This window comes from Pecten maximus, chromosome 19, assembly GCF_902652985.1.
Source record: "Pecten maximus chromosome 19, xPecMax1.1, whole genome shotgun sequence".
NCBI classification, from domain to species: Eukaryota; Metazoa; Mollusca; class Bivalvia; order Pectinida; family Pectinidae; genus Pecten; species Pecten maximus.
Window position 1 is genome coordinate 22,095,992 of NC_047033.1, and position 126,242 is coordinate 22,222,233.

Genomic DNA, 126,242 nt, shown 5'->3' on the forward strand with positions numbered 1-126,242 from the left:
ATTCCCCAGCCATGTTTCAGGAGGTACGTGTCCATTTGAGACAACTGGCAGCCTGTGGAGTGATCAGACGTTCTCACTCGCCATGGTCATCATGTGTGGTATTAGCTCACAAGAAGGATAATTCGCTACGAATGTGTATTGATTATCGACAATTGAATCAGAAGACCATGCGAGACGCTTATGCCCTTCCTAGGATTGAACATATATTGGATTCTCTCCATGGGTCAAAGCACTTTACAGTCCTAGACATAAAAAGCGGCTACCACCAAGTGGAGGTGTTGGAAGAACACAAAGAAAGGACAGCGTTTACAGTGGGTCCTCTAGGATTGTGGGAGTTCAACAGGTTACCATTCGGTCTAATCAATGCCCCTGCGACCTATCAAAGACTGATGGAGGATTTCTTAGGAGATTATGTAGGATCCATATGTTTTATCTACCTAGATGATCTGATTATTTTTTTCCAGTACTTTTGAAGAGCATCTTGAACGACTGGAGAATGTGATGCAACGTCTTCGTGAAAATGGACTGAAGCTCTCTCCGAAGAAGTGTTTCCTTTTCCAGACAAAAGTAAAATACCTTGGATTCATTGTTTCGGAGGACAGTGTTCAGGGTGATCCAGACAAGATTGAAAAGATACAAAACTGGAAAACACCGGGGAATTCGGATGAGCTACGACAATTTCTCGGATTTGCCGAGTATTATCGGAAATTTGTCAAGAACTTTTCATCGATAGCAAAACCCCTTAATGATCTACTACCATCAACAGCGAGGAAAGGAAAGAAGTCAAATAAAAAGAAGCCACCAGTGATACCTACTGAATGGAGATGGGATAGGGATCAAATGGAGGCATTCCAGCAGCTGAAAAATGTGTTGACAAAACCACCAATACTGGGATACCCTGACCCAACCAAACCATTCAAGGTTCACATTGATGCTAGTGGACGAGGACTAGGTGCAATCCTTTATCAAGAGGAGGAAGGACTGAAGCGAGTAATCAGCTATGCCAGTAGAGGTCTAAGCAAAGCGGAAAGGAAATACCCAGCTCACTAACTGGAGTTTCTTGGATTGAAATGGGCCATTACAGACAAGTTTGAAGATTACCTTTGTGGATCTCGCTTTGTTGTCGTCACTGATAACAATCCACTCACCTATGTTCTAACAACCGCTAAATTGGATGCAACAGGGCATAGATGGTTGGCTGCCCTTGCTTCATTTGACTTCACAATTAAATATACAGCAGGACGCAATAATAAGGATGCTGATGCATTGTCCCGTTTACCGGAGGAAACCACATTGGAGGTGGATGAGGAATCGGTGAAAGCTGTCTGCACGAGTATACAGAGCAACCAGAGAGCAGAAATCTTTACTATGCATGATCTGGATGATGATGTAGAGGGATTGGAACAATTATCTTGTCGGAATTGGAGAAAGCTCCAGGCACGTGATATAATCATCCATCCTTTCGTTTGTGCAGTAAGAGAAGGCAGGAAACCCTCCAGGAAGGACATGTGTCAAGGTCAACTCGCGTTGCTGCGCAGTTTTGACAATCTAGTGTTGGAGGATGGAATTTTGCATAGACATGTCAAACGGGGGGAGGAAACCAACAAACAACGGTTGTTGCCAGCATCCATGATACAATGTGTATTAGGATCCCTTCACAACGACGTTGGACACCCTGGAAGAGACCGTACTCTAGCTCTAATGCAAGACCGGTTCTTTTGGCCAGGAGTTTCGAAGGATGTGGAAACCTGGGTTCAGAACTGTTCCAGGTGTATTCGGAGAAAGACACCCATTACTCAGCGAGCACCACTAGTTAACGTTACGACGTCACAACCACTGGAACTGGTGTGTATAGACTTCCTGTCTCTGGAAACATCTAAAGGAGGTTTCCCCTACATCCTAGTCCTCACAGACCATTTTACCCGATATGCGCAAGCATATCCAGCGCGTAATCAGTCGGCAAGGACCACCGCAGAGATATTATTTAACAACTTTTTCGTGAATTATGGATTTCCAAAGAGGATTCATACAGACCAGGGAGCTAATTTCGTTGGAAAATTGATTCAGGAATTATGCAGGATAACAGGCATAGAGAAATCAAGTACCACCCCGTATCACCCAATGGGAAATGGGGTGTGCGAGAGGTTTAATAGAACCTTATTGGGTATGCTTGGAACACTGGAGTTGCATCAAAAGGATGATTGGAAGAAACATATAGCCCCATTAGTGCATGCTTATAATTGCACAACCAATGAACAGACTGGCTACACACCATTCATGCTCATGTTTGGACGACAACCCAGGCTACCAGTAGATCTAGCTTTTGGAATACCCAGAGGGGATAGACATCAGGTTGAGTGCCATTCCAAGTATGTGGACAATCTGAGGGTTAGACTGAAGTCGGCTTACGAGCTTGCCAGCAAGACTACAGCAAAAGCGAAAGATCGACAAAAACATCATTACGACAGAGGGGTTAGAGGAGCAACAGTAGAGATAGGAGACCGGGTCCTGGTAAGGAAACTTGTACATGATGGAAAGCATAAATTAGCAGACAAGTGGGAGGACACCGTGTATGTTGTCACAAAGAGACCCAACCCTGATGTTCCAGTATTTGTTATCAAGCCAGAGATGGGAGTTGGACGAACTAGGACTCTGCATCGTAATTTATTATTACAAGTTGGAGACCTAGGAAGACCTGAGTCCAGTTCTGAACCCGAGGTCAAACCAAATGTGAGGATGGACAAACCGGTTGAGGACAACTCCACTAAAGAAGAGGAGGAGACAATAGTGATACTAGTGATGATGACTACAGGATTGTAGTGGCAAGTCCAGCAGTGGAGGTATCCAGCACTCAAACAAGTGCAGATGAAGATGCTGACCCAGATTTGGACACAGAAGCTCCTCAGTCGGAGTGTGACGACACTATGACTGCGGAAGCTGGAGGAGGAGAGGGCGGTGATGACGATCAGACATCCATGAGGGATGATGCCCCTTATCTTCCTCAGAGAGAAGTCTTATCAGCTCTCCATGAAGCTGATGATGAGCGTCTCGCACCTAAGCGAATTCCGGTCCCTGTCCCTAGACGATCGACACGCCCAAGAAGTAAACCTGCTTGGCAGGATTCAGGTGAGATTGTTATGAGTCTGTCGGTGAGGGAGCTTAAGCCAGATTGGCTGGTGAGAGCGACTTACCTACAGGATCTGGCGGAAGGAGGAGCTATGCTCAATATGCCTGAAAGGGTGGTCGACGCTTTACTTGCAATTGTCAGCGGATGATTTTAAGTTATAATTTAATATTCGTAACATTTTCTGGTTTTGACATGGTGTTATGTATTTTGAATGCATGCACATAGTAATGACGTGGAAGTCATATATTTTTAAAAGGGGGGAGTATGTTACAGGGTATACTTTATGCTCTTATATATGTTACTTAGTAATATAAGAATAATATATCCTGTCGATATTAAATAAGGTTAGGATAAATGTAATTGTTTTAAATTCTTTTATATTTTTGAGTCAAGCCACCTTAATGTATGTATAACGTTGTATACGTTCTGTATTTGTGTGTTGTGTGTTACGTAAATGTAATTAGTATGCATGTTATGACATATGACTGTAGACTGACCAATGACTAGTCGTGGGATATTACCTTTGACTGTTTCTTACCTGGGTACCCGGCAAATTTACCTGGGCACTTCTACCCGAGACTTCCAAGAGTCAGTACGTATATATGAGCACTACACAATGATATGGTATGACCCATGTTTAGGGAACCTCTGCGCCATAGCTGCAGGGTAAGTGGTTAATTGCTAAATAGTTTTTATCTAATACTTTAACTTGTTTTTAAATAAGAAGCTAAACCATTCCAAATTAACTGTTAAATATACTTTTTATACATATATATTTAACTATGCATTTATTTCTCAAAGTTCGTATAACACATTTATATGAAGACGGAACTAGCCTGTATGTATCATAGTTGGATAAATATATCAAGAAATGTCATTTGTATATATATAGAAAGTAAAATAACATTTATTGTACTTTTTCTGAGTTACGTAATTTGCACTATATCGTAAATTATAGTATAAAATATTGTAGGAGTTATTTCCCTTTACTCGCAGAGGTCTATAGTATGTGTATGTGTCCGTGAGTGAAAGTATGTCTTTGTTTCAATTTACAGGGTTTTTTCTGTACCTCTTCTATGCATGGAATAAAACGTCGACAGAATCCACCCCGAATCTTGTCATTTATCTAACGAATAAAGCAAGAACTGTAACTGCCGAAGACACCCAGCAGGACACCCCACCCGGTCACATTATACTGACAACGGGCGAACCAGTCGTCCCACTCCAAATATGCTGAGCGCTAAGCAGGAGTAGCTACTACCATTTTTAAAGACTCTGGTATGTCTCAGCCAGGGGACCGAACCCAAAGCCTTCCTCACAGGGGCGAACGCTCAACTAAAGGCCAAAAGCGAGGCATTGTCAAGGGAGACATTAGGAAGAAGGAAGTTGTTAGGAAAGAGAAAAGATCAGATCCCAAATTTAGTCGCCTCTTACGATCATGCATGGGGGGGGGGGGGGCGGCAGCAGGTACAAATTTTACGCCCTACCTTCCGGGCAAAGTTGGCTAGAAATGTTTAACTATTTAAATAAAGCTTTGTTTAAAAACTAAAGACATTTAAAACCATTCGGACGGTTTAAATCATTACATCCATCAGGACTGTGAAAATCTGTTTGTCAAGTTGGTTTGACACTCTTAAGTAGAAATGCTTAACTACTTAAAGCCTCGCTCTTGAATTTATATCAACAATCATGTTGACATCAGATTAATTTCCCTGTGTGTGTGTGTGTGTGTGTGTGTGCCTTAAATTTTGCCCTAATTTATTCAATCGTTAAAGAGGGCGTATGAGGTCGTCATCCTAGGAGTATCGAGGATTTTGAAACCCTCAAAGTCAAAGAGATAACTTAAAGCGTTTCTATGTTTTCGTATCATATGAGTTACAAAATATGTTAAATGACTATATACCCTTATGATGATATAATGTGAGAATCAATACCGTGGTTTTCCATAACTGCAATTAACCTGAAAACTACCTCTTGATTACGGGAAATCACTAATACGGTGCTCACTCCCAATATGTAAATCAGCCATGGTTTTGAAGAATGGCGAACTGATGATCAAGCCCACACATCGACACACCAGAAGCTGAAAAGTGTACTGGTTCTTGCCGCGAAGGCTGCGGATGTAACTCTGTGCACCGAGGTTGTTGGCTATCAATCTTAAGAAGTTTATTACATAATGTATTCTGATTTGTGTGGATTAAAACTTTACAGAGGAACAGTAGATACTATTCAATGGGGGTAGATACAAACTTAACAGGGGAACAGAATATACTATTCAATAGGGTAAATGCACCCTTTACATAGGTAGTATATATTGTATCCAATAAGAGTCGATGCATCCTTTTGGGGATACAGTATAGCTAATATTCAACGAGTGAGATACAGTCTAAATAGGGGCACAGTTATTCTTATTAAATTGGGGTAAATACACACTTTAAAGGGGAATAGTAGTTAATATTCAATGAGGTAGATACCTACTTTACAACTGAACAAAAGATGATATCCAAAGGGTTAAGATACGCATTTTACAGGGGAACAGTCACTAATATTCAATTGGGTAGATGCATACTTTACAGGGGAACAAATGATAATATTCAATGTGGGTAGATACATACTGAAGAGGGGAACAGAAAATAATATTCAATGGGGGTAGATACATACTTTAAATGGGTAGTATATATTATATCCAATAAGGGGTAGATGCATTCTTTAGGAGGATTCAGTATAGCTAATATTCAACGAGTGAGATACAGTCTTAATTGGGGCACAGTAGAACTTATTAAATTGGGGTAGATACACACCTGACAGGGGAACAAACGAATATATTCAATGTGGTAGATATATACTTTACAGGGGAGCAAAAGATAATATTCAATTGGGTAGGCACACACTTTAAAGGGGAACCGAAGAAAATATTCAATGGGTTAGATACAAACTTTAAAGGGGGGGGGGGGAGATCAAATTCAATGGGGGTAGAATCATACTTTACAGTTGAACAAAAGATAATATTCAATTGGGGTAGATACAAAACCTAACAGGAGAACAAAACAATATATCCAATGGGGGTAGATACACTATTTACAGGGGAACAATATATAATATTCAATGGGGAAGATACACACTATTCAGGGGACGTTAGATAATATTTAATGATGGTAGATAAATCCTATTCGGGATATAGTATAGCTAATACTCAACGAGGTAGTTGCAGTCTTAATAGGGGTACAGTAGATCATATAATACGGGGGTAAATACACACTTTACAGGGAAACAGTAGTTAATATCCAATGGGGGGTACATACATCCTTCTGGGGGATATAGTATAGCTAATATTCAACGAGGTAGTTGCAGTCTTAATAGGGGTACAGTAGATCATATAATACGGGGGTAAATACACACTTTACAGGGAAACAGTAGTTAATATCCAATGGGGGGTACACACATCCTTCTGGGGGATACAGTATAGCTAATATTCAACGAGGTAGATGCAGTCTTAATAGGGGTACAGTAGATCATATTAAATGTTGTCAATACATCTGTTTATATGGATACAGTAGATATATCATCATGGATTGTATGAAAAACACAAAGAAGTTAAGAGTTGGATATAGCAGTGCCAAAAAATGTATTAAACCACATCATACAAATTTACAGTAGATTTTAAGATTAGACACAAATACTACAAAACCTACTACAAAAACATAATATATTTTGGTCCAACATTGTTTCAAAACTGTCAAAACTACTTAATGCTGAACTATAAGGATCGATGTAATTTAATCAGCTCATGAAATGTTTACTCACATAAGGTAAAACATCATAACGCTATTACACTAGTGGGTGAGGACTCTTTAAACATACTCCAACTTTGCTTTCAACGTAAGGAGCTTTATACATACATCCGATTTGTTTGTACGGGTATACCAGCTACCAGTATACCTAGAGCGAGGCTAGAGTTGAGACAACTTTTATAAATGTGACACTGCAGGTTCCCCACCTCTGAAATCGCCTTCGTGACGATGGGACTGTAAGTAGCATATCGATTTGTATATGTATTTTCATTTCTAAAATATTAAATTAACAATATATAATACATTTACATATTCATGAGTGCAAATAAAGCATTGTCACAATAATGTATTTAAGAAACAAATATATGTCGTTCATTGAAGCATGTTCAAGTTTTGGTTAATGGAAACATTTCTTTCGACATTAAAAAAAAGTTAAATCAGTTGCTATTTTCATAAGACTGTGTCAGGTTATGATGTAGTTCCAAACTTTCATTTTAGATTTGAAATTGAAAATATGATATACATGAAAAATGACTTATATGTTTTATTTTAGATTTATTCTGTAGATCATTATTTCGCCAGTGTTGAATACATAGTTGTGGTTATAGTTACAATTATACAAAAGCGTTGTTTGGTGTCATCATACCGACCAATGGAATTATATTGCAGTAGAACAGTTTTTACATCCTCCCTTGTACATATTTCTTAATGATGTTTTTAGTTATGGTTCCGTAGTAAATGGTCATATATTATATACCTGGTGACCATACCAATATTTTGTCGTGTCTGTAATTGCTAGCGTGTACAAGAAAGTATATAGTACAATGGTATTTATACGGAGACCTTATGTTAGGTTTAAAACCTTATAGAGTATGTATATCTATATACAGTTAACATGTGTATAAGATTTCGTATGAAAACAGCCTTTCAAATACTAAGCATTGAACCCGATTTCTTCACATACTGTACAGTCTTAAGTATTTAAATCCCTTATTGTATACTACGAATAAAGAAAGACGGGCCTGCGTAATGCTATAAATGGACTTAACTAGTCAACCTTCACATCGAAATGCAATATGTTAGCCTTTTCATAATATTCCAAATTACTTCATAATTTATAGCTGTTAAATGTCACGTGACTAATACTTCGCTGTTGTCCCAAATGAATCTATTTCGATGATAATTTTCGTGTAACACCGACTTGTAAAAATTATGCTGTGAACATTATATGTGTATATTTGTGTGTGTTTCTGCACTTTGCTCACAGACAATACTTACACAATCCTATTAATAATAATATAGCTAGAATACCCCCCCCCCCCCCCCCCCCCCCCCTAGGTGTAGGTGTTCAAACTTAATTTGCAAACCTCATATGAAATGTAAGCCCCCACAAGACTATATATAATAACCTCATTATCTAAATAATCCATTTCTTATACACTAATTTTTATGTGTGTGATTTGTATTTCTACTCATAAAATTGTGCGAGTGTGTGATTTCATATTTCTATTTAATATATGTGCGATTTAGTGATTTTATATTTCTATTTAATATATGTGCGAGTGTGTGATTTATGTTTCTATATATTTATGTGCGATTGTGTGATATATACATATATTTCAATTTTTACTCGGGTTGTACTTAATGAAACAATCAGCAATCTGTTTCATTAAACCATGACATCAATCCGCGCACATGAAAAAAACGAGCGCACAAGCCGCCAACTTCTACCCGACCTGTACCCAATGAACACATTAGGTCTGAACTTCTACCCGACCTGTACCCAATGAACACATCAGGTCTGAACTTCTACCCGACCTGTACCCAAGCAGGTCTGAACTTCTACCCGACCTGTACCCAATTAGGTCTGAACTTCTACCCGACCTGTACCCAATGAACACATTAGGTCTGAACTTCTACCCGACCTGTACCCAATGAACACATCAGGTCTGAACTTCTACCCGACCTGTACCCAATGAACACATCAGGTCTGAACTTCTACCAGACCTGTACCCAATGAACACGTCAGGTCTGAACTTCTACCCGACCTGTACCCAATTAGGTCTGAACTTCTACCCGACCTGTACCCAATCAGGTCTGAACTTCTACCCGACCTGTACCCAATCAGGTCTGAACTTCTACCGACCTGTACCCAATGAAAACATTAAGTCTGAACTTCTACCCGACCTGTACCCAATGAACACATCAGGTCTGAACTTCTACCCGACCTGTACCCAAGCAGGTCTGAACTTCTACCCGACCTGTACCCAAATAGGTCTGAACTTCTACCCGACCTGTACCCAATGAACACATCAGGTCTGAACTTCTACCCGACCTGTACCCGATGAACACATCAGGTCTGAACTTCTACCCGACCTGTACCCAATGAACACATCAGGTCTGAACTTCTACCCGACCTGTACCCAATTAGGTCTGAACTTCTACCCGACCTGTACCCAATGAACACATCAGGTCTGAACTTCTACCCGACCTGTACCCAATGAACACTTTAGGTCTGAACTTCTACCCGACCTGTACCCAATGAACACATCAGGTCTGAACTTCTACCCGACCTGTACCCAATTAGGTCTGAAATTCTACCCGACCTGTACCCAATGAACACATCAGGTCTGAACTTCTACCAGACCTTGACGACAACCGCGATGTATGGCAATAGACGCAGAGATATTACCTCCTTGATTAATTGAGGAGTAAACATTAGTATGCAAAATTTTTACCCACTTTCTAATATCCCACCCAAAATTGAAATAACATAGTACTTTATCTATAAATTTCCATGATACAGAATCGAATGCTTTTTCAAAATCTACCAATCAGGAGCATTCCTGGAATATCTGAATCTTCAGCATAAGCCATCACATCATAAAGAGTATGAATATTTTCCCCAATATAACGCCCCGATAAAAAACCTGTCTGATCCTCATTGATAAGCTTTCCTAAAACTGACTTTATCCTATGCGAAATTACTCCAGAAGCTATTTTATAAGAAATATTTAACAAAGAAATAGGTCTCCAATTTCTTAAAAAATGTCGTGGTTTATCTCCCTTTGGAATACAAGTTATAATACCATGTCTCTGAGTGACGGAAAGTTGACCAACTAAAAAACTATAATTTATTGAACGGACAACAAAAACACCAATAAATCTCCAAAAAGTCTTAAAACATTCAGATGTAAAACCGTCTGATCCAGGACTCGTATTGTTTTTCATATCTTTCACGACTTTACCCCCTTCTTCTACTGTGATCATGCCTTCCAAATTACCGGACTCTGTATTACTTAATTTTGGTACCCCACATCCCTGAAGATGATAATTTAAATCAACAACATCAACTTCTCTAAATCTATATAACTTTTCATAGAATAGTCGAACTTCATTTAAAATATCCACCTGATTTGTAATGACATCATCGTTATCTTTTTGTATCTTTGGAATTATTTTAGAAGTGAAATTTCTATTTTCTAAGTTCAAAAAATATGAAGTAGGTTTTTCACCGTCTTCGATCCATTTTACTCTTGATCTGATTAAACTTCCTTTTTCCTTTCTCAATCGTATAGACTCTAATTCTTCCTGATCTGGGTGTAAGCTAGCTTCTAGATTTTCAATAGATTTCTTCAAATTGTCCTCTTGGTGGTTCTGTTGTTTTTTCCTATATGAAGCAAAAGATATTGATTTGCCCCTAATTTCCATTAACAAGGTTTCTAAAACAATTGATCATTAATCGAGAACTGAATATCACTATCTGAAATAGCTTCAATAGAGTTAATATTATAAACAGGCAAACACTATTGTATCTTTACATTTTCTATACATTTTTTAACCATTTCTAAATATTTAGGTTCAAGCAATAAAGAATTATTAAGTTTCCAAAGACCCCTCCCTCTTTTAAATTCATTTAACTGTAAGGCTATCACTGTGGCTGAATGGTCAGATCTATAGCTAGGTTCAATAACTGATTTATTTACACCAGATAAAAAAAAATCAGATATAAGAAAGAAGTCTAATCTGGCCTGTTTTACAGGATTTTTTCGTATCTGGATGGAATTCTCTGTAAATATCAATAAAACCATATGTATCATTAATTTCTAAAACTCTTTCCCTAGCAGAAGAATTGTTAATATTTCTATATGTATTATCGTAATCTAAATCCGGATTCAGTACCCAGACTACATCATTATCATTTCCAAAACTGTCTACAGTATCAGAGATTTGATTATAAAAATCAGGATTATCATAATTTGGACCATAGGTAGTAATAAGTGTTACTCTTGTACCTTCAATGTCAATATCAATACTAAAAAAAATCCATTCAAATCACGTTTTTCTTTGTAAACTTTGCTTTCGAAATTATTATTTTAAAAAAATAGCAACTCCACGTGAGTTAGATGAGAAAGAACTAAAAAAAAACCGTCATAACCCCACTCATTCCTAATGATATTTTCCTGTTCTGAAGTAAAATGTGTGTCTTGCAAACAATAAATGTGATATTTTTGTCTCTCAAGTATGAAAAAACATCCTTTCTTTTCACTTTATCGCCAAGGCCCTGACAATTCACCGAAAGTATACAGATATTATTATCCATTGTGAATAGCACCAGACTTAACACGCTTGAAATAATCTGTAAAATGTTACAGGTGTGGGTATATACAATTCCAATGCCACTATGTTGTTTATGATATTTTTATTCTCCGTTAATGAAACCCTACAATTACAGGAAATACCAATAATACACACATACATACTAAACTACAGACCTGATAATCAAGGGACATAACTCGTACTGGTAACATATTTGAAACGATAACAAAGAGATGACACAATTAATGTTATAAATACGTTAACAGAGCCAAATACTAAATCGTTAATGTTTTTTAGAATACACATATCGATAACTAGAATATATTAAACTAGTTATTCACTCTTCAGAGACAACTGATATACAATACCAAATTAGGAAATTATCCATACTTTTATCAGTTACATTACTAGTTACATTCCTACAGACAAAATCACCAAATACATAATGTACCGTACAATGAACATATTTAAGGTAACTAGAACTACAACTCACCCCACAAATCATGCGGAGGTTTCCGGAACACAGTTTTCATTACAAGCAGATTCGTAAGTGATCACCAGCTGTAATCAATGAATAATCTTGTCTAATATATATACAAATAAAAAGGTCATATACAAAATATATTGTATTATGATATTTACCAATTTCAATTAAACATACATGAAGCACATAACTTCTGACAAAGCACAAGATATGCTATCTACACAAATATATTCAAAATACTTATTAAAACACAATAGTACATGTTGTTTTATGATACAACATTATTATATTCTTAGGTAACAAAATAATTTCAAATGAAAGTAAAACTCACCAGATCCTCGATATTATTCAAGCTTTGACTTCTAATAAAAATTGTATATGTGCTCAGCTAGAGCGCTAGAAGAGAAGTGATTTGTAACTAAGATGATTAAAAACATGTATTACAGGTAAGAACTGTCCAATGAGATTGTCCATGGCAGGTCACATGATGATGATGACAGTGATGCATGATGATGATGATATATGATGATGATGATTATATATGATGCATGATGATGATGATTATATATGATGCATGATGATGATATATGATGCATGATGATGATATATACTGATAATGATGATGCGTGATGATGATATATGATGATGCGTGATGATGATGATGATGATGATGATGATGCAATGATGATGCAAGATGATGATGATCATCATCATCATCATCATCATCACAGCATGTATGTGTAAGAGTGTGTGTATGTATGTTTTGTTTTTTTTCGTTTTTTTTTTTTATCTTTGTCATCCATGTCTATTGTTTTAATATGTGAAAATCTTCAAAAAATAAAAGAATTATAAACATATCATATGTCTTAAAACTCCTTTCCATTCGATATCAGGTTTTTATAAAGCTTGTCCTGATTTTTCAGCTCAACAAAGACACAAGAAAATAAATACAAAAATCAATTCTGAATTATTTATGAAACGTCATTATATGAAGTGGTCATTTCATTATATGTAGTAATCGTTGTATTATATAAAGTGGTCATTTCGTTGTGCGAGTGGCCGTTTCATTGTATGTTTGGTCGTTTCATTATATAAAGTGGTCGTTTTATTCTATGAAGTGGTCGTTTTATTCTATGAAGTGGTCGTTATATTGTATGAGGTGGTCGTTTTATTCTATGAAGTTGTCATTTCATTACTTGAAGCGGTCGTTTTATTCTATTAAGTTGTCATTTCATTTTATTCTATTAAGTTGTCATTTCATTTTTCTGCCCTGCAGGTAGGGCGTAAGAATTGTACCTGCTGCCCCCATTGCATGATCGTAAGAGGCGACTAAACTTGGGATCTTATCTTTTCTCTTCTTTCTTAACAACTTTCTTCTTCCTAATGTCGCCCTTGACAATGCCTCACTTTTGGCCTTTAGTTGAGCGTTCGCCCCTGTGAGGAAGGCTTTGGGTTCTGTCCCCTGGCCGAGACATACCAGAGTCTTTAGTCTTTGGTAGTTGCTTTTTTCATGCTTAGCGCTCAGCAAATTAGGAGTGTGACGACTGGTTCGCCCGTTGTCCGTATAATGTGACCGGGTGGTCGTTTTATTCTATGAAGTGGTGGTCGTTGCATAACAAAGTATTTCAGAACTCATGTGACTTAACTATAGTAACTATGTCAAATTAGTCAATATCCATAATTACAAAGCAAAACAATGTAAACTATAGAGCATAATAGTTTACATCATAAGCAATTACCATAGCTTTTTATAAGTCGTTTAACAATTCAAACCAAACAAAACCAACGTACTTTATATATCATAATTACAGAATAATTAGCAAAAGGCGAAACAAGTGCATTTTACAATTGACAACACAATTTTGGCATACAAATGGGAACACTCAGAAATATATCAGGTGATATTATTATTTGAATCATCATTGAAATTGAGAATGCATCAACGTAATTAAAGGCTTCTAATAATAATGACATATCTATTTTTTAAAAATGATAATATCGAACATATCGATTTTTTGTATTGACAGCTTCAGCGACCTCACCGGAAATGCTATTTCCGTTGTGACCTTTGACATCAGTGATGATACATATGTTCAACAGGCGAACCGGAAGTTGTGTGTGGCATTCTTGATTACCCTTTCAGCCCTTGTGAGCGCAAGACAATATGTTGGTGATCCTATTACGTGTTTTTGTCCAGCACAGTTCGAGAAATTTCATGTCGCTTACACAAATAGCTACTGTTGGATAAGAAACAATTACGCCGTTCCATTTGATGAGATACTTCCGGTCTCAGATATTTCGCGAGAGGGTCGTGAGATCTCGTACTACCAGTGGGTTCCGCTTATTCTTGTATTTTTAGCAGCTATGTTTTACTCTCCAAGGTTATTTTGGAAAGGAACATCTGGACATTCTGGGATAAATACAAAGAAAATTCTTCGCATGTCAAACGAAGCAACTTACATGTCTCCGACGAAGCGCGCGGAACATATCAATGTGATAATGTCTTATATAGACAAATGGATAGACATCCGGGACGGAAAGTCATCAGTACCTCATCGAATTAGACGGGTAAAAGATAAATTCCATATTAGTTGCATCAACTCTGGAAATTACCTGTCATTTATCTACATAGTGACATGTCTGTTTTACCTGTTGAATACGATTGGACAGGTTTTTATGATCGATTCCATTTTAGGCAACGACTTCTTGAATCTTGGACCTGACTTTATCCGCGGAATGACAACCAACCAAGATTGGGAGGATTTGAAACGATTCCCCAGAATAGCATTCTGTGATATGGATATCAGACAACTTCAAAACATCCAAAGATGGACAATTCAGTGTTCTCTTCCTATTAACTTATTCAACGAGAAAGTTTTTATTATGTTGTGGTTCCTGTTAATAACCATGTCTGTTGTAAATGGTGTGTACCTTGTGATAAATCTAACCATGGTTGTAATTCCGAGAAAGAAGAATATGTACATTCGGAAATTTTTGGATTGTACACAATTTCCTGCAGAAATCCGAAATAGTGCAAAATTATTGGATGTCGAAAGGAAATTTGTGGACATATATTTGAAACAGGATGGCGTATTACTTCTGTGGTTGGTAAGCCATAACACTAGCCAGGTGGTGGGCTCCGAACTAGTAGAGAAACTGTGGATAAACTACTGTAAAAAGCCATACGTTCAAACGTTCATGACAATAACCGAGATAGAACCGTAATCATTCAGGAGTAATCGTTCTTTTTTTCCAAACTGGGTGATTCAAATGCTTTTTCGTTCATATTTCATCCTCAATTTGCCGATTTTTGTGTAAAAAATTTGGTATGTGACCTATTTGACTTTGACTTATTTGTGTTTTACGTATTAATTTTAAGGCATTTAAGATTACTCAAAGATATACAGTCAGGACGATCGTATTTTCCTTTAAGGTTAGGGTCATGCCCATTTAGAAATCATGAATGTGTAAATTATCTCTATTGTTGTTGATTTCTTACGAAATTGTTTAAATAAGAATTTGAGTGAACAAGGGAATTCGATTTTATAGTGCTGTTATCTGTGATTTTTTAGTATTAATTCATCTGGTTGTATTTTCGTTATTGTGTTGGTGTAAGTGATTGAATGTTAAGTAATACATACCGGTCTGAAGTGTTTTCAATGAAGGAACACCTTGTCTAATGTATACGTATGTTGGTATGTTGTCCTCGTTATGTAGAAATTCAATGTCAATAGTAAAGTTGTTTTTTGTAATAATCACTATATGGTACATCTGACTCAGTAAAAATGCCCGGCTTGTTTGTGATATACGTTTTACGTTTTGATACTATGAACTTCAGTCATAGACATTTAATCATTTACATGTTATCTGACCTTTATCACGTTTATCATATGTTTTAAAACCATTTAATATCTTTATTTTTTTACGTTAATAAGTTTGACGTGAATATTATTGTATGGCGTTGTCCGTCTGTCAACCGTAAACTTGTTTGTCCGGAGATATTCTCCCACATTTTTCAACCGATCACTTTCATAGTTTTAGTTTAGTAAGCTTTATGATTATGATATTTAGTCGTGTTTTTCTGAGAAGCATTTTTATTCGACTATATTTTACAAAAGTAATTACATTTCTTTATTTTAGTATTAAATCTTGTCCGTAGATCCCCATCCCAGCCCTCCAACCACAAACCCCGAAGGAGTTTTTAATATCCATTTCGAAACCAGATAGGCTATATGATTATGATACATGTGCATGGAATTGAATTTTCCTAGGGTTTGCTATAAAAGTAAAAAGCATATGTTCTAATTCGAATTGAGCTGCGATTCGATTGACTGATGTAAGGTCGCTTGAATATTAATGAGTGGAAGTGTCATACGCAAGCAGTTTATATAGCGAGAGAGTACAAGAAAACACGGCCCAAATGAAGTGGACGCAGAGTAACGTGCAGAATTGGGTCAGGGCCATAACCAAACGAGGTGGTGCCACGTCAGCATTCATTAGATCTCAAATTGTATATTGGAAATACTGTCGCAGTGAAAGAGTTTGGCAAGACAGGTAGTATCAAATACATAGACAGAACAGCAATCGTAAAGGCTCATATAGTGGTCAGCGAGGTGCTAAAAGGGAATCTTTTTTTTTTTTTGGCAAATGGAAATTTTGGACGTTAATGCCAGGAACATTAATTACATGTTCGATGCCCCAGGTGAACGATATGGTGAGTATATTGTGCAGGAAAATCCATGTATACTTGGTAATTGAGCAGGCTCTTAGAGCCAGCAGAGCGTACCATGAAGAGAACTTGATGCAGTCAGGATACCACCCCCTGATTGATATGCAACACTGCCCCGAAGGCTGTAGAGGGAAAATCACAAGGTAAAATGATAATTGCATTATGTAAGCCTGCGCCGTTTTGGCCAAAACGAATTTGTGATATAAATTATTTACAGAATATGATTCTAGTGTTGTTTAGAAAGGATTATGGAATAACGGTATATTTGAGGACGGTTTTGTGTTTGAAAGCAGGGATGATTGTTGTTCCGGCAAAAAAATAATAAAAGATGCTATAGAGTATGAAATAACAAGAGGCTGACGCTCAGTTGGAAATATGAAGAACCTGGCAGAGAGTACGTCAACACACATTATGAAATCCAGAAGTGACAATACTACTTAAGGGTCATCTATATAACAGAAAGATGTTAAATTTCAAACAAGAATAAATATCTAAAGATTTGCATAAAAATAGTCATGCAATGTACCAAAATGTTTGTCTGGACATGTAGTTTCTTACAATCACCAATAATTTGCTGTAGATGCTATCAGTTTATTCTATAGAGTTACTTTGAAGTAAGATGTAGCATGGAATAATTTTAAGTCAGGCAAATGACCAAACCTGAAAAATAGCCAAGCTGTTATGCTCACAAGTGTTTCCAGCACAGAATAGGAGCATTTTCTTGACCGAATTTTACTTTCTGTACGTATAAACGCCTATTTTGTTTTGACATTGAAATGCAAATGGCGGCTGTGAATAATATTACACAAATATGACGTAAAGGTGGACATTTCAACAGTTTGCCATGATACATGCTAAAAGTTCATAAAATTATTTCTGTTAAATTACACAATAGTAAGAATTTATTAGCTCTTAAAATATCACTGTTTTGACTGGATTTAATGTTTAGATGTCCCTTACAGGGACTTTCAGAAACGGGAAAGGTTTAAAGCAGTCGAAGGCGCGTGCGCAATTCCAGCTCAGCCTATTCATGTGGCACTTTATCTGACTAAATTGATAAATAGCAATGCATCTAAGCATATTGTGTCTTCCATGTTGCACTCAAGAGGCAAAACAATGTTCCAGTCAAATAGAAAGACATTATTTCAATCATTATTATTTTAGATTCATGTAGTAAGTATATAAGTTCAAGAGATTTGCATGTGTAGAGGGATTTGGCCATGCTAAATCTGTTTACTTAAGTCAGCTTACAGGTCACGTTCAAGATGTGCACGCATAATAGAACAATGGAGACAATACTAGCAAGACTTAGAAAGCGATTTGGGCTTACATCCAATCAGAGCCTCGAGGTTTGTTTGTTTGTTTTTTGTTTAACGTCCTATTAACAGCCAGGGTCATTTAAGGACGTGCCAGGTTTTGGAGGTGGAGGAAAGCCGGAGTACCCGGAGAAAAACCACCGGCCTACGGTCAGTACCTGGCAACTGCCCCACGTAGGTTTCGAACTCGCCTCGAGGGCTTCAGCAACAGTCATAGAGGGGGCATAGGCGTTTGGTGAGTGATTGGTCCAACGATGTTTATGCAGAGGAGAAACGTATTTTTTTTTTGTGTTGTGTTGTGTTTTTGTTGATGTTTTTGGGTTTTTTTTATCATGTGTTGATCGGCTTTAAGGGTTTTGTTTGGATAATGTGTGGTACTCTATTGGGACTGTATTTTTTATTCATTTTTTTTTTTTTTTTTTTTTACCATTTGCTTTGCTATTCAGTCTGTAGAGTCACAAAAATAAGAAATTGATTTTATCTATGTTATTTTTTACTCAAATGTTTCAGTGTCTAGCGCTTCCCAATTCTTTGATATTTCAAGCAGTGCTTCTGGTGACAGACAATCGCAAATATGATGTGGTAGTTTCATTATCAGATATAAGGAGCATTGTAGGTAAGTCAGTGATACTAAAAAACAGACGTGTATTGATGAAGTGTGACGACACAGTAATCACGTGGCTAGATGTGAGCGCGTCGAAGCAAAATGGTCTGCATTGCGATAAGCTTTATCAGACAAGGATATCTGGTACCGCAAACTAAGTCTGCCATTTTCTTGGTGTCTTGAACATGTGTCTGCTATCACATTTTCGACTCCTATAAAATACAAGCAATTTAAATATAAAGTTATAATTAGCGCAAAACAAGAATGAAATGCCCAGAACAAACAGAAATCATTTCTAGTGGAACCGTTATCGATCCATGACGCTACTATTTTATTGTCAGTGTATAATACAACATGTTGATTTTTCAGTGAATTACACTAGATAAGGATTCCGATTGAAGGGGGGTAATTGGCTTTGAATAAAGAAAAACCCTGGAGATAGTAGGACTTTCTGGTGTCCATCAGCTTTTACACCATCCATATGGCACGTGTATAACCTGAACTGTTCAGCTTAATTTTCCAGTTTCTAGAAGCGACTTACTAGCACGTTGTTTTTTTATTATTGTAACCAGCATGAACAATGTTAAAGATTATCCTGAGGTGTCATGGTTTCGCTATCGATAATTATTTCTACAGACGAATGGGCATGCTTGGTCCCTCCACTTTTGACTAATTTATTGAAAAACCACGTTTTCGTAAAAACCGTGATGAGTGTGTTTAAAGCGTATACCCCTGGGTAATATGTAGCCTCCCGAATATCCATGTATTCACATGAACAATTCGATAAAATATGGTCATTAAGCGAAACTTTAGATGATCTACTAGCATCATGAATAAGTCTTATCTTTGAAGATGATTTGGAACAGCATCTAATGTACTTGAATAGTTGGTTTTAGCTCTACTACTTTGTAGTTTCCATGTACAATCCCATTTTAATTTTTTTATTTTTCTACTAAGTCAAATTATATTTTACACCACGAATATTTTGTGTAAATGACTCTTTTTTTCTAGTAATTTAAACCCTTGCTATACACCCTCCGCGGTCAAAATCACTGTCACCTAAAAGCTAAGTCCACTCGTCAAGATATTAAGGGGTTCTTTAGGGGCATTGTTCTCTCCGTTTACTGCGTAGTAGTAGGCAAATATGAGCTACCTTTCATTGGAGTCAATCATGTGTGAGAGTATCGATATACATACATCTATATCCCAATTATTTTACTGAGACATTCTGCAAGTTTTTTGCAAGCTTTCACGTTTCCCTCCATATTTGTGGTGAAAGTTTCACTATCATCGGTTTCATTGGGATCTATACATGACCTGTAGACTTTGTGCTAAGTTGAGTCCTAGTGACCTAAAGGTTAATACGAGATGGAGGACTGATAACTTGTTATCCCAACATAATAAACTTCATCTCTCTTTACCGTGTAGAAAAAAAACGCCATAGACGAAACACATCCGGATTTCAATCGGATTTTGTGGTTGGTTGTATTTCCGGTTCGGGCAGTGAAAAGAAAACTAAAAAGTTGAAAGAAGCTTCGGTTTCTGTTTTTTAAGAATCAAGAAAAAAAACATGTAATTGTTAAATTGTGAATATACCGTACTGACGATTACTTTCCTACATTGTCGCTCAAACTTGTGGAAAGCTCCCTTTCTCCTATAAATACGGGTCAATCAGTAATTGTCCACTTAAGAGAGTGAGAGGTCGACTGCTCGAGCATCAACGCTGGTAAGATGATTTTTATTATTAATTCCTGGACTGTGTTATATTAGTGCTGATCGATGTCTTTAAACTGATGATCAAGAGTTCAGGTGTTTCTGGTGTTTAATCGACACAAAAGTCTCGAAGTACTTGGCTCAAGTTCTGGTCTGCATGATCCTTTCATTTCATTTTCCTTTCCTGTTATATTAAATGGTATTGGTGCTTAGTTGAACTATCATTTGTCTGGTTTACAGACCTGCAAATAAATAATAATTTTATACAAAGGTGTTTCCTATAATTTGTTGATTGACGGCCTATAGTGTTGTTCTGGTGATTTAATTGATCATAACCCATTTTACATCTGAGTACGAATAATGTGAGTATCACAATAACATGGATTTGTTTACTTGTTATTGAGATTAAATAAAGCATTTTAAAGCATAGCTAGATAGAGAATAATACATACCTTTTTCCATATCGGACCCAATATTGGCCCAAGGGCCGAAGGTCCGAGGGCCAATATTGGGGTCTCGGGGCCAATATTGGGTCCGATATGGAAAAAGGTATGTTTTATTCAATTTATTGTATTCTTAGTAATAAATCACAGAACATTAATCAAAACAACAATTATAACTTGACAAGAAAAATCATATTCAAATTTTTAATGTATTGAATTATAAACACTTTATAATATTAAAGTTTTTTTAGTCTTTATGAAGTTCATATCTGTCAAATTTATAATGATTTCTAAATAAGTTCCTTTCCAAAGGTGTTTCTACCATGTCACTGATCAAGGATCAAGAATAAACATTGATTTGAACGACCTCTCCTATTGCAAAGTTTAAGTTATCAATTTCCTCGGTTACCATGTGTTCCTTCTCGGTGAGATATTCTAGCTCTGCAATTCGTGCTGCAAGCGAATTTAAAATCTTCTCTCCCATGTCCTCATTCCTTCGTCTACTCGACGCCATGTTGTTTGTTTTGGTTTCGCTGACAACACAGCACCTACGTCAAAACCCGAGAGACCCGAATAGTTTGATGAGACGCAAAATTTAGAGGTGTTTCCGCGAAGAGGGCCAATACAGGGTTTTGGGGTGCATTACTGAATCAATAATGCATGGGTAAGGATTACGGATCGGGAGATTTGGCGCCATAATGCATATGCAAAAAAACCTGTATTTATTACTAATTATACAATAAATATCTTTAATTAAACATCCACAAAAATTTCCCTATTTCGATGAAATATTGTCGTCTAGATATTTGGCTTTCTGTTCATGATTGATAAATAATCGATCACTAATTCTTTAAGCAATAGTGATGATCCTTCGGAAATTTTGAAGTAATTATCCACGATGCAACGCCCTTCATGCCATGATACAGTTAGATAAAACATTTATCAAAATGCAATGTAACAAATCCATTATATCACTTAGTTCCAATATTTATCTGTAGTTAATGCATCAATTCAACTAGGTAAACAATGTGATTCTGGTGTAATTTACCTAGGTAAATAATGTGATTCTGATGTAATTTACCTAGGTAAACAATGTGATTCTGGTGTAATTTACCTAGGTAAACAGTGTGATTCTGGTGTAATTTACCTAGGTAAACAGTGTGATTCTGATGTAATTTACCTTGGTAAACAATGTGATTCTGGTGTAATTTACTTAGGTAAACAGTGTGATTCTGGTGTAATTTACCTAGGTAAACTGTGTGATTCTGGTGTAATTTACCTAGGTAAACAATGTGATTCTGGTGTAATTTACCTAGGTAAACAATGTGATTCTGGTGTAATTTACCTAGGTAAACAGTGTGATTCTGATGTAATTTACCTAGGTAAACAGTGTGATTCTGGTGTAATTTACCTAGGTAAACAGTGTGATTCTGATGTAATTTACCTAGGTAAACAGTGTGATTCTGGTGTAATTTACCTAGGTAAACAGTGTGATTCTGGTGTAATTTACCTAGGTAAACAATGTGATTCTGGTGTAATTTACCTAGGTAAACAGTGTGATTCTGGTGTAATTTACCTAGGTAACCAATGTGATTCTGATGTAATTTACCTAGGTAACCAATGTGATTCTGGTGTAATTTACCTAGGTAAACAATGTGATTCTGGTGTAATTTACCTTGGTAAACAATGTGATTCTGATGTTATTTACCTAGGTAAACACTGTGATTCTGATGTTATTTACCTAGGAAAACAGTGTGATTCTGGTGTAATTTACCTAGGTAAACAATGTGATTCTGGTGTAATTTACCTAGGTAAACAGTGTGATTCTGATGTTATTTACCTAGGTGAACAATGTGATTCTGATGTAATTTACCTAGGTAAACAATGTGATTCTGATGTAATTTACCTAGGTAAACAGTGTGATTCTGATGTAATTTACCTAGGTAAACAATGTGATTCTGGTGTAATTTACCTAGGTAACCAAAGTGATTCTGGTGTAATTTACCTAGGTAAACAATGTGATTCTGGTGTAATTTACCTAGGCAAACAATGTGATTCTGGTGTAATTTACCTAGGTAAACAGTGTGATTCTGGTGTAATTTATCTAGGTAAACAGTGTGATTCTGGTGTAATTTACCTAGGTAAACAATGTGATTCTGGTGTAATTTACCTAGGTAAACAGTGTGATTCTGGTGTAATTTATCTAGGTAAACAGTGTGATTCTGGTGTAATTTACCTAGGTAAATAATGTGATTCTGGTGTAATTTACCTAGGTAAACAGTGTGATTCTGGTGTAATTTACCTAGGTAAACAGTGTGATTCTGGTGTAATTTACCTAGGTAAACAATGTGATTCTGATGTAATTTACCTAGGTAAACAATGTGATTCTGATGTAATTTACCTAGGTAAACAGTGTGATTCTGGTGTAATTTACCTAGGTAAACAATGTGATTCTGATGTAATTTACCTAGGTACACAGTGTGATTCTGGTGTAATTTACCTAGGTAAACAGTGTGATTCTGGTGTAATTTACCTAGGTAAACAATGTGATTCTGATGTTATTTACCTTGGTAAACAATGTGATTCTGGTGTAATTTACCTTGGTAAACAACGTGATTCTGGTGTAATTTACCTAGGTAAACAATGTGATTATGGTGTAATTTACCTAGGTAAACTGTGTGATTCTGGTGCAATTTACCTAGGTAAACAATGTGATTCTGATGTAATTTACCTAGGTAAACAATGTGATTCTGGTGTAATTTACCTTGGTAAACAACGTGATTCTGGTGTAATTTACCTAGGTAAACAATGTGATTCTGGTGTAATTTACCTAGGTACACAGTGTGTTTATGGTAAAATTTACTTTGGTAAACAATGTGATTCTGGTGTAATTTACCTAGGTACACAGTGTGATTCTGGTGTAATTTACCTAGGTAAACAATGCGATTCTGGTGTAATTTACCTAGGTAAACAATGTGATTCTGATGTAATTTACCTAGGTAAACAATGTTATTCTGGTGTAATTTACCTAGGTAAACCGTGTGATTCTGGTGTAATTTACCTAGGTAAACAATGTGATTCTGGTGTTATTTACCTAGGTAAACAATGTAATTCTGATGTAATTTACCTAGGTAAACAATGTGATTCTGATGTAATTTACCTAGGTAAACTGTGTGATTCTGATGTAATTCCCCTAGGTAAACAACGTGATTTTGATGTTATTTACCTAGGTAAACAGTGTGATTCTGGTGTAATTTACCTAGGTGAACAATGTGATTCTGGTGTAATTTACCTAGGTAAACAGTGTGATTCTGGTGTAATTTACCTAGGTAAACAGTGTGATTCTGATGTAATTTACCTAGGTAAACAATGTGATTCTGATGTTATTTACCTAGGTAAACAGTGTGATTCTGGTGTAATTTACCTAGGTAAACAATGTTATTATGGTGTAATTTACCTAGGTACACAGTGTGATTCTGGTGTAATTTACCTAGGTAAACAATGTGATTCTGGTGTAATTTACCTAGGTAAACAATGTGATTCTGGTGTAATTTACCTTGGTAAACAGTGTGATTCTGATGTAATTTACCTAGGTAAACAGTGTGATTCTGATGTAATTTACCTAGGTAAACAATGTGATTCTGATGTAATTTACCTAGGTAAACAGTGTGATTCTGGTGTAATTTACCTAGGTACACAGTGTGATTCTGGTGTAATTTACCTAGGTAAACAATGTGATTCTGGTGTAATTTACCTAGGTAAACAATGTGATTCTGGTGTAATTTACCTAGGTAAACAGTGTGATTCTGATGTAATTTACCTAGGTAAACAGTGTGATTCTGGTGTAATTTACCTAGGTGAACAATGTGATTCTGGTGTAATTTACCTAGGTGAACAATGTGATTCTGGTGTAATTTACCTAGGTAAACAGTGTGATTCTGGTGTAATTTACCTAGGTGAACAATGTGATTCTGGTGTAATTTACCTAGGTAAACAGTGTGATTCTGGTGTAATTTACCTAGGTGAACAATGTGATTCTGGTGTAATTTACCTAGGTAAACAGTGTGATTCTGGTGTAATTTACCTAGGTAAACAATGTGATTCTGGTGTAATTTACCTAGGTAAACAGTGTGATTCTGATGTAATTTACCTAGGTAAACAGTGTGATTCTGGTGTAATTTACCTAGGTAAACAATGTGATTCTGGTGTAATTTACCTAGGTAAACAGTGTGATTCTGGTGTAATTTACCTAGGTAAACAATGTGATTCTGGTGTAATTTACCTAGGTAAACAGTGTGATTCTGGTGTAATTTACCTAGGTAAACAGTGTGATTCTGATGTAATTTACCTAGGTAAACAATGTTATTATGGTGTAATTTACCTAGGTAAACTATGTGATTCTGGTGTAATTTACCTAGGTACACAGTGTGATTCTGGTGTAATTTACCTAGGTAAACTATGTGATTCTGGTGTAATTTACCTAGGTAACCAAAGTGATTCTGGTGTAATTTACCTAGGTAAACAATGTGATTCTGGTGTAATTTACCTAGGTAAACAAAGTGATTCTGGTGTAATTTACCTAGGTAAACAATGTGATTCTGATGTAATTTACCTAGGTAAACAAAGTGATTCTGGTGTAATTTACCTAGGTAAACAATGTGATTCTGATGTAATTTACCTAGGTTAACTGTGTGATTCTGGTGTAATTTATATATAGCTTAATACATGTACATATGAACAGTCTGAAATACATAACCAATATCTGTATTCAAACATCCCGCGGTTCTATTGGGTCATTTAAGGACGTGCCGGCTTTTGAAGGTGGAGGAAAGCCGGAGTACCCGGAGAAAAACCACCGGCCTACAGTCATTACCTGGCAACTGCCCCACATAGGTTTCGAACTCGCAACCCAGTGGTGGAGGGCTAGTGATAAAGTGTCGGGACACCTTAACCACTCCACATTCCAGATGTCTATATTGAAATGGTGAATAAAAAATAGGATTATGGCTAAAAATATAGCCTAGTGACACATCATAATATCAAACATTTTGAACCATAGCACCCTGTGCCTACTTCAACACGGTTTCCGCACATTAAGATCATGCAAGATTCAGCTTTTTAAGCTTCTTAGAAGATACATCACAGACTTAGATGACGGAAAGCAGAGCGATGTCCTCGCCATGGACTTCTCTAAGGCGTTTCACAGAATGAATAATTATCTATTCTGTCATAAGCTTAGGTGCTATAGAGTCTATGATGAAGCCAACATCTGGATAGAAAATCTAATGCATCGGTTATTTCTGTCTTGATATGTTATAAATGAATTATGTACATTTCTTATACCCCCTATGTTATAAATTGAATTTCATTTTAATTATACAATGTAATGTATATATATATAACACTATTGCATATGAAAATACAATTTATACAGACATTCGGTACAGTAACTTATGAATTTTGTCTTCATCATTGTTTCTTTAAAATGGTTATAATCATTTGTTTTACGGGGAAAGACGGATAATAAGTATTAAATTTGTGTCTGATCCCATTTTTGTATTTGCAAATGAAATATATTTAAATCAAACAGTGTGTACTTGTGAGTGGCTCTGTCATCGGCCCATGTCGTTTCCTTCTCTATACAAACCACGTCCCCAAAGACATTAACTCTACTGTTAGGGTTTTGGCTGACGATACCATTTTGTATCTGACTGTAAGTTCAAAGTCAGATGTAGATAGCCAAGTTGGCACTCTGGGGAAGACGTTGGGATATGTCATTCAATTCTGATATATGTGCCATCCTGTCTCCAACAATAAAACCCCAGTGTAGTTATCTTACAAACTACAGGGAAAGAAACTCAATCCTGTAACAGAAGGGTGTAACTCCCATATCAAATCTCAAGTGGGAAGACCATAATGATATCTGTACAAAGGCAAATTCAACCTTTGGCTTCTTAAGAAGAAACATCAAAATAAGTTCCAAAAAGAGAAAACGCACGCATACTTTCCCTTAGTAATACCAACCTTCGAGTATGCTTGTTCTGCCTAGAATCCATACTTGAAAATGATAAGAATGAAATGGTTCAATAAAAAGTTGCCCGTTATGACTGTCTCCAACAGAAACAGCTGTAGTGTTGGAGATATGTTAAACATCCTAGAGTGGCAATCTTCAGCCTATAGCAGAAAATATACAAGGCATGCATCCTTCTTCAAACTAAAATTATTTTATCCAGTTTAGCAATTGTTTTAGCCCTCCTCTTTGCGATTGCTCTTCAATTTGTTGAAGTAGGGCAATATCCTATAGACATAGACAAATTAAAACTTTCAAATGAGGTAAAGTCATAGTTCAACACGAACATCTTTATGCTAGTACTCAATGGACTTTTGCAATGACGTCACAAATACTATCATCGTGATGTCAAAATAATCACACAAACAGTAGCACGCTAGCTTGAGACAGAAAAAAATCTCACACCAGTAAAGAACGGGAAAACTTCATCATGAGTGCAAGAAAAACAAGGATGGATAGTATTGCAACAGCAATGCAAAGTCCCCTGCCTGACCTAGGAGTGTACGGAGTAGTACTTTAGAAGAGCCAGGTGACGAGATATAGCCATTTTTACTCGCATTTCGGAATTTTTACTCCAAAAAAAATGTGGGATGCACAACTACATGTTATACTGATCATGTATACAAAGTTTCGTTAAAATCGGAATACAGTAGTACTTTAGGAGGAGTTGTCCGGACAAGCCTCAACCAATGAGAAGCCAGCGGCCATTTTGAAAAATAGTTTTTCGAAAGAAAAAAATGTGGGATGCACAACTACATGTTATGCTGATCATGTATACCAAGTTTCGTTAAAATCGGAGTAGTACTTTAGAAGGAGTTGTCCGGACAACTGTTGCGTGACAGACAGACGGACGGTAAACCTATAGTCCCCCCGTTTTTCAAACGGCAGGGGACTAATAACAATCCAACCAGTGCACTGACACTACCAATTAATGCTTTCTACTATATGTATTGCCGTAAAGACAACAAAACAGAATTATATAGCACATACCAGTAATTGTGAGATAAATATCCATATAAGCCTAATTAACACATTAACATGCCTATTGTCGAAACCCCACTGCTCTCCTAAACTGAAACCCCAGAACCCTCGCAGATTCTTCTGGATAAAAATCATATTTCACTGCTTAAAAGTGACATAAACATCAAACCAATACTTCAACTGAATCGCACAATTCTTAATTACCTCCTAAGATGCGGAAATCCTATTTTACACACATGTAATACAGACATTTGAAGAAAATGCCCGCATGCGTAGCGAATACAGCCTAGGTATTGACACCGTCCATGAGTATGTATAGCGAATACAGCCTAGGTATTGACACTGTCCATGAGTATTTATAGCGAATACAGCCTAGGTATTGACACCGTCCATGAGTATTTATAGAGAATACAGCCTAGGTATTGACACTGTCCATGAGTATTTATAGAGAATACAGCCTAGGTATTGACACTGTCCATGAGTATTTATAGCGAATACAGCCTAGGTATTGACACTGTCCATGAGTATTTATAGAGAATACAGCCTAGGTATTGACACCGTCCATGAGTATTTATAGAGAATACAGCCTAGGTATTGACACTGTCCATGAGTATTTGTAGCGAATACAGCCTAGGTATTGACACTGTCCATGAGTATTTATAGCGAATACAGCCTAGGTATTGACACTGTCCATGAGTATTTATAGCGAATACAGCCTAGGTATTGACACTGTCCATGAGTATTTATAGCGAATACAGCCTAGGTATTGACACCGTCCATGAGTATTTATAGCGAATACAGCCTAGGTATTGATACCGTCCATGAGTATTTATAGCGAATACAGCCTAGGTATTGACACCGTCCATGAGTATTTATAGCGAATACAGCCTAGGTATTGATACCGTCCATGAGTATTTATAGAGAATACAGCCTAGGTATTGACACTGTCCATGAGTATTTATAGAGAATACAGCCTAGGTATTGACACTGTCCATGAGTATTTATAGCGAATACAGCCTAGGTATTGACACTGTCCATGAGTATTTATAGAGAATACAGCCTAGGTATTGACACCGTCCATGAGTATTTATAGAGAATACAGCCTAGGTATTGACACTGTCCATGACTATTTGTAGCGAATACAGCCTAGGTATTGACACTGTCCATGAGTATTTATAGCGAATACAGCCTAGGTATTGACACTGTCCATGAGTATTTATAGCGAATACAGCCTAGGTATTGACACTGTCCATGAGTATTTATAGCGAATACAGCCTAGGTATTGACACCGTCCATGAGTATTTATAGCGAATACAGCCTAGGTATTGATACCGTCCATGAGTATTTATAGCGAATACAGCCTAGGTATTGACACCGTCCATGAGTATTTATAGCGAATACAGCCTAGGTATTGATACCGTCCATGAGTATTTATAGAGAATACAGCCTAGGTATTGACACCGTCCATGAGTATTTATAGAGAATACAGCCTAGGTATTGACACTGTCCATGAGTATTTATAGCGAATACAGCCTAGGTATTGACACCGTCCATGAGTATTTATAGAGAATACAGCCTAGGTATTGACACTGTCCATGAGTATTTATAGAGAATACAGCCTAGGTATTGACACTGTCCATGAGTATTTATAGAGAATACAGCCTAGGTATTGACGTTGTCCGTGAGTATTTATAGAGAATACAGCCTAGGTATTGACACTGTCCATGAGTATGTATAGCGAATACAGCCTAGGTATTGACACTGTCCATGAGTATTTATAGCGAATACAGCCTGGGTATTGACACTGTCCATGAGTATTGATAGCTAATACAGCCTATGTATTGACGTTGTCCATGAGTATTTATAGCGAATACAGCCTAGGTACTGACACCGTCCGTGAGTATTTATAGCGAATACAGCCTAGGTATTGACACTGTCCATGAGTATTTATAGCGAATACAGCCTAGGTAATGACACTGTCCATGAGTATTTATAGCGAATACAGCCTGGGTATTGACACTGTCCATGAGTATCGATAGCTAATACAGCCTATGTATTGACGTTGTCCATGAGTATTTATAGCGAATACAGCCTAGGTACTGACACCGTCCGTGAGTATTTATAGAGAATACAGCCTAGGTATTGACACCGTCCGTGAGTATTTATAGAGAATACAGCCTAGGTATTGACACTGTCCATGAGTATTTATAGCGAATACAGCCAAGGTATTGACACTGTCCATGAGTATTTATAGCGAATACAGCCTAGGTACTGACACTGTCCATAGCGAATACAGCCTAAGTATTGACGCTGTCCATAGAGAATACACCCTAGGTATTGACGCTGTCCATAGAGAATACAGCCTAGGTATTGACACTGTCCATGAGTATTTATAGAGAATACAGCCTAGGTATTGACACTGTCCATGAGTATTTATAGCGAATACAGCCTAGGTATTGACGCTGTCCATAGCGAATACAGCCTAGGTATTGACGCTGTCCATAGAGAATACAGCCTAGGTATTGACACCGTCCGTGAGTATTTATAGCGAATACAGCCTAGGTATTGACACCGTCCGTGAGTATTTATAGAGAATACAGCCTAGGTATTGACACTGTCCATGAGTATTTATCGCGAATACAGCCTAGGTATTGACACTGTCTATGAGTATTTAAAGCGAATACAGCCTAGGTATTGACACTGTCCATGAGTATTTATAGCGAATACAGCCTAGGTATTGACACTGTCCATGAGTATTTATAGCGAATACAGCCTAGGTATTGACACTGTCCATGAGTATTTATAGAGAATACAGCCTAGGTATTGACACCGTCCGTGAGTATTTATAGCGAATACAGCCTAGGTATTGACACCGTCCATGAGTATTTATAGCGAATACAGCCTAGGTATTGACACTGTCCATGAGTATTTATAGCGAATACAGCCTAGGTATTGACACCGTCCATGAGTATTTATAGCGAAAACAGCCTAGGTATTGACACCGTCCATGAGTATTTATAGCGAATACAGCCTAGGTATTGACACTGTCCATGAGTATTTATAGAGAATACAGCCTAGGTATTGACACTGTCCATGAGTATTTATAGAGAATACAGCCTAGGTATTGACACTGTCCATGAGTATTTATAGAGAATACAGCCTAGGTATTGACACCGTCCGTGAGTATTTATAGCGAATACAGCCTAGGTATTGACACTGTCCATGAGTATGTATAGAGAATACAGCCTAGGTATTGACACTGTCCATGAGTATTTATAGCGAATACAGCCTAGGTACTGACACTGTCCATGAGTATTTATAGAGAATACAGCCTAGGTATTGACACTGTCCATGAGTATTTATAGCGAATACAGCCTAGGTATTGACACTGTCCATGAGTATTTATAGAGAATACAGCCTAGGTATTGACACTGTCCATGAGTATTTATAGAGAATACAGCCTAGGTATTGACACTGTCCATGAGTATTTATAGAGAATACAGCCTAGGTATTGACACTGTCCATGAGTATTTATAGAGAATACAGCCTAGGTATTGACACCGTCCATGAGTATTTATAGCGAATACAGCCTAGGTATTGACACTGTCCATGAGTATTTATAGAGAATACAGCCTAGGTATTGACACCGTCCATGAGTATTTATAGAGAATACAGCCTAGGTACTGACACCGTCCATGAGTATTTATAGCGAATACAGCCTAGGTATTGACACTGTCCATGAGTATTTATAGAGAATACAGCCTAGGTATTGACACTGTCCATAGCGAATACAGCCTAGGTATTGACACTGTCCATGAGTATTTATAGAGAATACAGCCTAGGTATTGACACTGTCCATGAGTATTTATAGCGAATACAGCCTAGGTATTGACACTGTCCATGAGTATTTATAGAGAATACAGCCTAGGTATTGACACTGTCCATGAGTATTTATAGCGAATACAGCCTAGGTATTGACACTGTCCATGAGTATTTATAGCGAATACAGCCTAGGTACTGACACTGTCCATGAGTATTTATAGCGAATACAGCCTAGGTATTGACACTGTCCATAGCGAATACAGCCTAGGTATTGACACTGTCCATGAGTATTTATAGAGAATACAGCCTAGGTATTGACACTGTCCATGAGTATTTATAGCGAATACAGCCTAGGTATTGACACTGTCCGTGAGTATTTATAGCGAATACAGCCTAGGTACTGACACTGTCCATGAGTATTTATAGCGAATACAACCTAGGTATTGACACTGTCCATGAGTGTTTATAGATAATACAGCCTAGGTATTGACACTGTCCGTGAGTATTTGTAGCGAATACAGCCTAGGTACTGACACTGTCCATGAGTATTTATAGCGAATTCAGCCTAGGTATTGACACTGTCCATGAGTATTTATAGAGAATACAGCCTAGGTATTGACACTGTCCGTGAGTATTTATAGCGAATACAGCCTAGGTATTGACACTGTCCATGAGTATTTATAGCTAATACAGCCTAGGTATTGACACCGTCCATGAGTATTTATAGAGAATACAGTCTATGTATTGACACTGTCCATAGAGAATACAGCCTAGGTATTGACACTGTCCATGAGTGTTTATAGAGAATACAGCCTATGTATTGACACTGTCCATAGAGAATACAGCCTATGTATTGACACTGTCCATGAGTATTTATAGAGAATACAGCCTAGGTATTGACACTGTCCATGAGTATTCATAGAGAATACAGCCTAGGTATTGACACCGTCCATGAGTATTTATAGCGAATACAGCCTAGGTATTGACACTGTCCATGAGTATTTATAGCGAATACAGCCTAGGTATTGACACTGTCCATGAGTATTTATAGCGAATACAGCCTAGGTATTGACACTGTCCTTGATTATTGATAGCGAATACAGCCTAGGTATTGACACTGTCCATGAGTATTTATAGAGAATACAGCCTAGGTATTGACACTGTCCATGAGTATTTATAGCGAATACAGCCTAGGTATTGACACTGTCCATGAGTATTTATAGAGAATACAGCCTAGGTATTGACACTGTCCATGAGTATTTATAGCGAATACAGCCTAGGTATTGACACTGTCCATGATTATTGATAGCGAATACAGCCTAGGTATTGACACTGTCCATGAGTATTTATAGCGAATACAGCCTAGGTACTGACACTGTCCATGAGTATTTATAGAGAATACAGCCTAGGTATTGACACTGTCCATGAGTATTTATAGAGAATACAGCCTAGGTATTGACACTGTCCATGAGTATTTATAGAGAATACAGCCTAGGTATTGACACCGTCCATGAGTATTTATAGCGAATACAGCCTAGGTATTGACACTGTCCATGAGTATTTATAGAGAATACAGCCTAGGTATTGACACCGTCCATGAGTATTTATAGAGAATACAGCCTAGGTACTGACACCGTCCATGAGTATTTATAGCTAATACAGCCTAGGTATTGACACTGTCCATGATTATTGATAGCGAATACAGCCTAGGTATTGACACTGTCCATGAGTATTTATAGCGAATACAGCCTAGGTACTGACACTGTCCATGAGTATTTATAGAGAATACAGCCTAGGTATTGACACTGTCCATGAGTATTTATAGAGAATACAGCCTAGGTATTGACACTGTCCATGAGTATTTATAGAGAATACAGCCTAGGTATTGACACCGTCCATGAGTATTTATAGCGAATACAGCCTAGGTATTGACACTGTCCATGAGTATTTATAGAGAATACAGCCTAGGTATTGACACCGTCCATGAGTATTTATAGAGAATACAGCCTAGGTACTGACACCGTCCATGAGTATTTATAGCGAATACAGCCTAGGTATTGACACTGTCCATGAGTATTTATAGAGAATACAGCCTAGGTATTGACACTGTCCATAGCGAATACAGCCTAGGTATTGACACTGTCCATGAGTATTTATAGAGAATACAGCCTAGGTATTGACACTGTCCATGAGTATTTATAGAGAATACAGCCTAGGTATTGACACTGTCCATGAGTATTTATAGCGAATACAGCCTAGGTATTGACACTGTCCATGAGTATTTATAGAGAATACAGCCTAGGTATTGACACTGTCCATGAGTATTTATAGCGAATACAGCCTAGGTATTGACACTGTCCATGAGTATTTATAGCGAATACAGCCTAGGTACTGACACTGTCCATGAGTATTTATAGCGAATACAGCCTAGGTATTGACACTGTCCATAGCGAATACAGCCTAGGTATTGACACTGTCCATGAGTATTTATAGAGAATACAGCCTAGGTATTGACACTGTCCATGAGTATTTATAGCGAATACAGCCTAGGTATTGACACTGTCCATGAGTATTTATAGAGAATACAGCCTAGGTATTGACACTGTCCATGAGTATTTATAGAGAATACAGCCTAGGTATTGACACTGTCCATGAGTATTTATAGAGAATACAGCCTAGGTATTGACACTGTCCATGAGTATTTATAGAGAATACAGCCTAGGTATTGACACCGTCCATGAGTATTTATAGCGAATACAGCCTAGGTATTGACACTGTCCATGAGTATTTATAGAGAATACAGCCTAGGTATTGACACCGTCCATGAGTATTTATAGAGAATACAGCCTAGGTACTGACACCGTCCATGAGTATTTATAGCGAATACAGCCTAGGTATTGACACTGTCCATGAGTATTTATAGAGAATACAGCCTAGGTATTGACACTGTCCATAGCGAATACAGCCTAGGTATTGACACTGTCCATGAGTATTTATAGAGAATACAGCCTAGGTATTGACACTGTCCATGAGTATTTATAGCGAATACAGCCTAGGTATTGACACTGTCCATGAGTATTTATAGAGAATACAGCCTAGGTATTGACACTGTCCATGAGTATTTATAGCGAATACAGCCTAGGTATTGACACTGTCCATGAGTATTTATAGCGAATACAGCCTAGGTACTGACACTGTCCATGAGTATTTATAGCGAATACAGCCTAGGTATTGACACTGTCCATAGCGAATACAGCCTAGGTATTGACACTGTCCATGAGTATTTATAGAGAATACAGCCTAGGTATTGACACTGTCCATGAGTATTTATAGCGAATACAGCCTAGGTATTGACACTGTCCGTGAGTATTTATAGCGAATACAGCCTAGGTACTGACACTGTCCATGAGTATTTATAGCGAATACAACCTAGGTATTGACACTGTCCATGAGTGTTTATAGATAATACAGCCTAGGTATTGACACTGTCCGTGAGTATTTGTAGCGAATACAGCCTAGGTACTGACACTGTCCATGAGTATTTATAGCGAATTCAGCCTAGGTATTGACACTGTCCATGAGTATTTATAGAGAATACAGCCTAGGTATTGACACTGTCCGTGAGTATTTATAGCGAATACAGCCTAGGTATTGACACTGTCCATGAGTATTTATAGCTAATACAGCCTAGGTATTGACACCGTCCATGAGTATTTATAGAGAATACAGTCTATGTATTGACACTGTCCATAGAGAATACAGCCTAGGTATTGACACTGTCCATGAGTGTTTATAGAGAATACAGCCTATGTATTGACACTGTCCATAGAGAATACAGCCTATGTATTGACACTGTCCATGAGTATTTATAGAGAATACAGCCTAGGTATTGACACTGTCCATGAGTATTCATAGAGAATACAGCCTAGGTATTGACACCGTCCATGAGTATTTATAGCGAATACAGCCTAGGTATTGACACTGTCCATGAGTATTTATAGCGAATACAGCCTAGGTATTGACACTGTCCATGAGTATTTATAGCGAATACAGCCTAGGTATTGACACTGTCCTTGATTATTGATAGCGAATACAGCCTAGGTATTGACACTGTCCATGAGTATTTATAGAGAATACAGCCTAGGTATTGACACTGTCCATGAGTATTTATAGCGAATACAGCCTAGGTATTGACACTGTCCATGAGTATTTATAGAGAATACAGCCTAGGTATTGACACTGTCCATGAGTATTTATAGCGAATACAGCCTAGGTATTGACACTGTCCATGATTATTGATAGCGAATACAGCCTAGGTATTGACACTGTCCATGAGTATTTATAGCGAATACAGCCTAGGTACTGACACTGTCCATGAGTATTTATAGAGAATACAGCCTAGGTATTGACACTGTCCATGAGTATTTATAGAGAATACAGCCTAGGTATTGACACTGTCCATGAGTATTTATAGAGAATACAGCCTAGGTATTGACATCGTCCATGAGTATTTATAGCGAATACAGCCTAGGTATTGACACTGTCCATGAGTATTTATAGAGAATACAGCCTAGGTATTGACACCGTCCATGAGTATTTATAGAGAATACAGCCTAGGTACTGACACCGTCCATGAGTATTTATAGCTAATACAGCCTAGGTATTGACACTGTCCATGATTATTGATAGCGAATACAGCCTAGGTATTGACACTGTCCATGAGTATTTATAGCGAATACAGCCTAGGTACTGACACTGTCCATGAGTATTTATAGAGAATACAGCCTAGGTATTGACACTGTCCATGAGTATTTATAGAGAATACAGCCTAGGTATTGACACTGTCCATGAGTATTTATAGAGAATACAGCCTAGGTATTGACACCGTCCATGAGTATTTATAGCGAATACAGCCTAGGTATTGACACTGTCCATGAGTATTTATAGAGAATACAGCCTAGGTATTGACACCGTCCATGAGTATTTATAGAGAATACAGCCTAGGTACTGACACCGTCCATGAGTATTTATAGCGAATACAGCCTAGGTATTGACACTGTCCATGAGTATTTATAGAGAATACAGCCTAGGTATTGACATTGTCCATAGCGAATACAGCCTAGGTATTGACACTGTCCATGAGTATTTATAGAGAATACAGCCTAGGTATTGACACTGTCCATGAGTATTTATAGAGAATACAGCCTAGGTATTGACACTGTCCATGAGTATTTATAGCGAATACAGCCTAGGTATTGACACTGTCCATGAGTATTTATAGAGAATACAGCCTAGGTATTGACACTGTCCATGAGTATTTATAGCGAATACAGCCTAGGTATTGACACTGTCCATGAGTATTTATAGCGAATACAGCCTAGGTACTGACACTGTCCATGAGTATTTATAGCGAATACAGCCTAGGTATTGACACTGTCCATAGCGAATACAGCCTAGGTATTGACACTGTCCATGAGTATTTATAGAGAATACAGCCTAGGTATTGACACTGTCCATGAGTATTTATAGCGAATACAGCCTAGGCATTGACACTGTCCGTGAGTATTTATAGCGAATACAGCCTAGGTACTGACACTGTCCATGAGTATTTATAGCGAATACAGCCTAGGTATTGACACTGTCCATGAGTGTTTATAGAGAATACAGCCTAGGTATTGACACTGTCCGTGAGTATTTATAGCGAATACAGCCTAGGTACTGACACTGTCCATGAGTATTTATAGCGAATTCAGCCTAGGTATTGACACTGTCCATGAGTATTTATAGCGAATACAGCCTAGGTATTGACACTGTCCATGAGTATTTATAGCGAATACAGCCTAGGTATTGACACTGTCCATGATTATTGATAGCGAATACAGCCTAGGTATTGACACTGTCCATGAGTATTTATAGAGAATACAGCCTAGGTATTGACACTGTCCATGAGTATTTATAGCGAATACAGCCTAGGTATTGACACTGTCCATGAGTATTTATAGAGAATACAGCCTAGGTATTGACACTGTCCATGAGTATTTATAGCGAATACAGCCTAGGTATTGACACTGTCCATGATTATTGATAGCGAATACAGCCTAGGTATTGACACTGTCCATGAGTATTTATAGCGAATACAGCCTAGGTACTGACACTGTCCATGAGTATTTATAGAGAATACAGCCTAGGTATTGACACTGTCCATGAGTATTTATAGAGAATACAGCCTAGGTATTGACACTGTCCATGAGTATTTATAGAGAATACAGCCTAGGTATTGACACCGTCCATGAGTATTTATAGCGAATACAGCCTAGGTATTGACACTGTCCATGAGTATTTATACAGAATACAGCCTAGGTATTGACACCGTCCATGAGTATTTATAGAGAATACAGCCTAGGTACTGACACCGTCCATGAGTATTTATAGCTAATACAGCCTAGGTATTGACACTGTCCATGATTATTGATAGCGAATACAGCCTAGGTATTGACACTGTCCATGAGTATTTATAGCGAATACAGCCTAGGTACTGACACTGTCCATGAGTATTTATAGAGAATACAGCCTAGGTATTGACACTGTCCATGAGTATTTATAGAGAATACAGCCTAGGTATTGACATTGTCCATGAGTATTTATAGAGAATACAGCCTAGGTATTGACACCGTCCATGAGTATTTATAGCGAATACAGCCTAGGTATTGACACTGTCCATGAGTATTTATAGAGAATACAGCCTAGGTATTGACACCGTCCATGAGTATTTATAGAGAATACAGCCTAGGTACTGACACCGTCCATGAGTATTTATAGCGAATACAGCCTAGGTATTGACACTGTCCATGAGTATTTATAGAGAATACAGCCTAGGTATTGACACTGTCCATAGCGAATACAGCCTAGGTATTGACACTGTCCATGAGTATTTATAGAGAATACAGCCTAGGTATTGACACTGTCCATGAGTATTTATAGAGAATACAGCCTAGGTATTGACACTGTCCATGAGTATTTATAGCGAATACAGCCTAGGTATTGACACTGTCCATGAGTATTTATAGAGAATACAGCCTAGGTATTGACACTGTCCATGAGTATTTATAGCGAATACAGCCTAGGTATTGACACTGTCCATGAGTATTTATAGCGAATACAGCCTAGGTACTGACACTGTCCATGAGTATTTATAGCGAATACAGCCTAGGTATTGACACTGTCCATAGCGAATACAGCCTAGGTATTGACACTGTCCATGAGTATTTATAGAGAATACAGCCTAGGTACTGACACTGTCCATGAGTATTGATAGCGAATACAGCCTAGGCATTGACACTGTCCGTGAGTATTTATAGCGAATACAGCCTAGGTACTGACACTGTCCATGAGTATTTATAGCGAATACAGCCTAGGTATTGACACTGTCCATGAGTGTTTATAGAGAATACAGCCTAGGTATTGACACTGTCCGTGAGTATTTATAGCGAATACAGCCTAGGTACTGACACTGTCCATGAGTATTTATAGCGAATTCAGCCTAGGTATTGACACTGTCCATGAGTATTTATAGAGAATACAGCCTAGGTATTGACACTGTCCGTGAGTATTTATAGCGAATACAGCCTAGGTATTGACACTGTCCATGAGTATTTATAGCGAATACAGCCTAGGTATTGACACTGTCCATGAGTATTTATAGAGAATACAGCCTAGGTATTGACACTGTCCATGAGTATTTATAGCGAATACAGCCTAGGTATTGACACTGTCCATGAGTATTTATAGAGAATACAGCCTAGGTACTGACACTGTCCATGAGTATTTATAGCGAATACAGCCTAGGTATTGACACTGTCCATGAGTATTTATAGCGAATACAGCCTAGGTATTGACACTGTCCATGAGTATTTATAGAGAATACAGCCTAGGTACTGACACTGTCCATGAGTATTTATAGAGAATACAGCCTAGGTATTGACACTGTCCATGAGTATTTATAGAGAATACAGCCTAGGTACTGACACTGTCCGTGAGTATTTATAGAGAATACAGCCTAGGTATTGACGCTGTCCATGAGTATTTATAGGGAATACAGCCTAGGTACTGACACTGTCCATGAGTATTTATAGAGAATACAGCCTAGGTACTGATACTGTCCATGAATATTTATAGCGAATACAGCCTAGGTATTGACACTGTCCATGAGTATTGATAGCGAATACAGCCTAGGTATTGACACTGTCCATGAGTATTTATAGCGAATACAGCCTAGGTACTGACACTGTCCATGAGTATTTATAGAGAATACAGCCTAGGTATTGACACTGTCCATGAGTATTTATAGAGAATACAGCCTAGGTATTGACACTGTCCATGAGTATTTATAGAGAATACAGCCTAGGTATTGACACCGTCCATGAGTATTTATAGCGAATACAGCCTAGGTATTGACACTGTCCATGAGTATTTATAGAGAATACAGCCTAGGTATTGACACCGTCCATGAGTATTTATAGAGAATACAGCCTAGGTACTGACACCGTCCATGAGTATTTATAGCGAATACAGCCTAGGTATTGACACTGTCCATGAGTATTTATAGAGAATACAGCCTAGGTATTGACATTGTCCATAGCGAATACAGCCTAGGTATTGACACTGTCCATGAGTATTTATAGAGAATACAGCCTAGGTATTGACACTGTCCATGAGTATTTATAGAGAATACAGCCTAGGTATTGACACTGTCCATGAGTATTTATAGCGAATACAGCCTAGGTATTGACACTGTCCATGAGTATTTATAGAGAATACAGCCTAGGTATTGACACTGTCCATGAGTATTTATAGCGAATACAGCCTAGGTATTGACACTGTCCATGAGTATTTATAGCGAATACAGCCTAGGTACTGACACTGTCCATGAGTATTTATAGCGAATACAGCCTAGGTATTGACACTGTCCATAGCGAATACAGCCTAGGTATTGACACTGTCCATGAGTATTTATAGAGAATACAGCCTAGGTATTGACACTGTCCATGAGTATTTATAGCGAATACAGCCTAGGCATTGACACTGTCCGTGAGTATTTATAGCGAATACAGCCTAGGTACTGACACTGTCCATGAGTATTTATAGCGAATACAGCCTAGGTATTGACACTGTCCATGAGTGTTTATAGAGAATACAGCCTAGGTATTGACACTGTCCGTGAGTATTTATAGCGAATACAGCCTAGGTACTGACACTGTCCATGAGTATTTATAGCGAATTCAGCCTAGGTATTGACACTGTCCATGAGTATTTATAGCGAATACAGCCTAGGTATTGACACTGTCCATGAGTATTTATAGCGAATACAGCCTAGGTATTGACACTGTCCATGATTATTGATAGCGAATACAGCCTAGGTATTGACACTGTCCATGAGTATTTATAGAGAATACAGCCTAGGTATTGACACTGTCCATGAGTATTTATAGCGAATACAGCCTAGGTATTGACACTGTCCATGAGTATTTATAGAGAATACAGCCTAGGTATTGACACTGTCCATGAGTATTTATAGCGAATACAGCCTAGGTATTGACACTGTCCATGATTATTGATAGCGAATACAGCCTAGGTATTGACACTGTCCATGAGTATTTATAGCGAATACAGCCTAGGTACTGACACTGTCCATGAGTATTTATAGAGAATACAGCCTAGGTATTGACACTGTCCATGAGTATTTATAGAGAATACAGCCTAGGTATTGACACTGTCCATGAGTATTTATAGAGAATACAGCCTAGGTATTGACACCGTCCATGAGTATTTATAGCGAATACAGCCTAGGTATTGACACTGTCCATGAGTATTTATACAGAATACAGCCTAGGTATTGACACCGTCCATGAGTATTTATAGAGAATACAGCCTAGGTACTGACACCGTCCATGAGTATTTATAGCTAATACAGCCTAGGTATTGACACTGTCCATGATTATTGATAGCGAATACAGCCTAGGTATTGACACTGTCCATGAGTATTTATAGCGAATACAGCCTAGGTACTGACACTGTCCATGAGTATTTATAGAGAATACAGCCTAGGTATTGACACTGTCCATGAGTATTTATAGAGAATACAGCCTAGGTATTGACATTGTCCATGAGTATTTATAGAGAATACAGCCTAGGTATTGACACCGTCCATGAGTATTTATAGCGAATACAGCCTAGGTATTGACACTGTCCATGAGTATTTATAGAGAATACAGCCTAGGTATTGACACCGTCCATGAGTATTTATAGAGAATACAGCCTAGGTACTGACACCGTCCATGAGTATTTATAGCGAATACAGCCTAGGTATTGACACTGTCCATGAGTATTTATAGAGAATACAGCCTAGGTATTGACACTGTCCATAGCGAATACAGCCTAGGTATTGACACTGTCCATGAGTATTTATAGAGAATACAGCCTAGGTATTGACACTGTCCATGAGTATTTATAGAGAATACAGCCTAGGTATTGACACTGTCCATGAGTATTTATAGCGAATACAGCCTAGGTATTGACACTGTCCATGAGTATTTATAGAGAATACAGCCTAGGTATTGACACTGTCCATGAGTATTTATAGCGAATACAGCCTAGGTATTGACACTGTCCATGAGTATTTATAGCGAATACAGCCTAGGTACTGACACTGTCCATGAGTATTTATAGCGAATACAGCCTAGGTATTGACACTGTCCATAGCGAATACAGCCTAGGTATTGACACTGTCCATGAGTATTTATAGAGAATACAGCCTAGGTACTGACACTGTCCATGAGTATTGATAGCGAATACAGCCTAGGCATTGACACTGTCCGTGAGTATTTATAGCGAATACAGCCTAGGTACTGACACTGTCCATGAGTATTTATAGCGAATACAGCCTAGGTATTGACACTGTCCATGAGTGTTTATAGAGAATACAGCCTAGGTATTGACACTGTCCGTGAGTATTTATAGCGAATACAGCCTAGGTACTGACACTGTCCATGAGTATTTATAGCGAATTCAGCCTAGGTATTGACACTGTCCATGAGTATTTATAGAGAATACAGCCTAGGTATTGACACTGTCCGTGAGTATTTATAGCGAATACAGCCTAGGTATTGACACTGTCCATGAGTATTTATAGCGAATACAGCCTAGGTATTGACACTGTCCATGAGTATTTATAGAGAATACAGCCTAGGTATTGACACTGTCCATGAGTATTTATAGCGAATACAGCCTAGGTATTGACACTGTCCATGAGTATTTATAGAGAATACAGCCTAGGTACTGACACTGTCCATGAGTATTTATAGCGAATACAGCCTAGGTATTGACACTGTCCATGAGTATTTATAGCGAATACAGCCTAGGTATTGACACTGTCCATGAGTATTTATAGAGAATACAGCCTAGGTACTGACACTGTCCATGAGTATTTATAGAGAATACAGCCTAGGTATTGACACTGTCCATGAGTATTTATAGAGAATACAGCCTAGGTACTGACACTGTCCGTGAGTATTTATAGAGAATACAGCCTAGGTATTGACGCTGTCCATGAGTATTTATAGGGAATACAGCCTAGGTACTGACACTGTCCATGAGTATTTATAGAGAATACAGCCTAGGTACTGATACTGTCCATGAAGTATTTATAGCGAATACAGCCTAGGTATTGACACTGTCCATGAGTATTGATAGCGAATACAGCCTAGGTATTGACACTGTCCATGAGTATTTATAGCGAATACAGCCTAGGTATTGACACTGTCAATGAGTATTTATAGCGAATACAGCCTAGGTATTGACACTGTCCATGAGTATTTATAGAGAATACAGCCTAGGTATTGACACTGCCCATGAGTATTTATAGAGAATACAGCCTAGGTATTGACACTGCCCATGAGTATTTATAGCGAATACAGCCTAGGTATTGACACTGTCCATGAGTATTTATAGCGAATACAGCCTAGGTATTGACACTGTCAATGAGTATTTATAGCGAATACAGCCTAGGTATTGACACTGTCCATGAGTATTTATAGAGAATACAGCCTAGGTACTGACACTGTCCATGAGTATTTATAGAGAATACAGCCTAGGTATTGACACTGCCCATGAGTATTTATAGAGAATACAGCCTAGGTATTGACACTGTCCATGAGTATTTATAGCGAATACAGCCTAGGTATTGACACTGTCCCTGAGTGTTTATAGCGAATACAGCCTAGGTATTGACACTGTCCATGAGTATTTATAGAGAATACAGCCTAGGTATTGACACTGTCCATGAGTATGTATAGAGAATACAGCCTAGGTATTGACACTGTCCATAGCGAATACAGCCTAGGTACTGACACTGACCATGAGTATTTATAGCGAGTACAGCCTAGGTATTGACACTGTCCATGATTATTTATAGAGAATACATCCTAGGTATTGACACCGTCCATGAGTATTGATAGCTAATACAGCCTAGGTATTGACACTGTCCATGAGTATTTATAGAGAATACAGCCTAGGTATTGACACTGTCCATGATTATTTATAGAGAATACAGCCTAGGTATTGACGCTGTCCATGAGTATTTATAGCTAATACAGCCTAGGTATTGACACTGTCCATGAGTATTTATAGCGAGTACAGCCTAGGTATTGACACTGTCCGTGAGTATTTATAGCGAATACAGCCTAGGTACTGACACCGTCCGTGAGTATTTATAGAGAATACAGCCTAGGTACTGACACTGTCCATGAGTATTTATAGAGAATACAGCCTAGGTATTGACACTGTCCATAGCGAATACAGCCTAGGTATTGACGCTGTCCATGAGTATTTATAGAGAATACAGCCTAGGTACTGACACTGTCCATGAGTATTTATAGCGAATACAGCCTAGGTACTGACACTGTCCATGAGTATTTATAGCGAATACAGCCTAGGTATTGACACTGTCCATGAGTATTTATAGAGAATACAGCCTAGGTATTGACGCTGTCCATGAGTATTTATAGCGAATACAGCCTAGGTACTGACACTGTCCATGAGTATTTATAGAGAATACAGCCTAGGTATTGACACTGTCCATGAGTATTTATAGCGAATACAGCCTAGGTATTGACACTGTCCATGAGTATTTATAGCGAATACAGCCTAGGTATTGACACTGTCCATAGCGAATACAGCCTAGGTATTGACACTGTCCATGAGTATTTATAGCGAATACAGCCTAGGTATTGACACTGTCCGGGAGTATTTATAGAGAATACAGCCTAGGTATTGACACTGTCCGTGAGTATTTATAGAGAATACAGCCTAGGTATTGACACTGTCCATAGAGAATACAGCCTAGGTATTGACAATGTCCATGAGTATTTATAGCTAATACAGCCTAGGTATTGACACCGTCCATGAGTATTGATAGCGAATACAGCCTAGGTATTGACACTGTCCATAGCGAATACAGCCTAGGTATTGACGCTGTCCATGAGTATTTATAGTGAATACAGCCTAGGTATTGACGCTGTCCATGAGTATTTATAGAGGATACAGCCTAGGTATTGACACTGTCCGTGAGTATTTGTACAATCAGCCTTCGGTCGTGCGATTCAACAAACTATCTTGTGTCTCTTCTTCCCCCGATATTGTCTGATCTGTCTGCTTATAATCTCAGAAATAGAGATAAAAATCTTCCTCATTACCATAATATCATAATTATCATAATATAGAGGACGGAAAACACACGAAATCGTAGGACTGAATGCTATAAAAAATACTCTCTTATGTGGAGATTGGATTGATCCACTGAAAAACACTTCAATGCCAACCACGCCGCAGAAAGTTCAAGGAAATTGATATGATGATCCTGCTCAGTGTGGGACCAATGCCCACCGGTGCGTCGTGTGTCCCCATCAATAGTCTTTGCTACAGCCCCCCAGCCATATGTGGAACTGTCAGAAGTAATGGTCATATCAGGTTGACCCACTGTGATTGGCTTGGAACTACACTCAATATTGTCAACCCACCATTGCAAGTCAGCAATAGCCTCGTCTGATACCAACATGTCAGCATCATAATTACCCTTGTGAAATTTTAGTTGTTGATCCTTCAGTTTCTCTAACCTGTCTGTGAATAAAGGGCCAAAACGGACCCCAGGCGCACAAGCAATCAATTTTCCCACTAGAGTCGCCCAAGTCCTGATTGTGACATGGGGCCTGTTAATCACACTATAACAAATTTCTTTAATTTCATAGGCCTTATCCCTGGTAAGCCGCACTTCCATATCCAGCGAGTTCAGAAGGAATCCCAAAAATGCTATCTCCTGTGTAGGGGCTAACACTGATTTCTTAGGATGTACCGTAAAACCTAAGGTGTCAAACAGAGTAACTGTGTCAGATATGTTGGACCAACAGTCTTGACATGTGTCAGATACAAGGAGACTTTCGTCAATATAAGCAACATTCATATGTCCAATTTTCCGTAAAGTGGAATACACAGGTTTCATAAGCTTGGTAAAGACACGCGGTGCTGACGTCAGGCCATTGGGGAGAGAAGTGAATTGGTACAGATTACCCTGCCATCTAAACTGCAGATACTTCCGGTCTTTGTCTACAATATTAACAGAATAATATGCATCCTTCAGGTCCACTGACGCGAACCAGCACCCGGGTTTTACCATAGTAATGGCTGAATGTAAAGTTTCCATTTTAAAATGGTGATATACAACAAACTCGTTAAGTCTGCTTAAGTTTAGTATTAAACGATGTGAGCCGTCCTTCTTAGGTCTGGTAAACACATTAGAAATAAACCCACCATTAGGTGCCTCCATGAGCACTGGCTCGATAACACTTTTATCCAAAAGTTTCTCAAGTTCATTAGAAAGAATAGATGTGTCGGACGCGTTGAATGTTAAATGTGGGGGAGGGGCATGTTGAGTTGGTGTAGATTCAAAGTCTATGTGATACCCCAAGACTGAATCTAAAATCCACGAATCTGATGTAATAGTTTTCCATGCACTCCATGACCCAGAAATTTTCCCACCAACAAAATTGTCTGGAGTATTGACAATTTGTTTGAGTACATCATTGTTACAGTCAGAACTAGACACTACATTTAACCGATCACAGTTACTTACACGTGGTGAAGGGCTTTCAATGTTCAATGATGTCCGCTCTGGGGTCCCTTCCGCTTCTGCTGACCCCGGCCCTTCCCTAAAAAAGGTGCCTGTGAATGAGATCCCTGTCCAGCAGTAAACGATCGCTGGGGCTTAGGAAATGTCGATCTGTTACCATGGTGTGCGTTGGCATGGTATGATTGGAACCGGTGGTTACCTTGAGACACATATCCTCCATGCGGAACAAACATGTTGTAAGGATGTGGTTGGTGGCGATGTTGTGGATTCCTACGATCCTGTCGTTGTTTTCCCCCATCCCTGTGTCGTCCTTGCTTTGTTACTTTGTTTGTAACCTTGGACTCGTCATCCATAGTTTTGACTTTTGACTCCAAATTGTCCCCAAATAGGAACTCGGTGATGGGGTTGTCCGCATTACAAAGACTTTTGTAATCGGGATGAAGGGATGGCTTTAGTTGATATCTGCGTCGGAACGACAGGTCTGTTAACCCGACCTGCAGGGCTAGATAAGTGTCCCTGACTCTAGTTACATCCTCAGGCAGTAACACATTGTTACCATTAGACTGTTTGGCATTGAGAATGTCCAACATAGCCAACACTGGATACATGGATGTAAAAAGGCCACGCTGTGCCTCCTGTAGGGTTTTATCTTGGTCGTTTAAGCTAGGTTTTAAATTTTTCCAGATCCCTGGATTCACAAGCGGTACTTGTTCCTGAACGTTTTCTGGTCTAAGATGTTTAGACAATATTGTCTTTTTACTTTCGTCCCGTAATTTGACCCCAGCAGCTTTGTTGACAATAGCCGCTAAATTAGGGGAAATCTTTGGGCCTACCTTGTCCCTGGGTGCGAAAAACTCCGCCAAAGCGACAAAACTGTCACCGGGAGACTTGTCTCCGTTCCCCGAATTACGTGGTAAGTTGTTGAGGTCAGATAACAAGTCGGTATCACTGATAAGTTCGTTGTTATCGTTGTTATCCTTGTCCGATTCCGAGTCTGAAATGTCCTCGACAGCGGTATTGGCGGTGTGACATCGGGAACTAACACCCATGAACATTGGTGCAAATCCATCTGATCCACGCATAAAATTCTGCATGGCCATGTTCTGCAGAAACAAGTTTTGCATCGTCAGAAAGTCCATGTTATTGTTTACATGTCCCTCGTGCTGTTGGGCGGAAGTGGAAGTGGAATGTGACGCCGGCGCAGAAGCCGGTCTGGATATTGAACCTCGCGCCGGCGCAGAAGCGTGACTGGATAAACTAGGTTCCTCATTTACATAATTTATGTCTGAATGTGATGATGGAGCCACGCCCCCAACATGGCCGACGGGCACACTAATGTTCTCGACTGTGGCAGTGAACATTTCACTTGCGGGAGTGGTATCGCCCAGATTTGGGTCGAGAGGGATTAGAAAATTGTCCCTGGTATTGGTCGGCCTTACACCCGATCCAGATGACGAGGATTGACTGTCCGTGACTGAGTCACCTGCCCGAATTGGTGCAGTCGCCATTTTGTAACGCTCGAACAGAGCGGAGTCAACACAAACACTTGACCCGTAACTGTGAGAGTTCAAGGATGACACCCACGCATCCGCCGATCTCAGAACCGATCGGAACACTTCAGAAAACTGGCGATATGAAGTGTGAGTAAATCCGAGTTGTACACAGTTCAAATAAACACAAAACGTAGAGAGAAAAGAAAAGTCTGTAAATCCGAATCAGTAAAAATCGAGTACTGAATCACGTGATCATCGACGTCATCTCATTTGAATACTAAGTATAATATAATTGATGAGTGAAAATGTGAGATTATGTCTTAACGGCCGTCCTCGCACGCTCGCTCCCTGCTTAAGGAAGTTCGTTTCAAAGGCGCAGTGGTGGTCGGCCCGATACCCTTACATGATCATTGTGGAAGTCGTCTATTAGATGATATGAATACCGGGATCGCAATGTATTTACATACATGAGAAAAGTACATATCTTATAAATATTTCTCTCGGTACAACTACGACAGGAAATTCCTGTCGTAGTTGTCGTAGTTGCCGTAGATCGCGAGTTTGACGCCCGGTCAGGGCACGAGTCAAAAAGTTGTCTTCCTTCGTCATTTGTGTTACTATGTTATATATCTATTTATTAACACAATATATCATATAAACACTATGTGTTGGTGATCCGAAGATATAGATTTGAATTTCTTGTCGTGGTTGTACCGAGAGAAATATTTAAATAGTAATAGTAATAGTAATCGGATTTGCCACCTGAAATTGTCACTGCTACCCGAGGTTTGGGCCGAGATTTGCGGGACGAAATGAACATACCGCGCAGAAAAACAAATCAAAATCATTCACTACATAGCACGCGCTGCCATCACATTGATTCAACACGCGATGTTATTTTGTTAAACCTTTTAGTTATATTATTTACTTATCTGTTTATTTATTTTCTTTTACCATCTGTACACCACCTAAGATGTTTTCTAATTAATCATAATAGGCCCTCGGTAAATTAATTATCGGCCACGATATCTATTGTTGTTTATACCCACTATATTTGTGTAACTGTTCCATGTTCTATGTCTATATGTGATCGTTTGTAATTTACCTGTTCCTTGATAAAGGGGCAGATTTCCTCGAAAATTCGACAATTTACTTGTCTGTACTGTCGTTATTACTACTTGACAATTATATATATATATATATATAGCATAGTAACACAAAATGACGAAGGAAGACAACTTTTTTGACTCGTGCCCTGACCGGGCCTCGAACTCACGATCTACGGCACCCAATCGCCTAGCCAGAAATACTCGCAGCATATACCGCAGCGCCACTTCGGCGTTTTTAAAAAAAAGAACGTTTCAAATATCATATTTTGTTATGAAAACATCAACAGATTCATAAAAATGCTCATTCACATACTTAATCATATTGCTAACCTTATGTCTGACTCTTTCATATTTTGCAAGAGACAATTCCGTTCTTTTACTGATACATTCTCTGTGCAATTTGTTTCCGATTTTTATGTGCTTACTTATGCTACCATTCACCCAACATTTGTCATTTGGTCTCACAGTTACATGTTTTGAGGGTATATGATTTTCAAATATTTTCAAAATTTCGTCAGTAAACCTTTCACATTTATTGTTAATACCAATTTCATTTCTAAACACTCCATCCCAGTTTGTAGCGGCTATTTCAGCTTGTAACCAAAAACAATTTGCTTCACTCTTTAACCAAATTTTCCGCTAAAATGGTTGAGGTCGTTGAAATTTAACGTATAAAGACACAAGGACAGCACTGTGATCACTTATACATTCATTTACAGGAATAAAAATATCCGACTGGACACGGACAGTATCACTTACTACAAAGGGATCAATCAAGCTTTGCGAAAATTGTGCAACTCTGGTGGAGATTGTGATAAAGTGGTTTTTAGATTTTAATGATGTAATATATCACACAACTGGTTTATACGAGTGGATAAAAAATTGATTTCGAACACTCCTTATATTATTATTAGGTTAATTTTAATCAAATGAACAACCTTGGTATACGTTCAAGGTCATATAGGTCAAATACATAGATCTGTTTAAATAATTTGTCATAAACCAATCATTTTCTCATCAACCGATAAGTCAAGTTTCATGATACAATGACATAAGAAGTGAGTAGTATGCTGGGATGAATAAACGTATGCTACTCTTATATTTCAATAAAGAGGTAATATTGTAGATTATGTATCGGTTAGCTTGTAGTGATAACGATAATACCACAGTTTGTGGGACTTAATTAAAGTTCATGACCACACTTCTGACATAAAATCTCCGGTCAGCTTTATTTGAAGCGTTGCCCAGGGCTACTGAGACGGGTGTATCTCTGAAAGCCAACATTTTGAAGTTACCTGTAGAGCAGTTTGTTTTGATAGTGATTATAGTCTTTTTCCAAAAAGGAGTCTCAATGGCAACAGGTAAATTTACCTGTAAAAGTTACCTGGTGATACTCACCTGTAGGTAAAATGAAGGGTTTAAATTAAACATCATGTATTTATGTGTGTATTTTTTTTTAATTTAATATACCATTTCTAAAAAAAAAAAAATGCAATACCATATCATTTTTGTGAACATGATTTTTATGTCAAAAATTATCAATGTAATTTATCAAAGTCTTAAAATTAAAGTCTTAAATTATAAGGTAAAAAAGGACATCTTATATGAAACAGTATATAATTGCATCCCCATTGTTTCCTGAAACAACACCTATCTATTGTTAAAAAAAATGTTGGCGTTCAGAGAACACCCCACTGAGACAACGCTCTCAGTGAAGCCTTGAAGCGACTATTGTAACACCGTCATACTTGACCGCAGACACATTTCTGGCTTCCAAACAGGTTATTTAACAAAATTGTAAACCATTGTTATGTAAGATTCCATTGAAAATGTATACTGTAACCGTAATGGACGCAAGGTTACCTTGCACTTTTACAATCCAAGGACATACTATCTGTGTATTTCACATATCCATTGTCCAATGTTAGCAAATCCAATGGCAAAATTTATTTCCTTTCAAAAAAAACCAGAGCCATTTCTTGAAGGAGCATCATTATAAAAATAAAACAATTTGTTTATCAATTTCTCTGAAATGTACTGCTATCAATATTTTACCTAAGTATTGATTATAAATACCAAAAATCTTTGACACATGTACCTACCCCCATCTGAAGTGGTATGTAGGGTAGGTGAGTTTGCAACACTGAAAGATGATATCTAAAATGTATTTTTAGAATTCAAGTATAGGAGTACATTTGTAAAGGTCATATGGTTACCCATAGAAAAGTATAATTCTGCTTATTCTTGCTGTAAACAAACCAACCAGCTTGTCTTATTAGGAAGAGTTGGTAGGCCATTGTAAGAAACCAAAGCTAATCTCGTAAACACCCTGGTGTTTGTACAAACTATTTCAATAACAAGTAATATTTACTGGAAGTCTGGTCATGAACCTTAACTAGATTCATACAAAGTTGATCTCATAATGGCTCAACTTTTACCTTTGGAAGCGAATGTGAATATTTAGTATATAGGTCTCTGATGTGGTGTAGATTTATAACACGTCTAAAAACCGCCACCCTGTTTATACCAACTTAATATTTTGTCCCGGTTTTCCTCTTCATCTATAATAAAAATTATAATCTATCTTAATCCCGACCCTGTATATCATGAAAACCGGCTAGTTTTTGTTTGGTTTTTTGTTTTCGTTCTTAGTAATATACATGCAAAACCTTTTTAAAGTTACCATTTTATACTCTGGTATAAGTACTATCCTAATTGCCAGCACAATGGCGAACAGTTACTAACTCCAGCCACATGCAGTGAGGAGGTGTCAAGTTGTCCTTTTACCAGGCTTCGTCATGCGTGTAGCGTACAGCCCTTGGGACCTACGTATACCTGGCCATGTAAGTCACACAGGTAAAGGAGAAATTGAAACGTGTGTGTTTACCTGTCTGAATCTGCGTCGTCGCTGACCTGTCAAGCGACACACATACCTACACTATATATCTACATCGTGTTTACTCTACCTGCATTGGCGTCAAGGTACAGTCGTGCGTGGGTCTCAAAAACCAATATGGCTGACCAAGTTTGACAAGGATGTAGATTTCGAGAAATTCAAATCAGTCGTTTTCAACACTCAAAATGGGATTGTAAGTATAACATTTCATTATTTACAAGTTCATTGTTATCAAATGATGTTGTAGAAGTATTCAAATAGTGAAAGTTATTCGTTGATATGAAATGCAAAGTGCTTATTTAAAATCTGGAGAAAGTTTCCATGGTTTAACGGAGTTTGGTGACCTGATTTTGGGGGGTATGCGGGTAGAAACTTGACTCCACGGAGTTTAATGGTAAAGACTGTTTTATGAACTCTTCTTTATTTCATTAAGTGATGCATTACTCATTCGAATGGAAACAATTTGATGTGATAAAGGAATTTCCTAAATTCCTACAATCAGGGACGTATATATATATACGTGATTGGTTTTCGTCTTCGGTATGTAATTCATCATAGATATGATTTATCTTTTATCGTTTTTATGTTCAATGTCATATATTAATCTTCAAAACATGTATTCTCGTTAATATACCTACAATACATTCGTCATTTTAGCACACCCTTGTCAATAAATTGATACGAGAGTGGTACTGAGATTGTTTTCACCCTTAAGTAACTCGCGACCACTACCCGTCCCTGACCTATTCTGACGATGCTGATCGGTTTTACTTATAAAGTATCAATCATAGATAAGTATCACATATCCGCGAAACTCGCTACTAAAGAACTTAAGTAACATGTTAGAATGGGAATATTGAAAGTGTTAATGACACAAATTGGTCGAGCTGAAATGATGACGTCATTGTCCTGAGGTAGACTTTCCAATTTACAATAATATATACACCAATAACTAGTGTTCGGATGAATCATTCAAATGTATCTAACCGTACGTAACATTAAAGAACCACAAACCAATCTAAAAAAAAGGAGGAGGAGGGGCGGTCTGTCCTAATTTCCCGCACAGGATCATTACTATTAGGTTTAAACAGAGACATGTGATATACAAGTATCTGGTTTAAACTACACATGCCTCCCAAAAAAACTTACGTATGCCAAACTATTTGAACAAAAATTAAATTTCTTTGAAAGTAAAGAATTTTGTTTATATAGATTTAGTGATTTTTCTTCAAGGTGAATTCTTTCAAAACATTTATTTTTTAGTAAATGTAATGTTTTACCAGGAGCGTAAATTGTATAATAATTTATTCGTCCCTAGTTTTACTAAGGATGAAATAGTATTTGATGTTGCAACAACCTGGGGTGATAATATGAGCCTCGATAATATATAAGTTATCTCTGGCGGTCGTCCGTGGGGGTCCATATGTAATGAAGATAAATACATATGTTTATCTACATTCTGTACAGCTTTATAGATAGTGTTTACCTGTAGTATCACTCAAATGGTTTTAATAAATGACTTATCGGGAGTTCAATATCTCCTCTCTAGTATATTCAAGGGTTAATTTTTTGTGAGTGCTAATTCAACTGCGACTTCTGTAAGTAGGCATAAGAATCCCTACTCTTCCCAACATTTAGAGTTGTACCTTCTGATGAGGTCTGTAGTGTACTTAAATGACTATAAAGCCTGGTTTTGATGACAGAGAAATCTTTTAATGAAACGAACAAAAATAGTCCTAGATTTTTAAAGTAAAACGTTCTAACTATTAAGATGAATTAAAATCTGCTCCATACAGTTTCTACGAATAATGCTCCTGTACCAACGATACCAATGCCACCAGTCAAATATATATGAATAAAGTCTCGATGTGATGACCTTCGATTTATCCAGATTAACCGGGGACATATCAAGATAGCTTGAGGATTATGCGCATATAATGTATGTCCCTCGTTTGTTAAACTGATTTAATGTCCCTCGTTTGTTAACCTGATATAGATAATGTCCCTCGTTTGTTAACCTGATATAATGTCCCTCATTTGTTAAACTAATATAGATAATGTCCCTCGTTTGTTTAACTGATTTAATGTCCCTCGTTTGTTAAACTGATATAGATAATGTCCCTCGTTTGTTAACCTGATATAGATAATGTCCCTCGTTTGTTAACTGATATAGATAATGTCCCTCGTTTGTTAAACTAATATAGATAATGTCCCTCATTTTAAACTAAAATAGTCGAAATTTGGGGCAAACTGTCGCTTTATCAAAACACAGGTAATTACAAACGATCACATAGACATAGAACATGGAACAGTTTCACACGTTAAATGGATAAACAACGAACAATATCGTTATTTTTGTGATAACGATCCCCTCGGTCGACAATTAATTCGCCGAGGCCTATTGTAATTAATTAGAAAACATCTTTGGTGGTTTACAGATGGTAAAAGTAAATACATATATGATGTCCCTAGTTTATCAAACTAATTTTTACCACAATAGATGGGTGTTGTTATTGAACACTCAAGACATGAAATAATCATTAGAACTATTGAATATAATCCAATTTATACCACACATGTCTAATTGCGTTTTGACTGGTTGATACGATGACCTTCGAATCAGACTATTTTTTTAATCACGTGGTTCAATGCCATTTGATTGGCTACGACTTGAAAGCCACTTTACTATGCCCGGAAATGATTTATTGCTCTGAAAAGAATTGACTTGCATATTTTTCGTTATGATTCGTAACAAATAGTAATATTTCCATACATTCCAGATATTGTAAGTTTTGCAAATTAATTTGCGGCATTTGAATTTAGGCTTTTATACCACACCTGATATTGTGAAAAGAACGTACTTTGACCCAAAACAGGTGGATTCATCCTGAGAATAGCCTTTCCTATTGTGATAGAAACAGGTCACACAAACTCGTGGTTGTTGTATATGGTATTTCTTTCACTCTCGTTAGTTATTTTTCAAAAGTTACAAAAACATGAGCTTTAGCGAGTGTTGTTTTTTATAAGTTTGGAATCTCAAGTGAACACCATATACACCACCCACTCAATATGTAACCTCTGTGTATATTATGTCCCTCGTTTGTCATTCACAGCCAATGCCCTTATTCCAAGCTTTCTACGATTTTATAATTAGCATTTATGTAGCCAATTATGTTTTATTCAATATAACGTACACATTTTTTGGACAATTGTAATAAGTAAGTGTCCAGTGTATATATACACACACATTACCGTAATACTCTCTCTCGCCAGGTCACAATGATGTTTGACTACAGTGTATACACACATTACCGTAATACTCTCTCGCCAGGTCACAATGATGTGTAATTCCAGTGTATACACACATTACCGTAATACTCTCTCGCCAGGTCACAATGATGTGTGACTACAGTGTATATATACACACATTACCGTAATACTCTCTCTCGCCAGGTCACAATGATGTGTGACTACAGTATATACACACATTACCGTAATACTCTCTCGCCAGGTCACAATGATTTGTGACTACAGTGTATATATACACACATTACCGTAATACTCTCTCTCGCCAGGTCACAATGATGTGTGACTACAGTGTATACACACATTACCGTAATACTCTCTCGCCAGGTCACAATGATGTGTAATTACAGTGTATATATACACACATTACCGTAAATACTCTCTCGCCAGGTCACAATGATGTGTAATTACAGTGTATATAAACACACATTACCGTAATATTCTCTCGCCAGGTCACAATGATGTGTGACTACAGTGTATATATACACACATTACCGTAATACTCTCTCTCTCGCCAGGTCACAATGATGTGTGATTCCAGTGTATATATACACACATTACCGTAATACTCTCTCGCCAGGTCACAATGATGTGTGACTACAGTGTATATATACACACATTACCGTAATACTCTCTCTCTCGTCAGGTCACAATGATGTGTGACTACAGTGTATACACACATTACCGTAATACTCTCTCGCCAGGTCACAATGATGTGTGACTACAGTGTATACATACATTACCGTAATACTCTCTCGCCAAGTCACAATGATGTGTGACTACAGTGTATATATACACACATTACCGTAATACTCTCTCGCCAGGTCACAATGATGTGTGATTACAGTGTATATATACATACATTACCGTAATACTCTCTCGCCAGGTCACAATGATGTGTGACTACAGTGTATATATACACACATTACCGTAATACTCTCTCTCTCGTCAGGTCACAATGATGTGTGACTACAGTGTATATATACACACATTACCGTAATACTCTCTCGCCAGGTCACAATGATGTGTGACTACAGTGTATACACACATTACCGTAATACTCTCTCGCCAGGTCACAATGATGTGTAATTCCAGTGTATACACACATTACCGTAATACTCTCTCGCCAGGTCACAATGATGTGTAATCATATAGGTACAGTCAAAAGCTGGCCACGTATACGTAAGTTGCCGACATGCCTGTCCCTGAAGGCCAGTTTGTAGAGGCGTGAATAGTTTCAGGTCAATCACGTACAACATTCCAAGAATTTCAGACAAATGTTGACATTCAAACGAATATTCGGATTTAGAGATAATTTATCATACGAATATTCGAATTTAGAGATAATTTATCATACGAATATTCGGATTTAGAGATGATTTCTCATACGTTGGAGAATCCTCATTCGGGTTTAGAGATAATTTATCATACGAATATTCGGATTTAGAGATAACTTATCATACGATGGAGAATCCTCATTCGAATTTAGAGATAATTTATCATACGATCGAGAATCAGCATTCAGATTTATAGATAATTTATAATACGATCCGTATTCGCTTAGATGATTTTGGTCGGGTTAAATTATACCTCCAGATTTGGACATTCTGATAGTCCGGGGATCCATCAGGTATCAGCTTGTCACAATGTCTAAATCGTCTAATATCGATAATATTGATAAAGAACACTCTTTACCTACATGTAGATACAGCCACACACTAGGAAGTCTGGCGGTTAATAACAACTGTCAATATACCATGCCCATACACTTCAGACAGCGCATTCCACATATCAAAGTGGCTCCACGAGCTACATATTATTACAAGGCTCTTTCACTCCTACCCATATACGCAAGTTTGCGTTGTCAATCCCAGTTTGGGGGGGGGCATGTGAGCGTCAGTCGAATACCAAAACTGCAAATCCTTTGTTGACACAAGATAAGAAGCCCGTCATTATTAACGTACATTGTATACTACAACATGCACATATAAACAGATTATATGACAGGATTGTTATCAGTGCCGGTGTCCTAGTGTTGATAGGGAGTTATAGTCTGTTACAGAAATATCCTCAGTGTAAGAACACAGGTAAATCAGAACATAGGTAAATCAGAATACAGGTAAATCAACTCACCTGTTAGGTGATCAGAAAATCATTAGCTGTTATAATGATTGCCAAACTCAGAAATAATGTATAATACCAAGATTCAAGATTTTTTATTTCACTCTGACACATTTGGTGTGTAACAAGAGGTCAAACTATACATATATATATAACATGGCAACGAGAGCAGAAGGACTATTGACAGATCCAACAGGCTGTAATGAAATAATGACATTTTCATATACAGTCAAACTTGTAATAGCGGACACCCTTATATAGCGGACACCTGTCCATAACGGACACTTCCAGGAATCCCCAATGAAAATCACTATATAAATATCATGTATATAGCGGACACCTTCCTAATGCGGACAGCGGACACTTATTTTTGTCCGTAAAGTTGTTTAAAATTCCGTATAACGGACACGTGAAACCATAGCCGTGTTGATATGTGTGTGTAAAACGTTTCTAAATAACAAGCAGAGCCTTAATTACTCAATTCCCCTGGCAGCAATGCTAACTTAGGAAGCCACTTCATCAGTCACTAATTGTCCTGTTACCTGTAAGTTGCTGTAACAATGGGCAGTAATTACAAGAGAGTGACCGATCGCCATCGGCAGAGGTGTTTGTTTACTCAACCTCACCGGTGACAGCTAAGCTTAGCCATTCAACCATAGCCTAGACAACAAGAATGGTCAGGTGGTAATTAAATCATTATCAATACCAACAAAAGAGGGACAAAGCAATAGTTATGTTTGTCATAATTGTTTTACTTACAAAATCAACCGTACGCAAATCTGACAGCACATGGTTGTCAGCCGCCATTTTCTCACACTCGGAACTCCTCGGAATATGACTACGTAACATATGAAGAACTGCTGAAGAGTTCCGAGTGTCTTTGTATACAATATACTAATTGACTGAACAAGAAACCGGTATTTATTAAATCAAATCCCTACATGGATTTCAGAAAATAGGTCTCAAATAAATGCTGACGGATTATAATTATCAGAGGAAAATGCACTTTCATTTATAAAGAGTTAATTTTGTAATAGAAAAGATATTTCAAGCATATTTATTTTCCAAAATATTGAGGATTAATGAAAATGTTGAGTATTTGTCTGAATAGATATTCAGTAAAGTATGATATTGGGAAGATTTTTTTAGAAACAATAGGCTTAATATAAATTATTAAAAATATCAGCTCTAATTTTTGTGTCAGATGAATGATTGAAAATTAATTAATTAAGCATTTATCTTTAATTATTTGTCTTTTATTCATTTGTTTAAGTGTTTAGATATAATAAATCAGGAGACATATAGTGTACTATGAACAGACTTTGGTTTGTTTCTTCCTTTATAAGGGACATAACTTGTTGAACCTCTATATAAAGGACACCTCTCTATAAAGGACACTTTTGCCTTGTCCCTTAGGTGTCCTTTATAGACAGGTTCGACTGTACACAATAATTTTTTTAACTTAATTGTTTTTTAGGATTATTTGTAATTTTGCAAGAAATGTGCTTATCATTTTTATTAATCGTACGTTACCTACTGCAAACATTCCTTTCATATATACCAGAGATGTAAATATCACGTCAGGGGAAAATAGAATTTGTCTGCTATGTTTTACTGGAGTTGGATGCGAGTATCATTATTTATTTTTATGCCCAGATATGTATGCAAGTCAAATTCGTAAAAGTATATATATACACCTAGTTATTATACATGTAACCTATCTATTCATAAAATGAAATGATTATTATCATTATGCAGTATTAGAGTATTATCAAATCTATCTATGTCCATCCAATTACTAGAAAGACATTTTAAGAATTATGTGTGAATTTCAAACATCAATTTGTAAAATATGTATATTGTAAAAATATGGAAATTATATGTTCTAAAACATACATGTTATCATAAGTACTACAGTATGGTTATGTATTGAACGTATTGCAGTGTATACTACAAACTTTGTCTAAATGTATGAGAAATATGACAGTGAAAACTATACCTGATTTATATACCTGAGTTGACCCTATTTTTTACCTGTGTTAGTATTCCGTATTGAAACAGACTATAACTAAACTTCAAAGAACTTTCTACATAAACCAGAGTTGGTGTTTCAATGGTGCAGTGATGGTCGGCCCGATACCCTTATATGATCATTGTGGAAGTCGTCTATAAGGTGATATGAATACCTGGATCGCAATGTATTTACATACATGGATACGAATTGTACATATATTATATATATTTCTCTCGGTACAACTACGACAGGAAATTCAAATCTATATCTTCGGATCACCAACACATAGTGTATATGATACACTGTGCTAATAAATAGATATATAACATATATTTAGCTATGCATCAAGATAGGTGTGGATGTTTGTATAAAGATTAAAAAGATAACAGAATCAAGATTGAAAGTGAAAAATGTCATTTATTAAATCTTCTAAATGACGAATAAATTTCATCTTTACTTTTTTGTACAAACTTGTACAAAGTGATATGTTACATAAAATGGGACTTATATTTAGAACCCCTTTATACAAAGATGGGGAACCAATTACGCCAACCCATACAATGTGATAAAACATCATGAAGTCATAAGTCAGACATACCTGACTTTATGTATAAAACTCATACAACATTAATACTCATACAATGTCATCAAACATCATCAGAGACTTGTATATCACATCTAAAAGTCTCTGACATCATTAAGCCGAAAGTCAGACATACCAGAGACCTATATAGGTCTCTGGACATACTGACTTTCTGTATAAAATCATACACCAATTAATATATATCTCTCGATATCTTAACAACTTCGTGATGAAGGAAGAAGGGGTGGGTGGTGGTTTTTGATGAAATTGATTGAAAAAGCAGCGACAAATTGTACACGTTTTACCGCAGATTTTGATTGTAAACAACTGACCACGCATGTGCGTCACTTAAAATCTGCTACTATTCATAACATCGGAAATCTTCGGTAATTTCCGTAATTGAGAATCTGTCTGGTGTATGCCAGTACGAGTTATCTCCCTTATCACAAGGTTGAAATAAAACAAACCTGATCATCGCTGAAATCATTTATATTTACAACATAAATTAGCCTATATATATACGTGTATAGTTATGGAGAATTCCGATATAATATACTTGTTTTGTAAATCAGATATATAATTAATTGATACTTAATTATTAACACTAAGCTTTCTTTAGCCATATATATATACAGTTATACATTGTATAGGCCTGAAGGCCACAGTTATACATTGTATAGGCCTGAAGGCCACAGTTATATATTGTATAGGCCTGGAGGCCACAGTTATGCATTGTATAGGCCTGAAGGCCACAGTTATACATTGTATAAGCCTGAAGGCCACAGTTATACATTGTATAGGCCTGAAAGCCACAGTTATACATTGTATAGGCCTGAAGGCCACAGTTATACATTGTATAGGCCTGAAAGCCACAGTTATACATTGTATAGGCCTGAAGGCCACAGTTATACATTGTATAGGCCTGAAGGCCACAGTTATTTATTGTATAGGCACTAGCTATGTACATGTATAGTCTAAAAGCCATATCCAACAACCACTCGTTGTGTAACCTCTGTCTATACACGTACTATGTACACGATTTTTAAAATGGCTTGTTTTAAAATATACTTAAAACTTGAAGGCAGATTGTAATCCGTGGGACACAATAAAGTAAAGTTACCTGATGTGTATCTCTATAGCAACGGTATAGTGTGACGATCATAAATACCCCTTATATGACGATGTCATACACGGTTTCTCTGCAATTAAAGTTGGTTTGAATTTTAAAACATATTTTGAAACTTGATACAGCAATGAAATGTTCCTTGAATTTGTTTTGGTAATATGATGAGGCGATAGAACACGTTACCATATAGAGTCGTGACGTCAATGAAATGTTCCTTGACTTTGTTTTGGTAATATGATGAGGCGATAGAACAGGTTAACATATAGAGTCGTGACGTCAATGAAAAAACAAGTCTGGGTCAAATTCAGTGCCTGTCTGTGGAAATATTATGCTCGTTTAATTGATTGCAGTGTCTAGAAGTAAACAATATAAGACAATACTAGTGGCGAGTTATTTAAAGCGTTCTCGGATCAGGAAAACAAAGCTGCATTTGAGATTTTTGGCTGTAATACATTAAATGTCGGCTTTTTGAAGAAAAAAATACGACTATGAAAAACATACAACAAAGGGGTTCAAGATCGAAATCAATTTCTTAATATCAATGTATCGGTTTTTGTTTCTCGGGCAACTGAGAAACGAACCAGTCTGTGCAGTTCTGGTTGTGTCCTTGGGCAAAGACTCAATACCTTAATGCTCTGGACGGTACGCGACGGTCCTCCAATATGTTGTTCCGTGAGAAAGCCACCTGCTACTACAATAAGGCCGAGCCTCAAAATGACCGTCTCTTCACGGGCGATAAACCCAACAGACAAACAAACAAATTGTGTAGATCTAAATATGATAAATTAATTGAAATGCACCTATTACATGTACATGTGGCGTCATGTTTGAAGGTAATCATATTTTTCCATAATTATCACCGACTACACAGGCATAAGATGAAATTTTCTTACTTTCGGATATATAAATAAGCTACGATTCACATTGTGCGGATTTGGTATCTTAACCAGGATCATTTAAGAGCAGACCATTTCTTAATGGGGAAGGTTCATTTATATATGTTTCAACATATAAAGGGGTTTTTAAATTACTTTTTTTGTAGCTATTATAGATATATCGCATAATGTGTTCCTTCACAGGCACCTTCCCAACATCTACCGAAAATATTTTTGTCACTTTAAGGCGTCGCAAAGCTTTAGACATATATGTGAATGAATATAAACGAACTAAATAAGAAATTTACATATCACCTCAAGTCACTTTTTATTTAATTCTGACAGTTTCGTCATTTTCTTTCTGAAAGGATACTTGATATATATTGAAGACTTATATAATTATTTTCCTTATAGATTTGTGTACCACTGTCCTCCATATTTAAGATCAGAAAATGCGCTTTGATTTATGTTACAGTAAGCATTAACAGCATTATATTTACACTCTGAGTGTTGATTCTTTATGTGTATTCAAAAGCGTTTGACAAAGAAAACACTATGAATACAGTATGCTTGCTGTCTTGTTTTTCAATACTTTACATCAGTTAAATATTAATACGCCTGAAAAATAGTCCACGTCTATTCACATAAAATACTTCTAATTTGACACGAATTCTTAGATTTTATGTTATTTGAATCATGTATACAAACCTCAATCACTCTACTACTATAGAAAACAACCGTCCTCGTGTATACAAACCTCAATCTCTCTACTACTATAGAAAACGGCCGTCCTCGTGTATACAAACCTCAACCACTCTACTACTATAGAAAACGGCCGTCCTCGTGTATACAAACCTCAATCTCTCTACTACTATATAAAACAGTCGTCCTCGTGTATACAAACCTCAATCTCTCTACTACTATAGAAAACGGCCGTCCTCGTGTATACAAACCTCAATCTCTCTACTACTATAGAAAACAGTCGTCCTCGTGTATACAAACCTCAATCTCTTTACTACTATATAAAACAGTCGTCCTCATGTCTACAAACCTCAATCACTCTACTACTATATAAAACAGTCGTCCTCGTGTATACAAACCTCAATCTCTCTACTACTATAGAAAACGGCCGTCCTCGTGTATACAAACCTCAATCTCTCTACTACTATAGAAAACAACCGTCCTCGTGTATACAAACCTCAATCACTCTACTACTATAGAAAACCGCCGTCCTCGTCTATACAAACCTCAATCTCTCTACTACTATATAAAACAGTCGTCCTCGTGTCTACAAACCTCAATCACTCTACTACTATATAAAACAGTCGTCCTCGTGTCTACAAACCTCAATCTCTCTACTACTATATAAAACAGTCGTCCTCGTGTCTACAAACCTCAATCACTCTACTACTATATAAAACAGTCGTCCTCGTGTCTACAAACCTCAATCTCTCTACTACTATATAAAACAGTCGTCCTCGTGTATACAAACCTCAATCACTCTACTACTATATAAAACAGTCGTCCTCGTCTCTACAAACCTCAATCTCTCTACTACTATAGAAAACAGCCGTCCTCGTGTCTACAAACCTCAATCACTCTACTACTATAGAAAACAGTCGTCCTCGTATCTACAAACTTCAATCACTACTAATAAAGAAAACAGCCGTCCTCGTGTCTAAAAACCTCAATCTCTCTACTACTATAGAAAACAGCCGTCCTCGTGTCTACAAACCTCAATCTCTCTACTACTATATAAAACAGTCGTCCTCGTCTCTACAAACCTCAATCTCTCTACTACTATAGAAAACAGCCGTCCTCGTGTATACAAACCTCAATCTCTCTACTACTATAGAAAACGGCCGTCCTCGTGTATACAAACCTCAATCTCTCTACTACTATAGAAAACAACCGTCCTCGTGTATACAAACCTCAATCTCTCTACTACTATAGAAAACGGCCGTCCTCGTGTATACAAACCTCAATCACTCTACTACTATATAAAACAGTCGTCCTCGTGTCTGCAAACCTCAATCGCTCTACTACTATAGAAAACAGCCGTCCTCGTGTATACAAACCTCAATATCTCTACTACTATAGAAAACGGTCGTCCTCGTGTCTACAAACCTCAATCTCTCTACTACTATAGAAAACAGTCGTCCTCGTGTATACAAACCTCAATCTCTCTACTACTATAGAAAACAGTCGTCCTCGTGTCTACAAACCTCAATCACTCTACTACTATAGAAAACAGTCGTCCTCGTGTATACAAACCTGAATCTCTCTACTACTATAGAAAACAGCCCTCCTCGTGTATACAAACCTTAATCACTCTACTACTATAGAAAACAGTCGTCCTCGTGTATACAAACATCAATCTCTCTACTACTATAGAAAACAGCCGTCCTCGTGTATACAAACCTCAATCTCTCTACTACTATAGACAATAGCCGTCCTCGTGTCTACAAACCTCAATCACTCTACTACTATAGAAAGCAGCCGTCCTCGTGTCTACAAACCTCAATCTCTCTACTACTATAGAAAACCGCCGTCCTCGTGTCTACAAAACTCAATCTCTCTACTACTATATAAAACAGTCGTCCTCGTGTATACAAACCTCAATCTCTCTACTACTATAGAAAACAGTCGTCCTCGTGTATACAAACCTCAATCTCTCTACTACTATAGAAAACAGCCGTCCTCGTGTATACAGACCTCAATCTCTCTACTACTATAGAAAACAGCCGTCCTCGTGTATACAAACCTCAATCTCTCTACTACTATAGAAAACCGCCGTCCTCGTGTCTACAAAACTCAATCTCTCTACTACTATAGAAAGCAGCCGTCCTCGTGTCTACAAACCTCAATCTCTCTACTACTATAGAAAACAGTCGTCCTCGTGTATACAAACCTCAATCACTCTACTACTATAGAAAACAGTCGTCCTCGTGTATACAAACCTCAATCTCTCTACTACTATATAAAACAACCGTCCTCGTGTCTACAAACCTCAATCTCTCTACTACTATAGAAAGCAGCCGTCCTCGTGTCTACAAACCTCAATCTCTCTACTACTATAGAAAACAGCCGTCCTCGTGTATACAAACCTCAATCTCTCTACTACTATAGAAAACCGCCGTCCTCGTGCCTACAAACCTCAATCACTCTACTACTATATAAAACAGTCGTCCTCGTGTATACAAACCTCAATCTCTCTACTACTATATAAAACAGTCGTCCTCGTGTATACAAACCTCAATCTCTCTACTACTATAGAAAACAGCCGTCCTCGTGTATACAGACCTCAATCTCTCTACTACTATAGAAAACAGCCGTCCTCGTGTATACAAACCTCAATCTCTCTACTACTATAGAAAGCAGCCGTCCTCGTGTCTACAAACCTCAATCTCTCTACTACTATAGAAAACAGTCGTCCTCGTGTATACAAACCTCAATCACTCTACTACTATAGAAAACAGTCGTCCTCGTGTATACAAACCTCAATCTCTCTACTACTATATAAAACAACCGTCCTCGTGTCTACAAACCTCAATCTCTCTACTACTATAGAAAGCAGCCGCCCTCGTGTCTACAAACCTCAATCTCTCTACTACTATAGAAAACAGCCGTCCTCGTGTATACAAACCTCAATCTCTCTACTACTATAGAAAACCGCCGTCCTCGTGCCTACAAACCTCAATCACTCTACTACTATATAAAACAGTCGTCCTCGTGTATACAAACCTCAATCTCTCTACTACTATAGAAAACGGCCGTCCTCGTGTATACAAACCTCAATCTCTCTACTACTATATAAAACAGTCGTCCTCGTGTATACAAACCTCAATCACTCTACTACTATATAAAACAGTCGTCCTCGTGCCTACAAACCTCAATCACTCTACTACTATATAAAACAGTCGTCCTCGTGTATACAAACCTCAATCTCTCTACTACTATAGAAAACGGCCGTCCTCGTGTATACAAACCTCAATCTCTCTACTACTATAGAAAACAGTCCTCCTCGTGTATACAAACCTCAATCACTCTACTACTATAGAAAACAGTCGTCCTCGTGTATACAAACCTCAATCTCTCTACTACTATAGAAAACAGCCGTCCTCGTGTCTACAAACCTCAATCTCTCTACTACTATAGAAAACAGCCGTCCTCGTGTATACAAACCTCAATCACTCTACTACTATAGAAAACAGTCGTCCTCGTGTATACAAACCTCAATCACTCTACTACTACAATGTATATAAAACAGTCGTCCTCGTGTATACAAACCTCAATCACTCTACTACTATATAAAACAGTCGTCCTCGTGTATACAAACCTCAATCTCTCTACTACTATAGAAAACGGCCGTCCTCGTGTATACAAACCTCAATCTCTCTACTAATATATAAAACAGCCGTCCTCGTGTATACAAACCTCAATCACTCTACTACTATATAAAACAGTCGTCCTCGTGTCTACAAACCTCAATCTCTCTACTACTATATAAAACAGCCGTTCTCGTGTATACAAACCTCAATCTCTCTACTACTATAGAAAACAGTCGTCCTCGTGTATACAAACCTCAATCTCTCTACTACTATAGAAAACAACCGTCCTCGTGTCTACAAACCTCAATCACTCTACTACTATAGAGAACAGCCGTCCTCGTGTATGCTAACCTCAATCACTCTACTACTATAGAAAACAGTCGTCCTCGTGTCTACAAACCTCAATCACTCTACTACTATATAAAACAGCCGTCCTCGTGTCTACAAACCTCAATCCCTCTACTACTATAGAAAACAGTCGTCCTCGTGTATACAAACCTCAATCTCTCTACTACTATAGAAAACAGTCGTCCTCGTGTATACAAACCTCAATCACTCTACTACTATAGAAAACAGTCGTCCTCGTGTATACAAACCTCAATCTCTCTACTACTATATAAAACAGTCGTCCTCGTGTATACAAACCTCAATCTCTCTACTACTGTAGAAAACAGTCGTCCTCGTGTATACAAACCTCAATCACTCTACTACTATAGAAAACAGTCGTCCTCGTGTATACAAACCTCAATCTCTCTACTACTATAGACAATAGCCGTCCTCGTGTCTACAAACCTCAATCACTCTTGCTATAGAAAACAGCCGTCCTCGTGTATACAAACCTCAATCTCTCTACTACTATAGACAATAGCCGTCCTCGTGTCTACAAACCTCAATCACTCTACTACTATAGAAAGCAGCCGTCCTCGTGTCTACAAACCTCAATCTCTCTACTACTATAGAAAACAGCCGTCCTCGTGTCTACAAACCTCAATCTCTCTACTACTATAGAAAACAGCCGTCCTCGTGTCTACAAACCTCAATCTCTCTACTACTATAGAAAACAGCTGTCCTCGTGTCTACAAACCTCAATCAATCTACTACTATAGAAAACAGCCGTCCTCATGTATACAAACCTCAATCAATCTACTACTATAGAAAACAGTCGTCCTCGTGTCTACAAACCTCAATCACTCTACTACTATAGAAAACAGCCGTCCTCGTGTATACAAACCTCAATCACTCTACTACTATATAAAACAGTCGTCCTCGTGTATACAAACCTCAATCACTCTACTACTATATAAAACAGTCGTCCTCGTGTATACAAACCTCAATCTCTCTACTTCTATAGAAAACCGCCGTCCTCGTGTATACAAACCTCAATCTCTCTACTACTATAGAAAACAGTCGTCCTCGTCTCTACAAACCTCAATTTCTCTACTACTATAGAAAACAGCCGTCCTCGTGTCTACAAACCTCAATCACTCTACTACTATAGAAAACAGTCGTCCTCGTATCTACAAACTTCAATCACTACTAATAAAGAAAACAGCCGTCCTCGTGTCTAAAAACCTCAATCTCTCTACTACTATAGAAAACAGTCGTCCTCGTGTAAACAAACCTCAATCTCTCTACTACTATATAAAACAGTCGTCCTCGTGTATACAAACCCCAATCTCTCTACTAATATAGAAAACCGCCGTCCTCGTGTATACAAACCTCAATCTCTATACTACTATATAAAACAGTCGTCCTCGTGTATACAAACCTCAATCACTCTACTACTATAGAAAACAGTCGCCCTCGTGTATACAGACCTCAATCTCTCTACTACTATAGAAAACAGCCCTCCTCGTGTATACAAACCTCAATCACTCTACTACTATATAAAACAATCGTCCTCGTGTCTACAAACCTCAATCGCTCTACTACTATAGAAAACAGTCGTCCTCGTGTATACAAACCTCAATCACTCTACTACTATAGAAAACAGTCGTCCTCGTGTATACAAACCTGAATCTCTCTACTACTATAGAACACAGCCCTCCTCGTGTATACAAATCTCAATCACTCTACTACTATAGAAAACAGTTGTCCTCGTGTATACAAACCTCAATCACTCTACTACTATAGAAAACAGTCGTCCTCGTGTATACAAACCTCAATCTCTCTACTACTATATAAAACAACCGTCCTCGTGTCTACAAACCTCAATCTCTCTACTACTATAGAAAGCAGCCGTCCTCGTGTCTACAAACCTCAATCTCTCTACTACTATAGAAAACAGCCGTCCTCGTGTATACAAACCTCAATCTCTCTACTACTATAGAAAACCGCCGTCCTCGTGCCTACAAACCTCAATCACTCTACTACTATATAAAACAGTCGTCCTCGTGTATACAAACCTCAATCTCTCTACTACTATATAAAACAGTCGTCCTCGTGTATACAAACCTCAATCTCTCTACTACTATAGAAAACAGCCGTCCTCGTGTATACAGACCTCAATCTCTCTACTACTATAGAAAACAGCCGTCCTCGTGTATACAAACCTCAATCTCTCTACTACTATAGAAAACCGCCGTCCTCGTGTCTACAAAACTCAATCTCTCTACTACTATAGAAAGCAGCCGTCCTCGTGTCTACAAACCTCAATCTCTCTACTACTATAGAAAACAGTCGTCCTCGTGTATACAAACCTCAATCACTCTACTACTATAGAAAACAGTCGTCCTCGTGTATACAAACCTCAATCTCTCTACTACTATATAAAACAACCGTCCTCGTGTCTACAAACCTCAATCTCTCTACTACTATAGAAAACAGCCGTCCTCGTGTCTACAAACCTCAATCTCTCTACTACTATAGAAAACAGCCGTCCTCGTGTATACAAACCTCAATCTCTCTACTACTATAGAAAACCGCCGTCCTCGTGTCTACAAACCTCAATCACTCTACTACTATATAAAACAGTCGTCCTCGTGTATACAAACCTCAATCTCTCTACTACTATAGAAAACGGCCGTCCTCGTGTATACAAACCTCAATCTCTCTACTACTATATAAAACAGTCGTCCTCGTGTATACAAACCTCAATCACTCTACTACTATATAAAACAGTCGTCCTCGTGTCTACAAACCTCAATCACTCTACTACTATATAAAACAGTCGTCCTCGTGTATACAAACCTCAATCTCTCTACTACTATAGAAAACGGCCGTCCTCGTGTATACAAACCTCAATCTCTCTACTACTATAGAAAACAGTCGTCCTCGTGTATACAAACCTCAATCACTCTACTACTATAGAAAACAGTCGTCCTCGTGTATACAAACCTCAATCTCTCTACTACTATAGAAAACAGCCGTCCTCGTGTCTACAAACCTCAATCTCTCTACTACTATAGAAAACAGCCGTCCTCGTGTATACAAACCTCAATCACTCTACTACTATAGAAAACAGTCGTCCTCGTGTATACAAACCTCAATCACTCTACTACTATATAAAACAGTCGTCCTCGTGTATACAAACCTCAATCACTCTACTACTATATAAAACAGTCGTCCTCGTGTATACAAACCTCAATCTCTCTACTACTATAGAAAACGGCCGTCCTCGTGTATACAAACCTCAATCTCTCTACTAATATATAAAACAGCCGTCCTCGTGTATACAAACCTCAATCACTCTACTACTATATAAAACAGTCGTCCTCGTGTCTACAAACCTCAATCTCTCTACTACTATATAAAACAGCCGTTCTCGTGTATACAAACCTCAATCTCTCTACTACTATAGAAAACAGTCGTCCTCGTGTATACAAACCTCAATCTCTCTACTACTATAGAAAACAACCGTCCTCGTGTCTACAAACCTCAATCACTCTACTACTATAGAGAACAGCCGTCCTCGTGTATGCTAACCTCAATCACTCTACTACTATAGAAAACAGTCGTCCTCGTGTCTACAAACCTCAATCACTCTACTACTATATAAAACAGCCGTCCTCGTGTCTACAAACCTCAATCCCTCTACTACTATAGAAAACAGTCGTCCTCGTGTATACAAACCTCAATCTCTCTACTACTATAGAAAACAGTCGTCCTCGTGTATACAAACCTCAATCACTCTACTACTATAGAAAACAGTCGTCCTCGTGTATACAAACCTCAATCTCTCTACTACTATATAAAACAGTCGTCCTCGTGTATACAAACCTCAATCACTCTACTACTATATAAAACAGTCGTCCTCGTGTATACAAACCTCAATCTCTCTACTACTGTAGAAAACAGTCGTCCTCGTGTATACAAACCTCAATCACTCTACTACTATAGAAAACAGCCGTCCTCGTGTATACAAACCTCAATCACTCTACTACTATAGAAAACAGTCGTCCTCGTGTATACAAACCTCAATCACTCTACTACTACAATGTATATAAAACAGTCGTCCTCGTGTATACAAACCTCAATCACTCTACTACTATATAAAACAGTCGTCCTCGTGTATACAAACCTCAATCTCTCTACTAATATATAAAACAGCCGTCCTCGTGTATACAAACCTCAATCACTCTACTACTATATAAAACAGTCGTCCTCGTGTCTACAAACCTCAATCTCTCTACTACTATATAAAACAGCCGTTCTCGTGTATACAAACCTCAATCTCTCTACTACTATAGAAAACAGTCGTCCTCGTGTATACAAACCTCAATCTCTCTACTACTATAGAAAACAGCCGTCCTCGTGTCTACAAACCTCAATCACTCTACTACTATAGAGAACAGCCGTCCTCGTGTATGCTAACCTCAATCACTCTACTACTATAGAAAACAGTCGTCCTCGTGTCTACAAACCTCAATCACTCTACTACTATATAAAACAGCCGTCCTCGTGTCTACAAACCTCAATCCCTCTACTACTATAGAAAACAGTCGTCCTCGTGTATACAAACCTCAATCTCTCTACTACTATAGAAAACAGTCGTCCTCGTGTATACAAACCTCAATCACTCTACTACTATAGAAAACAGTCGTCCTCGTGTATACAAACCTCAATCTCTCTACTACTAGTATAAAACAGTCGTCCTCGTGTATACAAACCTCAATCTCTCTACTACTGTAGAAAACAGTCGTCCTCGTGTATACAAACCTCAATCACTCTACTACTATAGAAAACAGTCGTCCTCGTGTATACAAACCTCAATCTCTCTACTACTATAGACAATAGCCGTCCTCGTGTCTACAAACCTCAATCACTCTTGCTATAGAAAACAGCCGTCCTCGTGTATACAAACCTCAATCTCTCTACTACTATAGACAATAGCCGTCCTCGTGTCTACAAACCTCAATCACTCTACTACTATAGAAAGCAGCCGTCCTCGTGTCTACAAACCTCAATCTCTCTACTACTATAGAAAACAGCCGTCCTCGTGTCTACAAACCTCAATCTCTCTACTACTATAGAAAACAGCCGTCCTCGTGTCTACAAACCTCAATCAATCTACTACTATAGAAAACAGCCGTCCTCATGTATACAAACCTCAATCAATCTACTACTATAGAAAACAGTCGTCCTCGTGTCTACAAACCTCAATCACTCTACTACTATAGAAAACAGCCGTCCTCGTGTATACAAACCTCAATCACTCTACTACTATATAAAACAGTCGTCCTCGTGTATACAAACCTCAATCACTCTACTACTATATAAAACAGTCGTCCTCGTGTATACAAACCTCAATCTCTCTACTACTATAGAAAACCGCCGTCCTCGTGTATACAAACCTCAATCTCTCTACTACTATAGAAAACAGTCGTCCTCGTCTCTACAAACCTCAATTTCTCTACTACTATAGAAAACAGCCGTCCTCGTGTCTACAAACCTCAATCACTCTACTACTATAGAAAACAGTCGTCCTCGTATCTACAAACTTCAATCACTACTAATAAAGAAAACAGCCGTCCTCGTGTCTACAAACCTCAATCTCTCTACTACTATAGAAAACAGTCGTCCTCGTGTATACAAACCTCAATCTCTCTACTACTATATAAAACAGTCGTCCTCGTGTATACAAACCCCAATCTCTCTACTAATATAGAAAACCGCCGTCCTCGTGTATACAAACCTCAATCTCTCTACTACTATATAAAACAGTCGTCCTCGTGTATACAAACCTCAATCACTCTACTACTATAGAAAACAGTCGCCCTCGTGTATACAGACCTCAATCTCTCTACTACTATAGAAAACAGCCCTCCTCGTGTATACAAACCTCAATCACTCTACTACTATATAAAACAATCGTCCTCGTGTCTACAAACCTCAATCGCTCTACTACTATAGAAAACAGTCGTCCTCGTGTATACAAACCTCAATCACTCTACTACTATAGAAAACAGTCGTCCTCGTGTATACAAACCTCAATCTCTCTACTACTATAGAAAACAGCCCTCCTCGTGTATACAAACCTCAATCACTCTACTACTATAGAAAACAGTTGTCCTCGTGTATACAAACCTCAATCACTCTACTACTATATAAAACAGTCGTCCTCGTGTATACAAACCTCAATCTCTCTACTACTATAGAAAACCGCCGTCATCGTGTATACAAACCTCAATCACTCTACTACTATAGAAAACAGTCGTCCTCGTGTCTACAAACCTCAATCTCTCTACTACTATAGAAAACAGCCGTTCTCGTGTCTACAAACCTCAATCACTCTACTACTATAGAAAACAGTCGTCCTCGTGTCTACAAACCTCAATCACTCTACTAATATATAAAACAGCCGTCCTCGTGTCTACAAACCTCAATCACTCTACTACTATAGAAAACAGCCGTTCTCGTGTCTACAAACCTCAATCTCTCTACTACTATATAAAACAGTCGTCCTCGTGTATACAAACCTCAATCACTCTACTACTATAGAAAACAGCCGTCCTCGTGTCTACAAACCTCAATCACTCTACTACTATAGAAAACAGCCGTCCTCGTGTCTACAAACCTCAATCTCTCTACTACTATATAAAACAGTCGTCCTCTTGTCTACAAACCTCAATCACTCTACTACTATAGAAAACAGCCGTCCTCGTGTCTACAAACCTCAATCACTCTACTACTATAGAAAACAGCCGTCCTCGTGTCTACAAACCTCAATCTCTCTACTACTATATAAAACAGTCGTCCTCGTGTCTACAAACCTCAATCTCTCTACTACTATAGAAAACAGCCGTCCTCGTGTCTACAAACCTCAATCACTCTACTACTATATAAAACAGTCGTCCTCGTGTATACAAACCTCAATCTCTCTACTACTATATAAAACAGTCGTCCTCGTGTATACAAACCTCAATCACTCTACTACTATATAAAACAGTCGTCCTCGTGTCTACAAACCTCAATCACTCTACTACTATAGAAAACAGCCGTCCTCGTGTCTACAAACCTCAATCTCTCAACTATTATAGAAAACAGCCGTCCTCGTGTCTACAAACCTCAATCTCTCTACTACTATATAAAACAGTCGTCCTCGTGTCTACAAACCTCAATCACTCTACTACTATAGAAAACAGCCGTCCTCGTGTCTACAAACCTCAATCTCTCTACTATTATAGAAAACAGCCGTCCTCGTGTCTACAAACCTCAATCTCTCTACTACTATAGAAAACAGCCGTCCTCGTGTCTACAAACCTCAATCTCTCTACTACTATAGAAAAGAGCCGTCCTCGTGTCTACAAACCTCAATCTCTGTACTACTATAGAAAACGGCCGTCCTCGTGTCTACAAACCTCAATCACTCTACTACTATATAAAACAGCCGTCCTCGTGTCTACAAACCTCAATCTCTCTACTGCTATATAAAACAGTCGTCCTCGTGTATACAAACCTCAATCTCTCTACTACTATAGAAAACAGCCGTCCTCGTGTCTACAAACCTCAATCACTCTACTACTATATAAAACAGTCGTCCTCGTGTATACAAACCTCAATCTCTCTACTACTATATAAAACAGTCGTCCTCGTGTATACAAACCTCAATCTCTCTACTACTATAGAAAACAACCGTCCTCGTGTATACAAACCTCAATCTCTCTACTACTATAGAAAACATCCGTCCTCGTGTATACAAACCTCAATCACTCTACTACTATATAAAACAGCCGTCCTCGTGTATACAAACCTCAATCACTCTACTACTATAGAAAACAGCCGTCCTCGTGTATACAAACCTCAATCACTCTTGCTATAGAAAACAGCCGTCCTCGTGTTTACAAACCTCAATCACTCTTGCTATAGAAAACAGTCGTCCTCGTGTCTACATGTACATACCTCAATCTCTTTATTACTATAGCTTCTGTTATATTCATATCCGCCATGAAAATGAAGAACAAATCTATTCAATCCCTATATGAAAACTGTGTTAACGCATTTTGACCTTGAAATTGTTTGACAGTTATTAACACCTGAAGCGACGCTAATAAAACCACAGTGACTTTCCCGACACTTTTGCCTAGAGCGTTGCGCCGGTCACAAATCCATGGTAACGGCATACGATATGGGCGTTGACGTTAAGTCATGAACTGAAAATTGCACAACAATTAAAATGTCTGACTCGGTTTGATTTTGTTCACCTCATTTTTACTCTATCACAAGTAAAAATGTAAACGTTTTCTGAGTTTTGCGAAAAATAGGTATATTAATTTGTGTTATTTCTTATTAAATGTTTTGAAACCCTGTCCCTGTGGATTTGATGCATGGATAATAATCTCTCTTCGTCTTATCTATCTTATCATTTCAAGTCCAAACTTATCTAAATTTGCTATTATGAAAATACATTTATATGAAATCTTCAATATATCGCACCGATGGTACTTAAAAGGTCTCCATTACAGGGCGTGGTTTTAAGGAAGTGTTACATATGTATATTGGACGTTGTTCTGGGATCAGACCAGCACAAGTGCATACGTTCTGGGTCTATTCTTTGGAATATCTAAAAAAAAAAATGTAAAATATACTTTAAATATACATGTACAATGTATGTGCAAATATACGTAAAATGTAAACTTGATTTAATTTGAACCAAATGCGAAATACGTGATATTAAACTATTTAAATAGCTCCTATTGGTCCGATGGAAGAATGTACCCGGAGAAAAACTACCTTGTCGGGCAGGTAAAAAAAACATACTTTCGCGAAAGACAAATGTAATGTCACAGTACATGTGATTAACCAATCGTTATCATCTTAAACGCATTCACCAGGTCCAATACACACATTAAATTGCTCTACAAATGACCTATAAAACCTATAAAATGACTTTTGAAGTCATTTAAACTGCGATAAAAATGTAAGGTTCGGAATAAGCCGCTGGAAAGATATCATGTTTATATGAATCTACAGTCAGTGGCGGTACCGATCTTTGTTGAAGTTTCACTTTAGTTTATAACCGTTTTCCGACGCATATTCAAACTCCGGTTAGTACAAAGTACATGTAATCATATAAGATGTGTCAAATAAAGAAAATAGATAGGTGCTATATCCAATAATGATATCTTTGATTGGCAAGAAATAATATAAAGAGGGTAAAATCTGAAAAACAATTATCTGTCAAATTACAGGAGGTGGTTCAGTTTGGTCTTAACAGAAAAGAAAACGTAATAATCGGAGTCTCAAAATTACAAACTACAGAAGAGACCTTTTAGTAGATTTCATTCGAGTTCTCATATGTTTATTTTGCTTTTTTTCAGTTTGGAGGACGTCACCAAGCAGGGTTCTTCCGTCATCAGGACCACACTTAGTGATGACACATCGATACATGTCCTCAACCGGAAGTTCTGTGTCGTTTCTCTTATCATACTTGCATTGTTGGTGTGCGCAAAGCAGTACGTTGGAGAACCTATACAATGTTGGTGCCCTGCCGAGTTTGCAAAATTCCACGTGTCGTATGCGAACAGCTATTGCTGGATCAAAAACACGTATGGTGTCCCTTTCGATGAGATACTTCCAGTTGAGGATGACGAACGGGAGGAAACTGAAATTATGTATTACCAATGGGTGCCTCTAATCTTCGTTCTCATGGCTTTCCTCTTCTACTGTCCAAAAATCTTCTGGAAGGGATTCTACCCAAAATCTGGCATTAACATCAAGAAGACATTGAATCTAGCCAGCGACGCAACGTATCTGGGTCCAAAGAAACGTGCCGAAAGGATGATCGATATCGCGTCCTACATCGATAAGTGGATTGAGATCAGAGACGGTAGAGGTTCTGCCTACCAGCGTGTACAAGCTCTGAAAGAGAAAATGGGACACCACGGAGTACACTTCGGTAACTATCTTACGGTGATATACATGATAACATGCGGACTATATACAGCGAATACCATTGGGCAGCTATTTCTTGTGGATGCTCTGTTGGGTAACGATTTTATGAATCTGGGTCCAGACTTCGTGGCAGGAGTGACAGCCAATCAAAAGTGGGAAGATTTGAAGCGCTTTCCTCGTGTCACGTTTTGCGATTTTAACATCCGACAACTTCAAAATCTCCAACGATGGACAGTTCAGTGTTCTTTACCTATAAATCTCTTTAATGAGAAGATGTTCATCATCCTCTGGTTCCTATTGGTCATCATGTCTATCGTAAATGCCATCAATTTTATCTACAACTTCGCTATGCTTTTCTTCCCACGACGGAAGAACGAATACATCCGGAAGTACATTGACGATGACCAGATACCACCGGAGCTGCGTAGCAGCAGTAGACTTGCTGATGTTCAGGTGAAGTTTGTTGACAAGTATCTGAGGCAAGATGGCGTCTTTCTCATTTGGTTGATCAGCCACAATACAAGTCCAGTTGTGGCATCAGAAATCGTAGCCAAACTGTGGAAGGATTACTGTGATAAACCACACGTGAAAACCTACTTGTCCCTGAGTTCAGACATATAATCACAAATTAAACCTGTGGTTTAGATAGCACAGCAATCTAAATGTGGACATTGCTGTTTCAACTCTTTATCAGTTTTAAGATATATTTAATCATTTTACCATTACATTCCATACGTCGCAGCATGGTTACAATTTTACTTGAAGTCGAACTGTATAAAAAAAACACAAGAATCTGTGTTTTTGTATTATGTGGTAAAACCACTCTATCCATCTCATGTGTTAGATTAAAAGAAGGTTTCTGATGGGTTTTTTTCTCGGCCGTTTCAAAACATGCCATCTTAAAATGGTTTCAGAATAACATGAGACACATTCGTATAGTGACTATATCATTATGTATCTATATGTACCAAGTGAAATATACTGCGTTGTGTTATAATTATATGTAGCTTTCGTATATCCTATGATAGAATCCAAAAGTCACATTGACATTTGCAAAGAATATTCATATCGGGTTTCCGCTTTTACCATGTATGTTTTCTGTATGGATATTTGTTAACCAACACGACATGCTACTGTTTGTATATAGCTGAGGTCTCCGATATTCATATCTTGTTACGAAAAATTCCAAAGTGATAAGCCTATAATAATTTTGACTTTTGTTGATGATCATGTGGCGGACATTTGGTCCAAGCAATGTGACGAAAAGTGATTAGAGTTAAGGCTGTATGCAACGTTATATATGTGGTCAAGCCTTGTGCATTGTTAGTTTTTCTCGATAAATGAAATTCGTCTGATTGCTTTTAACTTTTGTGTAAATCTTTGAAATTGAACATCAATCATTAACGTAAAATATCCTCTCGTCATATATCTTTCCATATATTTTCCATTTTCGTGGGGAAAAAATGGTGAAATGTTTGCTATGATATGAAACATTTGTGCATTTTAAAGACTGAAAACTCGTTGTGCCGACACAAGGATATCTTTGTGCCATGCCACTTGTACATAAAACAATGACAACGAATCAAAGCGTCTTCCAGAACTCGAACAACTTTAAGTTATATTGAAACTATATACTTTACCTAAATGCTTCAAACTTACTTACCTTGCCATTGCTTACAATGTGAGTTAAAATAATCGTTATTATCATAGACATATTTTTTTTATTGATCAATATTGTATTTTGTTTCATCTTTTTAGAATACCGCTCGCGCGAGCATGTTAATTACGATGTAGATATATTTTACCAATAGGTTCGTGTATTTTTACCATAATCTTTGGGATTTCTCTGAAATGTTTTGGCAAAATAAATTGAACGAAACGAACTTCAATAGCTGATTATACATCATTATTTTTTAAAACTGAAGTGATATTTCCCCCCGAGAAATAAAAACCTTTGTTATAATTTTCACGTTCGTTATGATAAACAGGTGCTTTCAATTATACCGGTATATTATATGTGATATGTACATTTTTAGAACAATCGTACCTTTTTTGATAAATGAAATATTTGCTTTTAAATAAATCACAGCATTCTTATTATTCTGTTGTTCTGTTATTTTTTCTTTGTATTGTAAACTTTTTCGAATTTTTCTATTGATACATTTTGATGACAATTTATTCCATAGATAAAACTAATGCATTGATATCACACATATTGATTCCATTGTATATTCGAGTTATTTCGCTTTGGTTTGGAATCGTGTATCATGTTATCTATTTTACGTCTCCGAAATCATACAAAATTGTTAACAACAATTTTGTATTGTGGTAACCATCAGATCTAGAAACATAATAGATCTCTAAATCATGTGTTCTTAGGGATGGACATTTGCTTGGACATAACCCTTGTCCGATACAAGCGAGAAAACTATATACTACCGGTATATTCAGTAACCATTAGATATCACGCAGGTTAATCGATAGATAAAACTATTTCGGCTTTGCGGAAGAAAAGAACTTTATTCAAAACATTAAAAAATTAGTAGAAATATTACATGTATATCGAGAAAAAAGTTCGTATCCATGTAGAGTTAAAAGAAAAATTATATTTTAATGGACACATTTTCTAGAGCTTTCACTACTATTACTACTCCTCAGGAACCATGACTATGAATGCCAACTGAAAGCCGTTCAATGCTTATATTTACCATCTGCGATTTTTTATTTGTCCTGCGATTTTTTTTTTTTTTTGAAATTTTCAAATTCAAATTTCAGTTGGCAGTTCATAAGCTGGTGAACTCGCATCTGAATTGGTAGGGTTATATAGTGGCAGTGCCATACAGTGGTAAATATATATATATATGTACAGGGCAAAGAAGTCATTCCAACAGTGTGGACAATGAAAAAAATGTCTTATTTTCGAGGCAATCAGCCCTTTGTAAAAACACAAAGAATACAAATACAATCATGATATATAAACAATACTAGAATTACAATCAGATACAATATGGCTTATATAAATAGTACTTGAAAAGCACAACCATTAACCCTTCGGATAGCGTGGGCCGAAAGCGGATGCTAGCGTGATATGTTAAGAGCCCACTATGATTGAACCCTATACGACCAATGGCAAAGACATTTGAAAATATCCCGCTAAAGTGTTGAAAGACGTTTCGTCCCAAAATGATTATATATGGATGCAGAGAAACAACACCTGGCAAATTGAAGGAATCAGTGATAATGAGAAAACCAAATGATAACATGAAAACTTTCATCAGAATTTAGTTGCAGTGGTCGTGGACGAGATTACATAAATACAGAACTCCATGATACACCATGGAAGTCTAGAAGACTCTCAAAATATCCCACAGAGAATGAAATTGGCAAAGATCCCACAATACTGACGACTGATTACACCTCCGAGAGAATCAGTTCGTTTTCTCGTCATTGTTTTTATGGTCGTTAAAGATGTTCCAGAGATTTTCCACTAATACGCTTGTATATACCGCTCCAAGTTGATAACGTATTACCGATATCACAAAAACTCCGTCCACACCAAGATAGTGGTCTAAGAATTCATCAAATAATTTTCTATCATTTCCGACATCTTGGGAAGAATTCGTCTGATTTTCCCCGAATACTAGAAGCCTCCTGATAAGCACCCTCCTGCGTCCTCTGATGAAAATGGTAAAATTGTCAAGTAAACTTAGGAAGTTGATGATCGAGAGGAAGACCAATAAAAACCACACCCACAAGAAAATCTGTTCGTTGAACAAATTGTTTGGGAGTGAGCACTGCACAGTGTATGTTTTGACATTAGTCATTCGCCGGATATCAGCATCACAAAATGTCACTGTTGGAAACCGTACCATCCCTGGTCCGTTTTCTTCAGGATTGTTTTGAAATAAAACATCAGTTCCCAGAGTTAGGAATTTATTTCCTAAAACTCTGTCTAGTAAATACATTTGTCCGAGAGAATTCATGACGTATAACAAACAACATATTGCGTAAGCCTTTGCAAGATAGCTTTCCCGTGATAATTCAAAGCTGTGCGTGTTTCTTTGTACCCGAATCCCTGGTTTCTTCTTGAGAACGCGGATTTGTATCCATCTGTGCATAATATGAGCAATTTTTGACTGTTCATCAGTGCTCAAACTACTCTGGCTCTTTGTTAGTCTAGATATGAAACTAAAACTTGCACATGTTTGTAGCTCCATCCATGTCCATTTCGGGATGACAAATAACACACATTGCGACAGAAGAATGACCGGAACCCACGGATAGTATGTAATCTCGTATTCCTGCCTGTCTTCGCCGTAGCGTGGAATTGTTCGTCCAGGTGAAACATAATACGTATTTCTGATATAACAATAGTTATTTGTGTAGTCTACCTGTTTATCTGTAAATGTAGCTGGACACCAACATTTAATCTTCTCACCGAACACATCCTTAGCGACCACCACTATTGCAGTAAGCACGAACAAAAATGAGCAATAACCACTGTTCAGATGCTGGATGAAAAATTCACCGATGTTGTTATTTTCTCTGTTGCTTTTTTCACGGTCGATGGCCGTACACGCATCCTCATATCTGGGACAGAAACAGATACGACTGACATAGCTGATGAACTCATAAATGTGTAAAACACATTAATGATAATGAATATTTTAAATAATTATCAACTAAGTGCTAAAACAGAACCAATCTGGCATAGATAAATACGTTACCGATTAAACGGTTTTTATTCTAATAGGGCTCTATTTTGCACTGTTTGAGAAAATATACCGAAAATAGATATAAATAAACCCTATTGAGAAAGTTAACATTTTTGAAAATTTCCATGAAAAATAAAAACAAAATAATTCAAACATCGAATAAACATTAAAACGTTCAGTATCATGATCGGCTTACAATGTTAATTTCCAAAATAAAACAGACTTTTTACACAATATCTCCGTGTTCATAGAACGTACAAGTCAACAATACATTTATCCTACTTATAAAAAAAAATCTAAAATATGAATGGTGCTGGGTGGAAATAATTCTTTTTTGAAATTGAAATATTTTTAAATTTACAACAAAATTTTGGTAAAATTCGGGAACTGTTCCATTCCTGAGTGTTTGTACTAAAAACAACAACAAAATCCTACCAAAAAAGTTAGCATAACAGTGACAATTTATCCGGCAATGATAATACTTACGTTCCCATGTCTCTCGGCAAAAGCAGCACTCCTATACCATAGACGGTGACGGAATCGGGCAATGATTACAACCTGTACTGTGTCACTATACTAAGGTCATTGTTTATGCAGACAAAGTCTGACATTGAATCCAAACGTTATCGGAACTATATGATATATCAAGTATGTTGTGACTTGTGCCAGAGGCGAGAACTTAAAAGGTTTGATTTTTATCTCAAGAACATCTAGGCACATTTTGTAATGAAGTAACATGTCTTGCTGATAGTTTCGAAAAAAACTCTATCGGAGATTATTTGAAATGACATGTGTCCTTACGGGCACAAGAACTAGCTGTTTCTACCATCGACAAAGACTGACTTTTCAGGAGATTAATCATTAAAAATTCTAAAAATATAATAATATTAACAATCATTTCAAATCAACGGGCTTTTTATTTTGTTCGTTGTTTAGAATACTAATCCAACATACAGTCGTGAATCATCGTATCCGTTTACAATATTCACTATTATCCGATAATTACTATATTCAGTTATGTACATCATCAATGTCAGTCTCGTCTATACTCGTTTGTTTATGTCCCTAACAACACTGTAGGCTTCTTTTTTTCTTACAGGATAAAACTGCTGTATGATACAGAATGAAACTGCTGTATGGTACAGAATGAAACAGCTATATGATACAGGATAAAACAGCTGTATGATACAGGATAAAACAGCTGTATGATATAGAATAAAACAGCTGTATGATACAGAATGAAACTGCTGTATGATACAGGATAAAACAGCTGTATGATACAGGATAAAACAGCTGTATGATACAGGATAAAACAGCTGTATGATACAGGATAAAACTGCTGTATGGTACAGAATGAAACAGCTGTATGATACAGGATGAAACAGCTGTATGATACAGGATAAAACAGCTGTATGATACAGGATAAAACAGCTGTATGATACAGGATAAAACAGCTGTATGATACAGGATAAAACAGCTGTATGATACAGAATGAAACTGCTATATGATACAGAATGAAACTGCTGTATGATACAGGATGAAAGAGCTATATGGTATAGGATAAAACAGCTGTATGATACATGATAAAACAGCTGTATGATACATGATAAAACAGCTGTATGATACAGGATAATACAGCTGTATGATACAGGATAAAACAGCTGTATGATACAGGATAAAACAGCTGTATGATACAGAATGAAACTGCTGTATGATACAGGATGAAAGAGCTATATGGTATAGGATAAAACAGCTGTATGATACAGGATAAAACAGCTGTATGATACATGATAAAACAGCTGTATGATACAGGATAATACAGCTGTATGATACAGGATAAAACAGCTGTATGATACAGAATAAAACTGCTGTATGATACAGAATAAAACAGCTGTATGATACAGGATAAAACAGCTGTATGATACAGGATAAAACAGCTGTATGATACAGGATGAAACAGCTGTATGATACAGAATGAAACTGCTGTATGATATAGGATAAAACAGCTGTAAGATACAGGATAAAACTGCTGTATGATACAGGATGAAACAGCTGTATGATACAGAATGAAACAGCTATATCATATAGGATAAAGCAGCTGTATGATACAGGATAAAACAGCTGTATGATACAGGATAAAACAGCTGTATGATACAGAATGAAACAGCTGTACGATACAGGATAAAACAGCTGTATGATTTAGGATAATACAGCTGTATGATAGAGGATAAAACATCTGTATGATACAGGACAAAACAGCTGAATGACACAGTTTAGCTAAGATTCAGTTCACACTTTGTATACTTCATCTATTACATTATCTAATTGAACAATAAAAGATGTTGTCCACCTGTTCCTCCTACTCTTAATTCCTTTTGCGTGTTAAACATTGCATCAATATCACAGCAGTCTCATAAAACACTGCAATAATATCAAATAACGAATACCATTATCAAACTCCACCACGACAGGCATAGTTTTTCCTGGGGCTGTGTAAACTTATCTAGAATTATCTTGTTATAATGATAGCTAGTGATATCTTTCCCCATTTTATCAGTCCCGAACACGCCAGCACTCAAGATGTCGAGGGGTTTTGCGACACTCGACTATTTCCTGTGTAATCTTCGAGTACCACAGTTTTAAACGACCTACCCACTGCTACATGTATACTTTTAAGTATCTTCTTTTCGTGAGAGTTCATTTTTCGCTTTGATGCTTATGAATATTGATTGATTTATTAAAATCTTTCACGAATATTTATCAGACGGCGAAAGTGAATTACTTACCAAGCAGGAAATGGCCAGTTTTGATAGCCTAGTTTAAGGGGCTATTCTTTGCTGGAAGAAATTGCATTATCTTGGCTAATTTTAACAAGATTCGGAATAAAACCTTTACTATGTGGCTTAAGCATTGATTCAGCGTAAATCTTCCATACCATATTTGTGGTTTTGATAAAATTAATCCATTATAAATAAGGTTTGGGGGTTACAACCATTTTAATATGTCCTGCCAGTACAGTCAAATATTTTTGTTAAATTAAGCCTTTTTTATTGAAAGATATTTGACGTCATTACCAAGAACTGGGATATTTTCTTTTCCGGAACATTTTTCTGATTCCGAGGGGCCGCGGTGGCCGAGTGGTTAAGGTGTTCCGACACTTTATCACTAGCCCTCCACATCTGGGTTGCGAGTTCGAAACCTACTTGGGGCAGTTGCCAGGTACTGACGGTAGGCCGGTGGTTTTTCTCCGGGTACTCCGGCTTTCCTCCACCTCCAAAACCTGGCACGTCCTTAAATGACCCTGGCAGTTAATAGGGCGTTAAACAAAAACAAAACCAAAACCAAACCAAAACCTGATTCCGAGAAAATTCCTATATTCAATTAAATTACATTAGATCTTTCCTCACATCAAAATTCTAATAATCCCCGTCATGTCACAATTCTGATTACATCGCCACGTCACAATGCTGACAATCCTCCTCACGTCACAATTTTGACAATCTTAATCATGTGACAATTCTGACAATCTTTATCATATGACAATTCTGACAATCTTTATCATATGACAATTCTGACAATCTTTATCATGTGACAATTCTGACAATCTTAATCATGTGACAATTCTGACAATCTTTATCATGTGACAATTCTGACAATCTTTATCATGTGACAATTCTGACAATCTTTATCATGTGACAATTCTGACAATCTTTATCATGTGACAATTCTGACAATCTTTTTCATGTGACAATTCTGACAATCTTCATCATGTGACAATTCTGAAAATCTTTATCATGTGACAATTCTAACTATCTTCATCATGTGATAATTCTGACAATCTTTATCGTGTGACAATTCTGACAATCTTTATCATGTGACAATTCTGACAATCTTTGTCATGTGACAATTCTGACAATCTTTGTCATGTGACAATTCTGACAATCTTTATCATGTGACAATTCTGACAATCTTTATCATTTGACAATTCTGACAATCATTATAACGACACAATTCTGACAATCTTTATCACGTCACAATTCTGACATTCTTTACCGTCACGTCACAATTATGATCATCTTGATCACGTCACAATTCTGATACTCCTCCTCACGTCACATATTATGACAATCTTTATCACGTCACAATTCTGACATTCTTAACCGTCACGTCACAATTATGACAATCTTTATCACGTCACAATCATGGCACTCTTTATCACGTCACAATTCTGACAATCTTTACGGTCACGTCACAATTCTGACAATCTTTATCACGTCACAATCATGGCACTCTTTATCACGTCACAATTCTGACAATCTTTACGGTCACGTCACAATTCTGACAATTTTTATCACGTCACAATTCTGACAATCTTTATCACGTCACAATTCTGACAATCTTTATCACGTCACAATTCTGACAATCTTTATCATGTCACAATTCTGACAGTCTTTATCACGTCACAATTCTGACAATTTTTATCACGTCACAATTCTGACAATCTTTATCACGACACAATTCTGATAATCCTCGTCACGTCACAATTATGACACTCTTTATCACGTCACAATTATGACAAACTTTACGACCACGTCACAATTCTGACAATCCTCCTTACGTCACAATTCTGACAATCCCCCTCACGTCACAATTATGGCAATCTTTATCACGTCACAATTCTGACAATCTTTATCACGTCACAATTCTGACAATCCTCCTCACGTCACAATTATGGCAATCTTTACGATCACGTCACAATTCCGAAAATCTTTATCATGTGACAATTCTGACAATCTTTATCATGTGACAATTTTGACAATCCTTATAACGTCACAATTCCGACAATCTTTATAATGTCACAATTATGACAATATTTATCACGTCACAATTCTGACATTCTTTACCGTCACGTCTCATTTCTGACAATCCTCTTCAGGTCAAATATCAAGCATTTTCTAGGGAGCCATTCACGAGAGATAACCTGATTTCCTCCCTGTCACCCTCTCTAAAAATACAGACGATATCTAAGTTAAACAGGAAAATATTCCCTCATAGAACGACCAACTGTGTACTCGGCTCGTGCACCTAGTCGCTGCTTGCACGCTGTACCGGCAACTCCAGAGCACAACGATTGTGAGATTACTGTAAAAGATGACGAACATATTTTCAGTCGAGTAAGTAAAATGATATCAATATTAATGCAAAGTGTATACAAATCGTTATGTTTTGAATATGTTCATTTACATGTAGTTGTACTGTAGTTACGTAATGTGAATCTCGCTTTGTTTTTATAAAATATTAATTAATTATCTTCTTACGAAAAAATGTCACAGTTTTTCCTATCGGTAAATACATTTGCATTATTTCCATGTAAAAAAGAAAAACAATTAAGTGCATAAATTATTTGTCGTGATGCCAGTTCCTGTTTATCTTTCTCTTGGTATTTTAATAATGTATGTGGTCCTTTTGTTTTGTCGTGATGTCAGTTCCTTTTTATCTTTCTCTTGGTATTTTAATAATGTATGTTGTCCTTTTGTTTTGTCGTGATGTCAGTTCCTGTTTATCTTTCTCCGAGCATTTCAGTCATTTCTGTAGTCTATCGTTTTAGTGTCTCTATGGTCTGTTTTGATGATTTGGTCGTATTAAAGGAAATTTATCATTTTTGATCCTCATTTTTCTTCATAAGCTTTATATGACGAATATGACGTGCTTCGTTTTATTGAGATAAAAACAGCCACGAGTTATGTAATATATGCCTAAGTACATATAGTTACCACGTATGGCCACTAACCCTCGCTCTGACTCTCCAAGATAGAGAACAATGGACAGGAGTACAGAAAATCTAGTTTTGGCTCTGAAAATAGCAACCAATCAAATATTTCCATACATTATTCAACTTCGGAACACTTTTTTTAAGAAAGATAGTTTGGGGATCCCGTCATAGGGGCCGCCACCAAAACCTGCAATATATGTGCTACTAATAGTCAATGAATTTAAAGGGAAAATACACATCTTGGTTTCCCATAAGAGTGTCGAGTGCTGATCTTTAATAGTATTTAAAACATTTTTAACTATCGAAAGGTAATAAGTGGAGGCTTCCGTTATCGTATATATTCGAACCGAAACCCTCAAAGAAAGCGGTCTTCTCATTGATCAAAATTCCGGAAGAAATATTTTCCGGAAAACGACAAATAGTGTACCAATGGTCCGCCAGTCTCTGTCCTTGAGCGTCGGTTACTAGCGATGGGAGAATTGGGGAGATGTATAGAATTTCAGCGATTTCGTGTTTGAGTATTTGAAATTCCAATTGTTATTTATTTTGGAGTCTTCTCGATTATTTTGTATTTGTTTCTCCTCCAGTTCCGTTGTCGATTTTGTGTTGTCCCTTTAGATCCATTAAACTTTGGAATTTCAAAGGCGACAGTATTCACCGCTTACTGTTTACTGTGTACTGTCAGCAGTAGACCAACTACTTACTGTTTACTGTGTACTGTCAGCAGTATACCAACTACTTACTGTTTCTGTGTACTGCCAGCAGTAGACCAACTACTTACTGTTTACTGTGTACTGTCAGCAGTAGACCAACTACTTACTGTTTCTGTGTACTGCCAGCAGTAGACCAACTACTTACTGTTTACTGTGTACTGTCAGCAGTATACCAACTACTTACTGTTTACTGTGTACTGTCAGCAGTATACCAACTACTTACTGTTTACTGTGTACTGTCAGCAGTAGACCAACTACTTACTGTTTACTGTGTACTGCCAGCAGTATACCAACTACTTACTGTTTACTGTGTACTGGCAGCAGTAGACCAACTACTTACTGTTTACTGTGTACTGTCAGCAGTAGACCAACTACTTACTGTTTACTGTGTACTGCCAGCAGTAGACCAACTACTTACTGTTTACTGTGTACTGCCAGCAGTATACCAATTACATACTGTTTACTGTTTACTGCCAGCAGTAGACCAATTACTTACTGTGTACTGCCATCAGTAGACCAACTACTTACTGTTTACTGTGTACTGTCAGCAGTATACCAACTACTAACTGTTTACTGTGTACTGTCAGCAGTATACCAACTACTTACTGTTTACTGTTTACTGCCAGCAGTAGACCAACTACTTACTGTTTACTGTGTACTGCCAGCAATATACCAACTACTTACTGTTTACCGCATGCTATATACATTATTATTGGCAGTAGGATCTATAGCTGACAGTACGCAGTATAGCTGACACTACGCAGTATAGCTGACAGTGCATACTATAGATGAGAGTATGTAGCATAGCTGACAGTACTCAGTATAATTGACAGTGCTCAGTATATATGACAGCACGCAGTCTAGGTGGCAGTACGCAGGTTATCTGACAATACCCAGCATAGCTGACAATAATCAATATAGCTGACAGTAGACAGAGTATAGCTGACAATTCCCAGTATAGCTGACAGTAGACAGAGTATATCTGACAATCCCCAGTATAGCTGGCAGTAGACAGAGTATAGCTGACAATCCCAAGTATAGCTGACAGTAGAGAGAGTATAGCTGACAATAATCAGTATAGCTGACAGTAGGCATAGTTTAGCTGACAATCCCTAGTATAGCTGACAGTAGACAGAGTAAAGCTGACAATAAACAGTATAGCTGACAGTAGACAGAGTATAACTGACAATCCCCAGTATAGCTGACAGTAGACAGAGTATAGCTGACAATCCGCAGTATAGCTGGCAGTAGACAGAGTATAGCTGACAATACCCAGTATAGCTGACAGAAGACAGAGTATAGCTGACAATAATCAGTATAGCTGACAGTAGGCATAGTATAGCTGACAATCCCCAATATAGCTGACAGTAGACAGAGTAAAGCTGATAATCCCCAGTATAGCTGACAGTAGACAGAGTATAGCTGACAATCCCCAGTATAGCTGGCAGTAGACAGAGTATAGCTGACAATCCCCAATATAGCTGACAGTAGACAGAGTATAGCTGACGATAATCAGTATAGCTGACAGTAGACAGAGTATAGCTGACAATACCCAGTATAGCTGGCAGTAGACAGAGTATAGCTGACAATACCAAGTATAGCTGACAGTAGACAGAGTATAGCTGACAATAATCAGTATAGCTGACAGTGGACAGAGTATAGCTGACAATAACCAGTATAGCTGACAGTAGGCAGAGTATAGCTGACAATACCCAGTATAGCTGACAGTAGACAGAGTATAGCTAACAATACCCAGTATAGCTGACAGTGGATAGAGTATAGCTGACGATAATCAGTATAGCTGACAGTAGACAGAGTATAGCTGACAATCCCCAGTATAGCTGACAGTAGAAAGAGTATAGCTGACAATAAACAGTATAGCTGACAGTAGACAGAGTATAGCTGACAATACCCAGTATAGCTGACAGTGGACAGAGTATAGCTGACAATACCCAGTATAGCTGACAGTAGACAGAGTATAGCTGACAATAATCAGTATAGCTGACAGTAGACAGAGTATAGCTGACAATCCCCAGTATAGCTGACAGTAGACAGAGTATAGCTGACAATACCCAGTATAGCTGACAGAAGACAGACAATCCCCAGTATAGCTGGCAGTAGACAGAGTATAGCTGACAATACCCAGTATAGCTGACAGTAGACAGAGTATAGCTGACAATAAACAGTATAGCTGACAGTAGACAGAGTATAACTGACAATCCCCAGTATAGCTGACAGTAGACAGAGTATAGCTGACAATCCGCAGTATAGCTGGCAGTAGACAGAGTATAGCTGACAATACCCAGTATAGCTGACAGAAGACAGAGTATAGCTGACAATAATAAGTATAGCTGACAGTAGGCATAGTATAGCTGACAATCCCCAATATAGCTGACAGTAGACAGAGTAAAGCTGATAATCCCCAGTATAGCTGACAGTAGACAGAGTATAGCTGACAATCCCCAGTATAGCTGGCAGTAGACAGAGTATAGCTGACAATCCCCAATATAGCTGACAGTAGACAGAGTATAGCTGACGATAATCAGTATAGCTGACAGTAGACAGAGTATAGCTGACAATACCCAGTATAGCTGGCAGTAGACAGAGTATAGCTGACAATACCAAGTATAGCTGACAGTAGACAGAGTATAGCTGACAATAATCAGTATAGCTGACAGTGGACAGAGTATAGCTGACAATAACCAGTATAGCTGACAGTAGGCAGAGTATAGCTGACAATACCCAGTATAGCTGACAGTAGACAGAGTATAGCTAACAATACCCAGTATAGCTGACAGTGGATAGAGTATAGCTGACAATAATCAGTATAGCTGACAGTAGACAGAGTATAGCTGACAATCCCCAGTATAGCTGACAGTAGAAAGAGTATAGCTGACAATAAACAGTATAGCTGACAGTAGACAGAGTATAGCTGACAATACCCAGTATAGCTGACAGTAGACAGAGTATAGCTGACAATACCCAGTATAGCTGACAGTAGACAGAGTATAGCTGACAATAATCAGTATAGCTGACAGTAGACAGAGTATAGCTGACAATCCCCAGTATAGCTGACAGTAGACAGAGTATAGCTGACAATACCCAGTATAGCTGACAGTAGACAGAGTATAGCTGACAATATCCAGTATAGCTGACAGTAGACAGAGTATAGCTGACAATAATCAGTATAGCTGACAGTAGACAGAGTATAGCTGACAATCCCCAGTATAGCTGACAGTAGACAGAGTATAGCTGACAATCCCCAGTATAGCTGACAGTAGACAGAGTATAGCTGACAATCCCCAGTATAGCTGACAGTAGACAGAGTATAGCTGACAATCCCCAGTATAGCTGACAGTAGACAGAGTATAGCTGACAATCCCCAGTATAGCTGACAGAAGACAGAGTATAGCTGACAATAATCAATATAGCTGACAGTAGACAGAGTATAGCTGACAATCCCCAATATAGCTGACAGTAGACAGAGTATAGCTGACAATCCCCAGTATAGCTGGCAGTAGACAGAGTATAGCTGACAATACCCAGTATAGCTGACAATAGACAGACTATAGCTGACAATCCCCAGTATAGCTGGCAGTAGACAGAGTATAGCTGACAATCCCCAGTATAGCTGACAGAAGACAGAGTATAGCTGACAATAATCAGTATAGCTGACAGTAGACAGAGTATAGCTGACAATCCCCAGTATAGCTGACAGTAGACAGAGTATAGCTGACAATCCCCAGTATAGCTGGCAGTAGACAGAGTATAGCTGACAATACCCAGTATAGCTGACAGTAGACAGAGTATAGCTGACAATCCCCTAGTATAGCTGGCAGTAGACAGAGTATAGCTGACAATCCCCAGTATAGCTGACAGAAGACAGAGTATAGCTGACAATAATCAGTATAGCTGACAGTAGACAGAGTATAGCTGACAATCCCCAGTATAGCTGGCAGTAGACAGAGTATAGCTGACAATCCCCAGTATAAATGGTAGTAAGCAGTAGGCAGTAAGTATTGGATCTTTAGCTGGTGCTAAGTAGTCTAACTGACAATAGGTACACATTTAGTTAACCTGATTTCAGTAAAATGTGACCTAGCGGGTGTCACACTAGTACTTCCAGGTGCGGCATTTCAGTGTGATGACACTATAAAATATCATTAATTACCCTATCATCCATGCTCAAAGTTTTGGAGGTTGTGGTATGTTCGTGTTTGTCTCCTTGTAAAACTGAAGCCGAAAATCTAAAAAAAAAATACTGCCAAAGACATCGCTTAGGACAATAAAGAGTCAATAAATAAAAAAAATACTTCCCGAGACAACCAGCAGGGCACTAAAGAGTAGAGTCAATAAATTATACATACTGCCATATACATCGTGCAGTTCTTTAAAAAGTAGAGTTAATAAATTAAACATACTGCCGGAGACACCCAGCAGTACTCTAAAGAGTACAGTCAATAAATTAAACATACTGCCGGAGACATCACGTGGTACTCTAAAAAGTAGAGTTAATAAATTAAACATACTGCCGGAGACATCACGTGGTACTCTAAAGAGTAGAGTCAATAAATCAAACATACTGCCGGAGACACCCAACAGTACTCTAAATAACAGTGTTGATAAATGTAAACAGAATATGACTGTTGTAATGTATTTTAGTGTTACGGCCATTTTGTTGTTTTTTCTGTCTTTTTGGTGATGAGCTTGCCTTGATGGATTCCAAATCGGTTTTAAAATTTGTATATTTCAGTCTACCGATCCGGCCAGTTGTCAACTTAACTCGTCGTTTGCGAAAGTTGAGTGAATCTGGAGACACTTTCTGTCAAAGGGTGAACCTTTTCATTGTAGCCACCCTCTTCACGTTGTCATTTTTCTCGTACAGCATCCATGTCTTTCTTGCCAAAGACAACAAAGGTGTATCTGTGTATTGTTACTGTCCGGCAGACTTTTCATCCTCACGCGTCCATTACACAAACTATGTGTGTAATACACAAGGATTTTATTATGTGCCCTATGTTGAACCATTACCAGACATAATGAGTCGGCATGGTCTAGACGGTAAGGAACACACCCTCAAATACTACCCTTGGATATCCCTTATTTTGATCCTCCAAGCGTTTTTATTTTATATACCTCACTTGCTATGGAGACTAGGCGCCGTCAGAGAGGGATTTCATCACGCCGTCTGTCTAGATATCATTGATAGACATATGTTTGAAAGGAAGACGGACGAATCAGGACGAAAAATTAAAGAAGAGGTCATCGACAGTATTGAGAACTATTTAATCCGTTTGATCGGTTTGCAGGATTCCGCGAGCTCATATTTGACTCCGCTTATTCCTATGGGGTATCGCTACACAGCCTGGTTTGTCGCAGCACATTTTTTCCTGATAATTAATTCTGTTTCGCAGTTTTACCTGCTGGAGTTTCTACTTGGAATTGATTTTATGAACTTCGGTATAGATTATTTATCACAGATGCCAAATTTATTATGGAAAGATCCAAATAGATTTCCAAGAACAGCGTTTTGTGATTTAACCATTCGCCAGCAAACCAACATCCAGCTATATACAGTCCAGTGTGCTCTACCATCAAACATGTTTACTGAAAAAATGTTCATGTTTGTGTGGATAATACTGCTTGGCGTGTCTATTCTAAACATACTTTCATTCGCGTACCACGTGACTACAATACAACGTTTGCGTTTTAAAACAATCGAGAAAATCAACTCGTATCAATTAATGAAAAATACTAATATCAGAAGTGGAATGAACGTCAACAAGTTTGTCTGCAGATTTTTGAAGCTAGATATATTATGGTTTATTTGGCTGTTAAACAGAAGCCACAAACATATCACAGATGACGTCATATGTAGACTATGGGACAGGTACTCGTGCGAAATAAACAGAGACGCACACGACGAAGACGAATAATTAGAATTTTACAAAAAGAAAGACCATTACAAACGTATCGCCGTATTTAACAGGTCGATTTTGTCAGCTTCTACCTACCTGTAAGATGGTCTTATAAAATCCGGGGAAAATCAAATGATAACATTCTTGTAGCATCAGAAATTTGGCATACAAAATTTTGTTACGTCTGTTATTTTTGTTTTTGTCGGTATTTCTAAGAGAATATTTACATGTACATATAGAATCTATTTCATATTTAAAGAATCTCTATCTTTTTGGTTTATGAATTTAAAACTTTTACAAGCTAAACTTTATTATTATTATGGGAGTGAGCACCGTATTAGAGATTTCCTTCAAACCCGCTCAGCTATGTGGCTACACACACAAATCAGAATACATTATGTAATAAACTTCTTAAGATTGAACGCGAACAACCTCGGGGCGCTGAGTTACATCCGCAGCCTTCGCGGCAAGAACCAGTACACTTTTCAGCTTCTGATGTGTCGATGTGTGGGTTTGATCATCAGTTCGCCATTCTACAAAACCATGGCTGATTTACATATTGGGAGTGAGCACCGTATTAGTGATTTCCCGTAATCAAGAGGTAGTTTTCAGGTTAATTACAGTTATGGAAAACCACGGTATTGATTCTCACATTATATCACCATAAGGGTATATAGTCATTTAACATATTTTGTAACTCATATGATACGAAAACATAGAAACGCTTTAAGTTATCTCTTTGACTGTGAGGGTTTCAAAATCCTCGATACTCCTAGGATGACGACCTCATACGCCCTCTTCAACGATTGAATACATTAGCGTAAAACTTAAGGCACATACACACACACACACACACACACACACACACACACACACACACACACTTGGGTGCGTCACTTATATATCTTTTCACAATGACACATCTAATTTCACATCTGATTGTACACAGTGACACATCTGATTGTACACAATGACACATCTGATTGTACACAGTGATACATCTGATTGTACACAGTGACACATCTGATTGTACACAGTGACACATCTGATTGTACACAGTGACACATCTGATTGTACACAGTGACACATCGGATTGTACACAGTGACACATCGGATTGTACATGTACATAATGACACATCTGATTGTACACAATGACACATCTGATTGTACACAGTGACACATCTGATTGTACACAGTGACACATCTGATTGTACATGTACATAATGACACATCTGATTGTACACAGTGACACATCTGATTGTACACAGTGACACATCTGATTGTACACAATGACACATCTGATTGTACACAGTGACACATCTGATTGTACACAGTGACACATCTGATGGTACACAATGACACATCTGATTGTACACAGTGACACATCTGATTGTACACAGTGACACATCTGATTGTACACAGTGACACATCTGATTGTACACAATGACACATCTGATTGTACACAATGACACATCTGATTGTACATGTACATAATGACACATCTTATTGTACACAATTACACATCTGATTGTACACAGTGACACATCTGATTGTACATGTACACAGTGACACATCTGATTGTACACAATGACACATCTGATTGTACACAATGACACATCTGATTGTACACAATGACACATCTGATTGTACATGTACACAGTGACACATCTGATTGTACACAATGACACATCTGATTGTACACAATGACACATCTGATTGTACACAATGACACATCTGATTGTACATGTACACAGTGACACATCTGATTGTACACAATGACACATCTGATTGTACACAATGACACATCTGATTGTACATGTACACAGTGACACATCTGATTGTACACAGTGACACATCTGATTGTACACAATGACACATCTGATTGTACACAGTGACACATCTGATTGTACACAGTGACACATCTGATTGTACACAATGACACATCCGATTGTACACAGTGACACATCTGATTGTACACAATGACACATCTGATTGTACATGTACACAGTGACACATCTGATTGTACACAATGACACATCTGATTGTACACAGTGACACATCTGATTGTACACAGTGACACATCTGATTGTACACAATGACACATCTGATTGTACACAATGATACATCTGATTGTACATGTACATAATGACACATCTGATTGTGCACAGTGATACATCTGATTGTACATAATGACACATCTGATTGTACACAATGACACATCTGATTGTACATGTACACAGTGACACATCTGATTGTACATAATGACACATCTGATTGTACACAGTGATACATCTGATTGTACATGTACACAATGACACATCTGATTGTACATGTACACAATGACACATCTGATTGTACATGTACACAGTGACACATCTGATTGTACACAGTGACACATCTGATTGTACACAGTGACACATCTGATTGTACACAGTGACACATCTGATTGTACACAGTGACACATCTGATTGTACACAGTGACACATCTGATTGTACACAGTGACACATCTGATTGTACATGTACATAATGACACATCTGATTGTACACAATGACACATCTGATTGTACACAATGACACATCTGATTGTACACAGTGACACATCTGATTGTACATGTACACAATGACACATCTGATTGTACACAGTGACACATCTGATTGTACACAATGACACATCGGATTGTACATGTACATAATGACACATCTGATTGTACACAGTGACACATCTGATTGTACATGTACATAATGACACATCTGATTGTACACAGTGATACATCTGATTGTACACAGTGACACATCTGATTGTACACAGTGACACATCTGATTGTACACAATGACACATCTGATTGTACATGTACACAATGACACATCGGATTGTACACAGTGACACATCTGATTGTACACAGTGACACATCTGATTGTACATGTACATAATGACACATCTGATTGTACACAGTGACACATCTGATTGTACACAATGACACATCTGATTGTACATGTACACAATGACACATCGGATTGTACACAGTGACACATCTGATTGTACACAGTGACACATCTGATTGTACATGTACATAATGACACATCTGATTGTACACAGTGACACATCTGATTGTACACAATGACACATCTGATTGTACACAGTGACACATCTGATTGTACACAATGACACATCTGATTGTACATGTACATAATGACACATCTGATTGTACACAGTGATACATCTGATTGTACATGTACATAATGACACATCTGATTGTACACAGTGACACATCTGATTGTACACAGTGACACATCTGATTGTACACAATGACACATCTGATTGTACATGTACACAATGACACATCTGATTGTACACAGTGACACATCTGATTGTACACAATGACACATCGGATTGTACATGTACATAATGACACATCTGATTGTACACAGTGACACATCTGATTGTACACAGTGACACATCTGATTGTACATGTACATAATGACACATCGGATTGTACACAGTGACACATCTGATTGTACATGTACATAATGACACATCGGATTGTACACAGTGACACATCTGATTGTACACAGTGACACATCTGATTGTACACAGTGATACATCTGATTGTACACAGTGACACATCTGATTGTACACAGTGACACATCTGATTGTACACAATGACACATCTGATTGTACACAATGACACATCTGATTGTACACAGTGACACATCTGATTGTACACAGTGACACATCTGATTGTACACAGTGACACATCTGATTGTACACAGTGACACATCTGATTGTACACAGTGACACATCTGATTGTACACAATGACACATCTGATTGTACACAATGACACATCTGATTGTACACAGTGACACATCTGATTGTACACAGTGACACGTCTGATTGTACACAGTGATACATCTGATTGTACACAGTGACACATCTGATTGTACACAGTGACACATCTGATTGTACACAATGACACATCTGATTGTACACAATGACACATCTGATTGTACACAGTGACACATCTGATTGTACACAGTGACACATCTGATTGTACACAGTGACACATCTGATTGTACACAATGACACATCTGATTGTACACAATGACACATCTGATTGTACACAGTGACACATCTGATTGTACACAGTGACACGTCTGATTGTACACAGTGACACATCTGATTGTACACAGTGACACATCTGATTGTACACAGTGACACATCTGATTGTACACAATGACACATCTGATTGTACACAGTGACACATCTGATTGTACACAGTGACACATCTGATTGTACACAGTGACACATCTGATTGTACACAGTGACACATCTGATTGTACATGTACATAATGACACATCTTATTGTACACAGTGACACATCTGATTGTACACAGTGACACATCTGATTGTACACAATGACACATCTGATTGTACATGTACATAATGACACATCTGATTGTACACAGTGACACATCTGATTGTACACAATGACACATCTGATTGTACACAGTGACACATCTGATTGTACATGTACATAATGACACATCTGATTGTACATGTACATAATGACACATCTGATTGTACACAGTGACACATCTGATTGTACACAATGACACATCGGATTGTACATGTACATAATGACACATCTGATTGTACACAGTGACACATCTGATTGTACATGTACATAATGACACATCTGATTGTACACAATGACACATCTGATTGTACACAGTGACACATCTGATTGTACACAGTGACACATCTGATTGTACACAGTGACACATCTGATTGTACACAATGACACATCGGATTGTACATGTACATAATGACACATCTGATTGTACACAATGACACATCTGATTGTACACAGTGACACATCTGATTGTACACAGTGACACATCTGATTGTACACAATGACACATCTGATTGTACATGTACACAGTGACACATCTGATTGTACATAATGACACATCTGATTGTACACAGTGACACATCTGATTGTACATGTACATAATGACACATCTTATTGTACATAATGACACATCTGATTGTACACAGTGACACATCTGATTGTACATGTACATAATGACACATCTGATTGTACAATAAACAGCAATGGATAATTGCCATTGTAAAGACTACTCTACTCGTACTACTCTAAGCTGACGTGGAATGAATGATAGCGTCCCAATTACCATGGTAATCAAAGAATTCAGACATGTGAGTGAACTTGTAATTATAACTCAAAATCGTTAATATGAAGGCAAATATCAACAAATAAAGACAGACCACGGAAATCATGGAGTAAGTACAATGATGCCTTAATGTTGTTTGGTTACGTTTTACATCGACAACTAAGGTGATTTTGGACCAAACAACATTGAGCTGGGGTATATGGAATTTTAAAACGGTTGAAGTGCGTATAATTTGAAAACAGATGGAGTTAAAAGCACATGCCTCTACACATAACCCTTTGCATGAATAAATATCAAAGATAAAATATCAAAACAAAACATGAGGTTTATTGGAAGTTGTCGAATGATGGTCATTATCATGTTTCATGAAGAGCGTTCTTAGGACAGACAGCTAGTTGGTCTAACAATATGACAAATATCTTGGATAGTGTCATCTGAACCCTTGGCCGGTTCGTTGTTTAGGGCAGAATGCCTATTGATCCGTAGCCTAGATTTGTGTGATCTTTTGTCCTGAGCTCGCTCAGACCTAGAGCTGTTGACCGACGGCTGTGATAGAGTCCGTCTGTGATGGTCGCCATCTGCCTTACATTTTCGTTGTTGTTTTTTTTTTTTTTTTTTTCGAAGATGGTTGTACTGGTGGTGCCGACTGTTTGGTTAGTTTTTCGTTAGATGTAGTTGTGGTTTGTTCTTGATTGTTTTGGTGTCGCCCTCCAGCGGGAAGTTTTTCCAATGAGTTGTTTCAGTTGGATTGCTCTCTCGGGAGCATCTTGGTCCCAGACAGACTGGTCCTCGCATATCTAGATGAGGCGTCCTTCACCGAGATGTTCGACTACTCTACAATTGGGACATACGTAGAGTGTGCGTTGTCCTTACTCTCCAATATCCTGTTGGCTTCAGGAAAGGAAACGTTCTGGGTACATTTCATCCGGAGTTCTTCCCTCGCCTTTTTCCAGACTGCAGTCTCGAGAGGAGACCTTATGATTTCCCTAGCAGCTGATGCAAAGTTGGCCAACAATTGTTCACTTCTCACGGTCGGTACATCTTCGCTAGCCAAGGCTTCTGATTACGTTATACACCACGAAGTGTAACGTAATCTGAAACCTTAGCTAGTGTAACGTAATCAGAAGCATTGGCTAGTGTAACGTAATCAGAAACCTTAGCTAGTGTAACGTAATCAGAAGCCTTAGCTAGTGTAACGTAATCAGAAGCATTGGCTAGTGTAACGTAATCAGAAGCCTTAGCTAGTGTAACGTAATCAGAAGCCTTGGCTATTGTAACGTAATCAGAAGCCTTAGCTAGTGTAACGTAATCAGAAGCATTGGCTAGTGTAACGTAATCAGAAGCCTTAGCTAGTGTAACGTAATCAGAAGCCTTAGCTAGTGTAACGTAATCAGAAGCATTGGCTAGTGTAACGTAATCAGAAACCTTAGCTAGTGTAACGTAATCAGAAACATTGGCTAGTGTAACGTAATCAGAAGCATTAGCTAGTGTAACGCAATCAGAAACCTTAGCTAGTGTAACGTAATCAGAAACATTGGCTAGTGTAACGTAATCAGAAGCATTAGCTAGTGTAACGTAATCAGAAACATTGGCTAGTGTAACGTAATCAGAAGCATTAGCTAGTGTAACGTAATCAGAAGCATTAGCTAGTGTAACGTAATCAGAAACCTTGGCTAGTGTAACGTAATCAGAAACCTTAGCTAATGTAATGTAATTAGAAGCATTGGCTAGCAAAGATGCGGTCGGTATGGACTTCATGTCCGCACTTTTCGCAGACAGTGTTCCGTCCACGTTTGTCATCGTGATGCCCATATTTTTGACGGTTACGGTATGGTAGGGGATTGGTGATATAGAGGGAGACACTGTACCTCTGGTAGCCTATTGTTACCGTCTGAGGTAGCTGTAGCACTTTGAACGTAAGCATGAAATGAATATGTTTGTGTTTATTGTTCGATCCGTCTAGCCCCCGAGACATGGATGTTCTCAACTTGCTAGAAGTATCCCCTTTGGAGAATTGAGTGAAATGTGGTCTTCACTTTGACAAGGTCGGCAACGCTGAAAAAATACCCATAAGGTTCATTGCCTATTGACGACGGTAAACCTCAATGAGGAGAACTCCGGATTCCATCGGCTTGACGGACTTTACCTCACCCGCTATTTCCTCTTTTCTCAGCAGAATGGATAACAACTCGGATGTTTGATAAACCGAATCTCTGGAGGCATTGGTTAGGAAATGAGAGTTCAACGAGGATGTCCCGGTTCCCGGTTGTGTATGTGGTATGTGTTGTGCATTCATAAAGCCCCATCCACTAAAGCTCCAAGGATCATTGGAACATGCAAGCCCCTGGACCGCGGCAATGTAGCAATCCTACCGTGGCGAAAACCGTTATAGGTCTCAGCCTAAATATAGGTTGATCCGGAAAGTTAGCATCTTCTGAACGTCAGCGAAATCTGCAATGTAAAACTATGTCAAATCTAGGTACGGAAGTTTAAATGATTATGATGTGTCGACATCATAAACTGCGACTGTACAAATAGACTTATACAGATAAAAAGTTTTAGACATTCTCTTATATTCCTCTGAAGCTAGAAATAAAAGTATGGCAGTTACCTGAAAACAATCCTATGATCTACCTACATGTGAGTGAACCTAACCTTTGACATCGGCCGCGTTATCACAGGCTAGGTCAGCTCGTCTACAGCCATGGGCCCGAGGATGACATTCGCCATATTCTGTCTGCTATCTATCGTCTGTTCATCTAATACATTCATCACAACTTCGGTAGAAAACAACACATGTAGATCGATTCCAGGTAATCACTTAGATGCTGCATTAACCATCTGGGAATTTCTCAAGGTCAAAGACACAATACGAAAGGTAAAGTATTAAAATCTCACGTGAAACCAAGCGACAAACTACGAAAAATAGCGTATAAACATGAGTACTGCCGGTAAAGATCATGGATACACAAATTTACACACAAACATATAAGATAACTGCATGCATGCAGAAAATACATCGATGATGCTACTAGTTTGGTTGTAACTAGTCGGTTGTTACATCTTTGGGCAGTCAATTCAGGAATGTCACTGTCCAGTTCTAAATCTTATAACTAGGCGGTATATATAACGCTACAAGGAAAGGTTACTTTCTCCGTTATATATCAACATAGCGAGATTATTGAGTTTGATCTGTTATAACTTCGGTCATGGTAAACAACGTAGCCTCTCATGTTATCTGTTACTCCACACTTCATGTATAATGTTATTACATAGATTTTCAAAGTCGTATTTTTATAGCCAAGAAAATCTCAATCAAATCGAGGAAACAAATGTCACCGCAATCAGCATGTATAAATATAATATTGTATTGTTTCTTTTTTCTTTTCTTTTTTTTGATATACCACTCGTGCAATATTTCAGAGTGATATCATAATTGGTCTTGGAAGCCATGATAGAAGAGTTGCCATAGAAGCGTCCCGTCTCTGGTTGGCCGGGTATGCAGATTTATTGATGTTTTCTGGAAAATCAGGAAATTTGACACTAGGTACGGGTTATTATCATTTGATTTACCATGAGATTTGCTATTCCAACTGTATAATGATTTCTCAAATGAAATCGGAAAACCTGGTTTGTATCAGTATAGACATGTAATCCTATTATATGTCCCTGGTATCGGTATAGACATGTAATCCTATTATATGTCCCTGGTATCAGTATAGACATGTAATCCTATTATATGTCCCTGGTATCAGTATAGACATGTAATCCTATTATATGTCCCTGGTATCAGTATAGACATGTAATCCTATTATATGTCCCTGGTATCGGTATAGACATGTAATCCTATTATATGTCCCTGGTATCGGTATAGACATGTAATCCTATTATATGTCCCTGGTATCAGTATAGACATGTAATCCTATTATATATCCCTGGTATCAGTACATAGAAGCTGTCCATCAAAGATTCTGTAAATGGATCCTATGTACTGGTATCAACACCAATAATAATATAGCCATTGGAGAGTGTGGACGTCACGAGTTGTGTGTGAAGTACATGTGTAAACCTATTAAGTACTTATTGCGTCTATTCAAAATGGACCAAAATCGTCTCCCTAAACAATGTTATATGATGCTCCACAACCTGGATCAACATGGGAAAACTACATGGTGCACCAAAATCAAACACCTCCTTTTTAGCAATGGTTTTGGATTAGTGTGGCAATTCCAATATGTAGGTGATGTCAAGACATTTATGGAGTTGTTCAGGCGTCGACTCTGTGACATCAATTTACAAAAATGGTCAGAATACATTCATAACTCGTCAAAGTGTGATTTTTACTGCAAAATCAAACCATATATTATGACAGAGCAATATTTAAGTAACATGTCGTTCACCTTAAGGTATGCCCTTGCCAATCTTCGCTGCTCCACACACAGACTAGAAATCGATCTAGGTAGGAAAATAGGCATTCCACGTGAGGAGAGGCTGTGCAAAATCTGTAATTCTAAGGAGGTGGAGGATGAACTTCATTTTATGTTGAAGTGCCCAATACTGAGGGATATACGAGTTGCATTCATTCCCCGTTGGTGCTATGTAAACCCTTCCCTAGGTAACTTGGTGAAATTACTCGGGTCAGATGATAACTTTATATTGAGAAATGTTGCAATCTTTATTAAGAAGGCAAATGATGTAAAATATGAAATATTAACCATGACATAATAGTCCTCAGACATTATGCCAGTAAAATAACTAATTCTGGAATTACTCATGATCAATTAAAACAAACATTTAACTTAATATGACATTTTAAGAGACAGAAGTCAATATCCATTTGTGAAACCAGAATAGTCTATAGATAGCATGAATTAACTGAAGTACAGTGTAATTCCAAGATGAAATGAAATATTGAGCATTGAAAAATGTAATTATATCATATTACAATTGTATATATATTTTATGTGATGTCAAAAATGTATTGTATATTGAAATGGTACTGTGGGCTGGAGGCCTGTAATGTGCAAATAAAACCATTATTATTATTATTATTATTATTATTATTGTAATCCTATTATATGTCCCTGGTATCAGTATAGACATGTAATCCTATTATATGTCCCTGGTATCGGTATAGACATGTAATCCTATTATATGTCCCTGGTATCAGTATAGACATGTAATCCTATTATATGTCCCTGGTATCAGTATAGACATGTAATCCTATTATATGTCCCTGGTATCGGTATAGACATGTAATCCTATTATATGTCCCTGGTATCGGTATAGACATGTAATCCTATTATATGTCCCTGGTATCGGTATAGACATGTAATCCTATTATATGTCCCTGGTATCGGTATAGACATGTAATCCTATTATATGTCCCTGGTATCAGTATAAACATGTAATCCTATTATATGTCCCTGGTATCGGTATAGACATGTAATCCTATTATATGTCCCTGGTATCAGTATAGACATGTAATCCTATTATATGTCCCTGGTATCAGTATAAACATGTAATCCTATTATATGTCCCTGGTATCGGTATAGACATGTAATCCTATTACATGTCCCTGGTATCGGTATAGACATGTAATCCTATTATATGTCCCTGGTATCAGTATAGACATGTAATCCTATTATATGTCCCTGGTATCACTATAGACATGTAATCCTATTATATGTCCCTGGTATCACTATAGACATGTAATCCTATTATATGTCCCTGGTATCGGTATAGACATGTAATCCTATTATATGTCCCTGGTATCGGTATAGACATGTAATCCTATTATATGTCCCTGGTATCAGTATAAACATGTAATCCTATTATATGTCCCTGGTATCGGTATAGACATGTAATCCTATTATATGTCCCTGGTATCAGTATAGACATGTAATCCTATTATATGTCCCTGGTATCGGTATAGACATGTAATCCTATTATATGTCCCTGGTATCAGTATAGACATGTAATCCTATTATATGTCCCTGGTATCACTATAGACATGTAATCCTATTATATGTCCCTGGTATCGGTATAGACATGTAATCCTATTATATGTCCCTGGTATCGGTATAGACATGTAATCCTATTACATGTCCCTGGTATCAGTATAGACATGTAATCCTATTATATGTCCCTGGTATCGATATAGACATGTTATATATTTATATATCCCTGGTATCAGTATAAACATGTTATATAATTATATATCCCTGGTATCAGTATACATGTAAATACACATTGAAACAGTGCATTGCAAATCTTTACCGACATTAGTACCCAATGCAGTAATCTTCTTTACCATGCAGTGAAACCATGTACTGTCCAATGTTAACAAATGACGCGGCCTATGGGCCTGACGTGTTGCAACCACAGAAAATGGTCAATAAAGTTCATGATATTGTTATGACTGACAGACGACTCACAGAAAGATATATAGACAGCAGAGTTGGCATTCCACAGGAAAGGGTACATTTCATTCTGATCGAGATCTTGCAATGAGAAAGCTTTCGGCCTGATGGGTACCAAGAGTTCTGACAGTTGATCAGAAGCACACGAAGCACTCATTATCGCGTGCTAATCTTAACCTTTTTGAGGAAGATCATGCCAACTTCCTTCAGAGATTTGTCACTATGGATGAAACATGGGTCCATCATTTCACCTCGGAGGCCAAACAACAATCAAAACGATGGAAGCATTCTGGCTCTCATCCGCCAAAGAAGGCAAAGACTGTTCAATCACCTGTGAAGGTTATGGCCTCGGTTTTCTGGGATGCAGATGTATTCTGCTGATAGATTATCTCCAAAATGGAAAACTATCAATGACACATACTATGCTTTACTTCTGAGGCAGTTACGGGAAAATTTAAACTTAGGCGCCGCGGAAAGCTCAATAAAGGTATGTTATTCCATCATAAACAATGCTCCTGTTCACAAGTCTGTCATTGCTATGGTTGTCATTCAAGACTTTGGCTTTAAAATGATTGAGCATCCGCCTTATTCATCTGATCTCGTTCCATCAGACTTGCATCTATTTCCAAAACTGAAAACAGCTACTTCAGGCAACCACTTTCAGCCCGATGATGACGTCATACATCCAGTCTTTCAGAACAGCCAAGAAAAGGAGTTCTATAAAAGTGTCACCGAGGCCCTTCAACACCGCTGGCAAAAGTGTATAGATACCGAAGGGGATTACTGTATATTGGAAAATAATACATTATGTCCAGCAAAATTCAAATCCTTCAATATGAGGCTTACAACATATCCATCAGGCCTCTTACCTAGGAGACAAGTGAAGAAACTGAAACAAAGTCGAAATAAACGTTAAATCTGGACAAGAAGGTGCAATAGCCGATCATGATTTCCAGTATTGGGTTTCAAAAAAACGTCAAGCATGCGTGAATATTCTAAATCATGCCAACAAAATGAATGGAAATAAACGCGACAGGTTAAATATACTCCATCACTAATAAACTTGGACTCTGACTAAATTCGTTAGGTGTAAATTATCTTTGTTTTCGATGATATTCGTTCATTTACATTTCAAGTAGGTCACGATTTACGTCATATTTTTTTTTTTTTTTTTTTTTTTGCAGGAAAATGGGGTAAAAGCGAAGCCGAGATTTTTCGTGATGTGGCTATTTCAATGGGAGTGCCGGTAAATAAAATTCTTATGGAAAGAAATTCAAAAAATACAGGTGAAAATCTCAAATACAGTTATGAATTGCTGAAACAAAATAGCATGTTACCGAGATCTTTAATTATTGTTCAGAAACCCCACATGGGCCTACGAACAGTGGCAACATTTGAAAACCAGTGGCCAGGTATTCAAACGGAAGTTACGTATATGGTGACGTCACCAAATATTTCTCTCTTAGACTACCCAAATCACGATGTGGGTGATTTGCAAGATGTTATATCAGTGATGATTGGCTATTTACAGCGTATCAAGGTGTATGGAGAAAATGGCTTGCAGAGTTATCAACGTATACCCAAAAATGTGTGGGATGCTTTTATCCAGCTCAAGTCTTCTGATATATACTCTTCACACCTCCTTACCCCCGGAGTGCCACAGGGCCTATTATAGGCTATATACTACTACCGTTGAGTGCCAGAGAGCCTATTAGTAGGCTCTCCGAAATCCGACCGTTCAACAATATCAATGACGTCATCGACAATTAAATAACGTCATTGACGACGGCGTTTCCGTGTCTCGGCATTCCAGCTCGGTGGAATAATGTCGGCGCGATTGTTTGCTCCTTGGTTTCGACCTTATCCTCCTGAGAACCGTGACTTCATCCAACCATGTACCATCACTACAGACTCTGGTTTGTCTCCACCAGGGAAAAACCAAAAGTTTTTGTCAAGAGACATTATCAAGAAGATACTTGATAGAAAGAAAAGAAAAGATATGATCCGAAATTAAATCGCCTCTTACCATAATGGAACGGGGACAGCAGATACATTTTTTTCACGCCCTATATATATATATATACATATATATAGCTACCTGCAGAACAGTGACAAGTATGCAAGCGCCTGTGGCATTAGCTTGTCCTGCCATGGTACATGTACATACTGTGGATTCAAACACAGGGACTTGAGAATTTGTTACAGTGTATATGTTATTGAACCTTCCCTAGTACAGCACATATTCAAACGTTTTTGTTTTGTTTTTAGTTGTTATTTGTTTGTTTTGTGTGTGTGTGGGGGGGGGGGGGGGGGGGGGGGGGGTAGATATTATGGCATCCCCATTATAACGTAAGGAACTCCTTATAATGTACAGCAGGGGTGTCATTTTTACCGAGGGTATATTTTGCTATACATAAGAGGGAATGTCCCATTTCTCGAAGACTGTAACACATTCTCGGTTCCCTGACTGTCGTTCATATACGATCATATATATTTAACGTACTCACATGAACGTGACGTCCATTAAATCTGAACGTTAGTTCATACAAACTCTCCTAGTTGATTCAGTACTTATCCAATCTATAATAAACGGAAGGATGTGTAACGAATCTCGATATCGTAACATATTAGATTTCAATGATTTCATTGATTTTATTTCACTCAGCCACACTTTGTGTGGAACAAGAGGACATACCTTAAACATTAACTTTGTACAACCTTAAACATTATCTTTGTATATATGGTAAATACATGTACAGGTTCACACATTCCTAAACTTTATCTTTGTATATATGGTAAATACATGTACAGGTTCACACATTCCTAAACTTTATCTTTGTATATATGGTAAATACATGTACAGGTTCACACATTCCTAAACTACTAACTTTATCTTTGTATATATGGTAAATACATGTACAGGTTCACACATTCCTAAACTTTATCTTTGTATATATGGTAAATACATGTACAGGTTCACACATTCCTAAACTTTATCTTTGTATATATGGTAAATACATGTACAGGTTCACACATTCCTAAACTTTATCTTTGTATATATGGTAAATACATGTACAGTTTCACACATTCCTAAACTTTATCTTTGTATATATGGTAAATACATGCACAGTTTCACACATTCCTAAACTTTATCTTTGTATATATGGTAAATACATGCACAGTTTCACACATTCGTAAACATTATCTTTGCAAATGCAGTGATTCACATATTCTTATACCTTATCTTAGACAATTTATCACATTTTTTTTTTTTAAATTCAGCTTTGAGGCAATGTGTGCGATAGTTTCCGCTAACAATTTTCATACTACCAACATATTTATCTACATGGTGCCCGCTCCGGAAAATTGTGGCCTATTCCATAATATTGATTATTTTATTGGTTATTAGAAAAACTTTTTTTTATCAAATCCTATGTTTTCTACATTGTAAATATGACTTTCCGAAATATAAATACCGAAACGACAAAATATGAATAACATTTACACTGGTTAAATTTATAATAAACTGATTTCAACGAAACCATCGATCTACATGTAGGCATATAACGTGAAGTATGCAATGATGAACACAATGTTTTGAGACAGAAATAATCGTCATCTGTTGAACTAGCCTAATTACCAAATACAACTCATAGGAAAAATAAAATATAATCTGATTCAGAAAAAGAAACACAAGATGTTAATCGGCTGTTTTATGTAAAATAAAAATGATCGTGTGGCCCAGAATATAAAACCCGAAAACGCTGATGTACCATGTAGTAAAAATGACGTTCCCTGGAACAACGTCGTGACCTTGTTCAAGGCTTTGTACTAATGGCGTCATTATTTACCTGTAGTGACGCCATTTATCATGATATGACGTCAAAATTAATTTCAATGTGTATTTAGATATTCCCCTATCAATCTGTAATAAATAAATTAAGAAAATAATATGCTCATTTTTTACTGTCCTGCATCGGCATAAAATCGGCCCGCTGGCGCTCAACGTAGGGCAAGACAAGGAAACTTCTTTAACGAGTTATGTGCCACGGGGCCGATTTTGGGCCGATTATAATCGGCCCAAAATCGGCCCCGTGGCACATAACTCGTTAAAGAAGTTTCCTTGTCTTGCCCTTTTTTAACTAGTTGTGATTGACGTAAAAATGAAATGTACAAGAAAAAAATAATAGGAATTATCAATACTACCTTGACGTATTTTGTCATTGTTTACCTGGGCTGTAGGAGTGCCCGGTGGCGATAATTAGACAGGGATTAGTAACTGTACTGAGGAGGGGTGAACTGTAGTTAGTCTACCTGAGGAGACAAAACAAGAGTTACCTCCTTCATACTTATATGGGAACGAATTATTATTTATTTTATCTCGGTACTTTACTTAAAAATTTTGGAACAAAATTAATATCTAAATGTTTAGAATACTCTGAAATATTTTGATTAAAAATTTTTGAGCATGAAGCGTTTTTAGCGATTTATAAATATGTGTATAAAAATGCACATATAGGAAAAATGTTTCTGTTTGATATAAAGTAGTAGGTTTTTGCAAGTTAGAATGTCTCTCCGTTTCAAACACTGCTCCATCCAAGAGGGTAAACTGGTATCCGATCTGTTTCTTTTATAATTACATCGATGGTTTTGTGCTCTATTTATTTATTTAAAATGGGTTTTTTTAAAGGAGTTATGTATTGATAATAATTACAATGTTGATTCCATATTACTTTCCAATTATTGAATGACGTTTTTATCTGTAAATATTGAATAAAATTTTATGAAACTTAAAAAATAAAAAAAGTAATCAAAGGCACTTTTTTTGATATACTTAGTGATCAGCTAGTTTCATTGTACAATGACATTTTTGAAAGGGGCGAACTGAGTGATACACAGAAGCTGTGGTATATTTCCTTATTATGTAAAGATAAAAATAATTCGTCTGATATGAAAAACTGGAGGCCTATTTCACTCCTTAATATTGATTATAAGATTTTATCCAAAGTTATCACGAACAGATTGAATAAAGTTATAGACAAACTTGTTGGTATTGATCAGACTTGCGCTATAAAGGGTAGATCAATTTTCGAGACTTGTCATCTTCTTCGCAATATTGTTGATTATGTTAATAAAAAAGATTTGAAACGTGCATTTGTATCTCTTGACCAAGAGAAAGCCTTTGATAGAGTTAATTATAAGTTTTTATTCAAAGTGTTAAACTCGTTCAACTTTGGCCCTGATTTTGTTAAATGGGTCAGTATTTTTTACAAAAATATTTTCTCGTCTGTTATAGTAAATGGGTTTATTTCTGACCCCTTTTCCATCACTCGTGGTGTACGGCAAGGTTGTAGTCTTTCTCTCCTTTTGTACGTTTTGGTATTGGAACCTTTTGCTTAAAAAGTTCGTGATGATCCTAATATTATTGGTTTAAAACTTCCAGGTTCCTCTAAGTCTGCAAAAATTTCCCTATATGCTGATGATAGTACTGGCATTTGCTGCACTGATCCATCTATTCAAAAACTTTTCTTATTGTGTGATTTATACGGCAGAGCGTCAGGGGCTAAATTGAATAGGCAAAAATCTAAGGGTATTTGGCTGGGGAAGTGGAAATCTCGTTCTGATCATCCTTTTGGTATTAGCTGGATAGAGAAACATAAAATTTGTGGGATTTGGGTTGGGAATAATATCACTCCTGACGATATTTGGCAGCCGATTTATAAGAAATTCTCAAGGACCTTGGATTTATGGAAAACACGAAATTTATCTTTGACACAGAAATCTCTAATTATAAAGGTCCTTGCTTGCAGCAAAATTTGGTATGTTGGTACTATTCTCACAATGCCGAGGCATTATTTGGTACTTTATCAAAGAGCTCTGTTTAGATTCCTGTGGAATTCTAAGATGGAGCCATTTGCGCGCTCCGTAGCCTATGCCTCACCTACCAGTGGTGGACTTGCTATTGTAAATATAAAGGTTAAATTACAATCTATTTATTTAAAACATTGTCAAAGGTTTGTCTGTGAGCAGTCTGAAGCTAAGTGGAGGTATTTTACCATGTATTGGCTGTCCATGAAATTTCGTGATTTTTTTACATTCGATAATAACTTTCCTCATAGTGAATGGTGTCCTCCTTTTTATACTTGTATTTTTGAACTGTTTAAGAAATATAAATTATGATTTTTCAGATGGTAATTTTGAGGTGTCAACCACTAAAGATTTTTATTTGAAGTTGTCCACTGTAACAAAGACACCACGTGTCGTCAGAATTTTTCCATTAGTAGACCTCGGTCGAGTTTTCCTTAATGTTTCCAACAAGTTTTTAGATACCCACTCTAGGGATGTTGTGTTTAAAATTGTTCATGATATTTTACCGGTTAATTACCGGATGCATAAATATAAAAAAAAATGTACGTTTTGTGATGGTATTGAAACCATTCCACACCTGTTTTATGAATGTTCTTTCATTCAACCTTTAGTATCTTTAGTGAACTCTTGGATACACACTATCTCGGATAAAAAGGTCCCTACTGATTCGGAACTTTGGCGTTTCCATGCTCCTGTTAGTCTTACTCTAAAAGTAAAGTCTCTTGTCCTGTATTTGGTGGCAGAATCCCTATCGTCCATTTGGTATACCCGTTGCTCCAGGAAATTCTACAAAAAGTCTCTTACTTCTGATTCACTTGTCTGCCACTTTCTTAATAATGTAACTATGCGTATGCAGTCTGATTTTACCCGTTTCCCCCAGAACATTTTTTCCGAGTATTGGTGTACTACAAGTGTTTTATGCTCTATCCAGGAGAATGAACTTGTAAATAAACTTCCTTTGTAATGTCATGTGTAATGTTGTAATATTGTACTTTCTTGTAATACGTTTTTTACTTAAGCATTCACTATTTTTGATGTTATTTTAAGTTAAACTGGTTTTCTGTTTGTGATTTGATATTACTTGTAAATATGTAAATAAACATTTTATCAAAATTAAAAAAAGGTAATCAAAGGTCCACTAAGCCCTAATTGGCCTTGCGTATGTTTGCTTTGGTGTGAATGTAGGTTGATACAGTGTACTAACAATACACTTCAATCTACATTTGCTGATGATATTTTGAATGAGTTGCTGCAGCAGTTTACTCCATTATCGCAGGTTCCTACTAGTAGGATTACAAGTATGTGGTTGGATACTCCTTGTACAGGTTCCTACTAGTAGGATTACAAGCCTGTGGTTGGATACTCCTTGTACAGGTTCCTACTAGTAGGATTACAAGCCTGTGGTTGGATACTCCTAGTACAGGTTCCTACTAGTAGGATTACAAGCCTGTGGATGGATATTCCTTGTACAGGTTCCTACTAGTAGGATTACAAGCCTGTGGTTGGATACTCCTTGTACAGGTTCCTACTAGTAGGATTACAAGCCTGTGGTTGGATACTCCTTGTACAGGTTCCTACTAGTAACATTACAAGCCTGTGGTTGGATACTCCTTGTACAGGTTCCTACTAGTAACATTACAAGCCTGTGACTGGATACTCCTTGTACAGGTTCCTACTAGTAGGATTACAAGCCTGTGGTTGGATACTCCTTGTACAGGTCCCTACTAGTAGGATTACAAGCCTGTGGTTGGATACTCCTTGTACAGGTCCCTACTAGTAGGATTACAAGCCTGTGGTTGGATACTCCTTGTACAGGTTCCTACTAGTAGGATTACAAGCCTGTGGTTGGATACTCCTTGTACAGGTTCCTACTAGTAGGATTACAAGCCTGTGGTTGGATACTCCTTGTACAGGTTCCTACTAGTAGGATTACAAGCCTGTGGTTGGATACTCCTTGTACAGGTTCCTACTAGTAGGATTACAAGCCTGTGGTTGGATACTCCTTGTACAGGTTCCTACTAGTAGGATTACAAGCCTGTGGTTGGATACTCCTTGTACAGGTTCCTACTAGTAGGATTACAAGCCTGTGGTTGGATACTCCTTGTACAGGTTCCCTATTAGTAGGATTACAAGCCTGTGGTTGGATACTCCTTGTACAGGTTCCTACTAGTAGGATTACAAGCCTGTGGTTGGATACTCCTTGTACAGGTTCCTACTAGTAGGATTACAAGCCTGTGGTTGGATACTCCTTGTACAGGTTCCTACTAGTAGGATTACAAGCCTGTGGTTGGATACTCCTTGTACAGGTTCCTACTAGTAGGATTACAAGCCTGCGGTTGGATACTTCTTGCTGATAGCTTTCATTTCATGGAAGATGATAGAGATATAAAAGGTTGGACAGTAGAGGGGATGAGGGAAATGTGACTCGCACAAAACAGTTGCGGTTCTATTGACGGCATTTTACATTAAACTTCCATTTTCAACGTGTTAACGTAACCCGCGGTAAAACCCCAACACTGTACACTCATTAAAAAAAAGAGTATAAGAGTAAGGTATACTACCGACTACGATCATAACAATGACTGTGTCATCACTGAGCCGGCCTGACCCCCCTCCCCCCAAAGAATTACTTCCCTTTAATGTTTCTACTCTTCAAAAACACGACGATAAATTATTTACATATAAATCTAGGCATAGTTAAAGAATAAGCAGGATACTGAACTTCATATGCATTCTACAGCTGTTCCATCTGTCCATGACTCGATAGTGATGCTAGGGACATCATACAGCTGTTACGACTTTCTAGGACTCGTCATTGATGCTAGGGACATCATACCACTATTACGACTTTCTATGACTCGTTAGTGATGCTAGGGGCATCATACAGCTGTTACGTCTTTCTAGGACTCGTCAGTGATGTTAGGGACATCATACAGCTGTTACGTCTTTCTAGGACTCGTCATTGATGCTAGGGACATCATACCACTATTACGACTTTCTAGGACTCGTCAGTAATGCTAGGGACATCATACAGCTGTTACGTCTTTCTAGGACTCGTCAGTGATGCTAGGGACATCATACAGCTGTTACGTCTTTCTAGGACTCGTCATTGATGCTAGGGACATCATACCACTATTACGACTTTCTAGGACTCGTCAGTGATGCTAGGGACATCATACAGCTGTTACGTCTTTCTAGGACTCGTCAGTGATGTCAGGGACATCATACTGTTGTGGGTTCGAGTGGTGTAACATGTCAGGAATGAGTTATCATATCTGTATGACGATGTTGTCAGACAGAACAGCAACGACAGGAATAAACGTCTGTATTGCTCCGAGGTCTAACCGATAACTGAGGGCTAAAACATAGGTAATATAAAGGCACGAGGCCTTCCGGAGGATAACTACCCGGAATCCTCGGAACCGTACGTAAAATACAATGCTGTTCCACAACATTCCTCCCCGTTTACTAAGAGTGCGATACGTTATAAAAGACAAAAGGTCAGCATGAATTCTATACAATAAAACTACAGTACTAAATGGTAAAGTATACTTGCACTCTGATGAGGTTACTGAGAGGTGACCATAGCAGATGATAACATCGTGTCGTTTTTAAATTGTATATAAAAACTATGATTCATCACAGCTAAACTCTTAAAAAACAGCTAGTAACAGTAGTCCAAGTAATGTTATCAAACCTACAAAATATGTGTTTGTTATAAAACTTGGAACTTGATCACAATACTTGTATCTTAAAATGGAAATGTAACTAAAATATCAGATTTTCTAAAACCGGGACTATGTACAGCAAGTTCCCACCGGTCCTGTTTTTGAAACCTAGTACACAGTTGTGTACTGCATTGTAACTATTGTACATGGCGGGTACTACTGGAATATATAGAATTGGCATTGGTGGAGGAGGCAGTGTGGTTGGTACATGTACTTGATAGGGAACATATGGAGGTGGCGATGAAAGTGGTTGAGGTGGAAAGCCCGGTACACCTTGATGAGGGATATATGGCGGTGGTGGTAGAGGAAAGGAGCTGGTATTAGGAGGAGAATGATGCTGATGTAGATGTTGACGAGTTAGATGTTGGTGCCGCTTTTGACGATACTCATGCCGAGTTTGGCGCACATCACACAGGTTACTTGGCAAATTCATCTGGATCTTCTTTTTCCTGTGGACTCTTCTTCTCCTCTTTCTTTTTTTCTTTACTTTCATGGCATTGTCCAAAGCGTTCTCAATACTTTGTATGTTGTTGTTCTGTGTCTGAATAGATTCATCTTCCCTTCGCACCTTTACTTCGACTATCTCATCTTTGTGTTCCCCTGTGGTGTCTTTCTCGCTCTCGCTGCCTGTCCCAGTTGGTACACTTTCTCTCAACAACCTATACTCTTGAACGATTGCCAACAACCTATACTCTTGAACGATTGCCATCGCCTCTTCTAATGATTTGGCCAATTCGTTGTCTACAACTGTATAGTAGTCTTCCTCTTCCATCACAGTTTTGAGGAACATGTCTATAGCTGTACGTTTGATGATATCCTCCCCACACTTCCAATATACAGCTGTAGCTAAAGTTGTGATCCTATCAGCGTAACCATCAAGTGATTCACTGGAATCTTTTGAAACAAGGTACAGCTCTTTTCTACATATAGTCACAAGTTCATCATAAGTTAAAGAATGCATATTTACAACGATAATCAGAGTACCAAGTTAAGAACTGAGTATCCCTAGCTACAGATTATACTACAGACAAAAATGAAAATGTACAGTACAGTATAAGAACTCAGAGAAACATGTACATCAGGTTATACCTGATTACAAATATCTACAACACATGGGGAAAATTCAGATAGCCATGCACGTCAGAGTATCCGACATTACACAGTATCCGTTTACAATAATGAAAAAAGACTAACAATTTACAATACAAGTACAGGTATCAGAAAACTACACACGTCAGAAAATCCGACAGTGTATGATATCCGATGATGAGTCTTAATATGAACATATTTAAGTACGGGAAAACATGTCAAAAGTTACTGCTGGGCACAAAGTCACATAATCATACTACTTTTGCATAACGGCTGATGAGATTACCTCACCTAACCACATACACAAAAGTTAAATATGTATTGAATCCAAATATGGCGTCTCGTTCCGTCCATGAACATGTATTGAATTCAGATAATGGCACTTCGTTCCGTCCGTGAACACAATTTAAGTGTATTTGATGTATGAATTGAACAACATAGTATCAGCTTCCTCCCCGCCTAAAAAAATGCAGGCGAAAATGTATCATACAAAAAGTAAGCCGACACAGCAAAGTGTACAAAATAATTTAAAAAAAAATCACAGAAAAAATGTTTAGAATACCTGTGTGACAAAAATGGATTAAATAATCCAATGTGATTTAGTTAATATTCACAAAAAAGCAACTTCAGTAGACAACCAGCGTTAGCATCCGAGTCGACAATAAAGCTAGCTGAAACAAGAAGTTCTTTTGAAAAATGTATAAAATATGTACACTAAATGACACAGGTAAACTGTACAATCAAATGAATAATAAATGCACAGAGTAAAGTGACCATTCAATTCAACAAGTGACAAGGCATAGGCTAGTACCAACGAGCGATTATCCAGTGAAAACAGCTCACGTACCGAACCACAGGTAAACTGATCAGGTATAGGTCCTATGTGTACACAAAGGAATTTGTACTATCTACATTCTCAAAAAATCAAAACTGAAAAATCATACAAAGTAATTACAATGGTCACAAATGGACATTTCAACCGGGAACAGAACTGTACAAAGCCGGGAAACATCAAACATGTGCATACTGCAAAAAGCTAATGGGAAAACTAAACAATGATTCCCACAAAACGTATACAAAATCTATCACATCTCACTCGATTTCCGAGGGTTCAGGCATATGAAATCCCACTTCTGACACCAATTGTTGTGGGTTCGAGTGGTGTAACATGTCAGGAATGAGTTATCGTATCTGTATGACGATGTTGTCAGACAGAACAGCAACGACAGGAATAAACGTCTGTATTGCTCCGAGGTCTAACCGATAACTGAGGGCTAAAACATAGGTAATATAAAGGCACGAGGCCTTCCGGAGGATAACTACCCGGAATCCTCGGAACCGTACGTAAAATACAATGCTGTTCCACAACAATACCACTATTACGACTTTCTAGGACTCGTCAGTGATGCTAGGGACATCATACAGCTGTTACGACTTTCTAGGACTCGTCATTGATGCTAGGGACATCATACAGCTGTTACGACATTCTAGGACTCGTCAGTGATGCTAGGGACATCATACAGCTGTTACGACTTTCTAGGGCTCGTCAGTGATGCTAGGGACATCATACAGCTGCATGTTACGACTTTCCAGGACACGTTAGTGATGCTAGGGACATCATACCGCTGTTACGTCTGTCTAGGACACGTTTGTGGTGTTAGAGATATAATACAGTAACTTCGTCTTTCAAGGACTCGTATGTGGTGTTATTGACATCATACAGCTGTTACGTCATCTAAGAACCGTCATTAACCTTTTAGCTGCCGGGGGACCGATGTGGGCCGATTTGACTCGTATTAACTAGGGGAGAAGGGGGTGATGGGGCCGATATATAATGTACATTAAGTGACACAACCTCAAACCTTAAAGACTTGAGGAAATAAAACAATAATTGATTGTTTGCTTATTGGTTATATACAGATACAATTTGTTAAAATTAGATGCTTCATAATATTGTATTCATTTCTAATTGATATATTGAGAGATATTGTAAAAAAAAAAGGACATTTTTTATTATTATTTTCCATCTTTTCATTATGAAAGTCTCATATGTAATTTGTATGTGCAATATATTATTATTATTCTAAGTAATGAATTACTGCTGTATATACTACTATTATGTAAGTACATATGAATATTTATTTCGTTTATTGATTGATTTTTTATATATATAAAGTATATTCCTAAATATTTTCTCCAATCATATTGTTGGCTGAGTTACATTTGCGTTCCATGTATACTGTAACATACTATACCTAAATATTTACATTTGCTCAGCATTTCCCCATTGACAATGCTAAGAGGCAGTTGCCACCATACGCCTATAGCACACATTGACTAAAGCTATAACACCCAGTGGGTCATATCTTAAATGTTCCACAGGTAAACGCAGGTAATATAGCAGAGCAAAAATAACATGTTGGCAAAGTGGGGATGAATCATATGATAGTGTAAACGTGACTGCAATTTGTAAATGATTGTCCTTGTTTGTCATAATGAGTTCCGATATAATAGACTTTCACAATTTTAGGGTTAACTGTAATATTTTTTTTACGTTATTGCTCAATAACGTAAAAAAATATTATACAGTTAACCCTTATAATTTAATTAACAACGATAAGAAACATTTTCATTAAGTTTAACATGTTTATTTTGCTCCAGATATTTAAAAACACATCGATAAATACAAACTCCCGTGAACAACGATTACTCCGCTGACGTCACAGTCATTATTTATGTTATGAGATGATAACATAATGTTTTGAGCCGATGAAAATGCTTGTTACAAGCAAAATTAAATTATATTATGATAAACGACGTCACCTCCCGACGATGTGACGTTATAATAAAAATATGACGTCATTATGACATCATAGCCGCAGAGCACCATGGCGGGTCCGTGGATAAGGACATTTCCACCGGAGCCAAACAGAAGAAAGGCATTTTGCTCCTGATCCACGTTTAATGCGTATGCCTCCTAGAGACGCTGAGCCGTTAGCATACTTCAAGTTGCTTTTCCCTGATATTCTGACAAAAGAAATCATCAGACACACTAACACGTAAGTTGAAATAAAAAGTGAAAAACCTCTTTTTCTTTCATACGGTTGTCGTCATAATACAATGTATGAACATTGTAAGTATACATACAGTCTATGGACAAAAGTAGTGGAACGATTGTGACGTTGCACCGTTAAAAATGTATCTGTCGAGTCCTGCTCCGCCCCTCTTCTCTGTGGAATTCCGTTCCGTCTCGCCAGTCCCTCTCTTTTCTGTCGAGTTCCGCTCCGTTCCGCCCGTCCCTCTCATCTGTGAGTCCCGCTCCGTCCCGCCCGTCCCGCCCGTCCCGCCCGTCCCTCTCTTATCTCTGGAGTTCCGCTCCGTCCAGCCCGTCCCTCTCTTATCTGTCGAGTCCCGCTCCATCCCTCTCTTATCTGTCGAGTCCCGTTCCGTCCCTCTGTTATGTGTCGAGTTCGCTCCGTCCCGCCCGTCCCTCTCTTATCTGTCGAGTCCCACTCCGTCCTTCTCTTATCTGTCGAGTCCCGCTCTGTCCCTCTCTTATCTGTCGAGTCCCGTTCCGTCCCTCTGTTATGTGTCGAGTCCCGTTCCGTCCCTCTGTTATGTGTCGAGTTCGCTCCGTCCCGCCCGTCCCTCTCTTATCTGTCGAGTCCCACTCCGTCCTTCTCTTATCTGTCGAGTCCCGCTCTGTCCCTCTCTTATCTGTCGAGTCCCGTTCCGTCCCTCTCTTATGTGTCGAGTTCGCTCCGTCCCACCCATCCCTCTCTTATCTGTCGAGTCCCACTCCGTCCTTCTCTTATCTGTCGAGTCCCACTCTGTCCCTCTCTTATCTGTCGAGTCCCGATCCGTCCCTTTCTTATCTGTCGAGTCCCGCTCCGTTCCGCCCGTCCCTCTCATATCTGTCAAGTTCCGCTCCGTCCAGCTCCGTCCCTCTCTTATCTGTCGAGTCCCGCTCCGTCCCTCTCTTATCTGTCGAGTCCCGCTCCGTCCCTCTGTTATGTGTCGAGTTCGCTCCGTCCCGCCCGTCCCTCTCTTATCTGTCGAGTTCCGCTCCGTCCCGTCCGTCCCGTCCGTCCCTCTCTCATCTGTCGAGTTCCGCTCCGTCCCGCCCCGTCCGTCTTATTAACCTTTCTAATCTTTAATTTGTTTTACATAATTCAAATCATATGTTTGATTGATTCCCGCCTTTCTTTTAGATACGCCCGGACCCTATTGCGAGCAGCAGCAGCGACATTAGGACCACATTCTCGAGGACATAAATGGTATCCCGTCTCACTGACAGAATTTAAAACATTTTTTGGAATTATAATAAACATGGGGATGATTAAGAAGCCGTCCATACATTCATATTGGTCGACAAAAGCAAGTAAACAAACACCATATGGTTTCGTTCCGTTATGTCCAGAAATCGGTTTCAAAACATTTTGAAATACTTCCATACCGTCAACAATTCAAAGATTATAAAACTACAACCCGTGTGACAAATTTAAGCATTTCGTCCGACACGTGAGCATACTATTCAAACTCCACTACAAACCCTCACAGAATCTTACCATCGACGAATCCCTATTACCACGAAGAATAGAACTGAAATAACCCAGTATATTCCTTCGAAGCACTGCAAGTTCGGGGCCAAAGTTTGGATATTAGTTGGGTCGGTAACTGGATATATATTGCATATGACGGTCTACCGGGGTCTCAGATATGATCCTGTTCCTGCTGGACAAACGCAGGGATCTTCTGTAGTATTTGAGTTATTGGAAGAGGCGGGATTGCTAAATGAAGGGTTTCATTTGATAACCGAAAGCATTTTTTCCTCGATAGATCTTGCAAGAAGACTTTTTCAGTTGGTACGAACTTGACTGGTACTTTACGAGCAAATAGCAGAGATCAACCGAATACTATCAGAACATGTCAATACTGGGCAATGTGTCTACATGCGAAAAAGGAACATATTATTGTGCGCATATAAAGAGCGACCAAACAGGAAAGCTGTCCAGCTTATAACTAACTGCATGGCGGCGAGAAATAGTGTACGAAAACCGTATCGTATCGATATCGTAGAGTTCTACAACAAAAATATGGATGGTTTAGACTTAAATAACATGCTTACTCTAACTTATGACGACAACCGCAAAACCCTGAAATTATGGGAAAATTGTGTTCAATGTCATTCATAGGGTATTGTTAAATGCCTATACATGTAAATCTCAAAATATAGACCCTAATCAAAAGCTGAGCCGGGCGCCCTTCATTCAGGATATCGTGGGCAGCCTTTGCAGGGAACAGTTAGAGGGAAGGGAAACCGAACGACAACCGGCGGGAAGGTATCGTTTGATACACCTCCCGCAACATCAGCAGGAGTGTGCCGTTTGTTCGCGGGTCAGGGGTAACGGGAGGCGCCGTGCAAGTACAGCATGCTCTAAGTGTTTCCGTGGAGTACATACAATGTGTATAGCAAGACATAGGTGCCGTCGTGAAGACTAAATAAATGCATCTATACATTGTATGTATTAAGCATCACTCATACATGACTTCTAGTTTTTTGTTTAAACAAATACTCACATGTAATTTGAAAAAAAATGTTTGTTACATTAGTAATGGGTTGAACTTTGACAAATAATGACACGAAAAACACGTAACGTGTCCTTCTGTAGGTTGAAAGTCGACACACCAACCAACGAAAGCTAATGAAAAAGTCCAAGTTTGTGTCAATTTTAATTCGGAGACTTCGGTATGACATAATGACGTGACGTCATCGATCTGTCCATTGTTCGATTGTTCTACGTAATTTATTTTCAAATCCAAATCATAAAGAGAATCCTGTGTCACTTAAATGGTTAAAGACAAATGTGACAGTTGATATCGATCTGATAGATTTAGATAAGTAGTTTGCTCACTGTAATAACATGTAATGTTCACGTTTTCGCTACACAGACCCTGTATTGCAAACTCGAAAATTGAGATTGATAACAAAAGCAATTTTGAGTGTGTTTCGACCGGAAACAGTTGCACTCTTGGCACAGTTCTCAAGTCGTTATATAAGCTACTTCAGCGTATGATAGTGCCCTTATCTTTTTCATACTGTTGTGACGGAGCCACTGGTTTGTCGAGTCCGGTAACATTTGCATATATGCTGAGCTTATCCGTTTCTTGTACATAAAATAAATTCAGCTTTCGCACTCCGGTTATGCCCTATCAATCTGGCGTACCTACCATTATCATAATCATCCTGTCCAATCTGGCGTACCTACCATTATCATAATCATCCTGTCCAATCTGGCGTACCTACCATTATCATTATCATCCTGTCCAATCTGGCGTACCTACCATTATCATAATCATCCTGTCCAATCTGGCGTACCTACCATTATCATAATCATCCTGTCCAATCTGGCGTACCTACCATTATCATAATCATCCTGCCCAATCTGGCGTACCTACCATTATCATAATCATCCTGCCCAATCTGGCGTACCTACCATTATCATAATCATCCTGTCCAATCTGGCGTACCTACCATTATCATAATCATCCTGTCCAATCTGACGTACCTACCATTATCATAATCATCCTGTTATACGCATTCTCACGCCACTGGCTCCCCTTATCGGTCAAGCCATAAACTCTCACTTTTAATTCAACAGAACAATTTCATGCATTAATTCATCTATAAAGATAAGTTCCTCTTTATGATACTTAACGATCGTGACACTTCAATTTGAATGTGACCTCTCTTGACAGTCAATTAGGTGCCTTGGGACAATGTCCAGGCTCATCAACTAGACATACATATAGGCCAGTCTGTATATCTGGCTAGGCGATTGGGTGCCGTAGATCGTTCGATGCCCGGTCAGGGCACAAGTCAACAAGTTGTCTTCCTTCGTCATTTGTGTTACTATGTTATAGTACGTTTCAGCATTCCGAGCCACACATGGAATGCCATACAGGTGGTCCCATTTGACCACTGCGGGGTTTGGAATGGCCAGCAACGCCTGAATAGGGAACGACATTGGATCAACCAACTCCAAACTGGCTACCCACTCGGCATGAATGAGAGATAATCCTCCACATGTTACGTAGTTGAGAGACTCTCACAACAGAGCATCTCACTATATGTCAAAACTGCAGGTTTAGTCACCTCTGTCATTCATTTGGAGTTCAAATGATGGAATAAATATTTATTCCAAATTATAGTTTGAAGTTCTCGCCATACACAAATTGATATTTTGCACAGGTTCATAGCATATAGGAGCACATGGGTTCTACTAGGACCTTACACCGGACGGGGGAACCCCCATCTGGGGAATTCCCGCCTTTTTCTACCTGTTGCCCTACGTCATCCTATTTTTAGTAGGGATGAACATGTTTGTTCTTCATATCTTATACCACTAATCTCTATTCTCGCTTATAGGAAGTGCTGTCTCCATATGTTTATTAATCTGACCAACCCCTACAGACCTCAGAAACACACTTTCTTTAGGGACTTGGTTCGCACGAAACAGCAGCTGATTGGCTGCAGCTGATTGCTGCAGCTGATTGGCTGAATAAGTTGTGCGAGTACGTGTTGTCGGTTTGTGACGAGTCGTCCTGATACAGCCACCCGGTTATCGTTACCAATTACCAAAATTACCAATTTTTCGACTGCCATTCTAAAATAAATAAATTAACTGTGAAAACAGTTCCATTTCTGAAGAATTTCTGATTATGTCCTATATATAAAATCTTGATTCGCCGATTGCATGTCAAAGAGCTGGAACTGTTACACAACTTCCTAAGTAGCTGCTGACTACTTGTCAATCCATTGAACAAATACTAGTACAAGACTGCCATCGGGTCACACCATTCTGCCAGACTATGACTGGCCGTTCAATTTAGCAGCAGGACAGTCCTATCAACTATAATCTATAATATTTTCTAAAATGCTGTTGGGTTTTGAATTGTTCAGCCTTTTAGACTTCACAACTGCTTTTGGTACACTGTTTCAATCATTGACGACTATTTGCAGTTGTAATTTTTTATTTTTTTTTTTTTTTTGGTATCCCTTATCGTGAAGGTAGTACAGCCAATATGTTTCGGTTGATCGCTAATATTCGTGGCTGATGCTCATAATCAATTCGGTTGTTCTGTTCTCGTTTTGGCACTATGTCAGAGACATATATACAGATCTCTGACTATGTATACAACACAATGAATCGGATCCCAGGCTCTGCCAGCGTACTAATGTCTAATCAAGGATTTGTATAAGACCAAAAACGTTTCTTTGTCCATACATTTAAAACTTCTTCATACAGCTCAATTATTACATACTATATTTTTTAGAATTATGATGCGATTTCCCTGCCGATTTTCAAGTCTGTATTAAAAACGGTATCTAATATTCATACGCGCCATGACACCACTCACAATAGCGTAACGTCATAATTCTATGTAGCATAACCACGTCGCAAATTGATTTACGTCGTAAGTTTGACGTACAAACACAAACACACACACCCTCACACCCACCCACCCACCCACACACACATAGAAATTAATCCTATGACAACATGATTGTTGATATAAATTCAAGAGCGAGGCTTTAAGCATTTCTACTTAAGAGTGTCAAACCAACTTGACATACAGATTTTCACAGTCCTGATGGATGTAATGATTTAAACCGTCCGAATGGTTTTAAATGTCTTTAGTTTTTAAACAAAGTTTTGTTTAATTAATTAAACATTTCTAGCCAACCTTTACATAAGTATAGTTCTCCGCGATCGGGACACATAGGGTGACGACAGGTCAGGCAGTAAGAGACGAGGAATCACGAGTCAGACTCTCAATACAATATTCCATCCCGTTTGTTTTGTTGGGCGTTAAGTGTTTACTTTGATTTTTATATGTTTTTTTTGTTTATTTGGTTCATTATAAGGATTACCTTTAAGTTCCAATTATGTCCTATTTTCGTCCCAATCGACTGTCAATAACAAGCTTACCGCTACCCGTCGTCTGATAGAGTTTCTCTGGTAGATCTGGATGATGTAATGCCCGTGGGATCAGGCGTTCCCTTGACTATTTCACCTAAGCGATTCTGTATCATATTTCAATCACAAAAAAAAGAGGGACCGTTTATACTAAGTATTCACATCCATTCATAGTGATTTAATATTTCTCTTCATCTGTATTGTCATAAAAAGAAAGACATTCTTGAAAAGGTAGCCAATATAATAACCAAACATGATATATTGCATTTATTTAGTTTCCGCTGATGATATTTACCATAGTCATTTGTTCGATTAAACGCAGAAATAAGGGACAAGCTGCGCGTCGCTGCATGATTTAATAATATGACTAAACGCAATGCAGTCCCGAAGTCTATATCTTCACATTTATAGTTGACTAACTAGACTGGCCACCAGCCCCTAAGTGTTTTTGTTAGAACTGCTCAACTAAATCTTAATACTAGATTATCTCCCCCTAGGTTGACATATCCTAGTGCAAAATCAAAAAGGTCAATTTCATTTATAATTTTAATATTCTAGAGACAGGGAGCCAGTCTTTTGACTAACCTATGGTTTCTGACAAGGACTGGTTACCATATTTTCCCTGTTTGGCATTTTCGTTGTTTTTGCAATCTTCTGTTTTTATTTTAATACCTTCTCCGTTGTCTTCACAAGCATGAAGAATAACAAAACTTAATCTGAATTATTTATTTTATTGGATTCACAGCACAACAGATTTTGCATATCCATAGTCTTCATACAGATACTCGATACTGAC

The 126,242-nt window shown here is 37.9% G+C and overlaps 5 protein-coding genes across 5 annotated transcripts; 4 read left to right on the top strand and 1 right to left on the bottom strand.

The window, feature by feature from the left end:
* Positions 1-7,042: 7,042 nt before the first annotated feature.
* LOC117318196 (innexin unc-9-like) lies at positions 7,043-15,805 on the top strand. Its single transcript, XM_033873226.1, has 2 exons — positions 7,043-7,154; positions 14,029-15,805. Exons 1-2 carry the CDS (start codon positions 7,147-7,149, stop codon positions 15,224-15,226), a joined length of 1,206 nt encoding a protein of 401 aa, XP_033729117.1. The 5' UTR covers positions 7,043-7,146; the 3' UTR covers positions 15,227-15,805.
* Positions 15,806-52,348: 36,543 nt separating this feature from the next.
* Positions 52,349-79,143, top strand: LOC117318197 (innexin unc-7-like). Its single transcript, XM_033873227.1, has 2 exons — positions 52,349-52,548; positions 76,470-79,143. The coding sequence occupies exons 1-2, from the start codon at positions 52,541-52,543 to the stop codon at positions 77,662-77,664; spliced, it is 1,203 nt and encodes a 400-aa protein (XP_033729118.1). The 5' UTR covers positions 52,349-52,540; the 3' UTR covers positions 77,665-79,143.
* A 777-nt stretch (positions 79,144-79,920) lies between these two features.
* On the bottom strand, positions 79,921-82,288 carry LOC117317919 (innexin unc-9-like). The gene is made up of 2 exons (XM_033872886.1): positions 82,245-82,288; positions 79,921-81,633 (listed from the first exon to the last, which is right to left on the bottom strand). Exons 1-2 carry the CDS (start codon positions 82,250-82,252, stop codon positions 80,472-80,474), a joined length of 1,170 nt encoding a protein of 389 aa, XP_033728777.1. The 5' UTR covers positions 82,253-82,288; the 3' UTR covers positions 79,921-80,471.
* Positions 82,289-93,197: 10,909 nt separating this feature from the next.
* Positions 93,198-100,446, top strand: LOC117317472 (innexin unc-9-like). Its single transcript, XM_033872283.1, has 2 exons — positions 93,198-93,944; positions 100,073-100,446. The coding sequence occupies exons 1-2, from the start codon at positions 93,284-93,286 to the stop codon at positions 100,444-100,446; spliced, it is 1,035 nt and encodes a 344-aa protein (XP_033728174.1). The 5' UTR covers positions 93,198-93,283.
* A 1,616-nt stretch (positions 100,447-102,062) lies between these two features.
* Positions 102,063-108,028, top strand: LOC117317474 (uncharacterized protein SCO4629-like). Its single transcript, XM_033872284.1, has 3 exons — positions 102,063-102,236; positions 102,782-102,905; positions 106,965-108,028. Exons 1-3 carry the CDS (start codon positions 102,063-102,065, stop codon positions 107,453-107,455), a joined length of 789 nt encoding a protein of 262 aa, XP_033728175.1. The 3' UTR covers positions 107,456-108,028.
* Positions 108,029-126,242: the final 18,214 nt, after the last annotated feature.

What these genes read in the sequence shown, in the direction of transcription:
- LOC117317474 (XM_033872284.1), top strand. Translation starts at nt 102,063, where the DNA reads ATGGGCCCGAGGATGACATTCGCCATATTCTGTCTGCTATCTATCGTC. An exon ending in TCAAAGACACAATACGAAAG is followed by an intron (nt 102,237 to 102,781) that starts GTAAAGTATTAA and finishes GCAATATTTCAG; the next exon opens with AGTGATATCATAATTGGTCT. An exon ending in ATCAGGAAATTTGACACTAG is followed by an intron (nt 102,906 to 106,964) that starts GTACGGGTTATT and finishes TTTTTTTTGCAG; the next exon opens with GAAAATGGGGTAAAAGCGAA.
- LOC117317472 (XM_033872283.1), top strand. Translation starts at nt 93,284, where the DNA reads ATGAGTCGGCATGGTCTAGACGGTAAGGAACACACCCTCAAATACTAC. An exon ending in CCACGTGACTACAATACAAC is followed by an intron (nt 93,945 to 100,072) that starts GTTTGCGTTTTA and finishes GTCGCCCTCCAG; the next exon opens with CGGGAAGTTTTTCCAATGAG.